Source organism: Schistocerca serialis, chromosome 3 (genome assembly GCF_023864345.2).
Source record: "Schistocerca serialis cubense isolate TAMUIC-IGC-003099 chromosome 3, iqSchSeri2.2, whole genome shotgun sequence".
Lineage (NCBI taxonomy): Eukaryota > Metazoa > Arthropoda > Insecta > Orthoptera > Acrididae > Schistocerca > Schistocerca serialis.
The window spans coordinates 143,670,549-143,792,444 of record NC_064640.1 but is presented as its reverse complement, the minus strand read 5'-3'; the positions used below and the strand labels follow the sequence as shown (position 1 = coordinate 143,792,444).

The 121,896-nt window shown below is 39.0% G+C and overlaps 1 protein-coding gene across 6 annotated transcripts; it reads right to left on the bottom strand.

Moving 5' to 3' along the window:
* Positions 1 to 3,315: 3,315 nt before the first annotated feature.
* On the bottom strand, positions 3,316 to 94,122 carry LOC126469850 (dnaJ homolog subfamily C member 5). 6 transcript variants are annotated; one of them, XR_007586083.1, is made up of 10 exons: positions 93,998 to 94,020; positions 93,792 to 93,912; positions 87,344 to 87,482; positions 71,417 to 71,569; positions 69,167 to 69,298; positions 36,552 to 36,617; positions 12,919 to 13,060; positions 12,497 to 12,591; positions 3,590 to 9,569; positions 3,316 to 3,549 (listed from the first exon to the last, which is right to left on the bottom strand). XR_007586083.1 is itself a non-coding variant. In XM_050097150.1 (9 exons), the coding sequence occupies exons 2-8, from the start codon at positions 93,809 to 93,811 to the stop codon at positions 12,521 to 12,523; spliced, it is 723 nt and encodes a 240-aa protein (XP_049953107.1). In that variant the 5' UTR covers positions 93,812 to 93,912; positions 93,998 to 94,122; the 3' UTR covers positions 3,316 to 9,569; positions 12,497 to 12,520. The 6 variants fall into 6 exon arrangements, 5 of the variants coding, with proteins under 5 accessions (XP_049953107.1, XP_049953108.1, XP_049953109.1 ...); XM_050097150.1 differs by having other exon boundaries at positions 3,316 to 9,569; positions 93,998 to 94,122; XM_050097151.1 differs by having other exon boundaries at positions 3,316 to 9,569; positions 93,792 to 93,894; positions 93,998 to 94,114.
* Between the last annotated feature and the right edge of the window lie 27,774 nt (positions 94,123 to 121,896).

The window sequence follows — 121,896 nt, the reverse complement described above, 5'->3', positions numbered from 1 at the left end:
CTGTCAATAGGAAAATAATGAAACTGCAAAAGAAATTGTGAAAAAGAGAGTTCAAGAATTCTATAGGAGGGTACAACAGGTGACAAGAACTGGACTCAACTCCAAGAACAAATTTATGGCTACAGGGTCACTGGCAGTTTCTGTAATATAGCTTTCGTCTGGTAGACTGGACCCAACAAGACATCTGCTTATCATAAGACACAAAAGTTGCTTGCAATGTATGTAGTTCACTCAACAGCTGACACTGCAGACTATATACGACATGTCAGGAAGGAAGGCGAAGTCCGAGACCTATAAAGGCAACCTATCATAATGCCATAGTTGGATTTGGTAGGTATGTGATCCAGAGCATGAATGATACACTAATGCACGAAAGAAACAGCAAATGGAAACTAGAAATTATTGCCCCCAACTAAGGTCATTAAAGCAAGACTGGAGATAGAAAACTCTGCATGATCAGTACACAAACTACCGGAGAACTGAAATATTGACAGAGCTCACCCACATCTGTGGCTTAAAAGAGGAAGAATGAGAGCAGAGTCAGAATCTCTAACAGCTGCTGCACAAGATCGGGCCTTGAAATTGAAGAACTATAACAAAAGTTACAATGAAACAACTCACGATGATTCATGAATCACTTAACTTACCAGGTCTGCTCTTGAGAAAGTTCGAAGTTACCTGGAGTAGACTTTATTGTATCCAACAATGTTAACCCTAGTGTGAAAAATAAAGATGATGATGATAAAATGAAATATTCCCAAGCCCTGAACTCAAACAAAGGAAGAAGAAATTAAATGTTTGAAGTACACCATGGTATGCAGATGAATCAAAAGGAGAAATGTTGAAAGGAAGAAACACGAGGTACATGTTAGTGTTAAAAATTAGAGAATAAATTAAGAACAAAATCTATGCAAAACCCACAGTGTGAGGAAATAAAGCTCAATAGGACATACTGACATACCTGTGATAACTTTATTTGGCATATCAGTAAGTAGTCACAGGAGTAAAAAATGGGGCACTACAAAAATTTTATTTGGGAAATGAGATGTCTACACAACAGAGTGAAATGGATGATGGTGGAAATGAACTGAAAGATAGCTTAACACCTAAGGAAAAATCATGTCAGAAAGAAAATTTACTTCAACTCTACAAAAGACCCATAGGTGTCAAAGTATAACTTTTCTCACTATAGCCAATATACAGTGCAAAAAATTAATGTAACAATGCCTCAAATTTTGTCAAAAGGAGCAAAACAGATGTATCTGAAACTTGTATCTTGTAAAATCAAGGGAGAATTTCACAAATAAATACATTCCCCCTTTACAGAAATTAATAAACACTTGTTAAATAAGCCGATTATGAAGTGACACCAAATGGTGTAATTATACAGTTGGTCACTAAAATTGCAGCACCATGAAAGCAGCATGCAACAAACATCAGATCGGCATGATGTGTAACACACATTTCGATATACACATGATTAGCATCACAGTGCAACCACACGAAGTACATATGTAATTCCATCAACATTCTATATACAGAGAGAGAGAGAGAGAGAGAGAGAGAGAGGGAGAGAGAGAGAGAGCAGCAGCAGCAAGTTTCTCTTTAAGAAATTACATTTGAGTGTTGGTTGGTAGTGTGGAAGAAGAAGAAGAAACAAATGAGCACATCAGTATTTGACAGTGGAAGGATAATGGCCCACTGAGACTGCAGTTTATAATTCCAGGATATTGCTGCTCGTATTGTTCAGGACCTCACGGTTGTCGCAGAATGTGGACTGGGGTTGAAGAGGCCCATAATCAACGTCATGCTGGGTCTCAATGGCCCCACGTGAGTAAGGTCCAAGGAACTGAAATACTGTTTTCTCAGCTGTGCAGGATTATAAAGACGTACCAAATACCACAGGTCAGGAAATGGGCTTGTTTGCAGAAATACAAGTATCCAGTGGACAGTGCAATGATGTCTGAAGCAATATGGAGTGTCAGCACCTAACCATTGCTAACACAGCAACAGAGATGTCCCTAGAGTGGTGTGCCCAATAACACCACCAGACAGGGCGACAACACATTGCCTTTTTAGACGAGTCTCAGTTCTGTATACAGTATCACAATGTACATAGCCACGTGTGAATGCTCAGCGAAAATGAGTGTTTCCCGATTGCATTCATCATTGTCACACGGACCAAGCTCCTAGAGTGATGACATGGGCTGCCATTGGGTAAACAACACAATCACCTCTAGTTTGCATAGCTGGTAATTTGGACAGCAGTTGTAACATTTCAAATGTATTAAGGCTGGTTTCTGTGCCCTAACTTTCTGGCCACCACGAAATCTTAACAAGATAATATGCTGTCTGTACCGTTCTAACCTATCTCGATACAGAAAGTATTCAGACTGTTGCCCTAGCTGGCATATCTCATCCACTGCAAACATTTGGTCATCAGTTGCCACGAGACTAGCATCCTACCACTTGCTGGCCACTAACACTGATGAATTCTGACACAGGGTTGAAACAGCATAGAAATGGTTTGAGATGAATTCATTGTTTAATTTTTTTCTTTATTTTTTCCCTACTGGTTTAACTGCTTCTTATTCTTTTTGTTTATAGTCACTGTTGGCAGAAGTGGCAGCTCTTTATAGTAGATTTCTTACAATGGATACACCAAAATCACATACTATTTTTTCTATTACACTGTTTACACATAATGAGTTAAATTTTGTTATTTGCTCTCTTTTCCTCGTGTTGAATTTTAATGTTCAGCAGTGTATATTTATTTCACTTTTTATAAGTGCTGGTGCATTATTTTTTTACATAATGGTTAGCTACTTAAATTTAAAATACTTTAACTTAAGTAGAAATTCTGTTATCTATGTAAAACAGTTATTAAAAACCACGAACATCTTAGCAGCTTCCTCCCTCCTCGCAAAAAGAAAAAAAAAGGTATTCTTTGCCCAAAAGAGAATTACACTGGAGCTTTTTATGTGGAACATCATGCAATGATGACAATATCCTACAAAAATTGAAGCATAGTGTATACACAGGCATTTGATTTCAGTCTTATGTATTTTCACAACAATTTTTAATTAACTTGATCACTTAGTGAGACTTAGAATACACTGTGTGACAAAGCCTTCACAATAACTCATGGCAAATTTCTTTGGGTAGGATTTTCCATTTCAAGTGATGTGAAAATGTTGTACTGTTATAAGGTTCACAGAGTACAGTGACGAGTCTGGTAGGCTACCAAGCCAGTACAACATAGGAGAGATTTTTGTCCATAATTTAATAAGTATCTTCCAATGTGCTGCACTGTAGTTTCTGCCTCTTATCAAATTTCTTTATTGTTTTCGCTTTTTCTACAAAAGAAGGAACTCCAATTTATAAAGAGCAGATTTTACTCTTATTAACAATTTCGATTCATGGAATGTAATATATTTACATACGTATGTTCACAAAATGTTTGTGTGGCATGGCGAGGAGCAGGCACCACCAGTTCCATTACTGTAATGAATGAATTCTTTTTCTCTCTCTCTCTCTCTCTCTCTCTCTCTCTCTCTACTCACACTCACACACACACACACACACACACACACACACACACACACACACACACACACTTTTCGATTAACAATGTTCCTAATTTTTCAAACTGCTACAGCACAATAAAATACAATCATTGTAGACTTATCACAAAACAATTTTGTTGGACAAACCTGAAACTAGTACATAGTGGCGTTATTACCATTAACTTAGTAAGTAATTCATACAACAGTATTCCTGATTCACATTTGTTTCTAACTACAACTGGACTTTTGTCCTGCTCAGTATTGAGAAAGAAATTTTATTATATTGACAAAATCAAAAGTATTAATAGACAAATTTAAAATGAACTGACAATCACAAAAAATGGTGCTAGGTACAAAAAGTGACTAAACTGACTGGTTTTTACATCTGGTACAATACATCTAAGAGTATCTATCTCTGAGTTACAATTTTCTCAACCATTAATCACAATTACAGAAAATTTTAGATCTGAACACTGAATTGTGACAAAAATTCCCGTTTTCTTTCTGATCAATGAGGCTTCTTATACATTCGATGTTATACCTACATTATCACTGTGATACAGCAATGTAAATATCAAAAAGCCAAACTGAATCAAAATGTATACTAACCTGAACGTTTCATTTCACTGTAGAAAGTGAGATTTTATTCAAATTTGTATTTCATTGTTAAGAATTAATACATGTAGAGGAAACTTTTAAGTTTGATGTATTTCATCTCATCTTTAAGAGTATGTAACAAATACAAGAACATTAACACTTTTCATATTATTTTGTCACCCATGTGCACTTACAATTTATAATATATGTAAACACTTTTAAAAGTCTATTAAACTGCAGTAAATATGAATTTAATTTGCTTGATGCATAGAAGTTCATTGGACAGGTAAACTCTAATGCATCAACCCAAGTCTGGAGATTCACTGTTACCCAGCAAATGGGTGGGGGTGGGGGGGGGGGGGGTGGGGGGGGGGACACTATTTGAATTTAATTTTATTTGTAATACAGTCCATCACTGGGTCTTATATTGAGCTCATATCTCATCTCAGAACCTACCAATATGACCTTGTCTTTATATTTAGTTGTTTTGTGAGGCACTTCAGAACTTTATTTCACTTCTCATATTTCATGGTTCAGCCTGTTTTACCTTCTCCATTCATCCTGTTCCCATAGTAAATTTACATTTAATGTATTATCATTGCTTTGATGGAGGAAACTTAAACAAGGTTCCCCACTAGTATTCTTTAGAAAAATGAGCATTAAAATATCTAGACAGCCAAAAACATACATATACAACTGCAAACTCTGTGCTGTTCAGTATGTAATTACCTCCACAGTATGCCACCAGAATCTTAGCAAAATACAAGTACATTCATCATCTAACTGTAGCCCTTAAATCAAGTTTCCCCTCCATAACAACAAGTTTATAGTGTATTCTACAATAGGGTTCTCTGCTAAATATGTACATGTCCTCAAATTATAACTTTCAAATGAAATCCTATGAATTAAGTAATTTAACACAAATGCATTTTAGTATTCTAGTACCTAGTACGAAGCTGGTCAGATGAAAACTCCCCATTGTCAATTTAACTATGAAGTCTATAACTGATTTATGTACTAACATACATACGTAAATACATGCACATGTTCACAATACAAAGAGTAAATAATATAAAAGCAATCATGTAAATAACAAATTACTCATCTAAGTAAAGTTTGGACCAGCTGTTGCATGAACAGATACATGTCATACAGCAAGGTGCAGATGCAGTCTAGTGCAAAGAGATGTTTGCTGTTGTTCTGTTCTTAAAGCACAGTAAAGGAAGCAAGATTGGATTTTAATGTCTTGTTGATGACATGGTACAATAATAGACAATTTATTCACAAACAAACTTTATGTTAAATGTTATTCAGTTTGTTGACAACAAAAAGAAACAGTGCCCATGGAAAAGGTTACACAATATGCTTCCCAAAATGTTTAAATATTACAACATTCCTGTGTGTAAAATATAGTATATGGGATATAGCACTGAGCATAATGGGCAATCTACACAGTTGCAAAGAGTGGAATTTTAAAAACAGCAGAGAAATAATTAGGCCATTCAATATTTAGTTGTTGGGCTACTCCTATCTTGTTAGTACATAACACCCTTAAGGTTGGGTAGGAGGTTAATACAACACAACAGTAACGGTACTTTTCATAACAAAATTGAGAGGAATTCAAATCTTACCAGTTTTTCATTGTCACAACATAGCAAGTACTCCACTTACCAAATAATAATAATAATAATAATAATAATAATAATAATAATAATAATAAATTATTTATTTATTAGTACTATTATTATTGTTGTTGGTGGTGGTTGTTGTTGTTGTTGTTAGCTTTGCAGTTTGTCTGTCATTACATTAGACGAAAACTGGATCATGTCCCAATGGAGTACAATGTGCTATTGGATAATACACTTGGGTGAATGGTAAAGCTTTTAGTGTTAGACAACATGTGCTCATACTCAATTGGAAGAGTTGTAATCAGTAACAGATGGTAGTTCCACACATACAGGGGCTCCATCAACAGAGGGCAGTTCTGCAGACACAGAAGTCTAAAATCATAATACTGCAAATCTAATGCCAGCAAAACACTTGCAATTTAGAAACCACATCCATTACAGTAGAAACCAACTGAACTGAAAACAATCTTTCTTGTAATAAAACCCTGCAGCAACTATTACTCTTTTGCATTAGCATTAATACTGCTATATGATACTTTTATCTAAATAGACTACGATTATAGCTAACACAGAACATTTCAACACCATTGCATTAAGTGCGTATGGGGGCACAGATTCCAAAAGTCAATGACTATAACAAAATAATAGTAATAATACACCCCCCCCCCCCCCCCCACACACACACACACCATTTATTTGAATATCAGCTCTACTGAAGCAGCTGTGTATTTAACAGAATGCTGTGCATATATAATGAGCTATCAACACTGTAAGGAAAAGACAGATTGCTACTTACAGTAAGATGACGTGTTAACTTACAGACAGGGATAGTGAAAAAGACACTTACACATTAGCTTTTGGCCAAAGCCTTTGGTATTGCATTCCCGTCCAAGGTGCCAGAGATGGAAATCTTGTGCATGCTTGTGTGAATGAATGTTGTGTGTTTACTTTACTTTTCTGATGATCGCTCTGGCTGACGGCTAATATGTACGTATCGTTGTTATTTTTTTTTTTTTTTTTCTTTTTTTTTTTTTCCCTCCAACTTAACACGTCATCTTTATGGTAAGTAGCAATCTATCTTTTCCTTATATTTCTGATGTTCCAACCTGGAGTCCCCATGGTTTGCATAATTAACTATCAATCAGAAATAAATATTGGATAAACTGACTTCTCTCATCCTCCATTCTGAATTTTGTATCTGTTATTGTACCCTCTTCTGAGTGTTACACCAAGATTAAATTCAAGACTGTACAAAGCTTCACAATTCAGCTATAAATGTGTTGACAAAATTACTGCACATGTTGTCTGTTTCCTTTTAATGAAGTACTGGAAGAGAAGACTAAGGACTGCAGCTGTAATAAATGACACTTCGGTTTGCTTCGCATTTTCAAAGACTGAATGCCAAATAGGTCCACACTAACCAATTTGACAAATTTTACAACAAATTTTAATAAAGAATAAAAATTGTGAACCTGTACAGAAATCTAAAAACAGGACGACTGGAGCTGTGGTTTAAAAATCCAACTACTAGTGCCCCACCAACTTACAAAAACACAGTTGGATCAAAAGTGTAAGTATGATGAGACTTCTGAGAGACAAAGAGGAGAACACTGACCATCAATAGACATAACACTAACTCATGCCAGCGGCAGTTTTAATTTTGTGCTCTTCAAGGACCCACTTCCAAGGCTATTTTGCTACTTCTGAGAGCAGTCTCATCAGATGCTGTTACCGCACAAATTATAGTACATATGCATAACGCCAAAGCAGCTATAAAAACAGAATACATACGCAAATTTTTCTAACTGAAAAATGAATCAAGTATTCCAATGAGGCTGTTTTTATTGTGTCCTCCGAGTCATTCAGTATGATGCCCTCTGACAGAGTGTTAATTTTGCCTTTATTAGTTCCTATGAATTTTACTGCTGCTTCCGCAGTTAGGCACATTGCAGAATACACAATTTCACCTAATTTCCATGTGATGAAATATATTTTGCCTCCAGCATCCTTAGCAGGCAATTAGGCAATTATTATTAGTTTTATTACTACTGCAGTTAATTTCCATTAGTATGTAGTCTATAATACAATATTTTCTTTCTTTCACATAGTATTTGCCTCCTGTCTGTTCTCTAAGCACTCCCCTATGGTGCATATATCAGATTAATATACCAATATATTTGATACTAAGCACTTTTCTGACACCTCATGGAAACAAATTAAATAAAATACAATCAGTAGAACAAATTCTTATTTTATATGCTGCACTGAATAAAAAAAAAAAAACCATTACATTTCTCATATATTAATAATGTTGTCCAAATCTGGAAATATAATGACACACAACTTAAGCCATTCTGAATGAATTCAAGCCTCCTGAATGACTATCATTCACAAACCACAGTTCTCTCCCTCTCTTTCATTTAGTAAATTTAGAATGCAATTGTGGCAGTCTTAGAGCTTGTAAACCAAGCTACACAACTTAAAACACGCTAGCCAGGCTATTCCCAATATCATAAAAAGGTTTTTACACCTGCTTTATATAGTATCACATATTTAAAAAAGTGTGTATTTATTAGTTAAGTTAAATTTACAGTTTTTACAATACCAAAATTTATACACAGTAATATACATCTGCTCACAAAATAAACATGTAGTACTTGACAACATAGTGTTGTTAATTTGTAACATCCAAGCATTTCTGATAAATGACTCACAGTGGTAATTGATGTAAATACAATCACAATTATCTGCAAAGCCAGAGAAGACTGAAGCATATCCTGCCCTTGAACAATGACTGAAAGTGAATAATTTACTGTGTCTCAGAGAAAATAAACTGAGAACACTAATTGTCGATAATTATTATTTTGAAGGACAGTTTCAATTTGTTGTATGCAACAAACAAATTCTGATTGTAAATTTTACAGAGTTAATATTTTCAGTCTCTGCTGAATTTTCAGAAATCAAGTTTGAACATATGCATTTCATTTGGCAGCTTACAGTCTATACACTACTACTAAGTAGCTAACGGTAAAACTGATTCTTCCAAACAGACTGAGAGTCACCAACAATTCAACTGTAGGTAATTTAACAAAGTCTTCTGTAAATTTATTTGGAAATCTTGGAAGACCATTCAAACCTGTGACACTTTTTCCCCCACTTACTTTCTTATAGGATATAACTAATCCTAAAATCAAATGCATTTACTTCCAACAGATGTTCTTGTTGCATTCATGTTTCTTTCCAGGCATAACAATACAACTGCTACATACACATACAAACTAACAATTCTAAACAACAGGCAATTTTGGCCCTCTCAACGTTCAATCCTATTCTCTCTTACACACTCAATGTAATAGTTAATTACAGATGCACCCAGATACAACCACAGAAGTTACTTACTTGATTAACAGGGGTAGTGTTAAATTTGTGAGATTCCCCTATACATTTCCACACTGCATGTGACTAGAGTAAAATTAAGTGAGCATAGCAACAAGCAAGCATGTCACTGAATGTACATCATTATTTTGAGGGTGGAAGTAAAAATAGCTATTTCCCAGATTTAAAAAATGCTTACTTCTCATTGTGACTAATGTCTGGTGCCACTAAAGATAAATCAATCACAAGCATGTAGTTAAATGAAATAACACTTCAACTCTCGATGATGATAGTAATTATAATATAACAGGAATGAAGGGCTGTAGTTCTTATAAGTACAAAGTTTATCAGACACTGCCACTGTACGTCAACTTACTTTCCTCAGTTTCTTGTACACGTCTACCTGAAATTAAGACAAATTTATTAAATCTAACTCAAAAGGTTAACTACTAAATTACAAATTAAATTAAGGTGGGAACAGTTTTTAGCAACAATATTTATGAGCCAAGGGATGCCATTTAGCTTCAGTTTATATTCTTATTATTTTGCATCTCACTTCGCTGCTGTTTCACCTTTAGCATCTAGTAAAGAGAGTATATATCGCTCCAGAAGGCTACTCTGTTTTCATAAATGTAAACTGATTCATTGTAGTCTTATATTACCACTACCATGAGCACTACTGTATCACATTGGATAATGCAAGAATGAAAACAGACTAACCGAGTGGAGCAATACCGCTGCCCCCTAACGGCAAGGCTAGGATCGACAAGCCCAATAGCAGCACATGTGGCAAGGTATGTCATCTGATGAAGTCACATGTTCAACATCTGTAGCTCACTTTTGACCCATTTCCTGACATTTGCAGCTCCATGTGTCTTACATTAAATTATTTGTCTCAGCATTATCTATGTTGCTTTACACGTTTTTAAGCGTTAATAAGAATCACCCTGTATAGTGTGAAACCCAACTCCACCATCTTAATTTCGAACTCTGTTCAGGAATATTTTCCTAGTATTTCAGTATAAGCAAGGAGTTGTAGATTGTGTAGCAGAATAGTTACCAAAATAAATGTCCAATGGCATGATGTAAGGTGTGTAAATTAATGCATACATCCACTGTTTTTGCAAATTAAGCTATAAATAGAACTTCGACATAATCTTATAAACAACACACATAGCACGCGTCGTTAATACATATCTCAACTGTGAACTATAAACAAATGATGTATAATATTTCACAAAAAATATTCATTCACAATTGTAAACATTATGTACCAAAAGTTTTGATAATGTTAATATGTAATGACAATTTTACAGTTAGAAAATAAAAAATAATCCACTAAAGATTGCACAAAAAGTATTGAAACATGTCTGAGTGAAACAAAATAGAAAAAGAAAGGTCTTTTGCATAACATGGAATTCCTTGTCCTATTTTTGCAGCAAGCATGGACATAACAAGAAGAATTGCAGCACCACAAGATGATTACTCTTGTTGCTATTTCAGTCTTATTTCTGTCATAAGCATACTGCAAACTGAACAGTTTATTCATGAGAACATTTCACTTTTATAAACATAGTATTAGCAATTATTGTTTTGAAATCGTTATGAGTAGAAGTCCTTTGAGCTCTTCTGATTATTATAGGCTGAATGACAGTTTTACTTTAGAATGACACATTAAAGACTGTACTGTCAGTGTCAGCTAATGTTTCTCATTCTGATTTAGATCAAAACTTAACTTTTTTCTGTTGGTCCAAGATTAGCATTATATTATACAGTATAGTGAATCTGTGAACGGCATTCAATATCTGAACTAAAGTCAGTCAGTAAAGCTTAAACAATTGGCCCTAAAAGCAGAAGACAAGTTCTTTTTATTTATGCAGCAAAATAACTGACAATGGCTGTAGTAGTGAAGATATAAAATGAAAACTGACATTAGCAAGGAAAGTGGTTCTGATGAGGAAAACTTGTTAATACTCAATATAAGTTTGTGTTAGGAAGAATTTTGTGAAGACATTTGTCTGGTGTGTAGTCTTTTACCAAAATGAAACATACATGATAAAAAACTCAGATAAGAAAAGAATAGAAGCTTTTGAAATGTTGTGCTACAGAAAAAGGTTTAATATGTTGTTCTGTTTATTAATCAGGAGAGACAAAACTGAATTGGGGGAGAAAAAAATTCTGATGGTATTACTTGACTGAAAGATCAAGTTGCAGGACCTGTTGTGTCTCCGTCAGATGCAGTACACAGCACTAGACTTTAGAAAGTACCACACACAGAATGGCCAGCCACATCCTCGATAGCACACATGTCAGGAACTACCTCATGCTTACAGTCCAAGACATTCAAATAGTCCATTCTTACACCAATAGTTATGTCTGCCACCTGAGTGCGCTGAAACCCAGAGCTATTCGATCCATCTGCCAAATAGTCCAGATTCGCATGTTCATATGTAGAGCACAAGATTTAAGTGACCGTACACCAACGCACAACCAGTTATCACCCAGCTGCCTTCAGTTGCCTATGGTGATTGGACAATTCTCTACAGTTACTACCCAGTTCCAGTCATTGGGTAGTTAATGCCAAGTGTCTAAGATTATCTGTTGAGAGGCTGAACTTATAAACTCTCAAACTGCAGTCCTAACTGAACTTCAACTAGAATATTTAGTCATCATTTACTGTGTTAGGTTAGGTAACATTCAGACTTTTACATAAGTGTGTCTTCTCCTCGAGCAAAACCAGAGTACATTTTGATGCACATTATTTTAGTAAATGATTGTTCTTATTTCCCACATGTTGTCCTAGTTATTCTGTTTTAGATATTTTGCCCTGTGACGTGACTGTGGCAAACAATCAAGTACGCCACCTTCCTACAAGTGTGGGAGGGAATCCACCTTCTGCCATCTTTAAGTTGGCTTGCACAAGATACCTAGAGAGCTAGATCAAAACAATCTTTGGACTGAAGACAGCAACAACACAGGCATTATACTCTCACTCAATATGCAAACAGAATGGGACACAAAATCCATAATACTGGTACAAAGTATCCTCCACTGTGCACCCTGCAGTTGCTTGCAAAGTGTAGATATTAATGTAAATAAACTATTGTTAACTTCTGACTGTAATTCTTTATCAATGTTGTAATGCATTGTATGTGGCTTTATCATATGTCTGTGCCACTGCAGTAAAGACGTTACAGCCAGGAACAGATGATAGTTCTTTTAAATGGTTAAAGCTATGTACGCAAAATTTATTTGCTCCTAAATGGCTTTCATAAAATGGACATACATGAGCAAAAAGTAATATCACTCTGCAACTATGATGCCACATACCTGCAGAACTAGGGTACTCCCCCATTACCATTTTGACTGCTGTTGAGGCTGTGCTGTTTGTGCTATGTGTGATGGAGACCCCTTCTCTGACAACCCTAAAATATAATGCACAACTGTACTGTGTTTACACAAAATAAATCAACAAAAATTAAAGTAAGTAATTCACCAGACAGAGAGAGAGAGAGAGAGAGAGAGAGAGAGAGAGAGAACATATCCCCAGATGTGAACATACCCTCAAGAGTTGCAAGTGCAGGTTTATATAATGAATTTACCAGGTTCTCTCATTTACTTTGTCATGTATGCTTTGAGAAATAAATTTCTGTTATGTGAAATTACATTAAGTGACACAGATCCATGTCAGAAGGTCTCGTACCTTCCCTAAAATGACTGATAAAAAATTTCAGTTAAAACTATGCACATACCAGGTGTATAGGTCACTTTTTCTGCTGGGTTCAGTGATGTATTCTCCGTTGCATTATCAGGGGCAGATGCAACAAACACAGCACTTGTACCAGTAGGCTGAGAAGTTACAGCTGGTCCAGCTTCATCATCGCTTAAATCCTCCTACAAACCAAATGAAATTTGAGTATCACCTTGAACTCTTTAGATAAAAAGTTGGTTAGCAATATTTTACAGAAACTTAACATCTGAAATAAACAAACATGAACAACAACAACAACAAAAAGTTAATCAGTGTTTAAATACCTCACAATATGGTCTATGTATTATCATAAATACATTTTGGATCTCCTGGTTTTCAATTTTTTATGTACTTCAATTACGCAAAATATGACTACAGTGCTGACTACAACTATAAGTTTTCTGTTATGGAGCTTCACTGCTATGATGGATACTTACTTACGTTCATCTGATAAAGCTCTTAAACAGCTTCTCTTTCCAATTAAATTTTATAGGGACATGGCAGCTGAAATTTGTATTATTTGAGAGGCAGAACACAACATGATCCTTGTTATTAAGCCAACTAGAGATAGAAATTACACTATTCAATTTTGAGGGATGAGATGGTTGGAGAAGGATGGGGGCATATTAGGTGGTATAGTGTGATTTAATCAAAATAATTAGTATTTAACACTTATCAGACATTACTGGGTAAGATCTCATTTTGTCAACATACTGTACAAAGTGTTACTGCAAGAAGGATCTATCAAATAGCCGAGACTATTACTGACATAACTGCAGGTTAGCATTAGGACAGGCAGCTGGCTCCAAACCAGCAAAAAGTACAGTTTTGTGCAATATAATAATTGTTTAAGGATTTACTATTACGGTTCAATAGTATTCAATTACAGTGAACTGATATGAAATGCATTTGTTACATATGGATAAGTGCAAAAGAAATGATACATGTTAAAATTATTTTATATTTTACAAGGAAATTCTCAAACTGCAGTCCAAGCTGAATTTCAACTACAGTAGTTATTCATTATCTACTGTGTTAGTTCAGTAGGTGTCACGTCTTCTCCTCTAGCAAAAGCAGACTATTTTTAATATAGTTGGGCTTACTGCTAACAATGGTCAAAAGCTTATGAACACAGATTTCCACTGCCAAAATGAACAAACTGCTCCTATAAGCAACATTAAGCATTTAGTCCATTTCCATAAACAGAAGATTATTAAACCACAAGTTCATTTTACATTATTACATTTAGCAGATTATCATGAGTAGGAATAGATTTCAACTGTTATTGAGATAGCTTCACTGCTCAGACAACTCTGCAATCCAATGGCCAACAAAATTAGACCAATTCCACAGCATCATTTACAACAATTACATTTCATATTCAAAGAAATTTCAGGCTTGCAGCCACTCATTGTCAACTATATTTTGACTGAACAACTGCCAGTAATCCTCAGGTGAGCCATTAAGCCTGAAGAAGGTGTCCTCTATTCAACAGTTGACTAGTGCATTGCGAGTCTTCAGTACATGCGTCAATATTGTAGCGACGGAGACACCAAACTACAAAGAAGAAGTCCCTCTCTGGCAGAATTGCAAAATTCAGCTGTCCTTAGGATTGCTGCTTCGTGTGACCATCGGCGAACTCCATCATCTTTGATCAGAACAAACTGAGACGACGACAGCGATTCATGTATTGTCTACCCGATAGTCGCTACCACAGTTCATCAGATTTTTCACGATGCATATTTCTACAGATTCTTTAATAATGGATCTCCAAGAAGATGTTACTGTACCCAGAATTACTGTTTTATCACATCTATTGAATGTCTATTGGAGATAAAATGTATGACAGTTTCAGACTTGTTTGGGTGCAAAAGGTGAGTGCAGAGTTTATTACTCGGGGCAGCAGTCCTTCATGGTGCATGTGGTATGGCCAACATAAAACTTACCACAACGGCAAGGTATTTTACAAATCCCAGCCTTCCACATTAACAAATTGTCCTTCACTAATCCCAGAAGTTTGGCCATCTTAGATGACGGGCAGAAAACCACTTTCACTTGAAAGCAAATTAAACAGGGTAGAAACAAATAAAGCTAAGAAATCAGGAAGTGAATAAAGAGGAGATCGCATCAGCAGAATCTTTAGTTTTTTTTTTTTTTCACTTTTTTGTGGATATTTGATTCAAGACAGCACGAATCCTTAACTATTTACAGATGGAAGTGGTTTCCCACTCACCATCTAATATTGCTGAACTTTTGGGGTCAGTGATGGATAATTTGTTATTGTGGAAGGCTGATATTTTGAAAATATCCTGCCAACGTGGTAAGCCGTATATGGGCCAGACCACATGCACAGTGGAAGAACACAGTACTGAACATCAATGCTGCACTCACCGTTTGGTACAAACCAAGTCAGCTGTTGCCGAACATTGTATCTAGACTGGACAGTCAATGGAGTATGATAAAACAATAATTTTGGGCACAGAAACAAACTTCTTGGGTCTCCATTAATAAAGAAGACATGGAAATACAAGTGGCAGAAAATCTGACAGACCATGATAGCGTCTAGCAGTTAGATAATGCATGGAACCCTATCATCTCCACAGTTTGCTCTAATATAAGACACCAGACAACACAGACAGTCTTAGTGAGTGGCGACTCCCAAGGACAGCCGAATTCCGCAGTTCAACCAGTGAAGGCACTGCCACTGGGCATTATTATCACACTCTCAGTGCGCTAACAAACTGCAGAACGGAGGACATCATTGCAGTCTTAAAAGGCTCACTTGAGAATGACTGACAGGTCTGTATATGAAATATCATGGAGTGTAGTTAACAAAGATTTCTTGCAAACCCAAAATTTCTTGGGACGTTCAATTTACTGGGAAATTTTTAAAAGAAGCAGCTTTGCACCGACAAATCAACAGTTTGTGACTTGGTCATCTGTTTTTCACACAGAATATCAGAAAAGAAAGGCAATTATGGTGGGATACTTTATGAATTCTGTGAATCGCACAATATTCTTCCCAATATAAAAAATCTAGGACAGGATGTCATAGATGGGTTATACACCTGGAGTTGTTTTATATGTGATGAGACCCTACTTGAAAAAGGGTATTTGCTTTATATAAACTTTTTTTAAAAATGGAAATGGGGGAAAAAATGACAGTAGTTGTAAGTGTAAAGATGAATGGAGAGTACTCACCATTTCAAAATGCACTGTGCTGAAATGGCAAGGAGCCTATAAATCTATGCAGTCATTAACTACAGAGGTGCGACAATTATTACGACCCAATATTTCACAGAAAAGAGCACTTTTGTGTTTTCATGTACTTGCTTATTTAACAGGTCAATGTTACACCAATATTTCGTATGTGTGCCTTTCAACTTTAACAACAACACCACATTTCTCCTACATATGCTTTCTATTGCAAATGAGTAAATAATTTCAATTTCAGCATCGTACTGCCATAGTTTGATAAGTCCCTCCATAATTTTTACCTTTGTTGTAAGGGTAGTTTTTGTCCCTCTTTGCTCTCAGATGGAAACCCAGTTCTAAGCAAAGAAGGGAAAGCAGAAAGGTGGAAGGAGTACATACAAGGTCTATACAAGGGCGATGTACTTGAGGACAATATTACGGAAATAGAAGAGGATGTAGATGAAGATGAAATGGGAGATATGATACTGCGTGAAGAGTTTGACAGAGCACTGAAAGACCTAAGTTGAAACAAGGCCCCAGGAGTAGACAACATTCCATTAGAACTACTGATAGCTTTGGGAGAGCCACCCCTGACAAAACTTTACCATCTGGTGAGCAAGATGTACGAGACAGGTGAAATACCCTCAGACTTCAAGAAGAATATAATAATTCCAATCTCAAAGAAAGCAGGTGATGACAGATTTGAAAATTACTGAACTATCAGTTTAATACGTTACGGCTGCAAAATACTAACATGAATTTTTTACATACGAATGTAAAAACTGGTAGAAGCCGACCTCGGAGAAGATCAGTTTGGATTCCATAGAAATGTTGGAACACATGAGGCAATACTGACACTACGACTTACCTTAGAAGACAGATTAAGCAAAGTCAAACCTACATTTCTAGCATCTGTAGACTTAGGGAAAGCTTTTGACAATTTTGACTGGAATACTCTCTTTCAAATTCTTAAGGTGGCAGGGGTAAAATACAGGGAGTGAAAGGCTATTTACAATTTGTACAGAAACCAGATGGCAGTTATAAGAGTTGAGGGACATGAAACGGAAGCAGTGGATGGGAATGGAGTGAGACAGGGTTGTAGCCTATCCCCGATGTTATACAATCTGTATACTGAGCAAGCAGTAAAGGAAACAAAAGAAAAATTCGGAGTAGGAATTAAAATACACGGATAGGAAATAAAAACATTGAGGTTTGCCGTTGATATTGCAATTCTGTCAGAGACAGCAAAAGACCTGGAAGAGCAGTTGAACAGAATGGACAATGTCTTGAAAGAAGGATATAAGATGAACATCAACAAAAGCAAAACGAGGATAATGGAATGTAGTTGAATTAAATCGGGTGATTCTGAGGAAATTAGATAAGGAAATGAGACAAACAAAGTAGTAAATGAGTTTTGCTATTTAGGGAGCAAAATAACTGATGATGGTTGAAGTAGAGAGAATATAAAATGTAGACTGGCAATGGCACGGAAAGCATTTCTCAAGAAGAGAAGTTTGTTAACATCGATTATAGATTTAAGCATCAGGACGTCGTTTCTGAAAGTATTTGTATGGAGTGTAGCCATGTATGGAAGTGAAACGTGTACGATAAATAGTTTAGACAAGAAGAGACTCTAAGCTTTCGAAATGTGGTGCTACAGAAGAATACTGAAGATTTGATGGGTAGATCACATAACTAATGAAGAGGTACTGAACAGAATTGGGGAGAAGAGAAATTTGTGGCACAACTTGACTAGAAGAAGGGATCGGTTGGTAGGGCATGTTCTGAGGCATCAAGGGATCACCAATTTAGCATTGGAGGGCAGCGTGGAGGGTAAAAATCGTAGAGGGAGACCAAGAGATGAATACACTAAGCAGATTCAGAAGGATGTAGGTTGCAGTAGGTACTGGGAGATGAAGCTTGCACAGGATAGAGTTGCATGGAGAACTGCATCAAACCACCACCACCACCACCACCACCACCACCACCACCACCACCACCACAACAACACTACTGCTCTTCTGCCCAAAGACTCACTACTGGATTCAAATTTTTCTGAACTTTTAGTATGTTGTGTGTAGTGCAGAATCCAAGTTTTTGACCTCAAGAACCCTGTGCTAACTTTCAAGGGGGAGGAGGATCTGAAGAATTGTGAAATTTTCCCACTTTTTCCATATTTTGTGTATAACTTTCCCCTTTGCATTCCACAACAAAAAGACACTTCGCCTTTCTTGTAGAGAGTTGCTTTTCCTTTAATTTACACTGGTTAAATGTCTTTTCATGTGAAATATTTACCAAGCTACAGAGCTTCAAACGAACAGAAATGTGTCTCAATCATCAAAAAACTGGAAAATGTATACTTTTTGACATTATAGCTTTAATTTTGCAGCATTATTAGAAGCACAATGGTCAGTGTTTGTACTGCCCTCGGGTATCCAGCTTAGTGCAGTTGTTTATGTAACACAATATTTCAACAGCATATCTTGCTGTCATCTTCAGGTGATACCTGTGAAATTAGCATCTTTACTACATTGTACCTCCTTTATAATCTTAATGCTCCGCACCCCATCTCTCACTATCTGGCTGTGCGCTGCATCAGTAGTGGTGCTGCGACTGTCAAATACTGAGCAAAAACTCCAGCCATCTGTGCTTCAGTGGGTCCCAGTCAGAAGCGGAAGTCGCACTCTGACAACATTGTGACTCCATCTGGCCAAGTGCTGGGCCCAACAGTTTACTGGGAGTGAAGCCCTTGTCTGCACTATGAGGCTACTGGCCACTCTTATTTCAATAGCCTCCTTTAGAACACACTCCCAAAATGAAGTCCATCTGAGCACTTCAGTTTGTTCATATTTCCTTGGGAACCCTGTAGCAATACAATGTTCAACAACAACAGATTTCATTGGCTGCTTGAGTTTACTGTCTCCTGTGGTTCTGGCACCATTCTTCAATTGTCCACACAGTCTTCCCGATGTGTGCCTCACCACATTTCCAAGGAATACGGTAGAGACCTGGTTCATGGAGCCCCGAGTCCTCTTTCAACACACCTAACAGTGCTCGAATTTACAGAGGTGGACAGAAAATGCATTTAATGTTATATTGAGCCAAGATTCTTCTTATTTTGTTTGATACTTTCTCAGCATACAGCATCATCTTACCCACCTTGTCATATTCTGTTTCCTGGGTCAGTACATTCTGCCAGACAGCAGGTGGGATTTGTCTCCTGCCGTATCTGTTGTTCTTGAACACACCCTTAAAGTTGTTGTGTTCCCTTGTGTTCCACAGCAGAATAGTAATTAAGTGCAGCAACAAAATTTTGTGGAACTTGCTGGGATGACGCCAAGTGTTGCACATCGGTTGATTGCGCAGTGATGATGTTACCAACATCAACACTCAGAAGAACTGAAGTACAAACAAGCTGGGGGCCCACTGCATTAGACTGTGTGAGAGAAAATGTCGGGAACACCTGATTCGGCACTTTGACAACAGTGCAGAGCACCACCAGCTTGGAATCCACTGCTATGAGTACGCAGTTGACCGGCTGAAGTGGGAACCTCAACTCTGCAAGCTGCATTTCTGCTGGTGACTTGACTGCAGATGAGGGCCAGGACAATCTTCCATGGATGAAGAACTTATCTGCCTATCTGTGATACATTACATTTGGCACCTGTGCCGCCACTCGTGAGCAGCTGTATGCTGGGATCGCCTCTCGGGCTGCCCTTCATGTCACTGTTGCGTCTTCCGCTTACACACAATCTTGAACAACTGATAACAGAGGCATGCACAGATTTCTGGAGCCTAGCCTAAGCACGGCTTAGAAAAAATTCAAAAACACAAATGTCAGCATATCAGTAACTATGTACATTTCATTCAATGGCTGCAAGAAATACACTTTCATAACCAAGATCTAATGATGAGCTTTTATGTATTCTCCCTCTTCACCAGACTGCTGCTTGCTGATTTCTTCAACTCAGCATCAAATTCACTATGGATGTGGAAGAAAATGGTACTTTCCTGTTTGGATGTCCTGGACATGTGCTAAGCAGATGACACTATGGGACAGTGTGTGTAAAGGAAAGCCACCCATACTGATTTTTATATCCAAATGTCCAGCTGTCGTCATCCTTCAGAGTGTGAGGGTGTGCTACGTACACTTGTGCACAGGGACCATGCAATATTGGACGAAGTGAGCTCAACCACCTTAAGCAATGTATTCAGGAAGAATGGATTCAGTGGGAGACATATGGTGTGCTTTCAAGGGTACAACCCCAGCAAATGGAACATGACAAGCAGGATAAGAAATAGGCACATCTGAGTACACCAGAAAAGTCCCTAAGAAAATTAGCAAATTCTTGGCTCGACATAACACTAAATGCGTTTTACGTTCACCTATGAAAATGCATGTAATATCAGATATCTGAAAGATGATTTGGGGCTCGATAAACTAGCTGTCTACCATATTGCTTACAAATGTAGTAAGGCATACATTGGACAGACTGTGTAGGCAGTCAAAGAAAGATGCCAGGAGCATACGAGACACCAAACTCCAGACATCACCAAAATAATCTGTTGCAGGAAATTATGCACTTATAGGGGACTCAACGAAATATGAGTGGCTGATGGGCTGATCAAGAGAGACAGGGGCTTCACTCTCAGTAAAGTGTGGGACATAGTGCCAACCAACTGGAGTTCAACATCAGCTGAGAGCAAATTCCAAGCAGGAGGGGTGAAAGAAGCACTGAGGGACCAGAATTTGGGCCCAGCATTTGACAATTGCACCCCTCCTCCACCTACCCAACACGGGGTATGGCCAGGTAGCAAGGGAAGGGGTGGGGTGGGGTGAGGAGCGCTGAGGCTAAGATGCTCATTCTACAGATATCACCTGAGGATGACAGCAAGGTACTCTGTCAAAAACTTGTGTTATGTAAATGACCACAACTGGTTGACCATTATATTTTCAGGTGTCCAAAGTTTATCAATCCCAAGAAGCCTCCCCCCCTCCCTCCCAACACTCCTTAATGGCATCTTTAAGAGTGTGCCTAACATGGAATTCACTCAGGTGCGATGTGTGAGGATGATGGCAAATACATCTCGCACAGTTTGGTGGAAGATGCCAAAGATAACAAACTACCTTGCCTAATGACACAGCCATTTGAGCAGTTTGCATAGCCCTATGGGAATCATGTGGATGCACATAGGTGACGAAGCTGCAGTTTGCACAAGCTTGGTGCTCTTCCATAGACCTCATGCTGTGTTGTGATGTAGCTAGTTGCCATGTTCCCTCAGTCACGTGGAAGAAGCCATGTCCCTGTTAGATCACACTCACCAAGTACTCACTCATTTTCGGAAGTGGGGACGTTGAGTGATGGAGAACTAATTTCACTCATTCGGTACGCCACGCGAATGCAGTGCTCTAATGCCACCGTAGTTTTTGATGATGGTCTAGTGACATCCATTACCTGAGCATTGAAGTAACAGGCTTCACTACACTGATCTACAAAATTAGCCTTTTCTGCAACAACAGCCATTACAATGTCATAATTTTTTTAATCAAACAACAGCAACAACAACAACAACAACAACAGCAACAACAGCAACAGCAACAACAGCAACAGCAACAACAGCAACAGCAACAGCAACAACAGCAAAAAAAAGGAACTTCATTTCAATGGTGATGACTGAAATGGCTGCAAAGGGCATAGAAGATACCAATTCAATGATAATGAACACTTTAGATATGAGTGGTGTCTATTCTGTCAGATATGTCCAATAGAACAGACACCACTCTCGATGAAGCTGCTGGGACATATACGTGAATAATAATTTAAGTGAAAGGAATGGGAAGGAAATGGCATGTGAAAAGAGGCAGGAAGGAAATAATGACTTGCAATGTGGTGTGGTGAGCTGGAAGTTGGGAATTTTGGTTTGACAGAAGATGTGTGTGGGTGGCCGATGAGGTTAAGGGAACCGTTCTAGAGAAGCAGATCATTTGTGTTCGAGTCCCAGTCTGGCACAAATTTTCAACTCCTGTCGCTGCATTGCTGCAATGCCTTCTGTGGCTGGAAGTCATTATTTACTTCCTACCACTTTCCCATCCCATTTATTTCCCAATTATTTATGATAATAAAGCCACTGCATAAACCACTACTAACAATGATATGTTTTTGTACAAGGTGAAGACACACAGCCTGGTATTGCTGACAGCATTAGCCTAAAAAAACCCACACACCTGTTACAATGGGATGGACAAGTTCTCCAGCATTTCCAACTCATTAACATCATGCAATTTCTTTCTACATGATTTTGTTTCTCTTCACACAGTAAGTGGGAGTGACACTACTGCAATCCCCTTAGCACATTGGAAGAATAAATTCAGCACCATTTATAACAAAAGCGCTCTGAACAGGCAGGCGCAACAGTACAACAAATTTCTGAAGCAGGAGAAAGGTTTCTTGAGACACTGTAGAATAGCAACATTAACAGTGTAACACTGGATGATCTTTGACACCAACAGTTCTTTAAACCTGTGGAAATACCCACATTCCAACTTACGAGACTGCTGTCCACTTCAGACACCACCCAGTACCTTCCTTTTTGAATCTGCCTACAGGTACAGCCATGGCTGGGTAATAGTTTCGATTCTGAGGCTGCACGCGAACAAGAGGATAGAGTGATCCCTATAACAACAACGAAAAATTCAGCTCCAGACCCCTTACTGATTACGATGACAGGAAAAACTAACTTACGACATTACAGTCGAGGAGGAAGAAGCGGATTCCCCAATCTGACTTGTCACAGGGATCGAAGTGGTCAAGGAATTAATTTATTTGCCTGTTCTGTTATATATTTTTTGTTCTCAGCCATTTTTATTTTTTAAATATATATTTAGCTGGTAGGAAATTACATTGTATTCGGATGGGACTATGGTGTGTTCTTGGTGGAGGAGGAGGAGATTAGTGTTTAACGTCCCGTCGACAGCGAGGTCATTAGAGACGGAGCGCAAGCTCGGGTGAGTGAAGGATGGGGAAGGAAATCGGCCGTGCCCTTTCAAAGGAACCATCCCGGCATTTGCCTGTGTGTGTTCTTGGTGTTTTTAAATTTTCACAGTTACAAGCACCTACCAAAGACCTGCATTTTTTGCCACTTTTGTACAGCCTTACGAGAAATAAGGATCCTGCTGACGGTAGGGATGGGAGTTTCTTGATGTCAAGAGTTGACCATTAGAGAGACCTACATTACCCTTTTTAAAAAAGTTGAACATTAACATTATAATGCAAAAACCTGTCCTTTTTGTAATTTTTTTCATAACCTGAGAATCTTGCCATTCCTTCAGAGTTGCATCTCTTGGTAAGTACATGGTGTAAAAGTCAGTTTGTCCAGTGCGGAGTGTAGAAAATTTTGCACTCTACATGAAAGATTTGAGTTTTTTCTTCTCACACGATGCATGGAAAAAATTACAGAAAAAAGTTAAAATGTCACAAAATTTTGCAGTTTACGATCCCTCACATACTGTGAATAAATGTTGCAAAATGAGTGTGTCCAACATGTATTGTCAACCAAGAATCTCCAGCAACATTTAATCATTGTGAATGCAAAGTTTTCTTTCGTGGCCACTTCTGTATGAGTAGGCCTATACCAGAAACACTTTGGACTATCGTGTAGAAATGGACAGATAAAGACTAAAAAGAGAGAAGGAAAGTTGAACTGTTGGCATTCTTTAACGACCACCTACCTTCTCTATTTCACTGACAAAATCTTGCAAAAAGATGGTTCCTTACCTGCTGCCACCACATCATCTAGACCTAAATCCTACACAATTGGTATGGACCCATGCAAAGCATAAGACCCATAGTTTGTGTCAAATATCTCACACTCTAACCCAGAAAAATAACAGGTGATATTTCTGCTGCTAATAAATAAATGCCATGCGACACCTTGCCTGCTGCAAGCCTTTCAATGTAAAACTATTTTGGTGACTTGAGTGTCAATTTTGCTGCTTTTATATTCAGGTAGTTTTTCAGTTGCCCTCTCAAGGCTGAACGGACCCCGTTCCCAACCTACCCAACATAAAAAATTTTAAGTGGTCATTGGGAACCAAACACCGAACCCAGGCGACACTAGCCAAAAATGCTAACCGCTACACCTTGTGGTCAGGTTACCTCCATTGTTTTAATATTAGATTTTACTGTTGTGGTATTGGAAGACTTGAGAAGACTGTGTCTCACAGGAAAAATGTGTGTGTCTAGAGATACTTTGACGGACGAGCAAACTGAAAATACAATAAAAATGGTTGGAACAGAGTCTAACAAAGAGACAGCATTATCATCCACAAGTGAAACGGCAGACAAAAAAATCAACAGACACTGCTGTGGAAAGTAGTTGATCAGATACTGCCAGTAAAGCCTCCTGCTGTGAGATATACTGTATGTTCAGTTGCTGTTCTTTTTCAACATGGTCACTTCATTCAGCAACACGTAAAGACGTATAGGCTGTGACAGCATACCACTTTTGAGGGTATGCAAGTGTACACTTTTCCTGTTTCCTTTCCCTGCTTCACAGGCATAAACATGACGGTGCTGCCACCCTGGGCAGATAACCAGTTCGCTTTGCCATGTAATACTAAAAGTTCATAAAATTTGGATCCTTTGTAAATAAGGGCCATTGTGCCTGGTGACTTGATTATATGGTGATCCACAGGGTACGAAAACAGTCACCATCAACACCACAACTGAGGCAGAAGTCTCTTCCAGGACTTTTTTTTTTATATTGGTGTTCATTCATTGAACCTTCAACAATAGAGAAAATGTGTGTGTCAATTACGGAACTGGGGCCCACTCCATAATAGAAGTTGGGTGCTTCACAATTTGAGTCACACACAACAAAGAAAACTGTTCACATTAACACATGCAATATATGAACTCATCTGAAAAGCAAACTTGCAATAACACAAAAAAAGTTAAGTTTCAGGTTTTAGATGGTTGTCTGAATGGATGCTAAAATTCACTTTTCTCTAATGGTGTCTCCTGGAGGAAACGTGTATTTTCCTTAGGGGAAAAAGATTAGAGAACTTTCAGAAGGTCTAAAATAGATTCCTTTATCTTGTTCCAAACCAACCTCAAAATGATTTTTAACATTATTAGTCAAATCCAGACTTTTCCTAGCCACTGAACTGCATTAATTGGGTTTTCTTTTTTAACAATTAATGAGTTTTCTTCAAACAGTAGAGGTACAAATAGATAGTCCGTACCCTTCCAGGTGATCCTTTAATTATCGCCTAGTGATTCTCCTACTGCTTTGGCAATTTAGACAAGTTTGCACTGAATTCGTAGACTCAATTTACTCTTTCATCTACCTCTTTCCTACTGAGCAGAATGATAGTCATGCCTATTACTTCGAGCTTACCTGTGCTCGACAGTGAGGTTATCAGTGATGTCTATTGTTTAATGTTTAGTAATTTTTATGAAATTTGTAGCCTTTTGGCTATTCTCTCTTTGAATACTATTTTCTTGCAAAACTATTTTTGAAACAGCAAGTTTTCCATTTGACTAACCTCTTTTTCTGTTCACAACTTCAAAAATCTAACATGAAACAAAACTACAAAGATAATATCTAAACAAAATTCTGATATAACCATATTTATGTTGTTCTTTAAGAGTACATCACTCTTAAAACTAATGCTGATTACATTTTTTATGTAAGAAATTTTCATAAGTTACTAAAATGTACAGAGGATCACATGATAAACAACTGAATTCCTCAAATCAACCCTGTTTCATAAACAGAAGTAATAAATTTGTCAAGCTAATGAAATTCAAATATGTTACACTCATTATAGGAAGTAAAAAGTGTATAATGTCTAATGAATCACTGCTTTAGAGTGAAGGAAAGCAATAATTCTAAAAATTTTGCTTAGAGTCCAATAATTTTCACACCTCTGTACACTAATGGCACGCCAGACACTAAGCAGTATGATCAAACAGTACCATGCTTGTGAGGAACAACTACAAAGTGTGAAAAGTTTGCTCCTGTATTAGGTCTACAACTTTTGCTTCTGCCATTTTGCAATAGGTGCCAGTACTTGCAAGTGGTGGTGCAGTTGATAGGTCGTAAGCGTCATACAATAAGCTTAGGCATTTGTAAACATAATGCCATCAGAATGTTAGTCTATTTGTGGTTGTGTCATAAAGTCATTCTTAATTGAATACATCAACTTACGTGGCCCAATACTTGTGTTTTATGGGAAGTTTTAATTTTCTGCTTAAGCATGGAGAAATCTGTGGCTGAGGCTTATAAAATACTGCATAACCTACTAGTGGAAGAAAGAGTGGAGAATTGTTTCAACACTTCAAGAACAGTGATTGATGCTTTTGAGCCAAGCAGTGGAAGAAAAAGCCCACAATACAGTGATAGAAATGAAACGGTGATTTTGGAAATGACAATGCTTAACCCAACGCCACAAAACCTGCCAAAATATACTTGGAAAAGTTGAAATGGAAAGTCCTACCCCACCCACCACATTCTCCTCACATTTCTCCCTCTGACTAAAACCTTTTCCGATCAATGGCACACGGCGTGGCTGACCAGCACTTTTGGTCATATGAAAAACTGCAAAATTTGATCAATTCCTGGATCTCATAAGATGCCTAGTTCCTTTGCCACAACATTTGTATGCTGCCTGAAAGGTAAGAGAAAGTAGCGGCCAGCGATGGTCAGTACTTTTAATCTTTTGCGTGTGTGAAAGTTTTTCACAATAAAGCCTCAAACTTCGAGAAAAGTGGTGGAAGCAAAGTTGTAGACCTAATATTATGAAAATGTATCTACACAACACACATCTATTGTACAGACAAGCAACTGGAAACTATTAGGTCTCTAGATTTTAGAGAAAAATTCAGGCTGTGGTAGGGGTTAAGATGCTACCCATATAGAAGGGAGGAGGAGGAGAAGAAGAAGAAGAAGAAGAAGAAATACTAGAACAGCAGGCATCTTTTGTTATTTAGAGGCCATGTCTGCAAACAAAGCCATGCTACACATGCACTCAATGCATAAAGAGTCATGAATTATGCAACAATCATCCATTTTGTGAAGTAAAGCAAGCTCCTTGTATAGAATAATGCTTCAAAATCTATTAGCAATAACAGGAACTTCATTTTTACCACTTTTAATACAATACATATGTTATGTCTAATAACATATGGTTTGTAAGTACTTTTAAGTTACTTCATTCCCAATATGAAAATAAATATTCTGTTTAACGGTTTACTACACCTGTCACTGATGACCATGACCTGTAAATCACAAATATTTGCTATGAGGTTTTCTTTCCCTAGCTTTATGTAGAATTTGGTATGTAACAATTAAATCACAGTTTGAGATATCAGCCAGATTGTCGCATGTGAGATAACTCTTACATGGCTGTCACTGTGTTATACTTGCATTAACATAATTACACTGTATAATTTATCTGAAACTATATAAACTATTCTCCAGGTGACATTCCTTTTTTACACAGTTTTATGACCTGCATTATTGCCAATGGGCCTATGGACTTGCTATAACTGTACAGTACCTACCTACATCAAAATTATAACAATAAAATGCATTGCAGGATGTATGCAAGTATGTAACACAATTTTATTCCCAATTCTATCTGTGACTGCAATAAAATTGCATTTATGGTTTCGATATTAGGCCACATAACCTGTGCACCTACTTAGTTTAATGCTGTCGTGAAACTGATGAACATTTAGACTATGCATACCAAATCAAAGGACTTCATAGTAATGGAATATACAATTGCATGTCATCCCGGAGCAGCATTTACTGAAATCTTCAGCACTTTATCTCTCCAATTGGAGATCAGTCAACAATATGAGTCATGGGGCTTACACTATTCCTAAGGTGACATTTTAGGGGTCACCATTTAAATAAGGCAGAACAGTTGACCCTCTTTTCATCTTCTCATTGATTGCTCACTACTTTGACCTCACGACTCTAAAGGCTACTACTATTTCTTAACACTGCATGCCATACCTTACTGCAGAATGGAAGTGATCATCACTGGCTTTGATTTTGGCCTGAGGTCTTTGTGAGATAATGTGTCAGCAAAGCGGAAAATCATGCTTGTAATTTAATCAGCCCAATCACTAATGATGATGTGGTTTTCAAAAATAGCCAGTTGGTTGTACAGCATTTAGTTCTCTCTGTGAAGCATCCATTACTGCAGCTTCCCTTTGTAAAACTTCCCCACATGCAGAAATGGGTACTTTAACAAAGGTCATTAACCAAGAAGAATGTGAGAGTAATGGTGAAGAATGACTTATGAATTCCTCCACATATAGCCCAAACACTCTCACATATTATTGTAAAATGGAAGTAATGTTATCAGTGAGTGTTTACTTTATTTTTCATCATGCCATCTTCCCATTAAAGTCAAGATAGTGCAATAGTTTTGGTAGTAGTAGAAGCTTGTTGGTCCTATCACGCATAATCTCTCAGCCATATACAGCTGCTTTTATATATATAAGTTAGAAAGTTGCACAGTCTTTATTCCAAACTGGATTACTGTCTCAACAGTTCTCACAGAATTGAGGTGTTGAGCACTGGACTCCATGCTCCTGTTCTGGTTATCTGTATTTCCCACAGATTTCATATCCCTTAGAGTACTGCGTGAGGTGGCGCAGTGGTTAGCGCACTGGACTCGCATCCGTGAGGACAGCAGTTCAAACCCGCATCCGGCCAACCTGATTTAGGTTTTACCCGACTTCCCTAAATCCTTTCACACAATTGCTGGGATGGTTCCTCTGAAAGGGCACAGCTGACTTCCGTCCGCACCCTTCCCCCATCCGATGGGGCCAAAGACCTCGCTGTTTGGTCCCCTCCCCCAAATGAGCCAACCAATCTTAGAGTAGGCTGTTCTAATGCTGCTGGAGCTGGAACAGCTTACTTTACAGTGTAAGGTCATGTACCTAGAGCACTGGTACATAAAACAACAAATGATGTGAATGAATCCTGGCATTGCAACTCTGTCTAATTAGATCAATAATAATTCACTCTTTTAATAATATTTTTCATGCCAATTGCTCCTTCAGCTTTTCTGTTTTATTTAAGTTCTTGCATGTCATCATTAAATCCCTGCAAGATACAAAATCTTTATAACAACTAAGTGTGGTTCTGTTACTGCCAGGGATTCTCCAAGACGTTCACCTTAATATGACTGTTGTCTTTGGTGAGGAGTAACTTTTCACCAGGAGCGTCTGATTTTCCTAACTGCTGCACAAATTTTTCACAGTTACTACAACGTATTGCAAGCCTTTGTTTACATGAAGTGGGGAAAACTTTTCAAACAATACTTCCTCTTGTAACAAAGCAGGTAGATTCTTTCCATCCATTATGTTTTCCTTTCCCCAAAATAATAATAATAATAATAATAATAATAATAATAATAATCACCACCACCGCCACAAATTTTGCAATATCTTCAATACTGTCATTTATGTAACATGTGCACAGTACCTAAAATCTCAAATATGAACCCTGTGTTTATTAAGCTAAACTTTTTACCAATTACATTCTTATGATATGAAGAAACAAGCAGTCTTGGTTGCAGAGTTAATTTTTTAATTATTTCCCAATGATGCATTTAATCATTATTTAGGCATCTTTGGACTGGCTGATATTTGGTAGTGATGGGTACATGGGATACTGCCCATATAATTTTGTAGCAGGTAAACACCCTTTGGAAAAGCTTTAAAAAACATTGCGTGGTGTCCCCATTATGGCATGTGGCGCATTCCAATGAAAATCTAATAGGCTCAAGCCTACAGTAATGTTTTACATCATAAAAATGCCAGAGGTGTGGCACATATTTTGGTTGTACTTTTCATGAGCAGTCTCCCTAACCACCACAGCATGTCTCCTATCCGACCCAAATTCCACATGTCACACGCTACAGAGCAATGCCCATTAATCTACTTGCTTGCAGCTTACCTGTATTCTCGCAATGGTTCAGATACTACTGTGCATCTGCACTGAGGTATCTTAACACCATCACTTCATAATAGTTAGTTTCAAGTGGTCTTTGCAACTTAAATTAATGAACGTTCTTTCTGTACCGTGTTGTGATTGTCAGGAGTGTAGAGTGTTATTGTCATTGAAACCAATTATTGTTGGACTCAATATTTCGTGTGATAAGACCCATTTAAATGAACCACAGAAGACTAATTATACCTGATGAATTGAAAGAGGACTGTGATAATTGTGAACTTTGACTATTTAAAGAAAAAGTGAATTGTTTAGTTTGTGCACAATTGAAAACTTCACCACTGTTACAGTGGGTACTGGCCTGTAAACTTGCGATAAATAATATTCATAACAACTGTATCAGTCACTGTCTTTAACATTCAAAATCCAACAGGAATGCAGTGTGCAAGTTAATTTCAACCAAACTGTTAGTGGTGTGTACATTTTGAAACAGACACCATTCTACATCAATTTAAACTTTCAGTGCAGAGGTGACCAAGAAGAGGAACTACAGATGACAAGAGGCTACAAAGAACAGGTCAGTATCGCTACACTTTCTCTTGCTAATGAAAACGAAATTACAAAGACGACTGACATTTTGAAGCTGTCACACTTTGTGAGCTGTTGAGAAGGCGTTTCTGTTCCCCAACAAGAGACTCATCATGTTGGTAGTGATAGTTTAATAACTAAGGATCGTTCTGTTCCCAGAGACAAAAAAGGCAAATGCAAGTCAACTCAGGTGTAGCCCATCATACTTGCTCAAACCAAATACAACACAATACAAGAGTTAGAGGCTGCCTTCCAATAGGTGTTTCACACTGACCACTGTACACCACATCAACAAGCAGCTCAAATTTTAGTGAAAATAGTTGTACCGTCCTGGCAGTTAAGCCAAGATTCCCACAACACTAAATGGTTCACCAACACCATCAAACATGCACAGTGCTTACAGCTATAGAGGACTGGCATCACTGACCGATTACAGGTTTCACTAACTACGAGTTGTTCGAGGTGTTCCCCATATGATACTACAAAGACTGCACATGTAGTTTAACAAATGCTATGGGTGCAGCAAGCATTCATCCCCTCTCCTCCTAGGACCAGACAGAGTGGTATGCCCTTACATGTTATGGTGACACCGAAGTGCTGAAACAAAGTATAAATGTAATTCTTTACCTCAAGCTCACTATCTACCCTCTACAGCTACAGCAGCTATAACTTCTTTGCAGGCATCCTTTTGTAGCTCCCATGAGGGAGCAGGGGAAGAGAAGAGAACAAAATATTTAATATTCAAATTGGCAATGTCTCCACTTACGAGGTGTGGCTAGAAAAAAACCGGACTAGTACTGGTGAAACAATAAAACGAATGCAATAAGGCTGAAAGTCGCGTGGCCTGTCACGTGACTCTCGCTCCGCCTACTGCTCGAGTTTCATCTGCCTCCTGCACTCAGTCTGCCCGTGGCGTCTGTTTCAAGTAGTTGACGTTTTGTCTGTGCGTCGGAAAATGTTGAGTGTACAGAAAGAACAGCGTGTTAACATCAAATTTTGCTTCAAACTAGGAAAATCTGCAAGTGAAACGTTTGTAATGTTGCAACAAGCGTACAGCGATGATTGTTTATCGCGAACACAAGTGTTTGAGTGGTTAAAACGATTTAAAGATGGCCGCGAAGACACCAGTGATGACACTCGCACTGGCAGACCATTGTCAGCAAAAACTGATGCAAACATTGAAAAATCGGTAAACTTGTTCGACAAGATCGCCGTTAACTCCTGTTAACTCAGGCACTGCTCTGATTGTTAAACGGCGATCTTGTCGAACAAGTTTACCGATTTTTTCAATGTTTGCATCAGTTTTTGCTGACAATGGTCTGCCAGTGCGAGTGTCATCACTGGTGTCTTCGCGGCCATCTTTAAATCGCTTAAACCACTCAAACACTCGTGTTCGCGATAAACAATCATCGCCATACACTTGTTGTAACATTACAAACGATTCACTTGAAGATTTTCCTAGTTTGAAACAAAATTTGATGTTAACACGCTGTTCTTTCTGTACACTTAACATTTTCCGACGCACAGACAAAACGTCAACTACTTAAAACAGACGCCACGGGCAGAGTGAGTGCAGGAGGCAGATGAAACTCGAGCAGTAGGCGGAGCGAGAGTCACGTGACAGGCCACGCGACTTTCAGCCTTATTGCATTCGTTTTATTGTTTCGCCAGTACTAGTCCGGTTTTTTTCTAGCCACACCTCGTACTAGCCTGTTTTGTTAGCAACACACCATAGCCACAAATCTTGTTAAAAATATAGCAAGTTTTGTAAGGGATATATATTAGACTGAACTGTAACATATTTGTAAGAAGCTGCTAATGTGGTTATGTTATGGCATGGGCCCAAACTTTGCAATTATTTGGTCTCTCTACCGTCTCTACTTTGCAGTAAACATGTTACTATCATCATCATCCATCATCCATCATCCATCATCATCATCATCATCATCGCATTGCAGTAGATGCTGCAGGAATTTTCTTTCGCTCATCCTGAAATGTAGCAAACCACTACCTTAACTGTTTTTGAGCACACTCAGTGCCCCACCAGCTCTATCACACATTCCACTGGGAACAGAATAGTTTAATTTCCTCCTATTTTATTAATCAGTTCATTATGTTACGGTTTTTCTTTATAAATGGAGGCATTATCATTCTGAAATAATAAGTGCCTCCTGTCAACCATGGACCCTGCAAAGGTTGCTTGCATGCCTCAACGATACGGACAGCTGTACCTTATGTGGAGGCACATTTTGGGGTATCAATGGTGAGGAAAGACGACAGGGGGTTCCTGAAGAGGGGCAGCAGCCTTTTCACTAGTTGCAGGGACTGATCTACCCATGTAACATCAGCCAACAAGGACTTGCTGTGCTGGTACTGCGAATGACAAAGTAAGGGGAAACTAGTTTCCTCATTCAGATCTCTATGCAGTGACTATTCGGGAGGGTGTCGTCGTCATGATGAATGAGATTGTTATTCTAAAGGTCGGGGTGTGGAATGCTAGATCCCTTAATGGGATTTATTAGAGAACTTAAAGGAAAATGTATAGGTTGAATTTAAGATATCGTGTGAATTAGTGTAGTTCGGTGGGAGCACTGTATGTGTGGAACAGACCTGGAGACACTGGAAGGTTTTAGACTGAATATGTAATGGTAAGGCAGAAATTCTGGAATCAGATTTTAAACTTTAAGACATTTCCAGTGGCAGCTGTAAACTCTGACCATAATTTACTGGTTATCAATTATAGAATGAAACTGATGAAACTGCAAAAGGGTAGGAAATTAAGGAGAGGGGACCTGGGTAAGTTAAAAGAACCAGAGGCTGCCGAGAATTTCAGAATGGGCATCAGGCAATGACTGACTGAAACGGGGGATATGGATACAGTAGTAGATGAATGGGAAGCATTGAGAAATTACAGAGGAAAGGCAATAGAGGATCACATAGGAACGAGGATATGGGCTAGCAGACATCCTTGGATATCACAGGAGATAATGAATTTAACTGATTAAAGGAGAAAATATAAAAATGCAGCATATGAGACACATCTACAAAACAAGACTGACAGAAAGTGCAAAATGGCCCAGCAAGATTGGCTACAGGATAAATCCAAGGCTATAGAAACATATATGAAGGGAAAGATAAATACAACCTATTGGAAAACTGAAGAGACTTTTGGAGAAAAGGGGAGTAGCTGTATGAATATGAAGAGCTCAGATGGAAAACCAGTACTAAGGGAAGAAGGCAAAGCTGGAAGAATGTAGAAGAGCTATACAAGGGAATGAACTTCAAGGCAATGTTATAGAAAGGGAAGAGGAAGTAGAAAGACATACTGAAAAGTAATGCCTCCGAATTTTTTATTATGTTCTCAATATCAGTCGAGATATTACATGTCATGCATATCACTCTGTCGACTTTGCCCCTTTGCTGATGCAAGTTGCAACCATCTGGCACTAAGAGGGCTCCTCAAAGAATTTGTTAACACATGGCGCATGACAATGCCAGTCCATATACAGTCGCTGCAGCATCTGCAACAATCCAACAATTTGGGCTCACTAACTTCAATCATCCTTCATATTGTCTCAACTTAGCCCCATCTGATTTTCATCTTTTTCCAAAACTTAAAGAATACCTTTGAGGACATCACTATGATAGTGATGTGGTGGTGTAAGAAGAGGTGACATTGTGTTCCGTGAATAAAATCAAACTTTCTACATGACAGTCCCAACAAAATAGTCTCTCATTAGGTGAAATGTGTTTGTTGCAGGGTGCTTACATTGAGAAATAAATATGCAGACATGAAGAATTAAGATAAGAAAGTTTGTGAGTTTTCACATAAAAAGTTCCGAGACATTACTTTCCATCATACCCCCACAGATGGAGATGAGATGGGAGATATGATACTCTAAGGACAATTTGACAGAGTATTGAAAGACCTAAGTTGAGACAAGGTTCCCGGAATAGATGACATTTGCTCATAACTACTGACAACCTTGGGAGAGACAGCTGTGACAAAACTATTCCACCATGTGTGCAAGATGTACGAGACAGGCGAAATACCCTCAGACTTCAAGAAGAATATAATAAATCCAGTTCCAAAGAAAGCAGGTGCCGACAGGTGGGAATATTACTGTACTATCAGTTTAAGAAGTCATGGTTGCAAAATACTGACATGAATTATTTACAGGAGGGTGGGAGGACTGGTAGAAGCTGACCTTGAGTGAGATCAGTCTGTGTTCTGTAGACATGTAGGAACATGTGAGGCAATACTGACAGCAAGACTTATTTTAGAAGATACGTTAAGGAAAGGCATACCTATGCTATAATATTTACAAACTTAGAGAAAGCTTTTCACAATATAAACTGGACTAAAGTCTTCGAAATTCTGTAAGTAGCATGGATAAAATACAGGGAGCAAAAGTTTATAGACAACTTGTACAGAAACCAGATGACAGTTATAACAGTGGAGGGTCATGAAAGGGAAGCAGTGGTTGAGAAGGGAGTGAGAAAGGGATGTAGGAGAAAAAAATAAAAAAACTTTTGAGATTTGCCGATGACACTAATTCTCTCAGACAGCAAAGGAATTGACAGAACAATCAAGAAGAAGTAAGAACAACATCAAAAAAAGCAAAACAAGGGCAATGCATGTAGCTGAGTTAAATCAGGTGATACTGAGGGAATTTGATTATGAAATGACACACTACAAGAGTTTGGCTATTTGAGCAGCAAAATAACTGATGATCGCCAAAAGAGAAATGACATAAAATGTAGACATGCCAAGAAAAGCGGTTAAGAAGAAGATAAATTTCTTAACACAGAATATAAATATAAGTGACAGGAAGTCTTTTCCGAAGTTACTTTGCTGGAACATAGTGTTAACAGAAGTGAAACATGGACAATAAGCATTTCAAATAAGAAGAGAACAGACATTTTTGAAATGTGGTGCTACAAAAGAATGCTGAAGATTAGATGCGTAGATCGTGTGACTAATGAGGGAGTATTGAATTGAATTGGGGAGGAAAGAAATTTGTGGCATAACTTGATTAAAATAAGGGATAAGGTGACGGGGGACATTCTGAGACATCAAGAGACCACCAATTTAGTTGAAGACTGCGGGTGGGGGGGGGGGGGGGGGGGCCTAAGCACTGCTCGCCCAACATTTGCCAGTTACAGGAACATTTGATGGTCAAAATCGTACACCCTACTAGAGCATTACATATGTATCACTACTGAAGAGTAACTTTGTATTAATGTATTTGACATCACTATAATTTGAGTTCCATGACTGCTGACTTCAGTGAATATATTATGTATGAACAGCAACAAAAACAAAAGTTTTCTAGAACATGCAGTAAATTTTTTGTAGTATACACGTTCTAAAAAATGGTTTTAAATTTCACATTTCATGCTAAGACTCAAAAGAGCTTTTATCCTGCACATCTGACAGATCTGAGAGTCAAACATACTGTACTTTGACTATGAAATTCAGCCACTACATTCGATACAAGAGAACAGAATACAACAGAACAACTTTTCTTTTGCTGTCAAACTATGGCAGGGTATTTCTTCTTAAAGGTTAATCATCTCACAGTATAACATACAAAACTTTAAAACCTTCCAAGTAAAAAACAATTTTTTGAAACAGATATTCATGTTTTTAAGAATAAATGTTAAAACTGGTATGCTGCTCTTGGGTGAAAAAAAGAATGAATTAAGTTGCAGTTTGCAACATCCAAACCTTTTTTTAACAACTAATAGCAAAATATTTTGCAACATGAAAGCAACATTATTGAATGATAAGTACTATATTTACCTAAAGAGTATGTTGTGGTCCATCTGTGGAAACAAACAAATTAAAAAAGAGTATTACATGTGCCGCACCTGTTTCTTTGAAGAATGAGGCTGCTCCGAAACGACACCATCAGCTGCTCCGGATCCAGCATTCCTCTACAAATAGAGCAAGCGACCAAGCTCAGTCCCAACAAAAAAAAAAAAGAAAACTACTAAATAAACCAAATCTAAATTAATGCAGTCATGCAGGATATCCACAGAAATACAGAAATGTACAACTTGTCAAAACATTGTCAAATACTGTGGGGAAAAGAAAAAAAAAGAAAAGGAAAGAAAGAAAGTCACTGGCAACATTCACTAGAGCAAGTCGAAGGGACTGAAGAGGAATAATGAAGGTAATTTACTACTCACATTGCTGTATATGATGACAAAGACTGGTTTAAGGCAAAATGAAGGAAATAATAATAATAATAATAATAATAATGCAGGGTAAAAAAAAAAAAAAAAAAAAAAAAAAAAAAAAACCAGGAAGGGTAAGACACCCTACAATACTTAACTGCAGATTTTGGTGATAAGCTTCGTTGGAAAAATGTGTGAACTTTATACATGCCTTTAAAAACAACAATAATTGTTCTGAAAGAAGGGCCTAAACATTGAGCTCTCAGAATTTTTAGTTTGTTACTTGTTCAGTGGAAGTAAAGTCAGGGAACAAGAGGTCAGTCTTATTAAGGATAATATATCTACCAATGATCAAAAATATGTTGAACTTCTACTCATTTAGTAAGTTGTTAGTATTTCTTGAACATATAAAGGTGTTGGAGCTGCTGCTGGAAAAATTCTGTTTTCATATACACAATTTCTCTGATGAGTCTACAAATCAAAGGGAAGAGCAAAAGCTAATAAGAATGTAATCTCAATCCTCATTTTAAATGTGTCACATAAAAACCTAGAAAAAGCTGTTCAGAGAAGTTAACAGAATCTCCTTACAGTGACCAAACACTCTAGATCGTTTGCAGCAAATGACTTTTTCATGCAGTTAACAACAGAAAACAGACAATCACAAATGTTCATTGCATGCATAAATTGTACATTCACTGTAAGTTCTATCCATTATGGATAACTGCATTCCAGTATCACAGGAAGAAAGCATTTGAACAAGATGTGCTCATGCACATATTAACACAAAAGATAATTTTACTTATTAACCTGACTCAGAGATAGAAACCTTTGATTTGTTGTGTGACTAACATTACAGTACAGTTGCTGATCACCATTTCCTGAAAATGGAAAGGAGATGTGGAAGACTGATATTCTGTTATTCATAAATTAAGAATCACATACAAAATATCCCTCACTGCTAATACTCGGCTTCATGGAGAACTGTTCTGAAGCCACACACTATCAGTTAATACTGCATGTCGTGTCACCAAAAGCAGCCATAACTGCCCTTTATTACGCCTTGATGACTAACAATATATTCTTACAATAGTCATAACTGTATGATTTTATTATGTCAAACCTTATTACAGATCAGTAATTTCAAAGTCTAAAATTTAATCCTGTCATGTCAATATCAGAATTGTGGAGTATAAGTCCAGATATATATGAAAACAATCTGTAGCTGTTATAAAAGTGAAACAATAATTTTCATTTAAGACTCCACCAACACTGACTCCAAGAGATGCAAGTCGTCTTGAACTTGATACAATTAGCATAGTAGGTGAAGTGTAAAGCAACATAATGTAAATGTTTACTGATGTATACAAACAGAAAACAGCACCCTTGTTTCAACTTGGGAAGATTCATCACACATCTCGGCTACTATCGATTTAACACAGAAAATCAATTCTATAATTACTGATTTCATTAAATTTACCATACCCTTGGCCCATGACAGGTACATTGTAGTCCATCACCAGTTAGTTAGGAGACAGAAAAAAAATTAGACCTGGGACAGACAAAAATTAATATCAATGAAATTGTGTAACAACATAATTATAGTGTAAACCCAAACTGCAGGATAGTTTTGTTTTTACAACTGTATGAAGTAGTCATGGGTGCAGACATATTTTTAAGATGGATCATGTGAAGCGCATTCCAAAATAGCAAACTAAGTTGAAAACTTTACGAAAGCGCATAAAAAGGAAGTGGATGTTCAGCAAATGACAAGTGTATTATTTTATTTCACACGTCTAGTAAGATAGGACGAAACTGAGGAGCAAATCTCCATGGTCAATAAGCCAGTACATGAAATTAACATATGGGACAGCAGGCATATCAGGAGAAAGAACACAGGACATCTTACACGACCTGGCTACACGAATGCTATATGAAAGATATAATTCACATTTATTGGTAAGCAGATACAAGCAAATATGAAAGTAATTTTTCTCATCAGTTTTTGGACCATTTATAGATAATGCAACTGATCTATTGTGCCAATTTCTTATTGTGGAAGACACAGGGCTTAACCACTTCTCAGCAAAAATGAAACAGCATTTGGCAGAGAGTTTACAAGCTAAACTTTTTGTGATGCAAAAGAGATTCTGTGAACTCAGTACCTTTCACAGTAGATAAAGTAACAGCTGAAGAGCACCTGCTTCGAGGCGAAAGGTACTATACTGAGTACCAGAAGGGCTTGTGGTAAAAACTGGGGCCTAAGCCCCAGAGGTATGCACTAGATATACACCTATGGGGCCGTAGTGTGGTGGAAGAAGGTAGAACAGCGGGTTGCAGCTAAGGAGCTTGCTAAGGTACAGAGGCTGGCCTGCTTCGTCATAACAGGTAGAATTAGCAGCACACCAACTGCTGGGATGGAAGCCCTACTGGACATGCCTCCACTAAACCTTTGGGTCAAAATGGAGGCAGCAGCTGGGGCATACAGACTTAAAATTGGTAAAAAACTGAATCTCATCGGGATATCCACAATCACGCACTAAGACAGTGAGTGAGGTAAATATAGGAATGGCTGGGGAAATATCAGCTGACTATACAATAACTCCCAACTGCTTCAACAAGCCTTTTACAATATAATAATTGGAAGCAGGGGGCAGTGAGGAAAAAACTGTTCGACACCATATGGGGGACATTGTTTGGTTCATTGATGGGTTGAAATCAGATCAAGGCATTGGGGCAGGTGTGTAAAGGGTTCAGCCAAGACTGGAGGGCATCATCTCTCTAGGAAAACTGGCCTCGGTATTTCAAATTGAAATCACTGCAATCGGGGTATGTCTGGAGGAGAATATGCATAGATGCTACAGGGACCATATCATCTACAGCTATTCAGACAGTTGCAACGAGATCTAAGATTGTTGCAGAATGCCGCAGGGCTCTGGTGGAGCTAAGAGGAAGGAATAAGATAAACCTGGTGTGGGTCCCTGGCCACACAGGGATCTGTGGCGATGAACAAGTCAACAGACTGGTCAGGATGGGGGCCAACGACTCCACCTGTCCTGACAATCACCAAGGCTATGATCAAACTAGAACTATGGAAATGGCTTAGGAAACAGCACGTAGAATATTGGACCAAGGTCCATAAACAAAAACATGGTAACATAATGATGCCCATGCCATGCTTTAAAAGGAGCTCTGTAATCCTGGGATTGAACAGGAAAGAGGTCAAACTCACCTGCCACGGGAATTTCAAAGAACACTTACACACAATGGGTAAAATGGAAGAAGACCCTAAATGTACGATCTGTGACGAGTGTGAAGAAACTGCACCTAATCTTCGAATGCATGGCATTGGAGGGCAAAAGATACAGAATCTTCGAGACAACTAGACCTGAAGAAATTGTGTCTAACAAAAAAACTGGTAAAGTGACTCCTTTCACTATTTAAGGGCATTGGTTGGCTTTACTAGATAAAAAGGGAGCGATACCGCACAATAAACTGTGTTTCGGTGCAAGCAGTGGTGGGTTAGACCTAAGCTGTTTTAGCTTCCCTGTCAAAATAAAATCAGCTGTTGCAAAGCATGCAGTTAATTTTATCCCAGAACTCCCAGTTCTCATACCCATTTACAATGTTATCTCAGAATCCTGGAGCACAACTCATATCTGATCATCAGGGTATAGAAAGAGTACTAAATTTGCAAAGTTCTTACACAAACCTTGTGATACAATGTGAGCTATCTAAGAAATTTCTTTAAAGCCATTCTCACATGGAATGAGTTAACTGATGTTTGCATGGAGCTGGACAAGTTTGTGATGTCATTTCGTGTTACTTCACATTGAGAAAATATTGCCAAGTGTAAAGCACAGAATAAGTTATGCAATATTTTGGCAATGTGTTACAAAACAATGAACCAATTGGAGGCAAGAACACACTGTACATCACAAGTAGAATTTGGGAGACACCATACTGGATTCCATCTTTTTCCAATTGAAGCCCAAATTTGGTGCGTTTTACATTATAACTAATGTCCTATGAATATATGCAATTTCAAAGCACCAGCACATTGAGGATCTCTCAAAAATGCGTCTTCATTCGTACAATTTGTTGTAATAAAATGATAGAAAATGTCATATTGGTGGTTAAAGAATTTTCGTATTTAGTTCTTTGCATATTGTAACTTGTGTGCTGTGAAAATACGTCATTTTAAGGGAATAGCGCACTGAAGATTTAACAAAAATGTGTTCTTGGTAGGATTTATTAAAAAAAATGTCAAACTTTAGAAGATTGTACATATAGAGTGTTTGGAAATTGCCATTACAAACTTCTAGGGCTTGTAGAGGGGAATGAGTACATAATATTTCAAATGGCATCCCACGTCCAGAAACATACCATTTCAGTTTCACAACCGTTTCAGTTCAGATGTTCAACTTATCCACTTCTGCTTAAGGAATTGAATTAGACGTGATGCAGTACAATTATTTGTTAACAACTCGATAGGAAACATAACGAAATATCCATGTATCACTTAAGCACATTTTTTTTGTATTAACACTTTAACATTATGTGTTTACATTCTTCCAAAACAAAAAAGAACCCAGCATATTGTATGCACAGAACAGAACTGATGCACTACAACAGCAGCTCAATGTGGCGAGCACCAATGTTGTCGTAGAGATTGTACCCACAAAGCCTGTTCTGGTACACACACTCCATCTCAACTGGTGTCTCCAATTACCAGCGCAGTGGCCAGAACTCATGTTAGTAGATCTCCCTCTGTTTCTACAAGAGTCTTGTAAATTAAACTTTGCATATGACCCCACAAGAAGTAGTCCATAGGAGTTAAATCCAGCCCATGCAGGTGGATCACTTTGGCCTATCCATCTTTCACCGTATCATCTGTTGAGATGTGTCAAAAGCACATGAGAAGTGAGGTGGTGCACGCTCATGCTGAAACCACATTTCTTGATGGACATTCAGTGGCACAGCTTATAAGAACAGGCCCAATACATTTTGTAGGAAGACCAAGTATGCAGGATCAGTTAGCTTGAATGGAAGGAGGTATATCCTAGTTACGTGACCGTCCAGAATACTTAGCCACACATTAATACCAAAGCAGTACTGAAACCCCTGAACATGTGTGGCACGAGGGTTTTCGTCTACTCGCACATGGCTATTTTACGAATTCAGAACACAGTCACTAGTGAATTTACATTTGTCTGTGAACAGAAATCTATGTAGAAACAAGGGTGTGTCAATGCAGCTGTGCACGAAGCACATGCAGTACACAACACACTGTGGAAAAATCGGCTGGATCCATAGCGTGTACTATATGTAAGCGGATAGATGTAATTGTTGGTAATGCAGAATATCCCAGACGATACTGTGACTAACACCCACTACATGTGCAATTCTTTGAGTACTCACCAATGGATTCTTTTTTATGTGATGCAGTGCATCTTCAAATTCGGGCACATGGCATTGTCATGGAGCATCACAGTACTGCCTCCTCACGGTGAAGGTACCTGTTTCTCAAAGCTCCTGCGTAACTTGCGCGATGGCATGCTACATTGCAGAAAATGTTTGTGATACAGCTCAATTGCGTACTGAATCCGGTTCACTGGATTGGAGATGCATAGGCATTGAACAGGTCTCACAGCAAGATGGACATTAAGTGACATTAGGTGACCGTCTGGCGTAGTACACATCATTCTATCTACCATATTTCATATCAGGACAAGCAACTCTAGAGACTTTTCTCTTTCCCTCAGCAGATGTGGACATGTTACACATCTGAAGTGAAACCAACATAGAACAGAAACAGTAAGTTTTCGGACGTGATTTTCCTATTCAAAACATTATTTACTCACTTCCTTCTACAAGTCCTAGAAGTATGTAACAGGAATTTCCAAACATCCTGTATAATATATGTTCCTATGTTACAGGAGTTCAGTGTAATGTAGTGGGTAGTGGCATCAAGTTATGATGTACTGTGCGGCTGATTCGCCTCTTGCTGTAGCCAAAAGAATTCTAATTTACCTTCGTATTTTGTATAATATTGTGCAGTTTTCTTATTAATTCAATAGAAATGTTTTCTGTAATATCTAGAGCTATGTAAACAAAGTGTACTCTCTCTTAGTAGCAGTTGGTTGGTTGGTTGGTTGTGGGATTAAAGGGACCAGACTGCTACCGTCATCGGTCCCTTTTTCCAAGTACTAAAAACACCCACAGAGAATAAAAACGATTAACAGAATAGAGCACAGACGACACAGAACAAGAGAAACTGAGACAAAGACCAGACAAAACGAACTAAAATCACACATAGTGTGACGGTGGTTGGCCGAACATAGAAATAAAAAAAGGAAAAGCCAACCGCTTAAAACACATTAAAAAATCAGTTTAAAACCGGAGGCCAGAGGCCAGAATCAACACAAAACAATAAAATAAAACAGAAACACTCAGATTAAAGAATAAAAACCCCCTGGGCTAATAAAACGTAAAACTAAGGCAGCCATAACAGGGTCATCAGATAAAATGGCAGGGAGCGTATCAGGCAGCGCAAATGTCTGCCTGACCACAGCTAAAAGGGGGCAGGCCAACAAAATGTGGGCCACTGTCAAAGCCGCCCCGCAGCGACATACAGGAGGGTCCTCCCGGCGCAGTAAGTAACTGTGTGTCAGCCGGGAGTGGCCAATGCGGAGCCGACAAAGGACGACTAAGTCCCTGCGGTTGGCTCGCATGGATGACCGCCACCCAGTCGTCGTCTCCTTAATGGCACGGAGTTTATTGGGCGTGATCCGATCGCGCCATTCAGCGTCCCAAAGCGCCAAAACATTGCGGCGGAGGACTGCCCGCAAATCAGCCTCTGGGAGGCCAACACCCAGAGACGGTTGTCTTGTGGCCTCTTTCGCCAGGCGGTCAACATGTTCATTGCCCGGAATACCGACATGACCGGGAGTCCACACAAAGACCACAGAGCGGCCGCAACGCGCAAGAGTATGCAGGGACTCATGGATAGCCATCACCAGACGAGAACGAGGAAAACACTGGTCGAGAGCTCGTAAACCGCTCAGGGAATCGCTACAGATAACGAAGGACTCACCTGAGCAGGAGCGGATATACTCTAGTGCTTGAAATATGGCGACCAGCTCAGCAGTGTAAACGCTGCAGCCAGCCGCCAAGGACCGTTAATCGGAATGGTCCCCTAGAGTTAGCGCATACCCGACACGACCAGCAACCATCGAACTGTCAGTGTAAACAATTCCAGAGCCCGGATACGTGGCCAGGATGGAATAAAAGCGGCGGCGGAAGGTATCTGGAGGGACCGAGTCCTTCGAGCCCTGTGCCAAGTCGAGCCGAAGGCAAGGGCGAGGAACACACCACGGGGGTGTACGCAGGGGTGCCCGGAAAGGAGGTGGAACAGGGAAAAACCCAAGCCCGCAGAGAAGCTCCTTGACGCGTACGGCGATCGGACAACCCGACCGGGGCCGACAGTCTGGCAGACGGACGACTGACTGCGGGAACAGGACACGATAATTTGGATGCCCGGGCAAGCTAAAAACATGGGCAGCATAAGCAGCCAGTAATTGTTGACGTCGTAACCGCAGTGGAGGGACACCTGCCTCAACAAGGATGGTGCGGAAGGCACCAGTGGCAAGTCGGATCCCGCTGTGTAGTATTGGGTCCAGCACCCGCAACGCAGAGGGGGATGCTGAGCCATAAGCAAGGCTCCCATAATCCAGGCGGGACTGGATTAACGCCTGGTAGAGCCACGACAGGGTAGATCAGTCGGCGCCCCAGCGAGTGTGGCTCAAGCATCTCAGAGCGTTGAGATGCCGCCAACACGCCTGTTTAAGCTGCTGGATATAAGGCAGCCAAGTCAACCGGGCATCAGAAACCACCCCCAAAAACCTGTGTGATTCCACCACTGAAAGAAGTTCGCCGGCAAGATAAAGCCGCGGCTCCGGGTGGACAGTGCGTCGCCGGCAGAAATGCATAACGCAGGTCTTGGCTGCCAAAAATTGGAACCCATGAGCTACAGCCCAAGACTGCACCTTGCGGATAGCACCCTGTAGCTGACGTTCAACAACTGCAATGCCACAAGAGCTGTAATAAAGGCAGAAGTCGTCAGCATACAGGGAAGCAGAGACAGAATTTCCCACGGCCGCAGCGAGCCCGTTAATGGCTATTAAAAACAGGCAGACACTTAAAACAGAACCCTGTGGCACACCGTTCTCCTGGACGTGGGTGGAACTATGTGAGGCTGCGACTTGCACGCGGAAGGTACGATACGACAGAAAATTTCTGATAAAGACCGGCAGAGGACCCCGAAGACCCCATCCATGAAGCGTAGAAAGGATGAGATGACGCCATGCCGTATCGTACGCCTTCCGCATGTCGAAAAAGACAGCGACCAGGTGCTGACGGCGGGCAAAGGCAGTACGGATGGCCGACTCCAGGCTCACCAGATTGTCGGCGGCAGAGCGGCCTTTACGGAACCCACCCTGAGACGGAGCCAGAAGGCCCCGAGACTCCAGTACCCAAGTCAAGCGCCAGCTCACCATCCGTTCGAGAAGCTTGCAAAGAACGTTGGTGAGGCTAATGGGGCGGTAGGTGTCCACCTCCAAAGGGTTCTTGCCTGGTTTCAGAATGGGGATAACGATACTTGACCGCCATTGCGACGGAAACTCACCCTCGACCCATAGACGGTTGTAAAGGTCGAGGAGCCGTCGCTGGCAGTCCACTGAGAGGTGTTTCAGCATCTGGCAGTGGATGCTATCAGGTCCAGGAGCGGTATCAGGGCAAGCGGCAAGGGCACTGCGGAATTCCCACTCACTGAATGGAACATTGTACGATTCTGGATGGTGGGTGCGAAACGAAAGGCTCCGACGTTCCATCCGCTCTTTAATGGAGCGGAAGGCCAGGGGGTAATTCGCAGAAGCGGAACTCATAGCAAAATGCTCTGCCAAGCGGCTTGCAATGACGTCGGAGTCTGTACAAACTGCTCCATTCAGTGAGAGTGCAGGGACGCTTGCAGGGGTCCTATAGCCGTAGACGCGTCGAATCTTGGCCCAGACCTGCGATGGAGTGACATGGAGGCCAATGGTGGACACATACCGCTCCCAGCACTCCTTCTTGCCTTGGCAGATAAGGAGGCGGCCCGCGCACGCAGCCGTTTGAAGGCGATAAGGTGGTCGATGGAGGGATGTCGCTTGTGACGCTGGAGCGCCCGCCGGCGATCTTTAATCGCTTCAGCGATCTCAGGCGACCACCAAGGCACAGCCCTCCGCCGAGGGGACCCAGAAGAACGGGGAATGGCAGACTCGGCGGCAGTAACGATGCCGGTGGTGACCGATTGAACCACCGCATCAATGTCATCAGTAGAGAGAGGCTCAATAGCGGCAGTGGAGGAGAACAAGTCCCAGTCAGCCTTATTCATAGCCCATCTGCTAGGGCGCCCAGAAGAGTGACGCTGTGGTAGTGACAGAAAGAGCGGAAAGTGGTCACCACCACACAGGTCGTCATGCACACTCCATTGGACAGACAGTAAGAGGCTAGGGCTACAGATGGAAAGGTCAATGGCGGAGTATGTGCCATGCGCCACACTGAAGTGAGTGAAGGCACCATCATTTAACAGCGAGAGATCGAGCTGCGACAATAAATGCTCAACTATGGCGCCTCGGCCTGTTGCCACTGACCCACCCCACAAAGGGTTATGGGCGTTGAAGTCGCCCAATAGCAAGAAAGGTGGCGGCAATTGGGCTACCAGTGCAGCCAGGACATGCTGCGAGACATCACCATCCGGTGGAAGGTAAAGACTGCAGACGGTAACAGCCTGTGGCGTCCACACCCGAACAGCGACAGCCTCTAAAGGTGTCTGGAGAGGGACAGACTTGCTGTGCAGAGTGTGAAGGACATATATACAGACGCCACCAGACATCCTTTCATAAGCTGCTCGGTTCTTATAATAACCCCGATAGCCACGGAGGGCGGGTTGGTTGGTTGGTTGTTTGAGGTTAAAGGGACCAAACAGCAAGGTCATCAGTCCCTTGTTTCAAATAGACTCCATTCTGCTAACGGGACATCTCAGAAAAGTCAGAACAAGAAAACGGAAAAAGGGGAAATGTAAAAGCGCAGTCACGTTGTCAATAGTAAAAACAAATGAGGGAAGTTGGCAAGAGAACGAACCCAACACTATGCTGAAACAGCATAGGCAAGACCACCTGTGACTTGAAAGGTACAACTGCTATAATGCAGAAAGTACGTATGGGAATAGAAAAACTAACCAAGCCTTAAAAAGAAGGGGTAAAAACAGAGTAAAAGGGAAAGAAAAGAGGATTCCGGTCAGGGAGGTGAATCGGGAATCTCTGAACACTGCCTACAGTGGGAGACACCCAAACACTCACCGCCCTGCCCCAACACCAGAGGGAGATTAAAAACTTTAAAACTGAGAATAAAAACCACTCTCCCGGAGGAAACCTAGAACCAGAGAGACCATCCGGGAATCGTCAGCCAACATCAAAGGTAAAGTGTGGGGGAGTCTGTACTTAGCACGCAGAGCCAAAAGAAGGGGGCATTCAACCAAAATGTGGGCCACTGACTGGAAGGCTCCACAACCACATAGCGGGGGTGGCTCATCACGCAAAAGGAAACCATGGGTCAGCCTGGTATGGCCAATGCGGAGACGACACAGTGTGGTCGAATCCTTGCGGGAGAGGCGAAAGGAAGAACGCCATGGGCCCGGATTCACTTTAATGGCACGAAGTTTATTAGACAGTGGAGTAGCCTCCCAAGAATTGGCCCATGACTGTGCAAAGTGGGATTTGATGTGAAGCCGTAAATCCGCTGCAGGAGGGGTTACAGAAAACGGGGGGTAAGTAACTGCTCCCCCAGCCAAACGATCAGCGAGCTCATTACCCGGGATACCCACATGGCCCGGGACCCATAGGAAGTCAATGGAACAAGCAGCACGGTGAAGATCAGCGAGATGGTCATGGATGGCAGAGACCAAGGGATGGCGCGAAAAACACCGGTCAATAGCAAGAAGGCCACTCATCGAGTCTGTACATAACAAAACGCGGTTGTGTTGGGATTGTTTAATAAAGGTAAGGGCCCGGGAAATTGCCATCAATTCCGCAGTAAACACCCCACATGAGGGTGGCAGTAGATGATTTTCCGTTCCAACAAAGGACGTGAAGGCATACCCAACATGATCAGCAGATTTAGAGCCATCAGTGTAAAAAACAACAGCATCCCGAAACTCCCATAAAATTTGGCGGAAAAAGGAACGGAACACCACCGGGGGGATGGAATCTTTCGGACCGCGGCGGAGATCCATCCGAATTCGAGGCCGAGGAACTAACCAAGGAGGGGCGGAGGGGAGGGAGCGAGGAAGACAGGACAAAGAAGGAAGCCGAAAATCACGGTTAAGAGACGCAAGGCGCAGTCCAACCGGTAAACCCGCCCGAGGGTGGGAGTCAGGCGGGCGACGTCCATGGTCTGGGAATAGGATAGAATAGGAAGGATGAGCAGGAGAAGAACGGATAGTAAGGGCATAAGACACCAGAAGCTGGGACCGCCGAACAGAAAGGGGGGGATCCCAGCTTCAACCAGGAGACTATCAACAGGGCTAGTAGGGAAGGCACCGGTGGCCAAACAGATACCACGATGGTGGACCGGATCCAGCACGTGCAGCATGGAAGGAGCAGCTGAACCATAAACTTGACAACCATAGTCCAAACGTGACAGAACTAGAGCACGATAAAGACGGAGGAGGAGGGAACGGTCCGCACCCCAAGAGGAGTGGGCAAGGAAGCGAAGGACATTGAGTTTACGGAAACATCCTACCTTCAGGAGTCTGATATGGGGCAGCCAAGTGAGCTTGTTGTCAAAAAGAAGACCTAGGAAACGAAACTGTGGAACCACAGGCAATCTTTGTGCAGCGAGATAGAGCTCTGGATCAGGGTGGACCGTAGTACGGCGACAGAAGTGGACCACCCGCGATTTTAAAGGAGAGAATTGAAACCCGTGTGAGAGGGTCCATGCAGAGGCACGCCGTATAGCCACCTGGAGCTGCCGTTCTGCAGATGGCATCGAGGAGGAACTAACCCAAATGCAGAAATCATCCACATACAGGGCAGGGGCGACCAAGGGACCGACAGAGGCCACAAGTCCATCGATAGCAATGAGGAAAAGAAGGACACTCAAGACAGAACCCTGTGGGATGCCTGTCTCCTGGGTCCGTGGAGAACTAAAAGCAGTACCAACTCGAACTCTGAATGACCGATGGATCAGGAACTGGCGGATAAAAATCGGGAGTGGGCCCCGAAGACCCCACTGATGAAGGGTTAGTAAGATGTGATGGCGCCAGGCCGTGTCATAGGCCTTGCGAAGGTCAAAAAGCACTGCAACCAAATGGCGGCGCTGGGAAAAAGCCTGCCGAACTGCGGATTCCAAGCACGGAGGGCGGGGGTTCGCATTGCTGGAAACCAAGTTTCCTGCAGAGCAATGCAGAAGAAAGGGTGAAGGCTGATAAGTTGGCGGAGCTCAGCTAGATGGTGGAAGAAACCGCAGCAGTTCCACTGGAGGATGGTGTTGTCCATGGCTGGGAAAGGCGTGACGGGACAGGGAAGGCAGATTACGCTGCTGGGTCACCTGCTGCCTCCGAATGAGCACCTGCACTAGTGCTATTCATGGCGTCTGAGGGACCGGCGAGATCGAGGTCCTCAGCGGACGCCAGAATCTCCACCTCGTCCTCAGACGCACAGCTGGAAGGTTGCGGTGGGGTGGCTGCCACCGCGAGTTCCTTGGGCTTAGAGCTCTTCTTCTTTGATTTCTCACGCTGCTCCTTGGGTTTAACTGGCTGGGAGGGCTGCACCGATTCAGTCTCCGGGACTGAGGAGGATCGTGAAGCCCGTCGACCAGCTGATTGTGGGCACTGACGCCACTGTCGGTCGGCAGCCTTCCCACTGGTGGAAACCTGGAAGGGAGGGACCCCTTGCGAGCGTGAGAAGCCGAAGAAGTTGGACACTTCACCGGCTTAGAAGCGGGGACCGACCTCCCAGATGGGGGGGATGGTGTTGCTCCTGAGGTAGGTGGCACAGGAGCAACCCGGTGGGTAGAGCCCCCCCACTGGCAAGGGGGCAGGAGGAGTTGTACCACTCGTCGATCCGGCCGGAAGTCGCGAAACTGATGGGGCGAGCACAGGTGTTGTAGCAGCGGCGTAGGAAGATGTCATTCTCACTGGATGTAATCGGTCATATTTCCTTTTGGCCTCAGTATAAGTCAGTCGGTCCAGGGTCTTATATTCCACGATTTTGCGCTCTTTCTGGAACATTCTGCAGTCTGGCGAGCAAGTTGAATGGTGCTCCCCGCAGTTGACGCAGATGGGAGGCGGGGCACATGGAGTATTGGGATGAGATGGGCGTCCGCAATCTCAACATGTGAGGCTGGAAGTGCAGCGGGAAGACATATGGCCGAACTTCCAGCACTTGAAGCACCGCATCGGGGGAGGGATATAGGGCTTGACGTCACATCGGTAGACCATCACCTTGACCTTTTCCGGTAACGTATCACCCTCGAAGGCCAAGATGAAGGCACCGGTAGCAACTCGATTGTCCCTCGGACCCCGATGAACGCGCCGGACGAAATGAACACCTCTACGTTCTAAGTTGGCGCGCAGCTCGTCATCAGACTGCAAAAGGAGGTCCCTATGGAAAATAACACCCTGGACCATATTTAAACTCTTATGTGGTGTAATAGTAACGTTAACATCCCCCAACTTGTCACAAGCAAGTAACCTGCGTGACTGGGCGGAGGATGCCGTTTGTATCAGTACCGATCCAGAGCGCATTTTAGACAAGCCCTCCACCTCCCCAAACTTGTCCTCTAAATGCTCGACGAAGAACTGAGGCTTTGTGGAGAGAAAAGACTCCCCATCAGCTCTCGTGCAAACTAAGAATCGGGGAGAATAACTGTTACCTCCATCCTGAGACTTACGCTCTTCCCACGGCGTGGCCAGGGAGGGGAACGTTTTCGGATCGTACTTCTGAGCATTAAATTGAGCCCGAGAACGCTTAGAGACTGCTGGCGGCTGGCCGCCAGCGAGAGATGATGTACCACGCTTCATTGCGGGTCATCCGCCCTGATGCCACCTACTCCGACCAAGGGCCCTCCCCACGGGCGCCACCCAGCCACAGCAAAGGCCACCTGGCAGGATGGCCGTTGCCGGGAGTCCCAATACCCCAGGAGGATAGGCATCTACTCCTTGGCATACGTGGGGAGTTAACAGCGCAGGCATCAGTAGAGCAATCCCTGTGTTGTCAGGGGGCTACAACCAAGAGGATACATGGCGGCCCCACCACAACGGACTGGCTACCGTGCTGGATCTTAGGTGCAAAAATGTCCAAGGTCGTCGTCGCAGTTAAAAGAAACACTGCAGAGTGCAGCGTGGTAATCGCACCCAGGGACGTATCCTCGCCCAAGAGATCGAAAACGAGCGGGACACCATTGCAACGACGAGAAAGCCGGCTAAAGGTCTAATTGCACGACGGATACAGTGCACCATGTAAGGCGCCCTTCCCCAATTGGCTCGCTCTTCGGAATAATTTAGAAAGATGGAGGTCAAACCCGAGAGGGGACCATCACATAAGGCCGAAACATGTGAGACTCCTTTTAGTCGCCTCTTACGACAGGCAGGAATACCGCAGGCCTATTCTAACCCCCGAACCCGCAGGGGGGTCTTAGTAGCAACTTTCATTCATTTTGTAAACTTTTATAAGCTAATGTCCTTACTAATTTGACATGGAACTTACCTTTTGCCTTTTAACATATTTGTGGATACTGAAGTTTTTTATTTTTGTATGCTTCTGGTAGAACACAATCAGCATGTGAACAACAGAAGAAATGCATGTTTTAATTGAGCTAATGTAAGTGTCCAGTGTGTGTCCATTCTTGTACACAAACTGTGTGGTTAACGCGCCAGATACATCATACAGTTGCCATTGGACTGCACAGCATTCACAAATCCCATTAACCAGCAAGTACCGCATGATGTCGGCTCTGTGTCTCATGCATCTGGATTTCGTGTGTATGAGGTCTATTAAAAAAATTCCGGAACATTCGTAATTTTGCATCAATGGTGTGGGAGCGAAATGTCCAGCTATTCAAATATAAGTTTTGTGTAATTTCCCTATAGAAGATGAAAGCCGGAATGGTTCCTAAAAAAAGGAGCAGGGCCAATATCCTTCCCCCATCTGAGCTCGTTTCTCACATCCTCATCGTTGAAGGACTGTTAAACTTTGATCTTCCTTCAAATGAGAGGACTTTTGTCCTCAACTGAAGGTGTTCAGAATATTCATGTCACAGAAATTGGAAAAAAAAGGTTGCCAGAATTTTGTACAGGTAGTGAGAGTAAATTCACTGAGACAGTCCACAGTTGTAGCAGACTAACTCCTGGTTCCGTCACTGTGGCAACATGCTTATGCATTCAGCACTGTCATTTGGAAAGTTTCATGACAAAAAATCAGACTACTGCCCTCCACCACCTACTCATCTCACCAGACCCCACTATAAATGACTTTCCTGTTGCCAAATTTGCCATCAGTACTGAGACTGACACTTAGAAATAGCTGAGTACATTAAGGATGATTCACCACATGTACTGAATGATGGGCATTCCAAAATAGGCTTCCTAGAATTGCAAATGGAAATGGAAATACTGTTGGGTGAAGTGTGTGGATGAGAAAGTATTTAAAGAATAAAAATGTAAAAATGTGGAAGCTGAAAAAAACTTATTAAATATATGTTTTTTTACTAATGAACCTCCATGTACAGTCATGACAGGAAATTAATGGTTGTATTTATAATTCTATACTGACTATCCTTATACAATGTTGCAGTGTGTACAGTTCCATTGGACAAGGTGGAAATAACAGTGTATCTACCAACCCATTTTATAAAATAATGTAAGGCCACTGAGGTCTTCCTTTAAAAGCAGAAGATGATAAACTTTCCAGTCAGCACAAGAACAGTTATATTCAATTACCACATTTGTTCAGATATCCAATGCTAGATCACATTTAAATTCCTCCTGGTTTATGTAATAAGGGCATGCCTCTGCAGCAAATTTTTCACCTAAGCCAACTGTTTAGGTAGATATTACAGATGTCATTTATAAAACTGATTTCTCTATTGTTAAAGCTAATAAGTATTATAGTGGGGGAACAAAACTGCTCATTGTCCCCGTGTTAAACTTTAAAATACCCTAAAAAGTGTCCTACTGGTGGTGGCAATATAGCAACAGTGAACTGGCACAGCCACACTGGTTTCCAGGGATCCAAAACTATGACTATCACAGTTCTTCATCTACCTTTGTCAGGACTCTAGTTTGACAGATTTACAGTGAGCTATTAATGAACTGTTTACCAACTAATCTCTTAAGTCATAACCGGAATAAACAGTAATTACATACTGAATATCTGTCAATATCCTGGTATCACAAGAAACACACACTAGTGATGAGAAACAGCTCTTAGCTAGAGGAGAAAAGTGGCTGGATGTATAATGGCAATAGCAGAACACCATGTCACACATGGAAGAGCCACATGTGTCAAGAATGATGACTACACTGTCAACAATACGGAAATGATAGACTGCTACTCACCACAGAGGACTTGGCAAGTGGCGCACACGTGGAATGAAAGAGAGACTGCTAGATCTGACTGCCAATCAGTGCCTCCTCTATGTGGTGAGTAGCAGCCTATCCTTTTTCAAATTATCATTATTTCATCCCAGATTTTCCATTGTTTGACTATACTGTCAGGCTGTTATCATCAGATATGCTGGACTTCTTTCCAGCATTCCCATAAATACACAGCATTGTAATCCCAAATATTGGTTGGCCAGAACACATACCTGTGTTACTTTTTGAGGATCAATTATACAAGGAAACCTCACTTTAACAGCCATAACATTCTTTGGGGCTGTAGTGAAACTGATAAGTGTGCAATTAAATTGTCAGATGGGGTAGCCTTACATATGATGCAGAAAATAAACTCCCATTTAACTCTGCTCACTGCAAGCAGGACTGACTTTTGTTTCACTTCTCCCAGTATGATATCTTCACCAATTCTGGGGCAATAATTTTCCTCAGTCACCACACACCTATTCCTTATAGAATTGTAATCAAGATGCCAATTTTGCAGTATATTCAAATTTCAAGAAAGTGAACTAAAATCATATGGGCAATACAATAATGCAAATATGAGATAGGATAAGCTGGTTAAATGCAACTATTGAAGGATTTCTGGTGTAATTAAAGCAACAGCCAACAGATGCGCCCTGTGAGGTATCTATAAAGATTATATATATGAGGACAAAATCAGGAGACAGACATGCTGCTGAATCTGAAGACACCACCTTAAGATCTTTATAGTATGAATCTAATCCACTACAGTAAATAAACCTATTCTTTGTTCAGAAACCAGATTCTGTGTCATCACTATCACCATAGTGAACTCCCAACTCTATTCCCAAGACAAAAGGTCATTAAAAATTCAGTGGAAGAATCAAAATTGAATTATGTGTGAAAAAAAAAAAAGAGACTTGGTGAAACATTATATTCCCAAACATTCACATCTACAGATGGGCTAGAAGGCTGAAAAATCTTACAATGTGGGTATGCTGCAAAATTTGACAAGATATACACAGAAGTATTAAAATACTGTGGCTCTGTCACTAAATGCTACCCTGCCTCCTTCCTCAGATGCTTACCTGGATCAAGCACACTACTACCACTGAACTTCAAGACGACTAATTATTGCAGTGTTGAGACCGAGAAAAGACCCAAGATGTTCCACATAGCCCAATAACAAATATACTGCTCTTTTTCATATACAAATTACATGAACGATCGACCTTAGACAGAACAGCACTAACAATTGAAGCAATAATCCAAGCAGAATAAGTTTGATTTTGGCTCAACCGGACGCCAAGCTCCGTGCAGATCGCTCACCAGCACCGCACAGCTATCGGAGCCCACTCCACCTATTGCCCGCACAACCTAAGTTGACAGCGGAGCTGTGGCGGGTGGGAGCGACCGTAGAGCATGACCTTACAGAAACTGTATGTCTCAAATTTATAAACACCACTGACATCAAGCTCAATGGAACGATCTCTCAGAGGCAGAAGAAATTATGACAACTGTAACTGCATATACAAGAGCTTCTCTCAACTGTAACTGCATATACAAGATCTCCTTCTTATCAACCTTTTATGAATCTGGTACTGAGAAGAAATAAAGTGTTGCCTTTCTCGACATGTTCACCTGAAAAAACACAGTCTGCAGAGAGATAATCTTAATAAAGTTTAGTAACTGGGTTCCACCAGTTTATGCAAACCACAAGATCTTCTAATATTGCTCTTCTTGTTCAAGATTTTTCAACATAATACCCCATTGTGGCAGTACACATGGACTGCAATATGTTTGGGTACAAAAACTAATATAAGAAGATTCTGTGCATAAACAAGCAGCCCCAATTCCCATATTTGGCTCTGCACACACAGCTGCTCTTACAGCAACAAAAACAAAAGAATAAAATTGATAAAGGCAGTTACCTGCATGACTATCAACTACTTACTGAACAATAAGCTGAATCACTGCCTGTTTCAAGTTTACTCCGATTACATGCTGAGTAAACTCTACAAACTAAACAATGGCCTGCCTCCGACTCGGTTCTTCCCCCCTACTGTTCAATATATGTACTCATGACCTTACAGAAACTGTATGTCTCAAATTTATAAACACCACTGACATCAAGCTCAATGGAACAATCTCTCAGCAGCAGAAGAAATTATGACAGCAGACCAGTGTGTATTGGATAAGTACTTCATGAGGGGGAACCTCGCACCAAAGCCACTGATGACTGAAGTCACAGTATTCCATCTGAGCAACAAATATGTAAACTACTGTGTGTCAGAAATAATACATTACAATGCAACAGAATTCCAAATTATATGGGTATCACCTTGGACATCTCACTTACCTACACACCATATTTGAGAAACATCTGCAAAAGTGGAATGTCATAATACCTTATTGCAAAGGGTAACAGGGAGCTGATGCAAACACTTTTAGAACAGCCTTGGCTAATTCATTAGCCGAGTACTTTTCAGTCTTACGACTGTACAGTTTCCACACCCACACCCTGTAGATGATCAGCTTTGACAAGCCATGTGCACTGTTTCTGATACACATCTGCCTACACTTATTCAGTTGCTCAAGGTGCTAAGCAATATCACTTCACCTCAAATAAGAAGACAGGTAGCTCTTTTTCAGTTATGGACGCAGATACACAACCGCTACCCACTCTCCAAACACAACATAATCCAGAAAGGTTCCAAATCCAACTCAAAACTCAGCAACCAACCTGGAGAATCACTATGAGCCTCTTAGTACTTTCATTCCTGATGCTGTCTGGAAAACAGGGTGGTCTTCAACCTTGTAAGGCTTCTTGTGACAGTGGGCATGGCCACAAACTGCCTGCCTATCTGAATGAATGGCAACTTCCAAATTGTGGCCAAGCGCCAAAGCTTAACTCCTAGTGGCAGAATACTGTACTAAGCACAACATGTGACTTCAATGTGTGCTTCACAACCCAAGCCAATTGTATCCTGAAAGAGAACACTGTCTGAAACCACAGCAACATTTTCAAACTTGTTTATGTGAGTGCCAACTGTCCACTGCCTAAACTATATTGTGAATTGTTACTTTTATTCCTTCCATTATCCATATTCCACTTATGACTTTCCAATACCATATTCATACCTATTAGTGGCATAGATCATGAGGAAAGTTAGAAAAACAAGGAGGAAATGTGACCTTTGATTCTGTAAAGAAACACAGAAATTACAAATACATATGGAAACAGCAAGTCTTCAAGACCAATGGCTCTTAAGAAGCAAAATTTATTAACACCAACATTCAAAAATATGAATAAAAACCAGATTCTGATGGCTATTCCTGTAAATGAACACACATTCTTAAATGTATTAGTAACAATATATGTTCGTTAAGTGTGTTCTATGCATGCCCTGTTACATAGATAAGTAAGTCGTACTTCCCAGTAAAGCATGCTCATCATGCAAACAGAATAACATGCCCAGACATTTTTTAATTATGTGCATTTTCTTTTACATTCTACATATAGGGTACGACTTTAATTATATTCTGACAAAGCCTCCTCAAAACTGGCTTGAGTTATGGCATATCCCTTCCTGAGTTTTCAACAACAAATACTGTTATAAAAACTTGTGAAACCTGTACCGACTTAGATTTTTAAGAGCTATCCCATTCTTAGAAGAGAAGACAAACACCCATCAAAAATAACAATTGAAACCATGAACTATGTGCAATACTTAAATTGTACATTTAACGGAGACAGTAGTTTAGAAATATATCCGGTCCATTTATAGTTTCTTTAAACACTGCATATTGATAGAAGTACTTTTAATTACTAAGTAAATACATAATGTTTACTGGGAAACACACTCTGACATGTTTGTGGCCCATTTACCTGCCATCACAACATTGACAGACATTCAAATGGCAGATATAAACAGACATGTTTCTGCACATGCTCCTCTAGCAACCAATCCATCTACGAATGACAAAACAATCCTACACTAATGTTTTAAATTAAAATCTGCAAGATATACCATTCATAAACAGGCAAGTCTTGGCCGATTACCTTAGTAACCTACCTCTACCTTCCCTAGAGGTCAGCTCTGACAATGAAGTGTTAAATATTAGGTAAGAATATTTTAGCAATGGTGCAGACCACAACTTCAGTATTTTCTTCCCTATGGAAGTTAATATACGTTCATCCATTTATACCTTAATGCCATCACCAGTGGTTTGACTGAACCTTCTCCTTACACAGCTTCTTGGCAGAACATGCATGCACATTGGGGAGGCGGAAGGGGGGGGGGGGGGGGAGAGAAGAGATGGAGATATCAATATTCTGATTCATCTGAAATCAGCAATAGCAGCCATTGCTGCATATTTACTGTGCCTGTGACCCACAAAAATTACACACACTGCAGCTATTTAAGAACCAAAATTATTACTACAATATAATGGTCCATCACAGCAAATGCACTCCTACCGAGTGACACACAATGGGCTTTCCTAAGTAATATGACACGCAGTGCTGCGTTTACATCAGCCCTAAGTAAATTTCATAACACCCATTCATTTCTTCTAATATAATTTTTTGTCATCTACAAAGGAGTCACTCAGTGTCTGGCCCTGTCTCCTCTGAGCACTCACTAAAGTACTTGCTGTACCACAATGATTAATGCTTCATTTGGAACTACTCATCACATAAGTTACATTCTTGTTTAAGAAACCTGATAATGGCAATCTATGTTACCAAACCGACAAACATTATTCACCCAATGTTGCCGTTAATACAGCTTTGCGAGACAAAAATAGCCACTGAAGACATTGAAGATGTACTCAAATAAGAAAGGACATCTTTCTTGCACTTCAGTGCAGACTGGAAATGAGAAGCTCCTAAATTAAGTCAATTATGGGGAAGTGGAATACTACATTGACACAAAAGAAATAGCACTACTCACATTAATAAGAGACAATTTGTCATTACATTTGTTTAATACATAATTGTTCTTTAGCTTTTTCTTAAAACAAACATGGCAGATGTCCTGAAGATTCCCACTGAATATACATGATGGAGTAGTTGGCAGGAGGTATGGTGGGTAGAGGGGGGAGGGGGTGATTGTGAACAGGGGAGTGATGGTGATGGTGGGTAGAAAAGTGGGTAGAGGGGAAAGGAGCATGTCATCGGGAGGGGGAGGGAAGGAAGAGAGAGAGACATCATCTTTCAAAGTAAAAGTATGACTCCAAGTGTTCAAATCATCAAAATTGCAACTTTCATTTCCCATAATCTTGGACATTTCAGTTTCCCAGTACACTTTTAGATCATCATCATCATCATCATCATCATCATCATTTAAGACTGATTATGCCTTTCAGCGTTCAGTCTGGAGCATAGCCCCCCTTATACAGTTCCTCCATGATCCCCTATTCAGTGCTAACATTGGTGCCTCTTCTGATGTTAAACCTATTACTTCAAAATCATTCTTAACCGAATCCAGGTACCTTCTCCTCGGTCTGCCCCAACTCCTCCTACCCTCTACTGCTGAATCCATGAGTCTCTTGGGTAACCTTGCTTCTCCCATGCGTGTAACATGACTCCACCATCTAAGCCTGTTCGCCCTGACTGCTACATCTATAGAGTTCATTCCGTTTTTCTTTGATTTCCTCATTGTGGTCACCCTCCTGCCATTGTTCCCATCTACTAGTACCTGCAATCATCCTAGCTACTTTCATATCCGTAACCTCAACCTTGTTGATAAGGTAACCTGAATCCACCCAGCTTTCGCTCCCATACAACAAAGTTGGTCGAAAGATTGAACGGTGCACAGATAACTTAGTCTTGGTACTGACTTCCTTCTTGCAGAAGAGAGTAGACCGTAGCTGAGCGCTCACTGCATTAGCTTTGCTACACCTCGCTTCCAGTTCTTTCACTATGTTGCCATCCTGTGAGCATATGCATCCTAAGTACTTGAAACCGTCCACCTGTTCTAACATTGTTCCTCCTATTTGGCACTCAATCCGTTTATATTTCTTTCTCACTGACATTACTTTCGTTTTGGAGATGCTAATCTTCATACCATAGTCCTTACATTTCTGATCTAGCTCTGAAATATTACTTTGCAAACTTTCAATCGAATCTGCCATCACAACTAAGTCATCCGCATATGCAAGACTGCTTATTTTGTGTTCACATATATTAATCTCACCCAGCCAGTCTATTGTTTTCAACATATGATCCATAAATAATATGAACAAGAGGGGAGACAGGTTGCAGCCTTGTCTTACCCCTGAAACTACTCTGAACCATGAACTCAATTTACCATCAACTCTAACTGCTCCTTGACTATCCATGTAAAGACCTTTAATTGCTTGCAGAAGTTTGCCTCCTATTCCATAATCTTGTAGAACAGACAATAACTTCCTCCTAGGAACCCGGTCATATGCCTTTTCTAGATCTATAAAGCATAGATACAATTCCCTGTTCCACTCATAACACTTCTCCATTATTTGCCGTAAGCTAAAGATCTGGTCCTGACAACCTCTAAGAGGCCTAAACCCACACTGATTTTCATCCAATTGGTCCTCAACTAATACTCGCACTTTCCTTTCAACAATACCTGAGAAGATTTTACCCACAACACTGATTAAAGAGGTACCTCTGTAGTTGTTACAATCTTTTCTGTTTCCATGTTTAAAGATTGGTGTGATTACTGCTTCTGTCCAGTCTGATGGAACCTGTCCCGACTACCAGGCCATTTCAATTATCCTGTGTAGCCATTTAAGACCTGACATTCCACTGTATTTGATGGGTTCCGACTTAATTTCATCCACCCCAGCCGCTTTATTGCACTGCAATCTATTGACCATTTTCTCCACTTCCTCAAATGTGATCCTATTTCCATCATCATTCCTATCCCATTCTACCTCGAAATCTGAAACATTGCTGATCATATTTTCACCTATATTGAGCAACTCTTCAAAATATTCCCTCCATCTGCCCAAGGCATCCACAGGATTCACCAGCAGTTTTCCTGACCTGTCCAAAATACTTGTCATTTCCTTCTTACCTCCCTTTCGAAGACTGCTAATTACACTCCAGAATGGTTTTCCAGCAGCTTGACCCATAGTCTCCAACCTGTTTCCAAAGTCTTCCCACGATTTCTTCTTGGATGCTGCAATTATCTGTTTGACTTTGTGTCTTTCTTCAACATAACTTTCTCTGTCTACCTGGGTTCTGGTATGTAGCCATTTTTGATACGCCTTCTTTTTCCTTTTACAGGCTGCCTTGACTGTATCATTCCACCAAGCTGTTTGCTTCATCCTACTTTTACACACTACTGTTCCAAGACATTCTTTAGGCACTTCTAGTACTGTGTCCCTGTACCTTGTCCATTCCTTTTCCAATGACTGTAATTGACTACATTCAACTAACTGGTACCTTTCTGAGATCGCTGTTATGTACTTGTGCCCGATTTCCTTATCCTGAAGTTTCTCCACTCTTATCCTCCTACATATGGACCTGACCTCCTGCACTTTCGGCCTCACAATCCCAATTTCACTGCAGATTAAATAATGATCAGTGTCATCAAAGAATCCCCTGAATACACGTGTGTCCCTCACAGCCTTCCTGAATTCCTGATCTGTTATTATATAGTCAATGACAGATCTGGTTCCCCTGTCTTCCCAAGTATACCGGTGAATGTTCTTATGTTTAAAAAAGGAGTTTGTGATTACTAAGCCCATACTGGCACAGAAATCCAAGAGTTGTTTCCCGTTCCTGTTGGCCTCCATATCCTCTCCAAATTTACCCATAACCTTTTCATACCCTTCTGTTCGATTTCCAATCCTGGCATTAAAATCACCCATGAGCAGAACACTGTCCTTGTCCTTTACTCTAACAACTACATCACTGAGTGTCTCATAAAAACTATCCATCTTATCTTGATCTGTCCCTTCACAATGCGAATATACTGACACAATCCTAATTTTCTTGCTAGACACTGTCAAATCTATCCACATCAGTCGTTCGTTTACATACCTTATTGCAACTACGCTGGGTTCCATTTCTTTCCTGATGTAAAGCCCTACACCCCATTGTGCTATTCCTGCTTTGACTCCTGACAGGTAGACCTTTTATTCTCCCACTACCTCTTCTTTCTCACCCCTTACCCGAATGTCACTAACAGCTAAAATGTCCAGCCCCATCTTACTTGCAGCCTCTGGCAGTTCTACCTTCTTCCCAGAGTAGCCCCCATTGATATTAATAGCTCCCCATCTCATTACCATTTGTTTGCCAAGTCATATATTAGGAGTCCCTGGTTTGTCAGTTAGAGGTGGGACTCCGTCACCTCCAAAGGTCCGAGGCATTTTGCTCTGATTGTTGCCAGCATCATATTTAAAGTACCAGGGAAGCAGGTTGCTAGCCTTACTTGCCCCGAGTCCCATTGGGTTTTACCCCTAACGGCTGAGGGACTAACCGGTGGATTTGGTAGTCTTTGCCGTATGAGCAAAAAGGTGACCACGACTCAGAATATGTCCGAGATGCCCAGCCTTATTCCAAAGTAACTGGTATCCCGACTGTCGGGCCCACTTACTTGGCCACTCATACGTTGCTCGTGGTTCATGAACTAGGACATGACTACAGGAACCCACACCATGAACCACACTTTTAGATTACAATAATTAATTACTACAAAATAAAAATGAAAGAAAGTGAAGGCTTCTGAATGAAATTCATACTACCCTTGCATTTTTACTGAATTTACACTTTCCTATTTCGCTCTCATTATAAAGAAAAGGTAATGCGAAACATGTTAAACAAGCCTCTAATTATATATCTAGATAGCTCAAAACTTCCTTTCCCAATAGGAATTGCAGAGGTTTTTTTACTACTACTACTACTACTACTACTACTACCACTACTACTACTGCTACTGCTAAATGATACAAATAATAACAGCAATAATAAAATACATACATAAAAACACCATGGAGCCTTTTCATGGAATATTATATTACATCTGACAACCAAACAATTTCGAATGTGTACTCAATGTTCAAGATAACTTCTCATATTATACTATCAATGAATATGCAGGAAATAATACTGATTACTTACCAGTAAACATGATGCCTTACAGAAAAATCGAAACTATGTACAAAGACTTAATTTAAGTACATGCATTTCTGAAAATGTATTTATGACATATCAGATATGAAACTGAAATTTTAGACAGTATTGCGTAAAAATAAAAATACAATAAGCCTCCTGGAATTTATCATATTAGTGAATTACTGGACATATTCAATCTTTAAGCTTACACACTTAAATATTGACAGGACCTACAACTTACATAAATGAACAATTTAAACAATGTTGTTTGAAAAATTTTCAATAGGGAAAAAGTGACTTGGCATTACACACTAGATTTTGGTTAGCAATCTATGGATATTCTTCTGACATGTTCTCCAAATTAGCTCAATTTTTAGACATATAAATAAAAAAAATCTTTCAGGAATCAGGCACACAGCATCTGCAATTTCTCAAGCAAGCAAAACACAAATAATGCACATTTCACATCAGTGCAAATGCCAATCAATAAGGCAAAACGTATTCTTTTTGTCAGCTGCTATTAGATCCTTAGTGTAGGGTGGAGACTTCATTCCATCTAAAGATTTCCCTTAGAATTCCAGGTTTTTCCGTATTTGAATTGCTGGTTCCCTTGAACCATGTTCTGTTACAGGTGACAGCGAGTTTTACTCAATTAATTTTCAAGCGGTCACATAGCTTACTAATGATTATGCCAAGTTCAGGATTATTCCAAGCAGGATTGGAAACAAGATTGGATAAAATTGACAATTTTATTGTTGTTGTTCAAGAAATCAAGTTCAGTCATAATACTTTGGAGCACAGTTACATCAGCAACATAATCGTTTCGACTGTCCACAGAGAAGCACACTAGATGAGAAACATCTGTGTCCCAGGCCATATTTCAAATAACGATCTTCAGTTTCCCACTGTGATTTTTTAAACAAAGCAGCCACAAGGATCCTAACCGAGTTGTAATTGTTTCAAGATACTTGTGTAATTCACAGCAATAACTATCAATTCTAGATTCAATGTGGATTTGTTTCACGTTACAATATCAAATTGAGAAAAAGCAAATATACTGACAAATTTACCTATCGGTAATTCTACAGTAGAAGAAAATCAAACAAATATTCATGCTGACAGCACATCAACTTTTCCTGATCACAGCCAAATAAAATACGATATGCAATTGTAAATGAAATACATTCTAGAGTCTAAATAATGGCATAAGTACTTGGAAACAAGCAGCAACAATGGCAAACAAAGCCATGCTAGATATGGCTTTCAAAATAACCTAGTGGCTGTTCCTAATTCTGCCGTACGACTTTTTCAGTCTGATTGACAAAACTAATAACATTACAGAAACAGAGCAGAAAACTTATGGCTTCGTTTATTTTCTCCGAGTACAGAGAGAGAGAGAGAGAGAGAGAGAGAGAGAGAGAGAGAGAGAGAGAGAGAGACTTCTGCCTAAGTCATTCACTAAACAACAAAACAGTGAAAGAACACTTTAATTAGTTTTGTCAACAGTTCTGTAAGTTATAACTGGAAACCAGAAATCTCACTGTTCTCATCGTACATCACTATGCCTTGCCACACTACGTTGTTATGTGATAAACTCAGGAACAGTATATGAGAAAGCCTCTTAAGTATATGTTTCAAACACAATATCAATAGATTTTTATAGCAACGGCACAGCAAGTTTCAAACTGAAAACTACAGTCATTGTTGAAATGAAGCACAACATGGTGACAGTAAAAATACTGTATCTAATTGAAATTAGAGAAAAACATAAAAAATGAAGCCCGGATATTCAATGCTGATCTGCAAGTCATGTGTTCAAAGACACATCTGTATTTATTATTATTTAAATAAAAATCCCACTTCTACTCTTGTGCAAATGACAAATTCACAGCTATGGGACAAATTCATATCACATTCATAACTGTGCAATGGGAAATGGACAATGAGTGCATGAAGCCACAAACAAATGCAAAGCCTCACAAGGTCTGCCAGTGACCTCGAGGTGGTCGCAATTGAACTATAAACATTAAGACAATTCAGTGCAATTCGTAACCATTCTTTACAGTATGTCACACCCAACTGTTCCCATATCAGAAGCTCAGTATTTCGTAACACAATGATTCAACTGTTAACAAAAGGAGCGTCGGCATTGGTCGCTGAAATAGAAATCTTTATTACTGTTGCAAATCAATTTCAATCATTACGTGACCATCATTAGAGCTACTCCTAAAGGCTAAAATATCTCTCTCTTTCTCCCCCCCCCCCCCCCAACTTTTCCAGTAAAACCAATATCTCTGAGAACGTCTGATTTTCCAAGCATTCTGGACAAGTTGCCACACTGTAGTACAAATATATTCTTGGTTAAACATTACTCTGCAAGTGAAACAACAAAAGCAAAATATGACTACAAACAAAAACAAATGTGTCAATCCATAGAACTTTAAAAAAATGGATGGAGCATCAAACACTATGTAAAACCACTCCTCAAAGGTGCTCAATTGCAAAAGAAAAATTGGATTTTTTGTGCATGGTAATGTGACAAGGATTTAATCAACTAACAGTCACTATGCATTAGTTACATAACCTTAATTGAGATCACTGAATTGTATGAAACACACAACAACAACAACAACAAAATTAAAGTCACTAGCTGAATTAGAGAATGAGTCTGTAGGAGAATGGTCTGTTGGAGGAACTACCCCAGACTTCACTTCAGATCATGTGCGGCAAAAAATGAGATAGATGGCTTAATATGGATTTGGACCTCAATCCTAAATAAATGTTAAGTATCTACATCACTGTTCTACCTGACTTTATAACTTTTTTTCCTCGTACTTTCAGTTCACACTAATCACGTTACACACATATTCTACATATGATTACAATATTCCTTTCTGGATATGCAATCTTCACAAGATACAAGTAGGAACTTCTACAGCAAGTAAGTTTTAACTCAGTGCATCACATCCTTTAAGTTCTTATCCACAAATTTTGCATATCCAGCAGAGTTGCCAGGTCACTGTAAAGAAAGATTTTTCCATTAAATTTGCCAAAAGCGCATCGAAGTGGATATGCCCCACTGTAACAGTTATCAGGGTTTCTTCCTGTTCCGTTCACATACTGAGTGCAGGAAGAATGATTGTTTAAATACCTCTGTGTGTGTTGTAATTAATCTAATCATATCTTCATGATCCCTATGTGAGCAACAAGCAGTGGTTTGTGGTCTATTCCTTATTACCATTTAAAACCAGTTCTTTAAACTTTGTAAGTAGGCTTTCTCAGAATAGTGCATGTCTATCTATAAGAGTCTACCAGTTCAGTTTCTTCAGTATCTATGTGACACTCTCCCAAGGATCAAAGAAACCTTTGACCATTCGTGCTGCCCTTCTCCATATATATTCAGTATCCCCTGTTAGTCCTATTTGGTACAGGTCCCACACACTTTAGCAATGTTCCAGAATGTGTTGCACAAGTGATCTGTAAACAATATACTTTATAGACTGATTGAATTTTCCCAGTACTCTAACAAAGTTTACCACCTGGTTTACCCATAACTGAGCCCATGTGGTCGCTCCATTTCATATCCCCACAAAGTGTTACATCCAGGTATTTGTAGGAATTCCTACAGCAACTCATTGATATTACAGTCATAGAATACTACGATTTTCACTTTGTGAAATCCACATTTTTGCATTTCTGAACATTTAAAACAAGTTGCTAATCTTTGTGCCACTTTGAAATCTTATAGAGATCTGAGAATATCCGTGCAGCTTCTTTCAACAGTACTTCACTATAACTCACTGTCTCATCTGCAAAAAGTCTGAGATTACTATTAATATTGTCCACAAGGTCATTAACATACAGCATGAATAGCAAGGGTCCCAACAATTCCCTGGGGGAAAAAAAAATAAAAAATAAAATATGTATGCTCACAAGAATGCAATCTCAATTTTCAGCACACACTTGTACAATGTTCATTATTATTTCCACAATTTCATTTAGTTTTTGGAAAAAATTATTTTTTGAATACATATGAGATGTTTAAGTTTCTATGTCTTTTGTTTTCATAATAAGTTCCCATACACAATTATCAAGTGGATGTGTAATGTGTATTTCAACACTTTGTAAACAGAAAGTAACCAACCGAAAATGGGCCAGACTGGATTGGAACTGGCTATGAACAATACACAACAGAAATGTAAAGTTATTTGTTGTGTTTTTCCCCTAATTACATTGCCTTAAATAGATAGTAATAAAACCCATAGATTACAGACAATGTTGTCAGTTTTTAGGGAACTGATCTCTAATGAGAACTGTTGATATATGGAGGATGACATGGAGGATTTTGCCTGATACTAAAAAGTAATGCATGGTAGTATGCATATGTTCCTTGCACTGTATCAGTATAGCATTAAATATGAATTTTTTAGAGTCAGCACCCCCCACTTAAACCTGATGGTCATGATATAACAGGGATTTGTTCCCATTCCCAACATTTTTTTCCGAATGAAGGTGGAGATATTGCCTCCGCGTTGTGATCATCATAGGAAGGTTTAAAGCTACTTGCTAGATACTTATTTCAGTTGTTGATATCTGTCATTAAATTTGGAAGGTATTATGTTCCTGTTTAGTTAGAAGTTTCATTTGAATACATGCTTTGTTGGCAATTAAAAAAAGGCAGTACAAGTGACAATGTGTTTCCTAGTTTTTAAGAGGAGCGGATCCAAATCAAAAATATACAGCGTTAACGAGAACATGTCCCTTTACTCTCAGAGTGACTAGTGTGCATCAAGACATCATGACAATAATAGATGAAACAGAATTTTCAGCTGGCAACATATCATCTGGTAAATACTCCTTTCACTATAGAAAGCTGCTGTAGCCCAGACGTTTTGAGCAACGTCTGTGCGGCAATGTTAATAAGCTATCAGGTCTTCACTTCTGTTTATATGAGTAGGTTTTTGTGGTCAGAATCAGCACACAAAATTCATTGGATTGTAGGCGGCAACATATTGCAGAATGAATCAATATTCTCAACACTATAACATAACATCCCCTACTGAAAGCTACTTCCAATAGCAGCCAAAACAATGGTCTTTGAATACAACACCAACTATACCCTAGAAAAATATTACAGTCAACAATTTAGAATGTTTAATGATAAAAAACTCTACATACCTGTCAGAATTTGTTTCTCGGTTTACATCTAGTGGCAATGTTTTCCAAAGTATGATACAGAAACTGATGATAATTTCATTTATTGAGAATATTAGCCAGTTTTTAACTATAAAGAGAGTTTTTTTTTAAAGTACACTAACATTAAATGTTAGTAAATATGAATTTAAATCAAAGTAATAATCTTCATTTTCACCTTGGGAAGTACAGTTTAGGTAATGTACATTTCATATATTACAGAAGCCCAAGTCAATGTCTCACAATAAAATAGAAAATAAAATTACAAACAAAAATTCCTATTCCTAATAATTTAGTTTTTGATCCATTTTTTAGAGAATTTTACAATTTACTGTAACAGTGCATGGTAGTGCAAGGATTAATACCTCAGAGTGATAATTTGTATAGACATAAAATGGGACAAAAGCAGACTCTTAATGTGAAAAAAAAATCACACAACAGATCAATTCATTGTGGAGTTTCGCAGAGGGTGTAGTAGTACTACTACTAGAATGTTACAGACTTGCTCAGGACATTCCACTGGGATAGCCTATAGCAATACCATTAGGCATGCAATGAGCTGTCCATAAAATTGGGACTCTTTACTACTCCCTTACACATATCATCCATCCATCCATCCGTAACATACGTATTAATGAATGAATGGTATAGAGGGAAAACTGATAAATGGCAGGCAACACCTTTTGGCTTGTGGGGTTAACATCTGTATGCAGATAAAAACAGTATGCTGCTCTCATCTGATAATCATAGTACCACTAGAAAATAGAGCAGACAGAAACAATATTTTTTCATGTCACTAAAACTAATCTGCTGAAAAAGTGGCACCACTGACTGTAACGGAACTATGGACATGATGAGACATTACAAGTGTAAATAACTGAAGGAAAAGCAGTGTAACGTGCAAAAGTAAGATCACAATGACTGGTTATCCAATTAGTTCAGAACTGATGGATACTGACAAGAGATGTCTAGTCACTACCTAGTATAATAAATTATCACAACTACAAATGATCCAGCCTCATATCAAAGTTAATCTAAACTTATTTAATGTGTGTCTATCATGTATTCGACTTACCTACCATCAGTGATGCTTCACCCGCAGCAGGTTTATTAACTGAGGTGTCATATGAAATGGTTACACAAACTTCCTTTGAGGCTTGCACCATTTACATTTTGTATTACAAACAACTCACCTTACTTTCCTTAAATATAGCTATAAGTTGAAAGCTGCATCATTGATTTAGGCAAAATGGGCTGCAGCACTGCAAGCTTTCTGACTTACAGTTTTAAACAACAGTTTACATGTGGTTGCAAAACTAAATTAATACATACGTGCAATGTGTGATACTCTCCACTATCTTCAGGTGGAGGTGGTTTACACTTCCCACAGCAGAAGTTACAGCAACAACAAAAGCAACAGCAGAGGTAGCAACCAGTTATGATGCCACAGAAAATTATCAAAGCCTGAAATTAAAATATGGTATGGTGCGATTATTCATTATATGAAATTCCTGTTTGCAAAAATAATTCAATGTAAGAATGCTACTTCTATTTAGCATAATACACAATGCTCCCTGACACAGGTTTTTCTGTTCTACTTTGAAACTACAGAATTAATACTCATTGATAAAATTAAGGTGGTGTTTGATGTAATCTTTATATCATACTTTCACTGACAGATTACTTCAATCATTAACAAGTTGCCAAAGTATGTCTCACATGAAAAATTAATTTAACTGATATTATGAATGAAAAAATCATTTTACTATATTTTTTGGTTTTCCTTTTTACACCACACCAATACACTTTGTATTCTGACTGCTATACTGTATTTTAACAATAGTTACAAAGTTTCTCATTATGAGGTGATTTAGATAAATCTCTCTTCTCCTTCATTTATGTTTTGCCATTATTCCTGTCCATGTAATTCCTTCCCTTTACGTAATTCAATTTCACAGAAGACCATGAAACATATACTAGAATGGATGTTTTTAGTTTTTAGTCTTTGCAGAGTATTCACCATGCTGAGCATTAATGGCAAGATTTAAAAAATGTTCTAAACAAACATTATTTTTGCTGCTCTCATTTTTAAAAGATAACGTTGTTGCCGTCCCTGCCATGTCCAAAATTAGCATAATATTTTTGGTACATAATGTCTACTACAGGATGCTAATTTGCCACTATAAATTGTGAGCACTATATCAGATCGGAGATATTTACAAGTAGACCTTCTAATACAGGGCGAGGCAAATAAAAGTGGTCCGGATGAGTGGATACGATTGGACATAAATGTATGCATATAACCATACCCATGACCTACAGTTACTTCCAACAGGATGGAGCAACTGCCCATACAGCTGGCCAAAACTCTGAGCACATTTACACAATCTTCATGCGTGACAGAGTTGTCACCAGAGATCGGCCTGTGTGCAGCCCTAGATGGCCACCTAGGTCACTTGATCTGTCAGTGTGATTACTTTGTGTGGGGAGCCCTAAAGTCTAAGGTGTATTTATTGCAATAACTCTCCTAGTCTTCAAGAACTGCAGCAGAACACTTCACTTCATATGAGATTGCAGCTGTCTCGTTTGATCCTCCATCAGCAACTTGCTGACCACTGCCAAGAAGTGTCAAGAGAAGAATGGTTATCACTTTCTACATTTATTCAAACATGCCACTGACATGGCAGAAGAAACAGTTGACTGAATAATTTGTGGTGGTAAAGCTAGATCTGTGCTGTAATTTGTTTCCTAAACTTGCCATTATGTATATATGTGTGTATATACTGGGTATGTGGCTCAGCACTTGTGTGGATAAAATACGAGACTAGATAGTATCAGCTGCTTGCTGGTTCTGTGTGTAAACACCACACCACAAATTTAGAAGTCTGTGGTTCAGTTCTTTGTCAGTCCTAGAATTTGTTACTTATCACTTCTTTCAGGTTTTACATACACATTAAAAATGCCCAACTTCACGTAAAATAAACAGAAATTTGTCCTGAATCTACAAGAAAGAGGTAACTACGTAACCCTTTTTTTTAACTATAATTTCCTAAAATTAAGTATGATAATTATTAATTTGAAACATGTTTTAAGAGCAACCAAAAACCATAAACTGTAACACGGTAATTGGTTATTAATATTGGTAGAACATATTGAAATCTCAAAAACATGCTGTATGTAAAATGTATTCACACCTCAAAAACATTCCATATTTGCAAAGAACTTATGTAACCTGGTCTGGCTGATTCAGAAACTTTTCTTCTACATTTGTGAAATAATAACCTGTACGGTGTCTTGAAATTGCATTGTTTTGTGAATTTTAAGAGATGTTTGATGTTTAATAAATTATTATTGCTAAACTACATAGTTTTTGCAGGCATTTAATTCCATATTTGCAAGACTTGGGAATTCTGTGTAAAACTAGTGCATTATTCCAGTGAAATAAGAGTTACTGGGAAAAAAAAGACGGTGCCATGCTGGGTTGGCATAATACAGTACATTTCCCACGACACCTAATGCCCCCCAGAGTCAGTTATACTGCCAACAAGAGATTTTCTTTCACTCTCTAATAATGTTACTTACCTTGCACCATCCAGATGTAACTAGGAAGTAGGCATTCACATTTTCTTCTCCAAACTGTTCTGCTATATACAAGCCCAAAGAGCCATAATTGTCATATATATTCCTTTTTGTCAAATCACTCAAAATGCTGTGTGCTCGATTTACTTCCTTGAACTTTAAAACGAACAAGCACATTAATGTTTTGCAGAGAAAAATTTAGTCACACATTTAATTAATGCAAGACGAATAAGATATATTCCAATAATCACACTGGCTCAAGACAACAGGTCATAACATAACCCAAATTAAAGTAACTACCACCACTTTTAGGTCTTTTCAATTCTCTCTCTCTCTCTCTCTCTCTCTCTCTCTCTCTCTCTCTCTAACATGTCTAGCCGACTTTTCAAATTCTAATCTTACAATATTATAAAAGCCACTGAATATAAGCTGATCACAAAATTTTGTACCAGATGGTGGTATTTCATACAGAAATATATGAAGGTGAGATAAAAATCGGCAATGGAAAATACAGTGGAGGAATGCCATCACTAAAACAAGCATCACAGTGAATTCTCAATCTTGAAAAACAGTTACTTCAATTTTCTGGTCCACAAATACATCAACAAATTTATGAGTATCTTAATTTTAAGAGTCACATTGTGGCTTCAGTAAAACTGACTTTTCAGATACTTCTGCCAGAAATGTTTTCTACTTTGGACACATATAGGGGAGAAAGGTATTACACACAAGTCTAAACGACACAAACAAGTCTGGCTCCATGATAAGCTCCAGGAAACAACTTCAGAAATCAATTTTTTTTTCTTCTTTCATTGCATATTCTGATAATTTTGGGTGTGGGAATGTTAAAACTGAATTTTCTGTGTTTTTTGAGATCATAAGATCAAGTATACTGACCTACGCAAATCACAAATTTAACAGCAGCAAGTTTACATAACCTGGTAAGAAATATTACCCGGAAAATTTCAAAAAGCACACAAGCACTGAGATTACTTCCACTATGTACGTCAAGATTACCTCCAAATGATGGGAACGAAAACTAAAAGTAATTTTTTTTCACACACTGTTTATTCCTTTGCCAGTAAAATCTCCCTAGTGATATAAGGTCTGGTTTCCTGGGGATGTCTGCTAATGCTTGTGCACCATGGAGTAGTGTTGACTGGAACACCTTACAGGGGAAAAAAAATTGGACCTGCTCAAATACATGACTACTAGTATTACAACTCAAGATATCAGTATTTACTACTAGTGCTCACTTCAACCCATGTACATAGCACCTCACACAACTGCTGAAGAGCTGGAGATCACTCTTTTAGATATAATCTCAATGAATCTACACCACACTGGCACTAAGAAATTCTGGCTATTTGCAGTGACCATGCACTGTGTAGTGAAATTAGAGTCTGACTTGTCCAATTGTTTTGCTCTCCTTTTATTCACTATTTCATGGGCAATGATAACTAAGCCTTTTGAACAGTTGCTTAACTGTTTCACTTATGCAAAATTTCTCTCTCTCTCTCTCTCTCTCTCTCTCTCTCTCTCTCTCTCTCTCTTTGTAACTCCCCCTTCCCCCAGCCCCACTTCATTTGACCTGAGCCCACTCTTACCTGAAGTGGGAAACCCAAAGATTTGTGCTTGGATGCCCAGCATTTTACTTTTTGATTGCACGAATATCTAACTCAATTTTTTTTGCAGACAATTAATTTTTACATATTGTGGTGATTCACCTTCCCTGCCTCCCATTTCCGAGGTCTTTTGAGCATCTTACTCGATCCTACTTACAGACAGGGACCAAGCAGTCAACCTGAACACTGATTAATCAAAGCATATCATGGGTTCTAAAATGGTTCAAATGGCTTTGAGCACTATGGGACTTAACATCCGAGGTCATCAGTCCCCTAGAACTTAGAACTACTTAAAACTAACTAACCTAAGGACATCACACACACCTATGCCCGAGGCAGGATTCGAACCTGCGGTCGCGCGGCCAAGGGTGCAAGGATTTGCGAAATGGCTATGTTTGTAAACTGTTTGCGTATCACCATGGTTAAAGTATAGAGTGCATGAAGAACATTGCTACCCCATGTCATGAGGATGTAGGTGAACAGGAAGGGTTGTACCCCAAGTCACAGTAATAGGATATTCCAAAATTTGATGTATATAATCGAAATGTTTTCTGCATTTAGAACTTACAGAAAAACACACTTAAGCACTGAAATCGGGGAGAAAGAGTGCACTAGTGTTCAATGTCAGGTTTCACATGTGATCAAGCAACAATTAAAAATTAAAGTTGCAGAATGATGTCAGGGAACCCACACGCCCGGGTTCCCGGGTTCGATTCCCGGCGGGGTCAGGGATTTTCTCTGCCTCGTGATGGCTGGGTGTTGTGTGCTGTCCTTAGGTTAGTTAGGTTTAAGTAGTTCTAAGTTCTAGGGGACTGGTGACCATAGATGTTAAGTCCCATAGTGCTCAGAGCCATTTGAACCATTTTTGAACCCACTACTAGGGTTGAGACAAGTGAGAGGGAGAAATACTAACAATAAGGAGCAGTAATGGCACAGAATCTGACAGTGTTACACTGACAGCAGCTGCAATTTTACTCCAATAACATGAATCACAAAAACCATTTATGTTTCACGCAAAGTAATCATCATACTCAGTCTTCAAAAGTCACTAATCCCCCAAGTGTGAGAGACCTTAGAGTCAGACTTTTACTAACATGGCACCTACCACACCACAAAATCCTCTGTGATGGACATTAAATGGATACTAGATGTTTATTATTCCAAGCCACCAACAAAAGTGAAGCTGAGCGACCCTGCAGGATTCTATTTACAAACTTGGGCTCCACAAGAAAACCATACTCTGTCAGGGTAGAGACTACACGGTCTAACCACATTAATTTGACAACCACTTATGTTAGATGTGAAAATGCAACAAGCACTAACAGACAGCAGGTGGCAGCACTAGCAGTGAAGAGTGTATAATGCATGTTGGGGGACATGGAAAAACAATACAGTCATTGTTGTAACGTAGAAACTGAGCACTTTATCACACGACCAAAATGGCACAATCATTGGCTTAGAGGCCAAGGGTGCAAGGATTTGCGAAATGGCTATGATTGTAAACTGTTTGTGTATCACCATGGTTAAAGTATAGAGTGCATGAAGAACATTGCTACCTAAAACCAGTGGTGAGGCAACTGCGGTGCGCCACAGGCCATATATGACAATGGTGAACAACGGCTGAAGAGACATGCAACAATTGAGCAACTGACTGCTCAGATGAACCAATGGGCTGCCAATAGTGACTCTTCATCGACCATCCACCGAATGTTGCTGTGTACGGGCCTCTGCAACAGGCACCTTGTTCACACACCGCTGCTAGCTGCAGTCCATTGGTGATTAAGGCTGGAATTTGCAGGCCAATACAGCTACAGGTGGTTCTTTTAAATGAATCATGTTTTATGCTCTGTCATCAGGACAAAAAGCAAACACTATTCAACAATATTTGGAAGGGTCCTGGCCAGAGGAGGGAGCATTACAGTGTGGGGAATATCTCTGTGGCATTCCCTGGGTGATCTTGTCATTCTGGAAGGCACAATGGATCAACACGAGTATGCAATTATCCTTGGAACCACACGCATCCCTACATGCAGTTTCTTTTTCCTTGACACAGTGGCTTCTACCAGCAGTACAATGCAATGTGCCACATAACTCACAGTATACGTGGGCCACAGAACAAAAGGAGATTGTTCAGGCTTCCAACAGGGGTCACACTAATGTGGCTGGACAGTGTATTTTCTACTGACACCTTAGGCCATGGTTCCAATAAAAACCTATTTCCATCCTACAAATGAGTTCAGAGAAAACTTCAGATCTGTTAGATTGCCACTACCTGGCCACTCCTAGCCACCAATTATCACTGTGCTCCTGGAATTGTTTGTCAAACCAAGGAATCATCACAGTGATCAACAATAATTTCAATTTGAAAGGCATTGCATTAAAATAAACATGGCCTAAAATTGGACCTGTACAGAGGGAATTATAATATGTAATTTCTGTCTCATTCTTGTAAGGACAACAGTAGGGAAAAGATCTGTCAATTTTGGTTTATTGAGAGGGTTTAAGGAAAGTGTAGCTCATCTACAAAATGGACCACATATTAGAAGACTTTTGAGACCCATTCTTGACTATTGTCAGAGTGTTAGGGATTCCCACCAGGTCGGATTAAAGGAAGATATTTAAGCAATTCGGAAGTGTCCAGCTACGTTTGTTGCCAGTAGTTTCAATCAACACGCGAGTGTTATGTACATGCTTCGTGAACTCAAATGGGAATCCCTGAAGGGACGATGACATTCTTTTCATGAAACAATACTGAGGAAATACAGAGAACAGACATTTGCAGCTACTGCAGAATGATTCTACTACTGCCAACATAAAATTCACACGAGGATAGCGAAAAGGAGAAAAAAGAAATAGGGGCTCATACGGAGGGATACAGAAAGTCATTTTTCCCTCCCTCCATCTGTGAATGGAATAAGAAAGGAATGACTAGTACAGATACCCTCCACCGTATGGTGGATGGTGGCTTGCAATGTATATTTGTATATGTTGGCAGAGAGGGGGGGGGGGGGGGGGGGGGGGGAAGCCAAAAAAAAATTTGGAAGCAAGGATTTTTCCTTTTTTAATTGCGGCTTAATTCCCTGACATTTTCTTACTGCCTGAGATTACTCTTATCAGTAATTTTTTTAACAGGATAGCGAACCAATATAATGTGTGCTGTCAGTGCAAATTTTTGACAGCAGAAAGAACTATTTAGGATATTGTTATCTGTGGTTGCTGTTTGAAAATTGTACTTCACAGGGCACAGTTTAAATGCCTGACATGGCTATTACAATAACAGCAGAAATCTCAAGTTATCTCCTTTTTGGTGATCACAGTTCCTACAACCACTTGTGACACAAAATTTCAACACTCCACATGGAGGTGTATCAACAACACAGCTTCAACTTCAGATCATTCCTGTGAATAATAGTGCTTGGCAATGGAAAGTTTATTTTTAATTTTGAAGCTGTGTAATATATCCAACATATTGAAATATAAGAAGAGTGTGTCACAAAACAAACAGTTGTTTGAGCAGAGTATTAGGAGAACTGTAGTTGCTTGTAAAATAGAGATAATTTTACAAGATAAATCAGAACTCATTTGCACAAAATTTTTTGCTGTCTGTTTCAGTGTTGAGGCACTGTGTTTATAACCACAGCAACACACTCCAGATTGAGTGTAAGTCTTAATGAACTATTTCAAATGCCCCTCTGCGTTAACAGTGGTGTGAGCTTTTCTTCTACACTGTACCAAAATTGTCTACTGCAATAGCAAAAATTCATAATTTTGCTCGAAGTCACAGGCGTACTTTGTGAGAATAAAGTAAGCTACACCATGTTTCATTGTTTCTAAGCTGCTTTACAATTAACTGTACATGATGTTTTGTACAAAGTATTTTCTCGCGAGTTTAACAGAAATGACGGGGAGGGGGGGGGGGGGGGGGGGGGGGGAGGAAAGAAGCTTTTATGTCAACCTTTCAAAACAGGCACGCTACATTACCCAGTGCTTTCAACACACTATACTATCCAAAATACTAACAAGGAAAGTATTTATATTCGAACAAACATGTCTGTATGAAATTTTGGTTGCAGGACCATTACGTATGTCTCAATGTGCTGCTGGTGAGTGTCTTACCTCCGCAAACATGCTCTACATGTCACTGCAAATGTCATTATAGAAACCAAACACAAAACACAGATATCTTAACTATAAATGAAAGCGAGGGCTTTTAATACAATGCTCAAAGTAATGTGAATTACTACAAAATGCACAGTGAAGAAAAGCAAGTTCATCACATGCCATAGCTGCACGTTCTATAATATCAGTGCTGAACTCCATGACAAGGGCACTTTTCAGTTGTGAAGTTGACCACAGGTTCACCAATATCAGAGCCAGCATTTTGCTGTGTATAACGGAGCATTGGTATATGTACTTCTGCAGATATTGTTTGTATATGGCAGAATGCATTTTCATGATAAATAATCTGTCACACAATTTTGTCTGTATGTTCCTGGAATGTAATTTAAGGAAGTCTTACTCTCTTGGGATATTTAATGAAGAGCCTAAGAATCTGGTACACCTGCCTAATATCATGTAGAGCCCCACGAGCACACAGAAGTGCCACAATGTGACGTGGACTCTACTACTGTCTGAAGTAGTGTTGGAGGGAACTGACACCATGAATCCCACAGGGCCGTCCATAAATCCGTAAGAGTACTAGGGGGTAGAGATCTCTTCTGAACAGTAAGTTGCAAGGCATCCCAGCTATGTTCAATAATGTTCATATCTGGGGAGTTTGGTGGGCAGCAAAAGTGTTTCAACTCAGAAGAGTGTTCCTGGAGCCACTCTGTAGAAATTCTGGACATGTAGAGTGTCACATTATCCTGCTGGAATTGTCCAAGTCTGTCGGAATGTACAACAGACACCAATGGATGAAGGTGACCAGACAGGATGCTTATGTACGTGTCATCTGGAAGAGTTATCTACATGTATCAGGGGTCCCATATCACTCCAACTGCAAACACCCACACCATTACAGAGCCTCTACCAGCTTGAACAGTCCCCTACTGATATACAGGGTCCATGGACTCATGATGTCTCCATACCCGTACAAGTCCATCTGCTCGATGGAATCCGAAATGAGACTCGTCCAACCAGGCAACATGTTTCCAGTCATTAACAGTCCAATGTCTGTATTCATGAGCCCAGGCAAAGAGTAAAGCTCTGTGTGAAGCAGTCATCAAGGGTACACGAGTGGGCCTTCGGTTCCAAAAGTCCCTATCGATGATGTTTCGTTGAGTGGTTTGCAAGCCCAGCATTGAAATATGCAGCAATTTGTGGAAGGGTTGAACTTCTGTCACACTGAACAATTCTCTTCAGTCGTCGTCAGTCTTGTTCTTGCAGGATCTCTTTCTGGCCGCAGCTATGTCAGAGATTTGATAATTTACCGGATTCCTGATTTTCACGGTACACTCATGCAATGGTCTTATAGAAAAATCCTCACTTTATTACCTCAGAGGTGGTGTGTTCCACCACTCATGCGCCGACTATAACACCACACTCAAATTCACTTAAATCTTGATAACCTGCCATTGTAGCAGCAGTAACCAATCGAACAACTGCACTACCAGCCGCAGAGTCGTACTATGCCTGTCTATATATCTCTGTACTTGAATAAACATGCCTATACCAGTTTCAGTGTATTTTATCCTGTCTGAAGAAATACACATCTAGACATCCGTAGTACCTGCTCATGTTTCTGGCAGGAGTCACACAGTACTAGTGACTTTGTTGGCAAATGTGTATTCGCAACTGACAGAATAAATGTTTTCAAATGTTCTTTCATCATCTTACCGCTCACACTTTCATCTACAATCACTCTGGAGAACAATCTTTTTTCAAGTTACTGATAAATCCCAGCAGTGATGTAAAGTTTGTACATCCAAGATTTCTAGCTACATTAAATGAACGATGTTATAAATGCCAATAATGAACTGTTTAACTGATAATATTTTTACACTGCAGTAGAAACCAGAAAATATGCAAATCATTCATTTTCTACACCAACATCACTTTCATTCATCATCTACACCCTACACCAACATCACCTTATGAAGAAGAGTTCATCATTACTTCATCTCAACAAATCGCACAACATTAGCAGTGTTGATTACTGATCACCTACCCATATGGCGTTTCACTACACAAACAACTTCCCAAAATGCAACTTCACATCACACTGCACCATCTCTATTAACATAGGAGAAGGCAAAGGCCAAATTCGACAGCACATACTCAGTAGCCTCCAATAGAGATCTACAGGGTTTGCAGATAAACAAGTATCACTGATGCAGTAAGAGACTTTGAAAGTAACTGTCAAACTGAATCTACGTTGATACACCTTCGTCTCTTACATAGAAATTATTTACTGTCACAGGTGGTAGTAGGGACTGGATTAAACACAAATGAAGCAGCTAGGCTATTATGATTAAATACAAGACATTGGGGGAGGGTAGGGGATGGGGGAAAGAGGGGAGGGGGGGGGTGACGAGGAGGGCGGGGAGGCAGAGAGGGGAGGGGGGGGGTGACGAGGAGGGCGGGGAGGCAGAGAGGGGAGGGGGGGGTGACGAGGAGGAAGGGGAGGCAGAGATGGAAGGGAGGAGGAGGAGGAAGGGAAGGGGGAGAGGAGGAGGAAGGGGAGGGGGGAGGGAGAGGGGGAGAGGGGGAGCTAGATTGTGTGGCTAAAACAGTTCACCTCCTGTATTTGGTTCAAAGTGAGCACTAGTAGTAAATACTGAAATTGAACTTAAATACCAGCAGGCATGTATCTGAGGAGATCAGACTTTTTTTACTCAGTGGTTTTACTCTAAGATGTTCCAGTCAACACTATCACTAGGATGCACAAACCTTAGGAAACACTTCCAGGAAACCAACCCTCGCATCACTAGTGAGATTCTATAGAGAAAGGATAAACAGTGCGTGAAAGGGAAAAAAAAAATCTTAATTTCATTCCCATCATTTGGAGGTAATCTTTAATTACATAATGGAAGTGCCTCAGTCTCTTTGAAAGTCTCCAAATACTCTTTCTTGACAGGTTATGCACTCTTGCTGCTGTGAAATTTGTATTTCTTATAAGTCAGTATACTTGAGGTTATGACCTCTAAACACAAAAAATTCAGTTTTAATATTCACACAATCAAAATTATTAAAATATGCAATAAAAAGAAGAAAAAAATTGATTCCCGGCATTGTTTCCTGGAGCTTATCATTAAGTCCAACTCATTTACATATTGTTTTAACCTGTGTGTTACAACTTCTCTTTCTGTGCCCAAGTAGAAAAGTTTCTGAAACAAGTAATTTTCCCTGAGCAAGAATATGTTTCTTATGTTTACTGGTATGTAGAGGACAAGGGGATACAGATCAACACCTTAAACTTTTCATAAGTAACATACTTCTGTAATTATCACTATTAGAGACAATAGAATTTTGGGGAACTTTTAAATTTTTACCACAATTCTTAGTAATAAACAAACAATTTTTACATTTAAGTAGAAGCATACTTTTAGTTGAAATGTACCCTTAACATGGAGCACTTTTCAACAAGAGGCTGGGTACTATACAACATTAAAATATCAGAATTTTTTTTTACTGAAATAAACACATATTTTATTGATATAACAGGCTTATAATATATGATAGGTGCAAATGCAGCAAAATTACCGATACAATTTTTTTTAAATAAACAGAACAATGTACCAAATTGTGCAGTTCACTTCAGCAAGCAAAAACCAATTACATCTAGGCTGTATATTCAGTCTCCTATGAAACCACCTGAATGAATAGCTTGTTCATGAAAGCCAAAAAATTTGCTGTATTTACTTTATTAAAAACTGTTGCTCTTGATAAGCTAATGTTCCCAGGTGGCCCTAAGGTGAGCTGTTGTTATCAGCTCATGAAACCCCATCAATTCCAGCTATTTTAATTACAGCCCAAGAAGTCTTTATGCTAGAGTTTACCCAGTTTTGGATATTTGTATGCAATCTGTGATTTGTCAGTCCATAGCTCATATTTTTAACTTTAAACAGTGGAATCATAAACCTAACATTCTTTATCTGCAGTGAAAATTTGTTGACTTGTATACTTTGAGTGGTAACAATTTGGTGATGATGGTGCCCAACTGCTGTCACTCAATATCAACTGCAGAACTCTTTTTTAATCTGTCAAATACAGCAGAATAGTACATCCCATATAGATCTGCTGCTGTTCTAAGACACAGGGCATCTTGGCCACTGCAATTTTTAGTGCTGTCACCAGCTTTCAAACTGACTTACGCCAACTCAAATATAGTACTACTCGATTGCCAAAACAACTTATTTAGATGGGCTAGAGGAACATTTCAACTGTGTTGAGATCTACCTATAAAGATTTCATTGAAATTTGTCCTGTAAACAGCCATTAATGTTAAAGCACTGTTACTCCTTTTAGAACAGTGTTGCAAATAGTTTATAGCGTATCAAGAAGCAGAGTCTCCTAATTAATTGGGTCAATAAATCTGATTTACCTGATTTAATATTAAATGACTAAAATACACTATTGAAAAAAATAACTCAGCTTTGATTTTGGACACCACAAAATAGTATTTACTGAATATCAATCATCTTATGGATAACATGGACAGGTACCCATTTCAGCTTTTCTCCTGTAGTGGAACTTTATGTTTATTTGTTGGCAAATCAAACAGATGTTCCAGCGACGATGAATTCAAAGTGCCCCTTGTTGAAATTGCTCCACCTCATTCCACCTACTACCAAAATCTTAAGACTATGCTAGTTAGTAACTGATTCTTACTGGTGCAATACATCTGCTGCAGAATTTGTGAAGCAGACAATTGAATTAACTATCTTTCTTTAAAGTTCTGAACAGGGTGAAAACTAGTTAACAACTTTAACAAAAGTAACATTCAGAGTTTCAAAGAGATTGACAAGTGTTTTTCCATTTGATCTTGCTCCCCACCCTAATCTGTGATGTCAATTACTTTCCTTTTAGCCAGAGCACACCAATAATCTTTTGGATTCCAGGTACTCATTTGGAGAGAAGAAATGGTCACCAAGTGACGTGAATATGCAGCACATTCTCTAACATACACACTAGTCTAGAGCGAGTGTATATATATATAAAAAAACAAAGATGAGGTGACTTACCGAACAAAAGCGCTGGCAGGTCGATAGACACACAAACACACACACAAAATTCAAGCTTTCGCAACAAACTGTTGCCTCATCAGGAAAGAGGGAAGGAGAGGGGAAGACGAAAGGAAGTGGGTTTTAAGGGAGAGGGTAAGGAGTCATTCCAATCCCGGGAGCGGAAAGACTTACCTTAGGGGGAAAAAAGGACAGGTATACACTCGCACACACGCACATATCCATCCACACATACAGACACAAGCAGACATATTTAAAGGGTCTTTAAATATGTCTGCTTGTGTCTGTATGTGTGGATGGATATGTGCGTGTGTGCGAGTGTATACCTGTCCTTTTTTCCCCCTAAGGTAAGTCTTTCCGCTCCCGGGATTGGAATGACTCCTTACCCTCTCCCTTAAAACCCACTTCCTTTCGTCTTCCCCTCTCCTTCCCTCTTTCCTGATGAGGCAACAGTTTGTTGCGAAAGCTTGAATTTTGTGTGTGTGTTTGTGTGTCTATCGACCTGCCAGCGCTTTTGTTCGGTAAGTCACCTCATCTTTGTTTTTATATATAATTTTTCCCACGTGGAATGTTTCCTTCCAATATATATATACATATATATATATATATATATGAGAGAGAGAGAGAGAGAGAGAGAGAGAGAGAGAGAGAGAGAGCGCTCTCCACTGAAGTAGCACTGTTTCTACCAATTAGGTGAATAAATCAGAATAAAAATATAAAATCATTTGCAACCAAACAACTACTTTATTCCAATTTGAAAGCTTACAGCATGTTATCACAACAGTTTCAAATGACAGTGATTAGCTCATGTCGTCGTGAGACTTATTTCACATGGGTAACTTTCAGTCTGCATATTTGATGTAAATGTTTAGGTGTAATATTGGGTTGGTGCACAAGTTTGTAGCATTTTTCTGCAAGTTTACTAAACTCAACAGATACACATAAGAGAGTGTAGTCATCAATAATATATTCTCCTTCACTAGTTACAACAGCCTGCCAATGTTGGTGTAACTTTTCAATTTCACAAATGTAGAAATCACGTGGTTTTGGGGCGAAAAACCCATTCAGCCATGTTCAGAGTGCATTTTCCATTCAGAAAGGAAATTCACTGAAGCTTGTACAATAGAGAGTGGAAAAGCAAACATCTGAGGGTGCAAAATCAAGCAAATAAAGTGGGTGTAGAATGACTTCCCAACCCAACTCCTGTATAGCGATTTCTGTCAGTACAGCACAATGCAGGTGGGCATTATTATGGAGTAGCATCATTTCACACAGTCTTCCTTATTGTTGTTGTTTGTATCTGCAAGACATCTTTGCTATTGACAATAAATGCAAACAGTTATGGTTACACCTCAGGAAAGCAATTTGTAGCTCACCACACCATTGCTGTTCCATCAAACCGTAACCTTATCTTTTGTGGAAGCAAGCATGTTTTGGGAGTTGCTGCTTTGTTTGGGCTAAACCATTCCTTTCTTTTCCTCATGATAGCATGAAGACACCATATCTCATCACCAGTAATAATACAGGATAGGGATGGTTGGTGGTGTTCATGAGCCAATTGATGATGAGCAAGCAGAGATGCACATATGACCACTAATTTATTTTTGTGATTCTGGCTTAGAGCACGTGGTAACCATGCAGGTGATTTTTGAACCTTCATCATCGTATGCAAGTGCCTCACGATGGTGGAATGATAGCAGTTCATCACATTTGCTGCTTCTTGAGTACAATGACATGAATTATTGTGTATTAAAGCATTTACATGATATTCATCAAACCGCAAAGATCTTCCTGAACGTGGAGAGTCACTAATGCCAAAACAATCCTCTACAAAATGACTAAACTATTTTCTTGCAATGCACTGCCCAATGGCATTATTCCCATACAAGGCGCAAGTGTTTCTGGGTGCCTCTGCTGCTGTTGCCACTCTACTGAATATAAACAGAAGAATATGTTGGAAAAGTTCTGATTTTTCAACTTGATACTTCATTTTCTAGTGTCCGCAGCTCCCCTTACTATCTCCAAATGACAAAATGACAATATGTAAACTCGGATAGCAACAGTTAACTACAAACAAAAAATTACGAAGCATAAATAAACCCATAGAAACTAGGATACCAGCATCTGAAACAAAAATCATACAATCTTACACATCAAGCCAAGACTTACAAGAGTTGTTAGAAGTATTGTATTACTGTGTAAGAAGGCAATATTTTCACGAGAGGAAGGGAAAAATAATATTAAACAATGAAATGGGATGGAATCTGAACAAATTGGTGAAGAAACTTTCCTAGAAAAAACAGAAAAATGCTAAGTATGATATAGCCAATTACAATTTTGTCTTTCCATCTAAAACTTGTTGCTCCTAGCAGCTTATTCAAACCAATTTTCTAATCTACTCAACAAATGGAGCTTCCACCGCAAGTCCTTTAAAATTTCCTTTCAAGATTAGATGATGACAAAGTTTCACGAAACAGAAAAACTGACACACACACACACACACACACACACACACACACACACACACACACACACACACACTTGGAAAACCATTATCAGTTTAATATGATAAACTGAAGAATGGAAATTTCGAAAGTGCCAAATCTCACATTTGTCAGGGCAATCATAGAAACTATATCCCTTCTTCTGCATAACTTATTGGTAAGGTATTCTGATTCCTCATCACTACAAAAGATAATGAGACAAATTATAAAATAAGTAACTTATTAAGAACATTCTAGGTACCATGCCAAGGAACTGTCTGGTTCCAAGAGCCAAAACTTTTTTTTTTTTTTTTTTGTGCTATTCATACTGAGGCATTACATTTTATTTGTGATAACAAAAAGTACAGAATACAGCAGTAATGTTTTAACTAAAATTGAATTGTAGTCAACAAAAATCACTTATTTTTAAATTTTTTCACATGGAAAAAACAAAATTGAGCTGAAGGAAAAATCTCTCAGTAACAACTTCTGTTTGTTACACAACTCTATTCTTAGGGTCATATGTTGCAAAGTTTACTGCAGCTCTCTCTGTGCTGTTGAGGAAGAAATATCAATATCATCAATAGGTCTTTCTGTTTTGCAGCTGAGAAACATGGCCACTCTTTCAGATGAAGTATGGTATTGCTTGCATCAGTCTAGGTCTGTCCTCTTAGATAAATTGAAATTTTTCCATTCTTATGCTTCATAGCAGAGTCTTCAATAGCTATTTGAGATGAACAAGCATGAGAGACTTTGACCACAGTGCGTTTGGAGACCTTAAACGCCCGCATTGACAACTATGTTTCAACAACATTTTTAAAATCATAGTCAATTGCATGCATTGGAACTACATGGAATGGGTTCATAGCCTTAGCTGACAACAGTCTTGTGTAAATCTTGCAGAATAAAGATCTTGCTTGCCTTTCTTCATTTCTCTGTAAACGCAAAATCTGGCCTAGCCCAAAAATTCTCCCATTCACCACAACCTTGTGTGTTACCTGTTCAAACCACAGAGGAGACGATGCATGGCACTTTGACCTGCATGGGGAGACACTGCTTGGCACAAAGACCATGCACCATCTAGCACTGAATGTTTGCAACATTTTTCTCCATAATTTTGCACTTGGATCAAGCCTAGGGACACATCACAGAGTACTGAGAAAACAATAGCTCTGAAATGCGTTTTGTGACAGAAAATGGCACTTCGAACATTTGACATTTCCACTCTTCACATGTTCTGTTTGATTTATGTAACTCGAAAGAATCATTACAAGAGCTACATATCTTCACCACACTACACTAACGGAAAATCAGCACTAAGGACAGATTGTGTAAACTGTAACCAGAGGTAAGTTTTGATGTTAGTTCAGAAACTACACTGTTCAGGACTCAGCCTTGTTGTACACCACTAAACATGGATGCACCAAAGGAGTTTCAGTGTCAATCTAAGTTAATATGAAAGATGCTTGGCAACACTGCTAAAATCGGATATTGACCCAATTATCACACTTTGACTGCAGATATTAATCTTATTCCATGGATACACAGCATTTATTATAGAAGGAGTTGTGGTGTAAAGGAGGAGGACAGTAAACAGAAAAGGAGTGATCTCCAAACTTCTCCCCCTTACAAAACAGACTGTTTCCTGGAATGCATACAGGGCCAATATAAAGACACAATACAATGAAAAAAAAAAAAAAAAAAAAAAAAAAAAAAAAGAGAGAGATAAAAAGTAAAAGTTGCTATGGCCAACAAGGAAAAGGTGTCACCATTTTATATAAATGCATTCTTAATTATTCCCACTCTCACTGCATTGCAACCCCTGTTAGTTTAATTTTCTTTTGGTACTGGAATTTCTTCATACACAGAATTTCACCCCAAAGTTATATGTAGTGCTTTGTACACAGTGTAATATGCTCTGGTTAAGCTTAGAGTCAGATTGCTTATACTACATTTAATGAAAACTACCCAGGATTCCTAAATTTCTCTGCTCTTTCACCACCAGGAGATTTGAGAGATGAGCACACTCCTCAGCACCTTGTTATTTGATAAAAATCACACTGGGTTTTCCTCATGTCGCTCCTTCCAAAGGCGCTTTGACGCATTCTTTCTTCAGTGAGGCAATGTAGGCTGATACCTTGCAGACAGCTCTGCGAGCTGTTGCTACATCTGCTCTAAACAAATCGCCAACTCAAAGCTTCCTGTAGCATAAAACCTTAATGTTAAAAGTAGTACGTACATTGCAGTCTGTGATTGGTTTCAACACATAGTTTCTCAGCCTTAGAACTAACTGCTGCACAGTATTTTCATCCAAGAAAAACATTATGAAAATGGGATTGTCTTTTACTGTCCTCAGTAAACACATTGTAACATCCAGATATCTGTAAACTAAATAACAATAACTAACTCTGTCGTGTGTGCGTGTGTTTTTTTTGTTTTTGTTGTTGTTGCTGCTGCTGCTGCAGCTGCGGGGAGGGGGTGCTAGAACTTTCCTTTATTTACGATTCCCTGAAGAGAGTCTCCAGGGAACCTCAACAGAAAAATAGGCTGATTGGAATAAAGTAACAGTTTCCAACATCTTAGCAACTGAAACAGAGGCTAATTCTAAAAAAAACAAAGACACAAATGTAAGTAACTCACCCGTTCAGCAGCTTCTGGGTTATTGGGGTTCTTATCGGGATGGTATTTTAGGGCAAGTTTCCTATATGTCTTTTTGACATCTTCTGCTGTAGCTGTCTTCGGGAGACCCAAAATTACATAAAGTGTATCACCAGATGTCCTATAAAAGTCCAAAATGAGAAGAAACAAACGAGGTCCATTGCAGCTCTCATTACATTGCCTACTTGGCATATTTATTAACACAGTAAAGAGAGACTTCAAAATTTTATGTACTGTAATATTTGAACTTAGCTAATACACACAAATTTTGAGAAAAAAATAATATTACAACTTAAAAGACCATTATGCAACTATATTAAATAAGCACGCACTGTCTTGCAATGGAAGATATAGGCAATTTACTCACTTTTTCCATTTGCATCTGAGAAAGAATATTGCATTTAAGGTGACAAATATGAGATGATCTCTCAGAATTTACAAGAGTAAACAAACTTTAATGAGGTCAGAATCTCAAAAGTTTGTGCACAGGCTTCTCAAAGTGGTTTTGCTGCTTTCTAACATAATAAGCATTAGTCTGATCAACTGAAGAACCTAACTGAGCACCTCTTTTTTACACAATGAGATGGGAAGATAAACAAATGCACGGAAAAGATGAACACACTACCTTTCAACATACGTACTCTGCTTTCACCTGAAAAATTACACCTACATACCTCCAAATATTTCACACAGTCCTGGACTGGAGTTTGCATTTAGTGCAAAGTACAGTGTTAACAAAAGTGTGAATTGAATGTACGATTAGATACAGATTACATACCCAAACAAAAATGATGTGGGCCGAGAAGAAAAAACTGAAATGTACATCAGCAAAAAATGAGTGTATATGCAACTGCAAATCCATCTGTCTTATTTTTATGAAGAAACCATTATAACAGAACTGTCTGTCCACATAACTCAATCACTGAATTAAAATATTTTACATTACAATTTCTTGATGCACCATTTCCTGTTCAGTTATTTTACCTTCAATCTTCCCGCCCAGTTCACTGAACAATCAAACCATTTCCCTAGCACTTTACTCAATGCCTTTCAAGTATCTGGCCAGCTCAATATCAGTTATCCACTTTGAATACATTTATAGAAAGCCCTACATGTCTCACAAAATCTTTCAACACTGAACAATAACCTACCAGCAACAATTTTGTGAGCTACCTGACAATAATTATTTTCCATTTTTACCAATAACAACTTAATTCTTGACCACTAGATGATGATAATGGGTGTGTATAAATGTACAGCACCAACAGTTTTGTAATGGGGCTGTCAACACAACAACTTCTAAACAGACTGCATGTTTATTTACAGATGCCGAGAAAAATCTTTAAGATCAGCCTTTAGACTACATCAAACTATACCCAACATAGGAAACCTAAATGAAATGCCTGCATTAATGGCCAGTTTAAGTAGTCACCATATAAGAATGGGTAGTATGAAAATCAACATAAGGAGCTCTGTTGCTTTTATATGTAACTCTCAATTACATTGTGATGAAGAAGAAAAATATTAGGATTTGCAGGAAAATTGTCCAATATTAGCCTTCTTCAGCCCACCTAGTCCAATATGCGGAAGGCAGTGAGATATAGCACAGTTAGACAGATATGATTCGAGATCATTTTATTTACTTTAGAATTCAAAGCTATTTCATGGTGGTGGTGGTGGTAAAATCTGAAGATTTACCACTTCTCACGACACTTAGTGTGAGAGAAAAATTTGTTTGCAAAACTTTACAACAAATTTATCACAACTTAGTTCACGTATCTCTTACTTTAGGGATCAGTATTGTATAGCAGGTATTTTGTTACCTGCCACAACTGAATTAATCTTAATCAGTTTAAAATAATGAGGAAAGAGAGTGGAGTGACTAATTTGAGTTTGACAATCATATTTTGCTTGGCAGTAAACAGAATAATACTTATGAATAAATGAGCACCCATCAAGTCAGCCTCGTCTTCCCAAACCCAAACAAAATTTAGCTGAATAAAGTATTGGGCTTGAGACCAATCAAAATTATCAAATGTCCAGAATGAAACGATAATTCAAAAGTACATTACCTCACAGACAAACACTGCTTAATGAAGAATTAATTTCAATCTTCACATTCTGTGAGCAGCACTCTGGGCCTGACGTAGCAGACAGTGTTATCTTATTTTTTACAACACAATCAAAAAAACATTTGATAATGATATAATGGATTTATATCAGCCAATTATCTCCATCAGACTAAATGGTTATACTGCAAGTGCTGACAAAGTTCCCTTTGTTTTGTCAACACAAAACAAGGTATGGGGACAACGCAAAGTGCTTTTAGTCAGTCTACTAAGACAGATTGATCAAAACCAGTTATAGCACTGAAATACTTTTGCGATTGTGTGATAAAAGACCATAATCAGTCACTTAATCTCCATGACCAGTCACTTAAAAAATGAAGAACTGTCTGTGAAAGTAAAATCACTTACGCAATGACATGTAGTACATACCTCTTACAGAGGTTCACTATTACATTCTCAATTGAAGTGAAATTAAGACACACTTCTGTTGGTGCCAGTCCAACAAGTTATGCAGATGAACCAACAGAGTTTAAAAAAAAAAAAAAAAAAAAAAAAAAAAAAAAGTCAAAAGTGTGACTATGGCACATTATTATTATTATTATTCTTCGGCCTGCAAGCCATACTCTGAGGTGCAATAGGAACAGCTTTCTTGCTAAGCACATCTATCAATGCTTCAGAATTATAATCACATGGAAGATTGCTCCGACTTTACAGCAGTAGTTGTGCAAGTCATGCTGAAAACATTTTTGTTGCTAAGGTACAAAATCTGCTCCACCTGTAGCAGAGAATAAACAAGTGCATGTACATCTAAACATCCAAATTTCGAAAAAGAGACTACCATATGTAATTGTATGATGAGCGATCATCTCATCATTCTCCTCATTTACAATGTGACTAGCAAAGCAATGGCAAGCCTTTTCCTTTTCATTGCTGTTATCATCACACACTAACATAACAGTATCATTTATAGTAGAAAATAGTGTAACGAAAGTAAAGTGATGTAAACATTGGTTTCATGGTTGGTTAGCCCTTCACATCTGTGTACTTAATGTATTACGGCAGGTAGTACACCTCTGATTATGGAAAAAATATTAAACTCATACAGCCACATTCCCCACCACATATAAAAAGCATCACGAGAGGTGAAAGCAACAATAAGTGACAGAAAATTTATAATATATCTTAGGGTGTGGAGTTAGGCTCAAACCCCCAACTCTTGATTTATTCTAAGATCAACACGACCCCAAAGATAACATTGTTTACACCAAGACTGCTATTCCTGCGTTTCTTGTACCACCTTTATCCTCAATACTGGAAATGGCCACAGCAGCATACTGCTTCAGATAGATAAACTATTTAATACAATATTGTAACTTGGCACTCTCTACAGGCTCTGTCAGTTCTGGATATTTAACACACCAGCTGCAGCAAAGCTTCACGCCTTAAGTCGTTGCCTGGCAATGAAACATCCATCACTACATGTGCAGAAGTCAACGTGTTAACAGCTTTGTGCATGATTTTGGGCATCTGCCATACTCCACTAAACAATAATTGATAACTGGGTATGTTACCAAATTACACTTTTACCTTTCAAAAATTAAATACACAATAAACCATTACATTCTCAATCATTTGCATAAAAAGAACTTAAATGTGTGACAGGTCTCGAAAACAAAGTGGAAACAATCATTCATCCCATCATCCTGGGTGTTTTTCATTGGACTTTGAAGGCTTCAATAGGTGAGCATTAATCACTGCCAGACATTTATCTGACATGCTCCTTGTAAGCCTATGAAGGTTATCCTGTGGTATCCACTTTCATTCTTCTGGGTAGTAGTGACCACACAGTTGAGCGCCCCATAAATCCAAACATCATCACCCGTTCTTTAATGAGAGCCCATTAGAGTTCTTTGAGAGAGTGTGGTGGAACAGGACGACCACGAAAAATCCGCCAAACAAGTCCCACATATGGACAATGTTGTTTAGGTCAGAACTCACTGCCAACCACTCCATTACTTCAACGTCCTGGCTTCACTTGACATCGCTGCTGATGCCTGCCACATAAGCCCTGACATTAGAAGAAATTCAGGGCCACCACTGTAAGCAGCAGCCTCCATATAGCCCAACAGAATCTGTTCAGTGTACTGCCTGGCAGTAAGATGACCATGGACAATGACACGATCCATAAGGTTATGAACAACGAAGTCTCCCCCACATCATAAAACCTTGGAAAACTGTTGATTTCCTCTAGAACATTTGGCAGGTACTGCTCACCATAGGTGCTGCACACGAAATGGCCCCTACCTTGCTTCAGAGGATACCAACACTTGCCTACAAATAACTATCAGCTTCTTCACTGGCAAAACGTGTTGACATGGGAACAGCAGAACTGAAGGGGAGCTGCAAGATGTCGAATCAAGTGGGGTACTCTGAATAGGACGCCTGTATCTCAAAGTCCTTTCCCATAGCCTGTTCATTACAATCCAATAGAACACAGCAGCTCCAGTGGCCCTTATGAGATAATCTTTCAGTGCTCTGGCAGTATCCATACAATGCTGCAATGCAGGGATGGTCCAATATCAGTCTCATGGGAAATTGTAATGTATCGATGACCTTTTTCAACCCGCCTTGTGTACTGACCTCTCTGTAGCATGTCGACAACCGACGGGTGACACACAGAGAGGCATTGTCATCTGAAGCGACACATCCTTTCTTCATCAAACAGATCATCATGCCAACTTACACTGCACTAAGATGTTGCATTGCATGTGCTTGGTTGAAGACAACATCCACCAATGACAAATGACATCTGTGTACCTCAATAGAAAACATTTGGGGCACTGTAGTCACTCCCTTCTGAGGGGCCACCTGACACTAATACATAACACAACCAACAGATGGTGAGTTATTTTAATCATTGGCTACACTGAAAGCAAAGATCTCAATCCATGTAATAAGACATGTACAGCCTGTCTCAAAATATATTTAACAAATCAGATGATACCCATGTTCCCCTAATTCTTTTTAACAGTGTAGTAAGCTTGCTGGTAGTTAAGTAATTGTTGGCATAACTGATACTATTCTGAAGCTTTCCATCTGACATTGCCTGTTTATCACAAGAATTACACGTGTGTTTTAATGCATGTTTCTGGTGACATATGATGGCACCTGTTATATGATTTATTGTCTAGGCAATTGCTTCCTTGGCAGAAGTTGCCATTTCTGACTATTAAAATGCACCACATCAATGTTTTTTTTTTATTTTTTTTTTTTTTATTTTTAAAAAAAGACCCAAGATGAGATGAAGCAGGGGCTTGCATTCCACAGACACCTATCAAAATCATCACTACAGATAGATTTCACGGTAAATGCAGTAGTGTTAAACTGGCAGATAGTGTGTGTGACAGTGGTGAGGAACAGGATTTCCAGAGGAACATTACTTCATTTCCAAACATGATTTATTAATCTCTTTATGTTATTATTGCTGAATCCAAAACAGCTCTTGTACAAATATTTTGAAATTGCTGTAAATTCTACAACTGGCTTTTTGTCATTTGTGCTTGGCCTTTGCATTCCAGTTGACTCTACCAATACCACAAAACTTGAATTTGAAGGGTATTTTCAATTCCATCCCCCCCTCCAGGAGCAACTACGTGTGTGACATGATGTCTCGAGATTTTTCCTTCTTGTTTGTCAAATTCAAAATGCAATTGGAGCTTGCATTCAATCAACTAACCAATCTTCAAGCTTAATGAGTACTACTACATTTTGGTTTCCATGAGTGACAAAATTTCTAACATAACCAGGCTTCACAAAAATAAAGCACCCTCGTTCTTAGTATTGTAACAGTGCAAGGCAAAGCATCTCCCTCTTTTCATTCAACAAGACATCTGTGGCCATATTTCAATTATTTAAAAAGAAAACACACAAACTTTTACCTATCATATTGATGAAAGCACTATATGCTTTTTATTGAGACTGATAAAATTTTTCGATCGTAATGTTTGTAATAAAAAATTACAACTTGAATTAAAAATTCGTAAATTTTACAGTAAAACAACTTTTCATTAAAACGAGCGACACATTGAAACAAGTGTAAAACGAACTTTTGTCAGTTTAAAACAAGGATAAGAGCAGCGCGTTATCATGCATCATGCTCTTAGCACAATTTAAAGCACGTTTTACAAGTCTCTTAAACACTATACTACTTCTGATACGCGCTGAAAGATGCAGCCAGAACTTAATTTTATTGTGAGCGTCATACATCGGCATAACACTATAGGCAACTGTCAACCATTATGACATTTATTAGGTAAAATAAAAAGAAAATCGATCAGACCATAACAAAAATTAAGACTTACGATAATTTTCGCCTGTCCATCGTGCCTTTCACTTCTCTCCACGTAAATGTCTTTCAATAAATCGGCCACTCAGTAGAATTGATTACGCTCGCCGTTCATAGAGCTACAGTTCAACAGAACGCTGCATTTCAGTTCTCATTACTGCTTAAATCAAGAATAGTATATTACATATTACTCACATATCCTCATTAGCATTTGATCAGTACCTTCAGAGAGAACAAAACGCCTTACTACATATAACACACTGCCGTCGGCCTTCCTCCTTCGCCAAACACCCAGCCCCGAACTCCTATTGACCAGTACCTTGATAATATATACGTACGCATCAAAGACATTACTACAACAGATAATTTCCGCCATGTTATTTCTCTAAGATATTGTCTTACAATATGATCAGAAGTCAGAACATGATTGCTCCATGCAATACCGTTGTTCTTCAGCTGTTGACACCAATCTTAATCAAAAGTTTTTACCGTTTATTGTTGCTTTTGTTAATGACTTGTAAAGAACAGTTGTATAAATGTTACGGATTACTTTCCCTTAAACAAGTCTTTCCAATACCTATTCAGACACTCAGATTATATAGGTTTCGTCAACGAATTATTTACTAACAACAAACAGCACTAATATACATTATGAAAGTATTTAGAAACATGTACGAGAAGAACACTGAATATATCCATACCAGAAATTTTGTAATATTACTTACAACAAACTAAATGACTGTATGAGGAACGTATTACAAATACGTAAAATCGTCCAAAGAATGCCAGTAGGTTCACACTAATTTTCGAAGGTCCGGCGTTTGCCATACACTATTGTGTACATAGTAGCATAACTGCTTATCTTATAACATTTAATAAAACCAAATTAACATTATTATATCTTACCGCCTCAAGATATCATGACATTTTGCAATTCACACATACGCTTCTAGACATTCTAAGACAGTATTTTACTACTTTCACACAGAAATCAAGGTGAAAATAATGTGTGACGCAATTAACACGATGGCAGCGTATTACAGACTGTAACATGAACAACTAAGGACGACTCTAAAAGAACTGTAAGAAATGATACTCAAAAGGTATACCTTACCTGTCACAACCTCATATGTGAATTTTTATTTGTGACTTTTGCAAATAGCGGTACACGGTTTACTGTCTAAAAATTGTGAAGCACTCAGACGGCATTGTCGGGTGTCAACGTAACTTCGCACACACTATCAATGTGTAAGTAAATTATTTGAATTTCAATTCTCTGTGACCAGTAGAAGGCAGCCACAGTACATTAGTGGTGTTCCCGTTTATCAGGCGTGGTGAGGTACATAACGAGCTTGAACATCTATATCTACAGGGTGATCCACGAAGATGCGTAAATATTTTAATACGTTATTCTACAAGTAAAACTACAGAAAAAAGTTCTTATAAACATAGGTCCGCAAATGTTTAGTTACGGAGTTACGGCTAATAAAAGATTTTTCCTGTAATTTAGCAACTTCACTAATATGAAGCCATCGCATAACTGTACAAGGCTAAAGTAAAGCACGATTTCCATTTATTTTGTTGTTATCGATCTGGTGAATCGAATAAAACATGTCCCAGACGTGTATCTGCAGTAGTTTTCCAGAACATCGCTGCTGGAAATTACGTTGCACTGTTACATTTGGGTGGGCTAACTCGTTTCAAGGTTAGGAAACGACTGAAACAACTCACTAACGGTTACCAACAATGGCATAAACGTTTCTACATTCTTAATGGAAAGTAAACAAATTTACTTCAATAATAATCGTTTCTTCTCAGGATGTTCTGGAAAACTACTGCAGATACACGTTTGGGACATGTTTTATTAGATTCACCAGACCATTAACAACAGAATATAAAAAATTCGTGCTTTACTTTAACGTCGTACAGTTTTGGGATGGCTTTGTACTAGCGAAGTTGCTAAATTTCAGGCAAAATCTTTTATTAGCCGTAACTTCGCAAGTAAACATTTGAGGATCTATGTTTATATGCACTTTTTTCTTTAGTTTTACTTGTAGAATAACATATTAAAATATTTGCATATCTTCGTGAATCACCCTGCATACTCATCACCAGAGAAAATCAAGCAAGAACAGCAGCTAGGTTGCTTACCTTCCGCCACTCTCGGGCTCTATGATCAGTTCGTTAGTGCAGTGCAGTGCAGTCCAGTACATCTATACTCCATGAACCTTTGTGAAGTGCATGGCAGAGGGTACGTACCACTGCACCAGTTAGCTCCATTCACATATGGACCGAGGAAAAAAAATGATTGTTTAAATGCCTCTGTGCATGCTGTACTTAATCTAATTTTATGTTCACGATCCCTAAGGGAGCAATATGTAGGGGTTGTAGTATATTTCTAGAGTCATCATTTAAAGCTGGTTCTTGAAACTTTGTTAGAAGACTTACTTGGGATAATTTCCATCTATCTTCAAGAGTGTGCCGGTTCAGTTCTTTCAACATCTCAGTGACACTCTCCCGCATGTCAAAAAAGCCTGTGACCATTTGAGTTACCCTTCTGTCCATGTGTTCAATATCTTTAATATCCCCTGCTAATCCTATTTGGTATGGGTCCCACACGTTTGAGCAATATTCTAGGATGGATTGCATGAGTGATTTGTAAGCAATTTCCTTTGTAGACTGGTTGCATTTCCCTAGTATTCTATCACTAATCCGAAATCTGCTATCTGCTTTACCCACAACTGGACATATGTGATCGTCCCACTTCAAGTCGCTCATGTTCCTCTTAAGAGCTACGCCCAAGTATTTGTATGACTCACTAATATTGTATTCATGAGGTCCTAAGTTTCTTCATTTTGTGAAGTGCACAGTTTTACATTTTTGAACATTTAAAGCAATCTGTCAATCGTTCCACCACTTTGAAATATTATCTTGGTCTGACTGAATATCTGTGCACTTTCGTTCAATCTGCACTTTGTTGTAGATAACTGCATCATCTGCGAAAAATTTGAAGTTACTATTAATATTGCCTGCAAGATTATTAATATACAACATGAACAGCAAGTGACCCAACACACTTTCCTGGGGTACACCCGAAATTACTTCTATATCTGACGATGACTCTCCATCCAAGATAATATGCTGTACCCTCCCTACCAAGAAATCCTCAGTCCAGTCACATATTTCGTCTGAAACTTCATATGATCGTACTTTTGATAATAAGCGTAGGAGTAGACCAAGTCAAATGCTTTTCGGAAGATGAGAAATACTGCAGCTACCTGAGTGCCTTGATCCATGGCTTTCAGGGTGTCACGTGAGAAAAGTGCAGGTTGTGTTTCACATCATGTATGTTTTCGAAATCCACGGTGGTTGGCATGGATGTGGTCGTTCTGTTCGTGATACCTCATTATGTCTGAGCTCAGAATACGTTCTAAGATTCTACAACAAATGGAATACAAGGATACCGAACAGTAGTTTTGTGGATGACTTCTGCTACACTTCTGGTATACAAGCATGATCTGTGCTTTCTTTCTACTACTGGGAACAGTTTTTTGTTCTACGATAGATTACAGTTGACATAGGGGCTAACTCAACTGCAAATTGGGTACAGAATCCGTTAGCAATTCCATTAGGTCCTGGGACTTTGTTCCGTTTTAAAGATTTCAGCTGTTTCTCAACCCCATTGATACTAATATCTATTTAACTCATCTTTTCAGTGGGACAAGACTTAAACTGGGACAATACTCCTGAGTTTTTCTTAGTAAAGGACATTTGAAAACAGAATTAAGCATTTTTGCCTTTTCTTTGCTTCTCTCAATTTCAGTTCCAGTCTCATCCATGAGTAACTGGACACTAACTTTGGTGCCACTAAAAGCCTTTACGTATGAGCAGAATATCCTTGTGTTTTGTGAAATATCATTGGACAGTGTTCTGCTATGGTAATCACTGAAGGCTTCACACATTGCTCTATTGACCGCCAAATGTGCTTCATTCCGAATCTCTCTATCTATAGCGCTATGTTTTCTTTTATACCTATTATGCAGCAGTCTCCGTTTCTTCATAAGTTTCCTTACAGTGATTGCATACCACCGAGGATCTCCCCCATTATAAACTATCCTACTGGCTACTTGGCTGTCCACTGCATAGTCAACTATTCTTTTCATCTTGAGTCATATTTCCTCAACATGCTCCTATTCTGACCTAAAAGTGTCAGGTTCTTCAGTGAGGTTATGACACTATTGTTTCTCTGGCTAGTTTGATGAACACATAAACATTTCTGCTTGTTTTATTTGCCCTTTGTGTTTTGGTATTCATTGTTGCTATAACTGCCTCACAGTCACTGATACCAATCTCGATGTGGACTTCCTTAAAGAGGTCATGTCTGTTTCTTGCCATTAGACCTAATATATTTCCATCAAGTGTGGGCTTCTGAACTACCTGTTGGAGGTAATTTCCAGAGAAGGCACTCAGTCACGTTTCACAGGATATCTTGTAATGCCCACCACTAACAGAACTATAATTATCCCAACTGATTGTTGGATGATTAAAGTGTCCTGAAATGATACAGTACCATTAAGGAAGCTACATGCAAGTGAAAAGAGGTTTCCTGTAAAATTTTCGGTCTCATCAGGAGGAGCATCTGGTAATCGATAGAAGGACCTTTTCGTAATTTTTTGCCCATCCTTTATACTGACAAGGGAAACTCGCCATCGTACCTCTCTCAGATTTACTGGTAAGAGGGCCAAGTGTACAGCCCGTCTTAAACTGAACAGGATGAAAGCATGAAAACAGGAATAAAGTGTACTGGACTGTGAAAAAAAAGCAAAGTAGAAGCAGTGAATGGTCGAAGAATTAGAAGTGCAGTATAGAGCAGCCAGAAAGAGAAGTGGCGTCATGGTTAACTCCAGCACGGTAGCCCAGCGTGTTCGGTTGCAATGAAAAAAACTCAGTGAACGGATCAACAATGAACTTGAACAGATGTCATGGGACATCCGCCCTGAACAAATGCAACGAACAATAATGTACAAAATGAGATTTTTAAAAAAAGTGGTTATGGTGCTAGACTGCCAAGCGGGCGAGGCATGTTCGGCCTCCCTCATGTAATTTTTTTTTTCGCTTTATTCACATTTATGTCTGTGTCATGGTGTAATGTCCGTTTGCAACAGTATCAGCTATACTTGAGCTATAGCTGGTACTTGAGCTATACTTGAGATAGCTACTCATTAGATGAATTTTTGGATATGGTAAGTGGGTAATTTCCCCAACCCCACAAAAAAGTGTTATGTAATATTTTGTGCAATGTAATATCTTGTATATACACCTTTTATTAACCTAACATGTTCCACATCATTACGAAGTGTCGTATTTATGATCTATGGAACAATTACTAATCTAATCTAATCTTTGTTCACTGGAACCATGGTAAACATTGACACGACATCAAAACTGACAAGGACATCAACTTGGCCCACGTGCTTTTCTTTTTAATTGTCAATGAACTGATACGAATTTTTTAATATGACTATCCGTTCCACCAACATAAGGTTGGAACAATGAGGCAAGGCATCTAGCTAATTCGTGTGTGGGAAACCCTATAGCACTCACAGTAGGCCTCTAAGGAAACTGTAGTTTGTGCACAGGGGCAGGTATGCTTCTATTTTGCAGAGTAGCTTCTTATTGTCAAAGGAGAGTGAAGACGATTTCACCAATCGATTAGCGACTTTTAAAATCTTTGTAGTCGGATTCTTCTGAAGTTTTTTTATAATTGGTGGGATCCAAAATATTGTTGCATTTATCATGATAGTCCTTAATCCTCATCAGGACCATGGTATTGCCCTTGTCTGTGGAAAGAACAATGATGTTTTTATCTGCATTGATATCCCTCAATGCCATCATTTGTGCCTGTGACAAATTACTGTTAGGTGGATTACATGTACGTAACATTCTAGCTGTTTCCATCCTAATTATACCAGCTGACTGCTGTGGACACTGATGGACCCCTGCCTCAATACTTGATATAATATCTTCCGTGATTACTTTTAAAAGGGTCACACCAAAATTGTCTCCTTTGGCCAGAACAGAAATTTCAATTTCAGTCAAAACTTTATTAGACAGGTTGATAACAATGGGAGAAATATCCTCAATCGAAGCTACCAGCATGTTCTTCTGTAGACCTGCGAACTTAATCTTCTGTCCATTAACTGATATCTTTGTTCTAATTTCCATTGTCCTGAGCGTTAGGCCGTCAACCTTGTTCCAGTCACAACACTGCATAGTATTACTAATAAATAAGAGGAGCTGTAATAGCTTACTGGTTTCCGCCAGTGTTCGCCGCTTCTGCTGAATCCTCTCTTGTAGCATTACTAATTCCATATGGTTGTAAATACGATGAACCTGTGCCGAGCGAAACACCCTATTCACCTTCAGACATTTCGGAGCAGTCGCAGTGACCCTGCAGCGCAACACAATGCATAAGATATTGCGCCTTCTTCTTGAGCAGTCCCTCCATTCATTGAGCCGTTGCTGACATATCCTCCTTGTAGAGGCGTTTGATCACATGATATGAGGGTTCGCGGCTGGTATTGGCATCACTAAAAACTTCCGAGCTATTGGGCCATGGTCAGCGCATAAAACTTTCTCCTAACGTTTCCTCTCTGACTTCGAGAGACATGTTCAGCGTAAAACGGCTAACTGCAACCAGAACTCATGCCGATTATATACGCAGCGTAGAGGACACCACAATCTATCACGTGACGTCGGCTACGAGATTATCGCAGGTATTGCCAACAGTCTCGATTGAAAGTAATCAATCATCATTCTTACGTTTCAATCGCCAGCGCTCTCACCTGAAGATGGCGGCCAGTTGGACCGCGGAAATATTGTGTCATGAAGACGTTATGATCCGGCTGCATACCCGAGAAGAATATTACAGCAAGTTATGTTTTGAGTATGGGGGGGGTGGGGGTTCAAAAATGATTCAAATGGCTCTGAGCACTATGGGACTTAACTTCTGAGGTCATCAGTCCCCTAGAACTTAGAACTACTTAAACCTAACTAACCTAAGGACATCACACACACCCATGCCCGAGGCAGGATTCGAACCTGCGACCGTAGCGGACACGTGGTGCCAAACTGAAGCGTTTAGAACCGCACGGCCGGCAGGGGGGGGGGGGGAGGACACAACACAGTAACAAAGTGTGACTTCCTCTACCACAAGAACCAAATCTGTGGCTCATGATATATGCTGGTATACATTTCTCTATCTTATATGAGGTATTAGATTAGATTAATACTAGTTCCATGGATCATGAATACAATATTTCGTAATGATGTGGAACGAGTCAAATTTTCCAATACATGACATAATCAAGTTAATTTAACAACATAATTAAGTTAATATAACAACTTTCTTATTTTCTGTTTTTTCTTTAATTTTTTTAATAATTTTTTGTTTGATTTTTTTCTTAATTTATATCTAAAAATTCCTCTATGGAGTAGAAGGAGTTGTCATTCAGAAATTCTTTTAATTTCTTCTTAAATACTTGTTGGTTATCTGTCAGACTTGTGATACTATTTGGTAACTGACTGAAGACCTTAGTGGCAGTATAATTCACCCCTTTCTGTGCCAAAGTTAGATTTAATCTTGAATAGTGAAGATCATCCTTTCTCCTAGTATTGTAGTTATGCACACTGCTATTACTTTTGAATTGGGTTTGGTTGTTAATAACAAATTTCATAAGAGAGTATATATACTGAGAAGCTACTGTGAATATCCCTAGATCCTTATATAAATGTCTGCAGGATGATCTTGGGTGGACTCCAGCTATTATTCTGATTACACGCTTTTGTGCAATAAATACTTTATTCCTCAGTGATGAATTACCCCAAAACAGGATCTCCTCACTAACAAACGAAACTGAAATGTGATTAATGATCAGAAGTCCACTTCTAATCTTTCTATAAGTACCGCACAGAATGAAGATAGCTATATTCCTACCTAGTTTATGTGGTTCGCTGAAAAGCTTATCATTTGCAAATCCAAGCATGTAGTAGTCTTCATGTTAATTTGACATTGGTTGCCTGCCACATTCATAGTGTTGCTAGTGTATCTCCTAAGACAAATCATAGGGTCAGTATTGTCTCATGTGTTCCTATATTTCTCCAAAGCCAAACAAGCTATTCTTCCCCATAGGCATCTTCCTCTAGACTTTCTTTCAGTTCTTATGTAGATAACTTGTGTTAGTATTTTGCAACAATGACTTACCAAACCGATGGCTCAGTCACACCTATTAGCACCTGTCTTCTCTGGAAATGGGATTATTCCATTCTTCTTGAGGTTTTCAGACTGCTTGTCTCTTATCCATTGCATAGAAGGTGCAGTAGTTTGCCATGGTTTGCTTTCCCAAAAGTCTCAATACCTCTGAGTGAATGTCATCTGCTGCAGGTACCTCGTTTTGATTTAGGTCTTTCAGTGCTCTGTCAAATTCTTCTTGCAGTATCACATCTACCATCCGTCTTCATCTACTTGCTCTTATCTTCTGTAAAACTGTCTTCAAGTTTCTTTTCTTTATATTGGTCTTTTGGATAGATCTTTTATCTTTTATCTTTTATCCTTTCCTTCTCTGCTTAGCACTGGCTTATCATCTGAAACCTTCACATTCATACAGCAGCTTCTCTGTTCTCTGAAGGTTTCTTTAATTTCTCTACAGGTGGCATTTATCTTCCCGATAGTCATGCATGTTTCTACTGCTTTACTTTTCTCTTCTAACAATTCCTACTTCGTCATTTCATATTCTCTGTCACTCTACTTTTTGGCGTCTATATTCTCTTTGTCTGCTTCACATCGCTGCGTTCTAGTTTTCTCCTTTTGTCAATTATACAATATCCCGTGTGTTATCCAAAGATTTACCCTGGGCCTTGTATTATTGCCTAGTTTTTCCCCTGCTTCCTTCACTATTCCATCTCTCACAGCTGCTCATTCGTCTTCTGTTGTGTCCAGTACCGGTTCAAGGCCCAAGAGACACAAGAGGCCACTTGTGACCCCAAGCTGAGTGCAACATTTTCATAGTGAACCCTGACACAAGTGAAAATATACGATAATGCTCTTAGAAGCAAAAAAATCTAGTAAACATGAGCTATTTGTGAGAGAACTGCAAGTGTATGGCTACAAGAAACCATCGTGATTCGGTTCGTTGGTGAGGGTTGATTTGGTGGAAGAGACCAAACAGCGAGGTCATTGGTTTCAATGGATTAGGGAGGGATGGGGAAGGAAGTCGGCCGCGCCCTTTCAAAGGAATCATCCCGCCATTTGCCTGAAGCAATTTAGGGAAATCAAAATCACTGTGAAATATTGTTCTAGTACAAATGTATTTGAAATGTAAAGTTTTCGATGATGTCCCCATCTTCACAAGAAATACTATACTATATCAGCACATTACTCAATACAAATCACAGCACACTTGTACCCTTTAATAGATGTGTCCCAGGTGTCAGTCACATTTGGAGGCAATACCGCACTCATCTCTGCAGTGACTTACGAAATCTTTGAAACATCCCAGGATTACCTCGTAAGTCTTGACAACCCCATATACAATTCACTGCTTCAGTTCTCTGGCCGTATCATTGAGAGATCTCTATAAGCTATCAAACAATGGAAAATCCAGTATGGATTAACGAAAATATTATAAAAAGGATAGACTATTGCTCACTATATAGAGGAGATGTTGAAAATTGCTAAATATGTGAGATTTGGCCCAAAAGAGTTCTTCTAAAGTAGAAAACATATAAACATTCGTGCAAGCAAAACTAACACACACATATCCTCTGTCTCAGCGTGTTTGGGCTCAGTGGGCAGAGACAGTGGTTGTCTGTGTCCTGGATTTGCTTCTAAATGTGTGTGTTTTTTCCTTCATTAGAAGAATGCCTTTTGTCCGAAGCTCACATGTTTAGCAATCTTTTTGTTGTGCCTATCTGCAGCTCAACAACTTCTCTATATGGTGAGCAGTAATCTATCCTTTTCATCATATTGGAGATCTGTTTATTTAATTGTTGAGATGGGCCCATACAGAAAAATCCAGACGATTGAGATCAGGTGACCTTGGAAACCAAGATAGAAATTCTGACTGACCTATCAATCTCGGAGCACTCTAGTGTTTTAGATGTCAATTTATATCAGCAACAACACATGCATGCCACATTTCTCAGTGTTGTGCAAGTTAAGATTGGCCATGGATGAAATTTGAGCCCAAAGAGATGGAACGAATACCAAAAAATTTATAGATAACACCACTATATCCAGGTTATGGTTGCTCTAACTCCAAAGTCAGATACATCTGTATTGACTAGGATCATATTCCATATTGACCTCAGTGGTGGCTCATAACCCCACATTCGTGATTATCTCGCAAATGGCTTGTTTGCAGAACCATGTTTACTGGAATGTTTCCGCTTCCGTTATCGTATACTTCCACAGTGTCAGTATTCATTATTAGTTAGTTAGTTAATTTCATGTTCCATGGATCATTTTGTACAATAAATCTTCATGATGTGTAATGAGTCATTTTACATTCATATTGCAAATTAATTTGTATATCTATCTGCACTCCAAACATCACTATTCAATTATCCCCCCTACCCAAAAGAAAGCAAGACATACAGATTGAGATAGCAATTCCTACCCACCACCTTTTTCACATTAAAAACTTAGAAATTCTTCTACGGAACAGAAGGAGTTGTCAGGGAGAAACGTTTTCAACTTATTTTCAAATTTTACCTTGATGTCTGTTAGACATTTTACATCACTGGATAAGTGGTCAAAATTTTTTGTTACAGCGTTGTGTACCCCTTTCTGTGCTAAAGACAACTTTAATGTTAAGTAATGAAGGTCATTCTTTCTTCTAGTATTGTAATTATGTACCTCATTGTTCCTTTTGAACGATAGTGGGTTATTTACAACAAACTTCATGAGGGAATAAGTATACTGAGAAGCTATAGTCAGATTGCCCAACTCCTTAAAGAGATGTTCACATGATGATCGATAGTTGTTAGTAGGTTGTTTAGCTATTTATGTTGGTAACGCCACGTAGCGCTCTGTATGAAAATCACTGACTGTGCTGTGTGCAGTCTGTGGCTGGTTGGCATTGTCGGAATATTCACTATTGTAGTGTTGGGCGGCTAGATGTGAACAGCGCGTAGCGTTGTGCAGTTGGAGGTGAGCCGCCAGCAGTGGTGGATGTGGGGAGAGAGATGGCAAAGTTTTGAGAGCGGGCGATCTGGACGTGTGTCCGCCAGAAAAAGGAAATTTGTACGACTGGATGTCATGAACTGATATATATATGATGACTTTTGAACATTATTAAGGTAAATACATTGCTTGTTCTCTATCAAAATCTTTCATTTGCTAACTATGCTTATCAGTAGTTAGTGCCTTCAGTAGTTAGAATCTTTTATTTAGCTGGCAGTATTGGCGCTCGCTGTATTGCAGTAGTTCGAGTAACTAAGATTTTTGTGAGGTAAGTGATTCATGAAAGGTATAGGTTATTGTTCGTCAGGACATTCTTTTGTAGGGATTATTGAAAGTCAGAATGCGTTGCGCTGAAAATATTATGTGTCAATTTAGTGATGATCAGTATAAGTAAAGAGAGAAATGTCTGAGTACGTTCAGTTTTGCTCAGCTGTTTGAAAATCAAATAACGTTGAAGTTTACCAGCAGGGTAATTTATCATTTTCTAAAGGGGACGTTTCATACGTCGACCCTTAGCCAAGGATACAGCACTGGAATCTTTTGATTTTTTTCTTGTAGTTTGTGTAGTTAGTGTAGTTATTGTTTATTGCTAGGGCGTAATTTTAAAGAGAATCTCCTTTGTTTTTGTAGTTTTTCTTTGTTGTACTGTAAAACAGTTGTGCTATGCATGTAGATTTGCACCAAGTATTTCACAGCCGCGCTTCCAATTAATTGGATATTATTTTCAGTGCTATTTTAATGTGTTTTCTTATTTTGTTCTTCAAATTGTGCTTTCCTGTGTTATCGTGTGTAATATTGTGACAATTATTGCGTGTGAAAAACGTAATACTAGGCTCCAAAGTAAACTGAGAAATGACAGTGAAGACGAGAGTAGTGTGTTAGCGCCACTGTGTAATGAATTAACTAATGTTGAACATAGTAATTTGGTAATTGTGGATAGGGAAATGGACAAGGCAATAAATAATGGTGTCGACAGTGAAACAGCTAGTGATTATGGTGGTATTGTCGAACGGTCGGTCTTCAACAGTTCGCCCCAGGAACCTGAAATGACAGGACATAATCTTGCAAATACCGTAGATTCAGGTTTTGCATGAATACCCGTTTCTCAATCAAGTCAAGACACATCATCTGATTTTCAAAATGCGAATGTTGCCGGTGCAAATGTACTGCCGAAAAGTACGGAGGAACATGTTTCAGTGCATTTTTATTACAATTAATGCAACAAATGGGACAACAGCTTCAAAAGATAGACGCAATGGAACAAAATCAGGAACGAACACAGCAACAGCTACAATAGTTAGACACAATGGAACAAAATCAGAGACAAACACAGCAACAGCTTCAAAAGTTAGACTCAATGGAACAAACGCGTGAAGATTTAATTGTATTTAATTGTAGAGTTGCTCAAAATTGAATCTAAATGTCAAAAAGTCTGTAATTACGTAAAAACACTAATTTGTGAGTATTTTCAACCTATTATTTCGCGTCATGAAAATGCATTACAGCCATAAACGAGCTACAAACTATTGTTCATGAAAATCACGACATCTTGCAAGCTAAAACTGACTCAGTTGCATCTACCGATTCGGTTACGCAACTTGCAAAAACTCAGGAAAACTTAAAAGACACAGCAATTATGCTTTCAACACAAATGGACACTCTGAAACTTGGATCAGAAAAACACACTGAAGAAATCAGTTCGTTATTGGAGAAAGTAGCCGAACTTTCAGATCAGTTCACTAACTTATCTACAAAAGTAGATGACGATCTGAATGACACAAGACCCATAGCCTTCACTGACACAGAAGAGTATGAACAAATTAAGAAATTTAATCAAAATCAAATTACTACGCAACACAAAAGAGAAATCTGGGAAGTATAAGATCAGTTGGCACAAGTAATACAAGAATTACATATTTCAGAGGACACTCGCGTTCCAATATGGGAAGAGGGACACAGAAATACGGAAAAGCCACAAAATAATAACACAGGGCATTTCGGAAATTATGAAAGAAATTGGCAAGGTGCACCGAATTTTGAGATGGAACCGCCGACACGACGTAACAATGACCGATATGCGACTCGCCGTCGTGATGACTTTGATTATAAGCTGTTTATTACTACACGTAAATTCAAAACATTTAAGAATTCCTGCAATGACATTCATCCACAAGCATGGCTTCATCAATTCTCTCATTGTTTTTCTCCCAACTAGTCATTAGAGCAAAGACTGGAATTTATGTGTGGCTAATTAGAAAATGAACCTGCTGTAAGAATGCGCTCGATCATTCGCGATTGTCACAGCGAAGGAGAATTATATCATGCCTTTCTCTCAGTATACTGGTCTCAAGCTACTCAAGACTGAGTAAAACATAGCATCATAATGATGAAGCATTTTGAACAGTCTGAATTTTCGCGCCCGGAAAAATATGATGCACAAAAATCAGTACCTGTCAAACCCGTACAGAACCTCCAAACTCATCCGCATTTGCTTAATCAAATTGCCTGAACATTTGAGAGATATTATTTTGGCAGGACTTTGCAGAGACGACATCGAAAGTTTTCAGGGGCTTTTAGAAGAATTAGAAATTGACACAGACAGTTGCGGGATGCGAAAACAGGAAAACAATCATTACAGGTCACGTCTGTCACAATTCCGCGATGACAGAAGTAATACTGGACACGACAAGGCTATTCTTACAGCACAAATCGTGACCAAAACAGACACCACGCATATGACAACCGTTGGCAGAGTAATAATAATTACAGGGAAAGGTCACCTCTCCGCAGTAATGACTATGACAGAGACAATCAGAGAAACAGACAATATGGGAACCAAAATAATTATTATCAAGGGAGACAGAATAACTTCAGACTCAACGGCCCACCGCGCAGTTACGATTCTGAGTGAAATTATCCACCACATAACCGACAAGAAAGAAACTACAGAAACTACCGGTATGACGACAGACGATATAATCATGACGACAGACCTGAATTTCATCAGAACTGGCGGGATTCAAACAGGGCAGGGCCATCTCGGCAAGGTGAATTTGTAGAAGTTAGGTCTCCTAATCCCAATAACGACGCACGACAACAAATAGACAGTAGACAATGACTCACGCCGCTGACAGCCACAAAACGTACTTACGAGGCTGACGACGTAGCTGCCGTGGCTATTAATTACGTAAAAATGGAAGACATTAGGGACATCTTACTCCAGGAACACGACGTAAAACATAACAACATTGCATATCCTGTAATTCACATTACAGTAAATGACGTAAATTTTACGGCAGTACTTGACTGTGGCAGTCCTATTTCAATAATTAATGAAACAGCTTTTAGCAAATGCAACAAATCGAACAATTGCCCCACACTTCCTTTACGTAAGATTAAATTACATGGTGCAATCGCTGGAAAAACTGTAGATGTACGCCAACAAACTAACTTAGAATTCTTTTGCCAAAGCCACAGATTCACTATGAACTTTCTAATCGTTCCATTATTGTCGACAGAAATTATAATTGGAGTAGACTTTTTGAATGAATACAAAGCAAGTTTAAACTTTCACGATGCTGAAATAAGTTTAGAGAAAGAAGGTAAATCAATAGCTTTGAAATTTGAAGATTGGCTCTCAAACCATGACGAGGAAATTAATCGGCTTTACCTCTTGTTAGACAAAAGTTCGGAACTTTCGACGGAACTTGACACTAACAGTCACTCTGCAGGTATTGACGGGGATGATAACGACGACGTATTTGATACTAGTGACTTAATTCAGAATAAAATTCAAACAGTTTAGAATTGTAATGACACTGATAGGCGGGCCCTTCTTGAGATTTTACAAGCACATTCCACAATTTTTACTCACAAAACTGGAACAATCAAGGGATTTCAATACCAATTTAGTGTTCGTGAGCATACTAAATTTTGTGTTAGACCATACGTAATTCCGGCACATTATAGGGACAGTGTTAGAACAGAAATATAATCCATGCTTGATGTGGGAATTATTGAGCCTGCAGTACGCTCATACAGCAATCCATTACATGTTGTTCAGAAGAAAAATGGATCGATCAGGCTTATCTTAGATTTGAGACAAATCAATACTATCATCATTCCTGAAACAGACAGGCCGCAAACGTTGGAAGAACTTCTTTAAAATTTTAATGGTGTAAAAGTGTTGTCTTCTATCGATCTCAGATCCAGCTTTTATCAGATCGAACTTCATCCAGAATGTAGAAAATACACAGCTTTTCTTTGTTTCGGCGTTTGTTATCAATTTCGGAAACTTCCTTTTGGTTTGAACATTTCTTCGGCAGCATTCATTCGTGGACTAAATTCCGTATTAAATGAATTCTTAAGACATCACACCACCTTATATGTGGACGATATTCTAATAGCAGAAGCCTCATGGGAACAACATAATCGCATCCTGTTACGTATTTTTGCAGAATCTGGAATTACAGTTAACTAGGAAAAGTCTGAATTCGGTGGGACAAAGGTGAAGGTTTGGGACACATTATTTCTTCTGAAGGCATTCAGCCGTATCCTGAAAAGTTAGAAGCAATCAGAGTCATTCTAGTTCCATCCACAAAAAAACAAGTCCGCAGTTATCTAGGTCTCGTAAATTTCTGCCATCGCTTTCTGAATATTCAAATTCTAGTTACATCAAAACTTTGCTCTCTCACTGGACAAAATACTATTTGGAAATGGGACGAATAGGCACAGTTGGATTTCAGTTCTTTGAAAGAAGCGCTACTTAACGCGCCAATACTAGCTCATCCACATCTGTCACAAGATTTCTGCGTTAGCACGGATTCTTCTAAAGTCGGTCTTGGTGCCCATTTATTTGAAGAAGCCATAGAAAATGACACTACTGTCCAGAAAACCATTGCTTTTGCTAGCCACGTGCTAACAAAATTGAAATAAAGTATTCTGTTACCGAATTAGAAGCTTTAGCTATCGTTTTGGCATTTAAAGAATTCCGTTTCTTTCTTTCTGGTAAACACGTAAAAGTATACAGTGATCATCGTGCATTACAATTTCTTACGTCTTCAAAAGGTTAAAACGTTGGCCATTGTTTCTGCAAGAATTCCACTTCATTCCCGGTAAGGAGAACATTGTTGCAGACGCACTATCATGTGCACTGGCTGGGCTTGAGGAAGTTAACACAGAAGGCAACCACGAAAAAAAAATTCAGTATTCTTTACATTCAGAAAGTCGCCTTTGAAAACTCCATCACCACATCCATAAAGACATTGCTCATGAACAAGATAAAGATCCGGTTTGGAAAGAAATGAAAAGTAAATGGCATGAAAAGACACACACACAGATTAGGCATTATTATCTGGTTAGAAACAACATACTCTTCAAACGCTGCACTGTTGATGACAAGCTATGGGTACTTTGCATACCTGACGATTTTGTTTATAAGCTCATTTGGTACATTCATTTCAGTTATGCACATTTTGGTCCACGAAAATGTAATCATATTCTTCGGACGACTTGTTATTTTAACAATATGGAAAAGAGAATTCGAAGAGTCTTGTCTATTTGTAAACTTTGCCATAGAGCTAAGCCATTTACCATCTCACATCGTGCTCTGTTGTTTCCTATCATTCCTTCAAATGGATTTTCGTACGTTTTAGTCGCTGTAACTTACTTCAAAATTTGTTTCTTTCACACCGTTGTATAAAGCCACTGGGCGGTCTGTATCTAATGCATTTGTAAAAAATTTCTTACATGAAGTTGGACACGTTAGTAAAGTTTTTTCATGTAACGGACCGCAATTCAGATCTGCTGTTTGGTCACGCATTCTTCGGAATTGTAAAATCAAACCTGATTTTATTTCATGTACTCACCACATTGTAACCCGTCTGAACGGATTATGAAAGAAATCAATAAGCTTTGCAGACTTTATACTCACAGAAAGCATCAATATTGGGACAGATATTTACACTTATTTCAAAATGTGGTCAATGAAATGCCTCGTGACTCCACTACTTTATCACTTGTTCTTGTACTGAAGAATCAGAGAGCTTATACCTTTTCCGAATACACGTGAACTTCGACACAAAGACATAATTGATTTGGCTATTAAAAATATAAATTCTGCTGCAGACAAATGGAGAAAACTACACGGTAAAGCAAATGCAAAGAAACCATATGTTGGTCAGAAAGTTCTCATTAAAGCTCATTCATTGTCACATAAGAAGAAGCACGTGAGTCACAAATTATTTCTGATTTACAATGGACCTTACAAAATCTGACGTATGCCATATGATAATTGCGTTGAAGTCGAAACTCTGCATACTAGGAAGAGTAACGGATTGCACCACATTTCACATGTAAAACCGTTTATTGAGAGATAATCTGCTTTTTAACGTAGTCTTTGCAATAAAATTTTTCACTTCAGATTACTAGTACGCTTTGTCACACTTAGAAACTGCTAACATGCAACAATGTTTTGAAATTAACTATCCAGTGAAGAACCTAGAGAACTTATTTAGACAGTAATTACTAATGCATTGCTATAGTGAACAGATGACACAGTGTTAATGTGTGTACATTCTTGCTTGTTCGTTGCATGATTACGTAACGACTATAAGGCTTACATATTTGGAACATATACTACTAATGAGATTTTAATGTAACATTTTGGTTTACTTGAAAAGACATTCTTTATTTAAAGTACTTTCTGAAAGATTACAGATTACTTAGTATTTAGTTTGTTTGACAGCTACACCATTATAACACGACGCTATTAATGAGTGACACAATTTATATTATTGCTTTTGCGCTGTATCTGTTTTATATCTGCACAGTTTTTCTGTATTCTTCTGGAAAGTAAAACGTGTTTTAGTAGTAACTTTTGTGGTCTTGCTACAATGAGACAGCCTCTTCCGTAGCACAACAATACGTTACAGTACAGTACTTTCTTGATCACGACATTGAGTGTAATAATTACGACATCTATACGCATAGCATTTCACTTTTGTTTATGAGGAGGTAAGTACATTGACTTTTACAGAACTTACGGAGGACGATAATTACGACACTTGGCACATTTTTACCGTTAACTGATGACAGAAATCATCTTACAGCAAGAGGCACAGTTTAGCACTACTGGCCCCGCATTTGAATGATTAATTTTTGTACTTAAAACATTAATTTTTAAAGATCTTTGAATTACGAAGATACAAAGAAGGTTTTTGGTGATACATTTCATTCGACTGCTGTAATCTGTAACATCTGAGGGTATAATTACATTTATCCTCAGGGGGCCCACGCCCATCGCTCATACAACTTTATACATCGGTACAATCTCTAACACAGAATTACACAGATATCTGATCATTTAACTGAGAGAGACAAACTTTTATTTTTACTACGTGAGTGACAGATGTTTACGCAGTTACACAGTTGGATAATTTCACACTTATGAAATTGTAGTTTGTCAGTACTTTGTCAAGTGTTCATATTTTTTCGGAACCATTGTGATACTATGAGAGCTTTGACTGACGTATTTGGTAAGGGATCATGATTTTTGCAGTATGTCTGAGGTAGATGACTTTATTGAAGGTTTTGAAATTATTGAAAGAAGCTGCGACGATTCTGAGATGTGATTGATCTGCAATGATGATGTTGTTATGACAACGATGTGTATTATGCTGGTGAGATATGTTTATGATCAATAAGATGATGCTACATCAGAAATGTGATTACGTGTTTATATGTATACGAATGATGAGTAGTGGTTAGGGACTTGATTTGTGAAAAGGATGTTGGAAACAAAGAATCGTACTTTAAGAGTTATGAAATGTGTGTACATGCATGAATGTGAGTATCACAACACTGCTATTCATGAGATTTCGTTTCTACAAATATCTACTGTAATTTTTCGACCTGTGAAATTTTATTGATATCAAACTGTCACTGTAGCAGAAATTGTTGTTGTAAATGTTTTGGTAAGGAAGGTAAATGACTTGACGTAATGAGCTGTAGGATCCCAGCTGCGTGACAGTTACCCAGAAAAAAAGGGGCCATTAACCTCGCTATTGACATTTCTTTGTAGAAAGCACCACAAATACGACACGCTCATACTTGAAAACATATGATTACACTTGGAGCTCGTAATTTATGATTTTTACTGAAATGCCTAATGAAATGATGGGAAGTATTTTATGGCTATTGTCTTTCTAGTTGAGAGATTTCTTTACTGCCTTGAGAGATGCCATATGGCTAGTGAATGACGTTTCATGCCATGCTTTATATATACAGTATATATATATTTGCTCATTTGGTTTAATATCTAGTTTCTAGCTGCACTGCAGCATTGGTTAAAATAAAATTTAATGGATGTACTAATAGAAATGTTTTCTGTCTACGGACCCATATATAATAATTTTATGATCTACTTTCTTAAAAAAAGGGCAGCACAAATAAGCATTTCCCTTCACAGGAATTGCATAGATAATTTTTTCAACGATTTGGTAACTTTTTTGGTAGAGTAAGTTATTGCGATGCAACACTCTTGTGTTAAGATCTGACATAGGTATTAGACATTTCCTATCTTTACTGTAACATTTTTTCTGTTTGAGCTTTGTCATGTTTAGGTATAAGTTATTGAATTTGTCACTTTGTATTACTCTGCTAAGTCAGTTTTACTACTGATTGATTCTTCTTGTTGCTTCCCGTTGGCTCATATTAGTTGTAAGGTTGCATTTGCTTTGCTAATTTAGATATACTGTTGCTTGCTTTGCCAATTTGCATTTTTTTGTCATTGCTGTTTGTGTTAATTGTTTTGTGCTGCTGCATTGCCTCGTTGTCTAGTATATATATCTGAGCTCAATAGATTTAAGTTAGCTTAAGAGGGGGTAGGCTATATAACAGAATGAGTTGTGATGAATTTGAAGAAATGCATTGAGAAGCTATATAAGAAAAGGTTTGGCAAAAAAGTAGTCTACAATGAAGAATAATTATTTTGAAAGAGGATATGAACAGAACAAAGAAAACAGGCATAGATAGGACATTTTGGGGATAATGATGAACTAAGGGAGATCTCCAAGAAGTTAAGAAAGTTCTGTTTGCAAATCAAATACGATAAATACTGCAGTACCGTATGTCATACTGAAAACCAACCCTGTCCTTTCCTTTTGTGTTATTCCGCTTTGTGTTCATGTACCCTTGTGTATTTGTGTTCTTCCTGCCTTTATGCGTTTATCTGATAAGAGTTATGTTGTAGAATTTTTCTAATGCTAAGCTACAGGGTGTTTCAAAAATGAGCGTTATATTTGAAACGGCAATAAAAACTAAATGAGCAGCGATAGAAATACACCGTTTGTTGCAATATGCTTGGGACAACAGTACATTTTCAGGCGGACAAACTTTCGAAATTACAGTGGTTACAATTTTCAACAACAGATGGTGCTGCAAGTGATGTGAAAGATATAGAAGACAACGCAGTCTGTGGGTGCGCCATTCTGTACGTCGTCTTTCTACTGTAAGTGGGTGCTGTTCACAATGTGCAAGTGTGCTGTAGACAACATGGTTTATTCCTTAGAACAGAGGATTTTTCTGGTGTTGGAATTCCACCGCCTAGAACACAGTGTTGTTGCAACAAGACGAAGTTTTCAACGGAGGTTTAATGTAACCAAAGGACCGAAAAGCGATAAAACAAAAGATCTGTTTGAAAAATTTCAACGGACTGGGAACGTGACGGATGAACGTGCTGGAAAGGTAGGGCGACCACGTACGGCAACCACAGAGGGCAACACGCAGCTAGTGCAGCAGGCGATCCAACAGCGGCCTCGGGTTTCCGTTCGCCGTGTTGCAGCTGCAGTCCAAATGACGCCAACGTCCACGTATCGTCTCATGCGCCAGAGTTTACACCTCTATCCATACAAAATTCAAATGCGGCAACCCCTCAGCGCCGCTACCATTGCTGCACGAGAGACATTCGCTAACGATATAGTGCACGGGATTGATGACGGCGATATGCATGTGGGCAGCATTTGGTTTACTGACGAAGCTTATTTTTACCTGGACGGCTTCGTCAATAAACAGAACTGGCGCATATGGGGAACCGAAAAGCCCCATGTTGCAGTCCCATCGTCCCTGCATCTTCAAAAAGTACTGGTCTGGGCCGCCATTTCTTCCAAAGGAATCATTGGCCCATTTTTCAGATCCGAAACGATTACTGCATCACGCTATATGGACATTCTTCGTGAATTTGTGGCGGTATAAACTGCCTTAGACGACACTGCGAACACCTCGTGGTTTATGCAAGATGGTGCCCGGCCACATCGCACGGCCGACGTCTTTAATTTCCTGAATGAATATTTCGATGACGTGTGATTGCTTTGGGCTATCCGAAACATACAGGAGGCGGCGTGGATTGGCCTCATTATTCGCCAGACATGAACCCCTGTGACTTCTTTCTGTGGGGACACTTGAAAGACCAGGTGTACCGCCAGAATCCAGAAACAATTGAACAGCTGAAGCAGTACATCTCATCTGCATGTGAAGCCATTCCGCCAGACACGTTGTCAAAGGTTTCGGGTAATTTCATTGAGAGACTACGCCATATTATTGCTACGCATGGTGGATATGTGGAAAATATCGTACTATAGAGTTTCCCAGACCGCAGCGCCATCTGTTGTTGAAAATTGTAACTACTGTAATTTCGAAAGTTTGTCTGCCTGAAAATGTACTGTTGTCCCAAGCATATTGCAACAAACGGTGTATTTCTATCGCTGCTCGTTTAGTTTTTATTGCCATTTCAAATATACCGGTCATTTTTGAAACACCCTGTACATTCACTGTGATGAGGTATACTGTTATCCTCAAATACAATTTGCATTAACAATATGTTATTTACTATGTAAAGATGTTCAGACGTTATTTATTCTGTTCTGTTTTAATGCTCATGTGTGAAGTTAATGTTTCGAAAGCTCTTCTCATTTTTATTTCTTTACTTATGTCATAATTCGTGTAACACTGATGTATATGTTTACTTCTATCCTTTTGTAAGACCATTATTACTACAAATGTTATCTGTATTATTATGTTCTTTAACGACGTTTTCTGTACCTTTGTAATTGTATTCTCATGTCAGAAAATTGTAATTGACACCAGTTCTTCAAATTAAGTTTCATTTCACTGCATACATTTCCGTTGGTCATAGTATATGCACAATATGTGAGAAGTTAAAAAAAAGCAACTGTTAGTGCTCGCATATACGTTGGTAATTCAGCAAGGGACTGGTTAATGTTTAGGCATTATTGATTCTGTTCTGTTTTAATGCTCATGTGCGAAGTTAATTTTATTTATGATTGCACAATTGGTGGTTCATGGACTTGCTATATTATCCACAAAGACTCTTCGATGGTGATTGTGCACCCACACAGTCACAACGGATAGCTGCTAGCCATCTCTACAAGGACTACAGTGGGTCTGCACCTTTGATGGCCCACCAGTACCATTATCTCTACAAGGACTGCAGTGGGTCTGCACCTCTGGTGGCCCACCAATACCATAATCTCTACCAGGACTACAGTGGGTCTGCTCTGTGATGACCTACCTACCAATATTCTTCAAAACTCCGTCTGATTCTGCTCTGGGTTTGCTCTGTTGTGGCCCATTACCTGTCTGCATGCCAAGAGTTTGCACTGTCTTTCCATTGGAAGGACAACACTACTTCTTCGAGATTGCATGGAAATCCATTACTTCTGTGTGCATTTTCTTTTACTGATCAGTCTTTGTGCAATGTAATTACTACTGTGATGAATGATCAGGACTCTCTTTATGGACAGTGGACAATTTTTGCTTTTGACCCACAGTATATCAATAATTGTGTGCATTTGATATATTTGTTAGCGTTAATATAAAAAAAATTTACCAAATATGTATTGGGCACTGCCCAAAACAATTTGTAAAATTTTTGTGGGGAGCATGGGGGCTATGTAAGTAGGCTGTTTAGGTTTTTATGTTGGTAATGCCACATAGCGCTCTGTATAAAAATCACTGACTGTGCTGTGTGCAGTCTGTGGCTGGTTGGCATTGTTGGAATATTCACTATTGTAGTGTTGGGCAGTTGGATGTAAACAGCACGTAGCGTTGTGCAGTTGGAGGTGAGCTGCCAGCAGTGGTGGATGTGGGACGAGAGAGATAGCAAAGTTTTGAGAGCGGTCGATCTGGACGTGTGTCCATTAGAAAAAGGAAATTTGTATGACTGGATGTCATGAACTGATATATATATATATATATATATATATATATATATATATATATATATATATATATATTCAAAGTCAGATTGCGTTGCACTAAAAAAAGTGTTGTGTGTCAGTTTAGTGATGATCAGAATAAGTAAAGAGAGAAATGTCTGAGTACATTCAGTTTTGCTCAGCTGTTTGAAAATTAAATAACATAGAAGTTTACCAGCACCTTCATTTATAATTTTCTAAAGGGGACGTTTCAGAGTGAGCATCACATATTATTCTTACAGCACATTTTTGAGCAATGAAGACCTTCTTTCATAAAGATGAGTTACCCCAGAACATTATTCCATATGACATGACTGAATGAAAACAACCAGAATACGTTAACTTATTGATTTCTATCTCCCCAAAATTTGCTATGATTCTAAGTACAAATGTGGCTGAACTAAGTTGTTGTAGGAGTTCCAAAATGTGTTTTTTCCTATTTAAATTCTCATCAATATGGACACCTAAGAACTTTGAAGTTTCCACCCTATGTATTACTTCATCACCATGTGTTATACTTATCACTGGTGCAGTACCCCTATGGGTGCAGAACTGAATATGATGTGTGATTCAGGGTGATACTATTCACAGAAAACCAGTCAATGACACCTTTGAGAACTTTGTTCACAGTTTCTTCCATTCCTCTATGTACACTGGAAGTGATTACAATACTGCTGTCATCTGCAAAAAGAACTAATTCTGCTTGTTGTACATTAGATAGTGGATCATTTACATATAGGAGAAACAGTAGTGGACCTAAGATTGAACCATGGGGAATCCCATACATGATTTCTCCCCAGTCAGAATTATGACCCTGGATTCTGTTGGTTGAATTACTACTAACTATAACTTTCTGCATTCTTTTGGTTAGATATGATGGTAGATTATATTAGATTAGATTAATTATTCATTCCATAGACCCACAAAAGAGGGTATCCTCCTGGGTGTGGAACACGTCAGATAAACACATTCTAAAAATGTAATTAGAAAAACTTAAGTTTCATTAATTTTAATGATCCTCAGTCAATAAACAGTTAAATGATGTACATGAATTAAAATTAAACTTCTAATAGTTACAGGTTTAATACTTACATCTGCTTTCATTAAATCCATCATTCACACAGTAGCTAGTTACTTGGATATTACAACCAAGAATTGTCAAAAATTAAAGTATAATAAATTTTCATTAAAATGGTGTACTGCACTTGTTGAGAAATTCATGGATAGAATAGAAGGAGTTGACCACCACAAATTCTTTTAAATTATGTTTAAATTGTGCCTTGTTTGAAACTAAACTCTTAATGTTTGCTGGTAACCTATTGAAAATATGCATTGCTGAATACTGGAATCCTTTCTGGGCAAGAGTAAGTGATTTTAAATCTTTATGTATATTGTTCTTATTCCTAGTATTGATACTGTGTACTAAGCAGTTAGCTGGAAAAAGAGATGTATTATTTACAACAAACTTCATTAAGGAATAAATATAATGAGAAGCTGTGGTTAGTATGCCCAATTCTTTGAATAGGTTTCGACATGATGTTCTTGGATTTACACTACACATTACTCTTATTATACACTTCTGTACTCTAAAAATTTATTCTTGGTTTGTGGAGTTACCCCAAAATATGATACTATATGCCATAATGGAGTGAAAATAAGCAAAATATGCCAGTTTTTTAATATTTATATCTCATATGTCTGACATCATTCGCACTGAAAACACAGACTTGTTTAGGCATTTTAGCAGTTCGTTAGTATGTGGCTACCAACTGAATTTGTTACCAAATTGTAATCCCAAGAATTTTACACTCTAAACTTCTCCTATTTCCATGTCATCATATTTTATACACACACCAGAAGGAAATCTCTTGGAAGTTCTGATCTTCATATAGTGAGTCTCTTCAAAGTTTAATGACAGTGAATTGGCTATGAAACATTTATTGATGTCAGTAAAAATTTGATTAGCTGCCCTTTCTAAATTTATGTTTGATTTACTAATTATTGCAATGTTCGTATCATCTGCAAATAAGACAATCTTGGCATCTGGTAATGTAACAGATGACAGGTCATTAATATACACAAGAAAATGTAGTGGATCTAGTATGGAACCTTGGGGAACACCACATGTAATTTCTTCCCAGTCAGATGATATCTGATTGCCTACTGCTGTAGTGTTACGTAATGACAACCTTTGTTTTCTATTAGTAAGATATGAAACCACTTTGCAGCACTACCAGTGATGCCACTTTATTTTACTTAAAAGAATGCTGTGATTCAGAAAGTCAAAAGCCTTTGACACAGAATATACCAGTTGCCTCTAATTTGTTGTCTAATTATTGAAGGACATTTTCACTGTAAGTGTAAATAGCCTTCTCAACATCTGAACCCTTAAGAAACCCAAACTGTGAGTTTGACAGTTGTTATTTTCACTAAGATGCTTAAGTAGATATTTGAACATAACCTTTTGAAAGATTTTTGAAAAAACTGGCAAGAGTAAGATCGGTCGGTAATTTGAGGGCATTTCTTTGTCCCCTTTCTTGTGGAGAGGTATAACTTCAGCATATTCAAGCCAGTTCGGGAATGTTCCGGTGATAAGTGATTGATTACAGAAATAACTTAAGATATGACTAAGCTCACATGAACACTCTTTTTTTAACTTTGTTGATATGTTATCATAACCACTAGGATGCTTTTATTTCAAGGACTTAATGATGGATTCTATTTCTTTGGGTGAAGTAAGTGTCAATTCCATTTTACTGAGATTGCTCATGTGCACTGGTCTCAGATATTCCATTGCATTATTTACTGAACCTGACAACCCCATGCTTTCAGTAACAGAGACAAAATACTTGTTTAAATGGTTTGCAACACAACATGTGTTTGTTACCAGGGTTTCATTTATTTTTAGAGCTATTTGTTCCTCCTCATTTCTGGTCCTACCTGTCTCTGACTTAACTATATTCGATATTGCATTTATTTTATTTTCTGGTAAACCTTGCGGGATGTAAGGTCGTGATCCATGAAACTCTTCAGCTCCTAACGTTTCGTCCAGTGCTTCGCTGGACATCTTCAGAGGGGTGTTTCTCCTCCGGTGAGTCTTGCCGAAACCGGAGGAGAAACACCCCTCTGAAGATGTCCAGCGAAGCACTGGACGAAACGTTAGGAGCTGAAGAGTTTCATGGATCACGACCTTACATCCCGCAAGGTTTACCAGAAGATATGTCATCCGGTCGTGAAAGCCTTCATTTATTTTATTGCTGAATGTATTTATCTTCTCATAATGCAGGTGTTTAGATTTCTGGATAACCTTCTTCAATATTTTGCAGTAATTTTTGTAATGAGCTATAATGCTATACATACCAGATAGAGTTTCCTTTTTGTCTCACATGATATCTTTATCCCTTGTGTGATCCACGGTTTCTTATTAGACTTCTGCTTAATTTGAGTCAGCTTCAGGGGAAAACAATTTTCAAATAAGGTGCTAACTTTATGAATAAATGTTTTGTATTTTCCATTTGTGTCTTGGATGCTGTAAACACCCATTCAACTAATTTCTTTCAGAAATCTCCTAAATTTCTCAGTTTTTAACTGTTTTATTGGTCTTCTGCACTCAGTTCTGATAAATGCATCACCCTGACAGTTTTCAAAATTTAATTTTAGGTGTTACATGTTATGGTCAGATAGCCCATTTCCTACTGGTTTTGTAATGTGGCTTAATTGCCTAGAATTGTCTATAAAGATATTATCAATGGCAGTCTTAGAACATTTGTATGCCCTAGTTTACTGTAGAGATTAAATTGAATGAGAATGTAACTGATTTCAGTAACTGTTCACAGACAGTGTTTTTCAGGATATCTATATTAAAATCACCAGCAACCACTAGTTCTTTGTTTTTTAATTTTAGATGAGACAATAAATCTGCAAGACTATTTATAAACAGGGTGAAATTTCCTGAAGGTGCTCTGTATATGGGTACTATTATAAAGAACCTATTATGAAAGTCTATCTCTGTTGCACATGCTTCTAAGTGTTGCTGTAAGCGAAATTTATTAATGTCAGTATTCTTAAATTTAAAAGTGTTTTTAACAAATGTGGCAACTCCTCCTTTCTCCATATTTTATCTACACAAGTAAGAGGCTAACTTAAATTCTATAAGGTTTAACATATCTGTACCAGTGGTCACATGATGTTCAGAGAGGCAGATTATATCAGCTGGGTTCAATGACTCTAATTCATCAATGCACATAAGTAGTTCAATAATTTTACTTCTAAACCCTCGAATATTTTGATGCACTAAAGATAGTTGGCATTTCACATTTACCGATATGAAATTCGGTGGAAATAAAATTTCTGCTGATTGCTGTAAATTTTTAACCAACAGCTGTGTTCACTGATCCAATGTGCCATGATTATGCTGTTTGATTTCTTTCTCAAACTGAAGGTTGGTTTGAATCTTTACATTTTCTCAGAACTTGGCTTCATTCTGTCCTACCTAGCCTAAAACAGGTGCTGCTCCAACACCTATGACCACTGGTATATTACCACTCATGGCAGTGCCTCCCCCCTTGTATTTCCTGCTATTATCCCAGCCAGTTTACCCTTCCCTT

Excerpts from the sequence above, each read along its gene's own strand:
- LOC126469850 (XM_050097150.1), bottom strand. The coding sequence starts at position 93,811 with ATGGACAGGCGAAAATTATC. Across the intron at positions 87,483-93,791 it reads ATGGACAGGCGAAAATTATC|GACATCTGGTGATACACTTT; the intron begins GTAAGTCTTAAT and ends GGACTTTTATAG. Across the intron at positions 36,618-69,166 it reads GAGAGTATCACACATTGCAC|AGGAATGCTGGATCCGGAGC; the intron begins GTATGTATTAAT and ends CTCTATTTGTAG.